This window comes from Tachypleus tridentatus, chromosome 3 (assembly GCF_004210375.1).
Source record: "Tachypleus tridentatus isolate NWPU-2018 chromosome 3, ASM421037v1, whole genome shotgun sequence".
NCBI lineage: Eukaryota > Metazoa > Arthropoda > Merostomata > Xiphosura > Limulidae > Tachypleus > Tachypleus tridentatus.
This window is the reverse complement of record NC_134827.1, coordinates 99,420,651-99,564,829: the sequence shown is the minus strand read 5'-3', so window position 1 is coordinate 99,564,829 and position 144,179 is coordinate 99,420,651. Positions and strand designations below refer to the sequence as shown.

Sequence of the window (144,179 nt, the reverse complement as noted above, 5' to 3'; positions counted from 1 at the left end):
TCTGTGCCAATGTAATGTTCTTTAATGAGGCATTAACTTTATCTGGTGTGTTAAATTAGCTGTCTTTTAAACAAATATTTTATTGTGATTTCAGAATAAACTATGGGTTTTATGGTGTTTAATTTAATCCAAACAAACTATAATTCAGTAAAGTCGAAACTGAGGTAAAAAAGCGCGTGATATTACTGTTTTCTTAACATTGATTTAATGTTTTCCAAACATTTTCAGGTTTTAACTCACTGTGACTGCAATTACTTCTTATTTGTCTTGTGAACTAACATAAAACACTAAACACAGTTATCTTTCCTGTTAGGGCTTGGTAATAGTGATTAGTGTGCTCTTCTCGTAACTGTAAGGTCGCGAGTTTGAATCCTGTCACCGAACATGCTCGCCCTGAAAATCTTATAAGCGTTATAATATGGCAGCCAATCCCACTATTAGATTAAAGTAACCCCGAGGGTCTTATGACTTCTAAATTACGGATATCTTACGTAAATAACACTAGATTAGCTTTGTGCGAAATTCAATAAACCTTTCTATCGGCAAGAAAGAGATCTTAGGTAGGAACTGATTCTTCTAGATCATCACAAAGTTCCACATCCCGATAGAGTTTGTTTGTTTGTTTGTTTGTGGAATTTCGCACAAAGCTACTTGAGGGCTATCTGTGCTAGCCGTCCCTAATTTAGCAGTGTAAGACTAGAGGAAAGGCAGCTAGTCATCACCACCCCCCGCCAACTGTTGGGCTACTTTTTTACCAACGAATAGTGGGATTGACCGTCACATTATAACGCCCCCATGGTTGGGAGGGCGAGCATGTTTGACGCGACGCGGGCGATAGAGACAGACCGACGGTACCCCACGGAAATAACTCTCCCACCTTGGAAATTAAATCAAACAGTTTTATTTTTTCTGACGTCAACACTTAATCGGTCAAAAGCAAATTGACTTGATTTTGAGAAGATTTTAAGAAACATAGTGTGTCCATTATCAAATCTTAGTTTCATAGTGTCTTTAAGCAATCTGTTCACTGCTACATTTGTCAGCACACGTAATTATAATATAAGGATCTTGTCTCAGATATATATTTATTTATAAGGTGGTGTATGAAATGGATTTCTTACGGGTTATGCTCATAAACATCAAAAGAATAATAATTCCAACTGCATTCAAATGACCATACTTGAAATGTTTTATTTTTGTACAACACAGATGAAATTCTCACGAGTGATTCAGCCCAGTTAGTGTTTCTGTTTAGAAGTCGAGTGACTCCATATCAAGGCCGGACTTAAGTCTGATTTGCAGAGAATTGGCACAACTTAACCTTTCAACACAAGTCTTTGTTTTGCCTCAGTAATCCCTGTCGTAGCAGTATATGAAACGAAATATTTAATAGAATCGCAACTTGTTTTCCTTCATCATTGTCTATTTCTGATTGGTCACTAAGCCAGATAAGCTTATGTAACCTGCTGTTAATGTTTCAAAGATATGCGTTTTTAGTAGTTAATAGTCACGTATTCTTTCCAACAATTTATTTATGGTTTCAATTGAGGATTAAAAAAGATTTTGAAATTGCAAGTCACGTGACAACCTGACATGGTCAGGTGGATTAAGGCGTTCGACTCGTAATTTGAGGGTCGCGGGTTCAAATCCCGCTCGCACCAAACATGCTCGCCCTTTCAGCCGTAGTGGCATTATAATATTACGGTCAATCCCACTATTCGTTGGTAAAAGAGTAGCCCAACAGTTGGCGGGGGGTGGTGATGACTAGCTGCCTTTCCTCTGGTCTTACACTGCTAAATTAGGGACGGCTAGCGCAGATAGCCCTCGAGTAGCTTTACGCGAAATTAAAAACAAAACGAAACAGAGAATCACAACCGACATAAAGTCGTGGTGGAACGACATGTTCCGTATCTATATTTTGGTATTGTCATACCACCGAAAATTTGTCATTTTTTGGGAAGAGTCTGTTCGTTTATTTTGTTGTTCGTATCTTCATTTCGTCCACGGAAGTGTTTGTAACAGTCCCTTCTGACACAAAGTACTCGTACATTCAAATCAAATATTCAGGCTTTCCAAAACGAGATATCTCTTGTACTTAATGTAAATTTTAAACAGAGGAATGTGGATCAATATGGAGTTCCAGGACTACCTATAAGTGGGTCTGCCACAAGTCGCAACCTTAGCCATTGCAAGCACAGTGTACTTCCTATAAGTGACAAAAGCAGTCCATGTCTTCCATCCAACAGCAGACAACATGAACAAAAATGGTCTTTGTATGGAAAAGTGTCATAAGTAATGTGTACATACTTCCACTGCATATTCATTCAGCTATCGCAGCTATTCAGGTCGTTGGACATAGATTTTATAGTTTTCTGCGCAATTGGAGTGTTCAGATATGGCTTATGGAAAACAAACAGGAAGAGATAGTGTGCTTTTGACGTGACAGTTTCAAGACAGAGTTTTCTGCAATGGAAAAAATACACTGCAGAGCTAGTGTCAGGGCTCACGGTCGTCAAAGAGAGCATGACTGGATTTCTGACATAGATCGTAACAATGTGACGAGGTTCCCAAATCATTTCAGTGTAGTGTTCAACCTTCTGTTTTTTAAACGGTTTTTAAAGAAAATGTGTCTTTCTGTTTCACATATTTCTGCTGACCTACTCTTCTCAGAACAGACCTATGGCTGGGTCTGGAAACGTTGATCCTACCTGTCTTGACTATCATGCATTGTAGCTTATTTAGTACTAATGACCTAAAAATGACAATTTCAATAAGTGATACGTGTAAGTGTCAAATCCCTGTATTCAGTTTCGTATTCTCCCTAAATATACGACATATAAGAACCTTTTCAGAATCTCACCTGTGGTTCATATTCTATGGGAATGTACTTAAACTATCCAGCTAGTCAGGCCTGAAACGTTCCAGTCTTCAGGGTTAGCTGAGCTAACTCGGAAACCAACTCGCATCATCTTATAAAACGAGTCGAAATTTCATTCTGAGTCAAATAGAATGTAACGGACAATAATGCCTGGTTAATTAGATTGCGCGTGAGCCTTATCAGGTAGGCCAAACTGTTATGTTGCTTCAGATATAACAACTTTCTGAGAACAGTATGTTCTGCCGAGTTATAGTACTATACTTTAGTCGAGCTTACTAAAGCCTCTTAACTTTTTAAATAATAGTTTAAAAATATTTCTCGTTTTTCTAGCTTGGAATAACAAACGGGCCACGCCCTTTAAACACAATATGCAGGTGGTTTTTGGTTTTGTTTTTTTTTTTGTCGCCTAGGGAAAATTTTCAAACCGAATTTAAGATAAGATAACAATACAAACAAGGATAAATTTTTGAACAGCTAAGAAATAAACACTTTCTCTACAATCATAAAGCAATGCGGGGATATCCTCTTAGTTTTTATGCAGGTTCAAATCCCCATGCTAAAGCTAATATTTTTTGTGTCGTCTCCGAACAATACGAGAGTATTATGAACAATAAAGAAAATGTGGAGGTCAAGACTTTCTGAACCAACAAAAGCTTAAATGAAACGAGACTCGAACCTCCATTCTTACCAGCCAGTAGATATAAGCAGCTACATTGCTATCTTTAGCAAACCACGCGCTAATTTACTCTGATCGTTAAGCTCGTGACTTTTGGCATGTAAGTTTTAAACATACCTGTTATGCTACTCTGAGATCCACCACCCCCAAAGGGACTCAGTGGTGAGTCTGAGAGCTTATTACGGGTTTTGATATCCGTGGTGGATACATCACATATAACCCATCGTCTAACTTCGAGCTTAAGAACAAACAAACAAAATATTACTCAGATTTTCTCTAACACGTGACATGAGTAGTTTCTGTTTATTGAATCTATAAACACAAGTATATATATATATAAACATGTATAAAGTCAGTGAGTCGCATGTCTGGTTTTCTATGGTGGAAAATTAATCTGCTTGTAAGACTCAAAGCGTTTAGGAGTTCCAAAACATATTCTCAGAGCTTAGTGTACCACCCCCAAGTTTGGGATTTTGTCGCAACAGTTTACGTAAAACGTTGAGGATCAAACAGTGAACCAGTCACGATACAAAGTTATTGATTTGTACTAATTGTATATTTTTTGTTCGTAGAACCCTACTGTAACCCTCCTCCCCCAATGGGCTAGCAGCAATATCTGGATTAATATCGCTAAAACCGGGGATTCGATTCCTCTCAGTGGGAAAAGAGTAGATAGCCCATTGTGTAGGTTTGCGCTAAAACCCAAAATCAGCAACAATTAGAGAGGGCTGAGTACGTTATTGTAAAACAGTTTTGGAGCACCAATACGTCGTTACAGTTCTTGTCACCTTGTCCAAAAATGATCTACCTGACGACTGTGTATTTTGACAACAACCCTGCAACGTAGTTTCTATTGCAAAAAGCTCCGTCACAGGGATGTCATGTCCAAAGCACATAACTTTTCCTACATAATCCATTTAATGTACGAATGCAGTGGTTTCCGTCACATGTTCCAACAGTGTAATCGCACAGAAATTCACAGGTTTTGGTGTAGAATATCATTATCCAGCTGCCTGAATTATTATAATATTGTTGAATGGGAACCTCAAACCCTGTTGGCCTCGCTTCCACAGAAAGCTAGTGTGGCACTAGTGTGATAATAAGTAGCGTTCATCTAGATATTTTTATCCATTCTCGTGATTTTCAGTTATCACTGGCGCTGTACTTTTTGACAAACGTTCACGATATTCAGTGTGTGCCACTTTTGAAACATTTTTTAATCCATTGACCAAAGAAAGTGGCGCAAGACTTGCTATCAACCTTAGTGCACGTACGCCACAGTTTCCTATGGTTGATCTTTCTTCTCTGGATATCTCGTGGAAGCAACGTGTGTGCACGTGACAAGTGTCGCTTTGCAGATGGAGATTCTTCATTATGTTGGGTAACATGTTTGAGGCACGTAAACAGTTTTTACCACCGACCTTTGTGCTCACTGTCCTTTTCTCGTGTATTCTCACTCCTTAAAGGACGCTGCACCTTTCTTACCAAGCAGGTATATGACTTGTTTAAGGTTTATTTCTAGATGACACTGGTACCCCATGTTGATCCATATTCCTTTGTTTTCTAGTGCCATTAAGTACAAATTATATCCCTGTCGATCTGAATAAATCTTTATGATTTGAGTGTTTGAATATTTTGGATCGGAAAAGACTGTTACATATCTTTCCCCCAAAGTGAGCAGTTTTGGAATGACATCACACGACCAACGTAACCCAGAAAATTTCTCTCGGCTGTAGTTCTCACGTGACTTGCTGCTTAACACATTAAAATCGCATTATACAGGGTGTTCGGAAAGTCACTGTGCAGTTTGAAAGCAGCGATAACAGCATTTATTTAGTCTATTTCAAGCCAGCAACTGATAGCGGTGTTTAGAAACAAAATAAGAAGGATCCAAGCCTGTATTGATGCCAACGGGGGTCACTTTCAACATTGTTTATAATTGTCATTCATATTTACCATATATCAATTTTGTTTACGAACTGATCAATATGATATGTAGACTATATCTTCATAATATATTATTTTTATATACATATATCCATAAATTCAAAGACTTTAGGGAAACACCACGTACAGGAACTGGTTCTGTATGAAGTATTTGTTGCTACATATTTTTTGGCTGGTTTTATTAAACTTTAAGAGACTTGTTATGTTAGTTTTCACGTAGCATTTGAAATTTAAGGCTGCTGAACAGATATTGTTTGTTATTAAAGCTAAAATGAAACTATAAGCTATAAGTGATGCGAAAACAACGGAAGTCGTAACCAGGTTTTCAGCCTTACAAACGCACGAACTTAACCGTCGTGCCACTGGAGAGGGAGGGAGGGGGACCCTGACAGATTAACCGTTATGTCACTGGAGGGGGAGGGAGGGGGACCCTGACAGATTAACCGTTATGTCACTGGAGGGGGAGGGAGGGGTACCCTGACAAATTAACCGTTATGTCACTGGAGGGGGAGGGAGGGGGACCCTGACAGATTAACCGTTATGTCACTGGAGGAGGAGGGAGGGGGACCCCGACAGATTAACCGTTATGTCACTGGAGGGGGGGAGTGTAATCCCTGGGTAAGCGACCACGTCTTGAAGACTCTGATCAGCAATCTTCAACATCAGTAACACACGTACCTCATTTTTTTATATTACATTCTCTTTCAGAAAAACCTTTAGGACAATTGTCCCCTTTTTTATTCAGAAGGGACTAAAGGGACTTGCTGGCTCTCCAAAGTCAGTAAAGAAGCTTCGATCTGGAGACATATTGGTTGAAACATCCACATCCCAACACAGTGAACTCCTCTTGAATTCAAAGGCAATTGGGATATACCTATTGAGGTTACACCTCATGCTACTTTAAATTCATCACGAGAAGTTATTGTTGAGAGAGATTTGAAGAACGTTCCTGAGTCAGAGATTCTCGCTGGTCTCTCCACTCAAGGAGTTTCTGCAGTGAGGCGTATCTCCACTCACAAAGATGGAGTTACACTGCCAACAAATTTGACATTTACATCATCACGTGCACCTGCCACCATCAAGGCAGGCTATCTAATTTGCAGGGTTCGGCCATACATTCCAAACCCTCTCCGATGTTTCCAATGTCAGAGATTCGGCCACTCAAAGACGACATGTCGTGGTTCCCTGACATGTGCTTGTTGAGGGGGCAAGGACCACGATGCCTATGAATGTGACATGGACCCACATTGCGTCAACTGCAATGGTTCTCACCCTTCCTACTTTCGTTCTTGCCCAAAATGGTTGGAGGAAAAAGAGGTGCAGCGTTTGGAAACGATACATAACATTAGTTATCCTGAGACTCGGAAATTGCTGTCCACAACTCCATCTCGGACATATGCTGCTGCACTTCATTCCACAACTACAGTGGGAGTGCAGACAGATCTCTCTGTACCTCCAAGAGAATCGTTTTCAAAACAACTGAAAAGCCTTTTGACCTCCGTGGTTTAAAGGGTTGATGAATCGACTTCCACACTCATCTCTGTTCCTCCCATACAGTCCATCAAACCTCAAGATCCACGTCCTTCCGTTTCAAATACAGTTATTTCTTCTGATACATCTTTTTCTCCCACCCCAAGAGGCAAAACAATCACTCGTTCAAGTCTTCAGTCACTGGAATCCCCTTCCAATGACAAAGACCTGCCCCATCGACCCAGGGCAGGATCCATGGAGGTTGATAGACCTCCTCCGACTAAGGACAGTAAGGAAAAAAGACGTGGTCGTAAACCGAAGGATTCTCCAGCCACTTCACCTACCCGTTCTTAAAAATGGCCACCTTGATACAATGGAACTGTCGAGGTTTACGTTCTAATCTGGATGATATCAAAACACTGATTGCTTCCTACCATCCTGTTTATCATTCCCTACAAGAAACATTTCTCAAACCTGCTGGTACAGTCTCCATTTGGCAGTTTTTTCTGTATAGAAATGACAGGTTGTGTGATGGACGAGTACATGGAGGGGTGGCACTACTAGTTGATCAGCATGTGCCCACCCTATCTTTGTCACTCAACACACCCTTGGAGGCCGTAGCCATTCGTGTTTCCTTGGGTCATACCATCACTGTTTGTTCTTTCTACCTGTCCCCTGGAGAGACATATGAGCAATCAGACCTTGATGCTCTCGTTGAACAGTTGCCGTCTCCATTTCTAATCCTGGGGGATTTTAATGGACATCATCCACTCTGGGGAAGTGCTGTTATTGATGGGAGGGGTCGATCTGCAGAGCGTATGCTCTCTGATAACAATATTTCTCTTTTCAATACTGGTTCTTCCACTTATTTTCATGCACCTAGTCAGTCCTTTACCGCTATTGATCTCTCAGTTTGCTCCCCTTCATTATTCTCCCATTTTTCATGGAGGGTTGATAGTAATCCACTAGGCAGTGATCATTTTCCTATCCTTTTGAGAGAGACTGCCCATGGTCGATGCCACCCTACCCGCGTGCCCCGTTGGAAGCTGGATTAGGCAGACTGGTACATTTTCACTGCTCTCGCAGAACTTGATCCTGCCATCGTAAATCAGCCATCAGTAGACGACTGTGTGGCAGAGGTAACTGGCTGTATTACACATGCAGCTGCTCAGTGTATTCTTAAAACCTCGACACGTTTTCCACGATATCCTCGTCCGTGGTGGAATCCTGCTTGCCACTTAGCACGGAAGGCTCAAAAACGGGCCTGGGATACTTTTTGTAGATATCCCACACTTTCAAACCGTGTCGTTTTCCAATGGGCCCGTGCATATGCTTGGTGGGTAAGATGACAAAGCCAGAAGGAATCTTGGATTAAGTTCACAACTAGCATATCTTCTACCACCAGTTCCAGGATCATGTGGGACAGGATTCGAAAGGTTAATGGGCACTACAATTCTGTCCCCCTCTCGATCTTACTCTCTGATGGTCAGGAGGTGGCTGATGTCCGGAGCATCGCTGATACTCTAGGTGAAAGCTTTTGCCGGGTATCTAGCACTTCTGCTTGTTCCTCCACCTTCTTGGCCATCAAGACTCGGGCAGAGCGTTCACCTCTTTCCTTTCGAACTGACTGTCTCTTTGACTATAATTGTCCCTTTACACTGGTGGAACTGAAAATGGCCCTTCATCGGTCTGCCAGTACATCTGTTGGACCTGATGATGTTCATTATGACATGCTGCACCATCTATCTCCTGCTTCTCTTGATGTCCTTCTGATTGTCTTTAACCGGATCTGAGAGGAGAATGTTTTTCCTGATGCCTGGCGCCAGGCTATTATTTTAATAATAAGCCAGGGAAAGATCCCAAGATTCCTTCAAACTACCGTTCAATTGCTTTGACGAGCTGTCTCTGTAAGACCTTAGAAAGGATGGTTAATGCTCGTCTTGTTTGGTTCCTCGAATCAAACAACCTCCTCTCGCCCACCCAGTGTGGGTTCCAACGATAGCACTCCACCACAGACCACCTAATTCGTCTTGAAACATCTGTCAGAGAAGCCTTTCTCAAACGCCAACATCTTATATCAATATTCTTTGACATTGAGAAGGCTTACGACACAACATGGAGGTATGGCGTTTTGCGAGACCTCCATACATATGGGTTACGTGGCCATTTACCCATGTTTATTAAACATTTTTTAATGGACAGGAGATTCCAAGTTCGTGTGGGTTCGACACTTTCCCGTTCTTTTGTACAGGAACTTGGAGTCCCTCAAGGCTGTGTTTTGAGTGTCACACTTTTCAGTATAGAGATAAATGCCATCACTGAACAACTTCCTCACACTATTGCAAATGGGCTGTATGTCGACGACTTTCACATCTCATGTCAGTCATTGAACATGAGATATATTGAGCGGCAACTACAAACTGCCCTCAATCGTGTACTGAAGTGGACTATGGCGAACGGCTTTAATTTCTCTCTCTCTAAAATCGTATGCATGCACTTTTGTTGTCAACGGGGTATCCACCCTGATCCTGAACTTCATATCGGTGAAGTTTTGCTGCCAGTGGTCCCAGAGACCAAGTTCTTGGGGCTTATCTTTGATCGTAAACTTACCTTTATACCACACTTAAAACAGCTTCGGGTCAAATGCACAAGAGCACTGAACATCCTCCATGTCCTCTCTTCTACCAGTTGGGGAGCAGATCGATGTTCGATGTTAAAGGTATATCGTGCTCTTATTCGATCAAAACTCGACTATGGATCAATGGTCTATGGCTCTGCAAGACCCTCGGCCTTAAAGATGCTGGACCCCATTCATCACCAAGGACTTCGACTCTGCACTGGGGCTTTCCGTACCTCTCCAGTTCAAAGCTTATATATTAAATCTCATGAACCTTCTCTGCACCTTCGCTGTTTGCAACTATCTTTACAATATACTTCGAAACTTCATTCCTTAACAAAGCATCCCACCTGGGGATGTGTTTTTCTTCCTCGGTGGGCCGTACTTTATCAGAACAGACGATCTGTCATTGCTCTGTTTGGCCTTAGCATGCGGGCGCAATTGGATGAATTGGGTCTGTCCTTGGATAACATTGCAGATTCCACAGGTCAGCCCATCCCACCATGGCTTATTACAGCCCCCAAATGTGACCTTTCTTTCAGTCATCTAAAAAAGGCAGATACTCCAGATTGGAAGTATCGTCTTTTATTTAATGAACATCTTTCGAACAATCATTCAGTTCCAATTTATACAGATGGTTCCAAATCAGGTAATTCAGTGGGCTCTGCTATGGTTTGCTGTGGTTCAATAGTTGCGCGCAGAATCCCCTCTACAGCTTTTGTGTTCACTGCTGATTGTACGCCATATCTCTTGCCCTGGATCATATTGCAGCTGAGCAGTACTCCAACTGCACTATTTATACTGATTTGCTTAGTTCTATACTGGCCCTGGAATCACTTCACATTGGCTCACACCCTGTTCTCACTAATATTCAAAACCGACTGGCTCATTAACATCTACTTTTATCCAGTTTTTCTGGATACCAGGCCATGTTGGTATTCGCGGGAACGAGCTTGCAGACACGGCAGCTAAATCTATCTGCTCCGGCACTATCATCCCTGTGCCTATTCCGTACATGGACTATGGTCTTGTCTTCAAGGCTCGGCTCCGTGCCAGCTGGCAGTCCACTTGGAGTGAGCAACGCAACAATAAGCTTTTTCAAATCAAACCCTATATTGGACTTTGGCCATCTAGCTTCTGTAAGGTTCGGAAGGAGGAAGTTGTTCTAACTAGACTACACATTGGTCACAGTTTTTTAACTCATCGTTTTCTTTTATCTGGAACTGATGCACCAATGTGTAGTTTGTGTGACACTCAAATCACTATCAGCCACGTTTTACTTTCTTGCCATCTTTACACTTCTCAACGACGGCACTATTTTAAACATATTTTTTCCCAGGGTCTATCTGTAACATTGGACAGTGTTATTGGTGACAGTGACACTGTCCACCTTGAAAACGTTTTTAATTTTTTAATGGCCATTAATCTTTTTAATCTCATTTAAGTGTTGCATATTTCTTCATTACACCTTTTTAATTGTGGTTCCTTTTTTACAGTTTCATTCTCTCTAGTTCAATTTGACATTGAAAAATGGCCAGAACGTTAAATAACGACACCAGGACTGGAAAGGCCAACTTCAGGTGACTAACGCTGCTGTTTGAACTATCCGTTTGAACTACTCGTTAGTCATCCTGGCGAGTTGTTATTACACTTTTGCTGCGTGTCATTTCACACTTTAACTACCTTACCTTTTAGTACTGACCATAATGACACATAACCCGGAACCAGGACTGGAAAGACCAACTTCAGGTGACTGACAGTGGTTCTTATACTTACCTGTTAGTCTTCCTGGCGGGTTATGATCATTACCATTTTGCTAGAGTGAATACTTTACAACTTCTCTTACTCTGCTTTCTCTCTTAACGTTGTAGACTAGGTGTCAACATTGGTTTTATACTTTTTTGTTTTACCTTCATCTCCTTTTATGTATTTTACTACATTTACTTTATTTTTACCTTTTTACCGGAGGTTTGGCGCAGATAGCCTAGCTGCTTTGTGCCATTAAACACTAAACAATGTTATGTTTATTTGATTTGCAGTGTTTAAAAATGCGTGAAGGTGTTTTTTGAATCTAGCTTCCATTTTTCTGCTTGTTTCTCCAATATTGAAGTCGTGGCAGTTGTTGCATTGTATTTTATAAATAATGTTGGTGTTGTGTGTGTCAGTGTAGTTTTTACATAGTATGGACTTTAGTTTTGTACCTGGTTTTTGTATAAATTGGGTGTTTAGTGGAATGTTGTGTTTTGTTAGAAGATTTTTCAAATGTTGGTTATTTTTTCGCTGATGTCGGGAACATATGGTATGCAACAGTATAAGGTTTTGTATCTTGTTGTATATTGGGATTTATTGTTTGTTTGTTGTTTGTCCAGGTGTGTGCATATAATTTTTTTCCACGGTTTTTTGACGAAATTTGTTGTTGTTGATGAAGTGTTGTTTTATTTTGTTGATTTCATCATTAATTTTATCAAGTGAACATAGTTTTGTGGTTGTGTTTATTTGGTTTCTTACTATGTTTAATTTTTGTTTTGTTTTAAGTGCTGTGTCCCAGGGAATGTATAGTCCACTATGGATGATTTTTCTGTGGATTTCTGTTTTGAATTTTGTATCAGTTCTAGTGATTTTGAGATTAAGAAATGTTGGAGTGTATCGAGTTAACGTGGTTGAAAAATCAAAGTGTGTGACCTGTAGATGTGAATCCAACAATTGTATCATCAACATACCTGTACCAGTATAGTGGTGAGCGTGAGGCTGAATTGATCGCTTGTGATTCAGTCTGTATCGTAAAAAATGTTGGCTAGAACTGGTGTCACGGGAGTATCCATACTTAGGGCATTTATTTGTAGGTAGTTTTGGTTATTGAACATAAAGTTAGTTTTGGTGGTAGTGAATTCTATAAAGGTTACTAATTGGTTGCTAGGGATGTGTATCAATGGGTTGGGGTTTTGGATATAAAGTTCTAAAGCTATCTTGCAGACTTCAGTTGTTGGAACTTCTATAAAGAGGAAGATTACATCAAAACTGGCCATTAAGGCTTTATGATTTAGTTGATTAAGAATAGATTTAAAGTTAAAAGCGTCTTTGAAATAGGAGCCGGCTAATGTTATATACTTAGTAAATGCCCACACTATATATTTACTGATGTTGTAGTTAAATGATTCATAGGTCGATATTATGGGTCGTAGTTGACAATCAGGTTTGTGAGGTTTGGGGGTGCCGTATAGTTGTGGTGTGTGTGTGTGAGCCGGTCTTTCGTAGGTAAGAATAAATGTTTTCTGAGATTGTGTTATTGTTTTTTTTCGTTTGTAGTAGTATTTTATTTAACTAGTTTTGATGTGTTTTTGTTGGGTTTGTGCTTAGTAGTTTAATTTTGTTTGTATCTGATAAGATGTTTTTCATTTTTTGAATATATTCATTTGTGTTTATTACAGCTATAGAATTGCCTTTGTAATCTGAGGGTCGCGGATCGAATTCCCGTCACACCAAACATGCTCGCCCTTTCAGTCGTGGGGGCGTTATAATGTCATGGTCAGTCCCACTATTCGTTGGTAAAGAGTAGCTCAAGAGTTGGCGGTGGGTGGTGATGACTAGCTGCCTTCCCTCTAGTCTTACACTGCTAAATTAGGGACAGCTAGCGAAGATAGCCCTCGTGTAGCTTTGCGCTAAATTAAAAACAATCCAACAAACAAACAACCCAAGCAAAAAAACAACAAAAAGCATTGCCTTTATCTGCTTTTAGAATTTTGATGTTGTCTTGTTTTAAGTTGTTTATAGAATTAACATCTTTTTGAGTGAGATTGTTTTGAAATGAATATTAAATAATAAAAGGCCTAAAATTCTGAGTGACTTTTTATGGTACTTGAACCATGAAGAGGAAGTGGATCCGGTCTGTTCTGAAAACTGTTTCCTTTTCAGACCTTAAAGTTATATCTTGAATCGATGTCAACAGCAAAAACAAATAACTTACGTCACTCACTGTCATGTTTTGTAACCAGATGTGTAATATGAACTCAGGCCCGGCATAGCCAGGTGGGTTAAGGCGTTCGACTCGTAATCTGAGGGTCGCGGGTTCGAATCCACGTCGTATCAAACATGCTCGCCTTTTCAGCCGTGGGGGCGTTATAATGTGACGGTCAATCCCATTATTAGTTGGCAAAAGAGTAGCCCAAGAGTTGGCGGTGGGTGGTGATGACTAGCTGCCTTCCCTCTAGTCTTACACTGCTAAATTAGGGACGGCGATCGCAGATAGCCCTCGAGTAGTATTGCGCGAAATTCAAAAACAAACAATATGAACTCATTTTAAATAAATTTCCTTGTATTTGTCAGGTTAAAACAATTATTCTCTCAATTCGCAATGGTAATTGTTCGATGTTTTAAATAATTATATACATTATGTACAGAGTTTACTAATGTATGAATTTTCTTTCCTTACCAAAACGTGAACTTTAGAGAAGAAATGATAAAAGCATGACGTTCTCTCCCGCTAACCAATTAGAAGTGATTTAATTATTTCTTATGCAAATCATCTACTATTTTTCTCTAATTTCAATAAACTTTAATACCTTCATTATTATTAAGAATAAAATCCGTAGCTTGTATTGCTGAATATTTCACGCTTTTATTATTTTATGTATAACAACAGTAGTTTGTCTCGCATAATACTTAACATCTTTTTTACTTTGAGGTGTAAAATCACAAGTTTCTTTCGCCTAATACGTACTGCTTAATAATTTCTGAGTATAAAAGATCTAGTTTGTCGTGTTTAATATTTTATGCATTTATGATTGTCAGGTTATTTTTTGTTTTGTTTTTACTCATGTGTATGAACCAGATTCATTACAACAGGTGTCCGTAACTTGTTGGCGATAAATTTCAACAGTAAACAGACAGCACACAATCCATTTTTTTACATTTATAAATGTTCATTACATAGTTGAATCCAGAGCTTTAAATAATCGTCTCTCTTTGTTAAAAGTCAATAAAAGCCAGTTCATTTACCTTAGAATTCATTTGACAAGACGAATATCCGTCTCTACTCTGTTATGACAATACAATTAGGTATTCACTTATAGCATACTTTTTACCACACTTGTATCAAGAACTTTAAATAATTCTCTTTTATATCTAAAGTCTACACAGTCTCGTTCAGTTACTTAAAAACCTGACTGACAAGACGAATTATTTTTCTCTACTCTGTTATTGCAATACAATATTCGATTATTACACTTTAAATGTCACCACTGTACTCTCTATATGACTAAATTTACACACACAGTCTAGATCTATTAGACTATATATCCATTAACTTTGTCTTAATATCACTAACTCACTTTCTTGTACTAACTGGGTCGCCTATATATATCGCCCGACTGAGGCCTAGACTTTCTACAAACTACGAAACGTTATGATGCAACAATAATTACTGACAACAAAGAGGAATATTCAAAAGGTTCGACTAAAGCGACGTCAATTCACAACAATTTAAATATGCAACAAATAATTCGTGAACGAGTTACGTGAGCTAACGTGCAATAGATTATCGCTTCTAAAAATACTAAATATAACAATTGCGCTTTATAACTAAATAATACCTTTTGAGTCAAACATAAAATTGAACAATCGTGTATAGCGAACAATTATATACAGGTATAAAACCATTAGTTTGTCTTGTATAATAATTAATGCCGTAATTAATTTCAGGTATGAAACAATTTGTTTTCCTTAATACTTAACGTCTTTATTTTTGTTCGGTTTTTGTTGTTATTTACTTATGTGTGTGTATTCTGAATTTTTTGTAGTACGTTTGTGCCTTTATGGCGATAAATTTAACAATAAACAGACAGCACACAATACACTTTTTACAAATGTTCTTTACACAGTTAGTCATCACAGCTTTACCCAAAACTCTTACATTAAAAGTCCATACAGACTGGTTCAGTTGCTTTAGAACCCAACAAAAACGACGAATTATTCTTCTGTACTCTGTTATTGCAACACAATATTGGATTATTACACTTTAAAAGTTACCAATATGCACTCTCTATGGATAAACTTGCAAACACAGTCTAGATCTATTTGACTGTATCTCTCACTAATTTGATCTTATTTTAACTTTTGCATTTTGTTTGTTGAATAACAAACGCAGGCTGGCTAAATAATGAATGAATATTTGCTGTAAAATCGTTATCAATGCTATAAGTGTATCTACCAGTGTTGCTATTAATTTTGATTTCTTTACTTTAAATCGCGCGCTTAAGCCTTTCTAGGCCGCGCTTTTTTCACAGCTAAAGTATTTTTGATTATCTATTATAAATATTTGTCAATGCACATCAACAAATCACAGCAAGTAAGAAAGTAACACTCGATATGTATCTCAAGACGACTGGCATGGGTATTAAAACTTTTATTTAAATAAAGTAGAGAAGAACGTTTCGACCTTCTTAGGTCACCTTCAGATTAACAAAGGTTTTAGTCGATAGCTTGTTCTGTACTTGATTTTAATAAAAGTTTTAATACCATACAAACCCTCTTGAGATACACTTTTACTTCAAGTGGATTTCTCATCGTCACGAGTGACATTCGGTAGTAACCAAGATTAGCTTTGGGAATGTAACCCTATTATTCAGAATAGACCTTACTTTACAGTACCAATTAGAGTCTTTAAAATATATGGTGGTATTTTATCCTCTCTAAAACAGTGTAAATAACTTCTTTCATAGTAACACCACGGAATCTAGATTTACAGTTTGTTGTCATCGCCCTATGTATTCGGTACAGTTGTATCAGGCATCATTGTTTATACTTATTGCTTAAGTTAATATGACGTGACGCTGAAAGTTCTTTAATTAGAATAATCTCATAAATTTTCGTAAGTTTATACTTAAAAGTTGGCAATGAATAATAACCGTCCATCCATAAGAATCTTTCAAAACTTGAGATAGAAACTGCTAATATAATTTGCTTAGCCTAACCAATATTTATGCACCGGCACGCGCTTTTACCCTATACTTTAAAAGCTCTAAATCAGCCGTCTTCAATTCCAAAGACAAAATCTAAAAATGGCCCAATTTTACTCTTAGGTGAAACTGTAGTAAAAGAGATTGATAGCTCACGTGAATTTAGGTATGCACAGAAATTTTGATCACAAATGAACAGTGTTTTGTTGAACAGCTTTACGCCTGTGGCTTATATTTAGACCAAATTTGACATGTAATTGTATGTTGTAGAGATGTATTTGTGTCACAAATTTGAAAAAAAATCCATAAAAGTTAAGTATGATTTTATATAAGATAAAGTTGGCATATTTTCGATGCGAAAAAGGAAGAAATTGAATGAAAATTGCGGATGTTTCATGTCAATCTTAATTGATTGCCTTGAAATTTGATATGAAAATTAAAGGCCTAGTAGAGCACATTCACGGGTAGTATGTGATAAGTTAGAGTTACCACAGTCCGAGCTACAGAAAGTGTATAATCACTAAACTAGCATTCTTATTAATAACTCACAGTGTGTCCTGCAGGTTGTTTTGGCCGCATCGCACCAGTACCATATGTCTCGATATGCATAGCTCCAACAAGTTATGTTAAAGTTAGATGTGGCTCGACAAACGTGATTGCTGATTGGCTAAATGGCTTCTGAATGAGAAAACTAGATATTTTAGGTGTTTTTTTTTCGAGTGGGAAGGAAATGGTCGAAGGACAAGAACTAGGAAGACGTACAATTGTTGTAAAAGGCTACCAGTAACTAACAAAGGAGTGTTTACGTCTTTATCAACGATAAAAACCAATATCTCGTTATCTTATACAAATGTAAAAAAAAAAAAAATTGTATGTATTTGAATTGTATTTGAATTTCGCACAAAGCTACTCGAGGGCTATCTGTGCTAGCCGTCCATAATTTTGCAGTGTAAGACTAGAGGGAAGGCATCACCACCCACCGCCAAATCTTGGGCTACTCTTTTACCAACGAATAGTGGGATTGACCGTCACATTATAACGACCCCACGGCTGAAAGGGCGAGCATGTTTGGTACGACGGGGATGCGAACCCGCGTAAAAAAAATAATAAAAAAATAAAAAATAAAAAAGAGAAGACACATTATAAGTGCTGGGATCTGAAACACATTCGATAAAAGCACGTGTCTCGAGCCATGGGGTGATAAAGTTTAAATGATCAATCAGGATGATATGGGTTTTATTTGTCACAATATATTTAATTAAAGTCATTTATTTTTAAGGTTGACCATTACGTATACAATAAAGATATAATTGGATGCATTCTAAATAAGGCCACTTTTTTTGAAAATCTTTCAACAACCTGTCTGAAAATTTTGAACGTTGCCAAAATTTGACACTTTATTTGAACCTTTGGTTGGTAAACTTCCTTTGGATAAGAAAGTGGTTTAGTTCTAAATGTGTAGAGTGATAGAAAAAGTCTTTGAACTTGTGACTGTAGTGGATAATGACTTTGTCAAGGAACTTAACGATTTGTTTGTCTCTCACAACAATCACATAAAGCTATGTATTGATCATGTACTAGCCACAAGGACATTCACCATTTTTATGTTTCGTTCGTTTGAATATAAAACGAAAAGAGACAGGTTTGTTTTTTAGTGACACATTCATTGGTAACTCAACCTATTTCAAATTCAATGAAGTTTCAAAATAAATTTCCTACAGTCGTTGCAGTTTTTATGGTTAAACTATCGACAATACTACGCAGTGACATCAACTTTATTGTATATAATTGGAACTGAACCGACTGTGTGCTGTAATTATCAGCAGTCGGTGATTTCCGATTGTAGTGTGATAAGTGAAATAATTATACTATGGACTATCTGTGCTCTGCCCACCACGGGTATCGAAACCCGGTTTCTAGCAATGTGAGTCCGCAGACATACTGCTGTGCCACTGGGAGGAATAGTAGGCCCTCTGCTGTCTGTTTATTGTTTAAATTTATCGTCAAGAAGTTAAACATATGATAAAGAATCCAGACCACACACATAAAACACCAACAACAAACCTGACAGTAATAAAGACATTAGGTATTAAGGAAGATAAACAAATGTTTCCATACCTAAAAGTGACGAAGGTATGAAGTTTAGTTACCAGTTTGGCCACCACAGGCTCACAATCAGTCCTTTTTTACCTTGCCCCCTAGTGGCATAGCTGTCCAATAGGCTAGTTGCTTTATAAATACTTCTGTATACCTGTTTACCATTTTCAGCTTATAGTGATATCTCTGACAGTGGCATGCACAATTCAAACAGTTGAAACCCATATTGGATAGTAATGGGACATTCCGAATTTTTTATTGCATTGTTGTCATGCGTTCTTTCAGCGACCTCTCTGAACACACAGTGCAATAATAACGGGAATCCGCATGGCGTATCATTCCGAAATCTTAAAATGGAACAAAACGCTACTGTTATATAATGCTCTGGAGAGATATTAAACATTATATATTAAATAAAATAATTTAAATGGTGTAAAAAATGAAAGTATTTGATTTGTGTATTTTTTTTTTATGAAATACGAGTCTAGAACAAAATAAATTGAGACATATCGATATCTTTTGTTTCCTTTCAACATACGTAATATCATATCTGCTAATTAATTCAGATGTTTAACTGGCAAATTCCGCTATAGGGTGCATTTTATAATGAACTCTAGAATTTGCTACTAAAAATGCATGTTTTGGGGGTCCTTGAAAGATAGATAAGCGTAAGCGCTAATATATATTGCCCGACTGAAGTCCAGAACGTTCTACAAACTACGAGACTTTATGGTGTAACAATACTAACTTAAAGCAAAGAGAAAAATTCGGAAGATTCGAGTAACGTGACGTCGGTTCACAACAATTGAATTACACAACAAATAATTTATAAATAGATGCGTAAGTAAATCTGCGATAAATTATCACGTCTAAAATACAAAATTTGACACTTGCGTTTTATAACTAAAAAATTGCTCTCGTATCTAACACAAAACGAAAAAATCGTATTTATATCTAATAATTATATTTAGGAATAAAACCAGCAAGTTGTCTTTCTTATCACTTAATGCCATTACTATATTTAGATACAAAACCATTTATTTGTCTTTCTTAATAGTTTAAAGCCTTTATTATATTTAGGTACAAAACTATTAATTAGTTTGTCTGACGTAATACTTATTGCTTACATTGTATTTAGGGATAAAATAGTTGGTTTGTCTTACGTAATGCCTTCTTTATTTTTACGTATAAAACCATCAGTTGTTCTCGCTTATTACATATTTTCATGTTTTAAACTTATAACAACTGTCTGCCCAATACAGAATAAGACCAGTAAATTAAAATCTGACTCACTTCCTGTGTTATCTTTTAATAACCTGATATATTGTCGGTTATCAGAGCAGCTATTTAATGGGTCATGCTTTGGTTTTGTGCTAAACTAGAATAATGGCCAAATTTTTGTTGACCCGACTGTTGCTCAGTGAACTTAGAAACCGGTTTCTGAAATAAGGAAGTGATACAGCCAGTCATGTACAAGTATTAATAAAAAGAATAAAAAAAAAACGTAAATAGTGAAAGACGAAATGAAGTTACAAGTGTAATTATAGTTGCAGAAATGGCGTTATTAGGAAGTTTCTTATATAGAGATTTCACATTTACGTATTTTGTTGTAACAATGATTTCGAAAATTTTCAAACACGACCTATATTATTTCGCCAAACCAACTACAACTGCTGATTCAACAACAGTTTTAACTTTTTATTAAACTCCAAACAAATGGAAGTATAGATTGGTTTGTTTCGAATTTCGCGCGAAAGTACTCGAGGGATGTCTGCGCTAGCCTTCCTCAATTTAGCAGTGAAAGTCTAGAGGAAAGACAACTAGTATCGCCACCCATCACCAACTCTTGGGTTACTCTTTTACCAACGAATAGTGGTATTGACTGTTGTCATTATAACGCCCCCAAGGCTGAAAGGGCGTATATATTTAGTAGGACAGGGAATCAGGTATGTGTTTATCTAATAGCAGAGCCATATCTGCTGTATCCATCGAGGAGAATCGAACCCCTTACGTTAGAGTTGTAAATCCGAATACTTACTACTGTCCTCTCATCGGTGGACCAGGGTTTCGAACCTACAGCCTGTATATTGCTAGTCGAGCGCCCTAACCACTTGGCCATGCTAGGAAAAAGACTTAGTGATGAAGCTAAATGAAAGAGGGTTATGATGATGAATGTTTGTTTGTTCTGAATTTCGCGCACTACACGAGGGAAGGCAGCTAGTCATCACCACCCACTCCCAACGCCAGCTCTTGGGCTACTCTTTTGTGAACGAATAGTGGAATTGACCGTCATATTATAACGCCCCCACCACTGAAAGGGCGAGCATATTTGGTGTAAGGGGGTTCGAACCCGTAACCATCGGATTGTGATTCGAGAGACTTAACCATCTGATCATGCCGAGCCCTTTTAACACCTCATCAAGAAAAATTGAATGTTTGAACAGTATTCGCTAACAGTCTGATTTTTTTTTTTTGTATTTCATTTTACTACTAAATAGATAAATGGAAATAGGTGCGTTGTAAAATAGTTTGAGCCAAAGGGTAAAGAGTGAGCAAACGCGAAAGCTGTTACAATGCAAAATTCGATGAAAATGAAATTCTGTGCGTACATTTTGTAAAACAAAAGAATTAAAACGTGACCATTTTAAAATGAAATTTCGTGGAAACGTTGATGAGTTTTTAAGTTAAGTGACGTTAATTTGTTTAAGTTCTTTCAAACTAAAACTTCATGCACAATTTTCCTCAAAGAGAGATAGGAATAAGAGATATAAAAGCGTAATTTTGTGTGTTGTACACTTTCCAATAAAATATAGCATACATTTTAATTTCCTTATGCTTTTCTTGAGGTTTTTATGTCGTTACGACTGGTGAATTTATTCTTTACCAAATTAGAAAAATTATCAGCAAGTCCAGGTTTTCCCACATCACCACCTACGTTAGGCACGATGTAGCTAAACTTCAGTCTGAGCCAGAATAAATGAAAGACAAAATTATGTGTGAAGTACCATATGAATAGTTGCTTAGAGTAAAAATAAAGCAGACAATAAAGACACGTTTAAAACGTTTCGCCAAAACAAATAAAAAGTACTTACACTTTAAGCCTAATATGTACGGACATGTACAACAAACATTACCTGTCACTACACAACGACTTTTCTTTCAACAGTTAATGTTTACGTTGTCAAGCAATCAGTGTCTGAAGTCGTCAACTATATTTACTGTTTTACATATCTGTTTTTTTCTTAATAGGTTTGGTGGTTTGATGTTGAGGGTAATTTTAATTGATTCGAATCACGTAACACCATCAGACATATTGGTGCCAGTTCTCTTTCATCACCGTCCCCGGTAAGTCTTCAGATTTACAACGCTAAAATCAGAGGTTCGAATCCCCTCTGTGGACTCAGCAGATAGCTCGATATGGCTTTGCTATAAGAAAAGAACACACACAAACTTTCACTTCCGTCCCCCCACTGGGACAGTAAGTCTTCAGGTTTACAACGCTAAAATCAGGGGTTCGATTCCACTTTGTAGACTCACCAGATAGTTTGATATGGCTTTGCTATAAGAAAAAGACACACACAAACTACCACCCCCTTTCTCTCGCCGACTTTCTTTCCAAAAAACACTATTTCTTATACCTACTTCATTTTATATGTGTTGTAACTGTTTAATGGAAAAATAATTTCTTAAATAAACACTGTCAACTTTTAACATATATTTATTGTTGTAAGTCTTGTTTGGGTTATATTTCAAATGCTTGCGTACAGACATCTTTTAACAGCCTAAACGAAGTATCTGTACACTTAAGAAAACAGGTTTAATATCTGTTCTATAATCAAAACACCAGCACAGCTGCTGATACCGTACGGAAATGCTTTTTGGGTTACGTCAACTATAAAAGTTAGCTTAGTGGTTTTACGAATTTGTTTTAATCCAGTACGTGTAACATTAGATCCAATATCTCTATCTAGAATTGAAGCTTTGGTTTCAAAGTTCCAATTAGGTTCAACAAATGAAATCAGGTATGTAACTTTGGTTTCAAAAGTGGGAAAAATTGTTACAAATGGATGCTGCTACAGACGCTAAAATAAGTTATTCTACAAGTAACATTAAAACTAAATGAGTAGCCCAAGAGTTGGCGGTGGGTGGTGATGACTAGCTGCCTTCCCTCTAGTCTTAGACTGCTAAATTAGGGACGGCTAGCACAGATAGCCCTCGAGTAGCTTTGTGAGAAATTCCAAAACAAACAAACAAACAAACTAAACATTTGTTACCCTTGTTGAAATGCAATTTAAACTAACCATTCTGGTGGAAAACAAGGGGGCATATCCCCTCGTCTTTTGTACAAATTACACTAACGAATGAACTTTAGATCTTTCCTTCTAACCGAAAACAAAACATGCTTAATTTTATCTACATGAAACTGACCACTAAGTTGATTATCTCGTGGGATACCGTTTTTCTTGCAAGTTCATTGGATTTAGCAATTTCGTTTATCCAGTTTTGTTTTTACAGTTATTATATCATAAATCAGCAATACTACGTGGTTGTTTCGTACTGTTTCCGTAACATGGAACACGTAGTTTTTTTGACAACTTGCTTTTAATTGGGTTGAAAGTTTTGCAACTTGTAAAATCGGAAAAATAGGTACAGATTTTTCACAGACAAATAAAAATATTAACTACTATTAATAGTCGAGATATCGTAATTAACGTGTTTATGAGAAATAATAATATGCAAGTAGGGTACTCGACCTGATAACTCAATCATCGAAACGTTTGTTAAACCTGTGATAAAATAATAACTGTTAAATGTTGCGTGTTATTAGTAAAGGGTATAAATACATATAATCAAAATTAGGGAACATCTCAGAATATAATTAGTGTTGAAACAATAACTAAAAAGAGGCTATAATTTATTTACCCCCCCTCCTACCTTTTCATACAATGGGAATGATAATTTTGTCCCAATTTACTGCTAATTGCTCTGGAATTAATTCAGTCTACGCCAAATCTATAGAATAGCTAGAAGAAAGATCATCTGATTTAAAGTAAAATCTGTGTCACCATTTTCATACAATAGGCTGTTCAAAAAGAACATTAAATTGTAGAGGTTTCATTTTCTTTTGGATTATTTGGTATATGATTGGAAATTTTTTGAAATATAAACGATATATGGTTTTGACTTAGAAGTATTACTGAGGGAAAAGAGCCTTTAATTTAATAGCTATAACTCCTTTGGGGCTATCGCATTAAAAAAAATACAGTTTTAATAATATCGATGTAATGAACTTAAAATCGATTATAAAGTTTAAAGAGAACGACAGTGCGATCTTATAAAAGAAATGCATTACAGTTACACAAAAATCAGGTATTGTTATAACTTAGGGTTAACGCAGATCCTTCAGATCATAAAAAAATGTATATATATTGAGAAAAGCTGTGCCCTTTCCAATTCTAAATAATCATTGTCGTCCGACACCAGCTAGGTTTGTTTTTTTGAATTTCGCACAAAGCTACTCGAGGGCTATCTGTGCTAGACGTCCCTAATTTAGCAGTGTAAGACTAGAGGGAAGGCAGATAGTCATCATCACCCACCGCCAACGCTTGGGCTACTCTTTTACCAATGAATAGTGGGATTGACCGTAGAATTATAACGCCCCCACGGCTGAAAGAGCGAGCATGTTTGGTGCGACCGGGATTCGAACTCGCGACCCTCAGATTACGAGTCGAACGTCTTAACCCACCTGGCCATGGTCCCACCAGCTAGGCCTAGCGTGTGTTTGTGTAGAAATCTCTCCATCGTCTCTTGTTTTTATAGACTTCTGTTTCAATCAGCTCAACCACCTGTCTTATGGTTTCTATCCACCTTTAACCAAGGTATCCTGGTGGTCTTCTTCCTCTTTGCTCCTACAGGAAACACTTAAAAGACCTTAATCTTTTTCTCCATATGCTTCAGGGGCCAAAACCATTTCAGCTACGTTCCCTCAGTGACCGATTACCAGTAAAATCCTTCACACCCATTAATAGTGTCTCTGAGCGTGACACATTTGATAAGGAAGAAGAATTCTCATCTCGATTGCTTGAACTTGACTTTTCCTTTGAACATTTAAGATCCATCCACCAATCCAACAGAACAGATGAGATTGGAATTTCATGGTGTACATATGGTACCCTTAACCCTAGCTTTATATAGTATGTGTTTAATCCTCTATAACAGACAGAGCGTTATACATTCCTGTTAAACTGGTTTATCTTGTCATTCACTGCATGTTCTTTATCTGTTTCTTAGTTACAGTGAACTTCTAGATATTGAAAGCTGCCTGTTGGCTTTAATGTTGTCCCTCTGACCTCAACAATTACTTGTCTTGGTATGCGTGACAATACCATTATTTGTGATATCAAGACATGTTCCTCAAGCACTTTACACCACGTTCTCAGCAGATGTAACAACACTAATATTATCTACATCCTTAAGTGTCTCAGAATCTAAAGTAGAATGCACATTTCCTCTTCCTTCAATATATAATCCATCAACAAGATGAACAACAGTGTGGAGAGTACGTTATCCTGTTGCACACCAATGGTTCCTTCCTGATTTTTCCCTAGCTGGGGCCTCATTGCACAAAAACTTTGCACATGCCCATTATTACTTGACAGATACATTATTACTTGGCAGATACATTATTACTTGGCAGATATACTAAATTATTGTCTTCTGTAGCGTTTGACAGAACTTTCTTCTAAAAACTCTGTTGTTGTTTTTTTCAGATGTAGAGAAGCCAAATGCTCGTCCTCGTTATACGCCCATGACTTTTCACAAGTCATTTTCATGAAGAAGTTAAGGTTTATGGTATTTTATCCCTGGTTTGAAACCATGCTGGCCTTCTTCTAGTTTCTTCAAATTACTTGATGTGCTTGGACATCATCTTTCTTACATACGTCATTCAAAATTTTCAGCAGCCGCTTATTTGCCACATTTAAAGGTCTCTGCAGGTAAGCCATTATGTCCTGAGTTATCATTTGATTAGCTCCACCCAAGGAGATAAAACTGCCCTTGTACATAGCTTCATATGGGTCTAGGTATGTTTCCGTGTTGATCTTACTTGTGCACAGCTTCATATGGGTCTAGGTATGTTTCTGTGTTGATCTTACTTGTGCACAGCTTCATATGGGTCTAGGTATGTTTCTGTGTTGATCTTACTTGTGCATAGCTTCATATGGGTCTGTATTTGTTTCTGTGTTGATCTCACTTGTGCATAGCTTCATATTGGTCTAGTTTTGTTTCCGTGTTGATCTTACTTGTGCATAGCTTCATATGGGTCTGTATTTGTTTCTGTGTTGATCTTACTTGTGCATAACTTCATATGGGTCTGTATTTGTTTCCGTGTTGATCTTACTTGTGCATAGCTTCATATGGGTCTGTATTTGTTTCTGTGTTGATCTCACTTGTGCATAGCTTCATATTGGTCTAGTTTTGTTTCCGTGTTGATCTTACTTGTGCATAGCTTCATATGGGTCTGTATTTGTTTCTGTGTTGATCTTACTTGTGCATAGCTTCATACGGGTCTGTATTTGTTTCTGTGTTGATCTTATTTGTGCATAGCTTCATACGGGTCTGTATTTGTTTCTGTGTTGATCTCACTTGTGCATAGCTTCATATTGGTCTAGTTTTGTTTCCGTGTTGATCTTACTTGTGCATAGCTTCATATGGGTCTGTATTTGTTTCTGTGTTGATCTTACTTGTGCATAGCTTCATATGGGTCTGTATTTGTTTCTGTGTTGATCTTACTTGTGCATAGCTTCATATTGGTCTAGTTTTGTTTCCGTGTTGATCTTACTTGTGCATAGCTTCATATGGGTCTGTATTTGTTTCTGTGTTGATCTTACTTGTGCATAGCTTCATATGGGTCTGTATTTGTTTCCGTGTTGATCTTACTTGTGCATAGCTTCATATGGGTCTGTATTTGTTTCTGTGTTGATCTCACTTGTGCATAGCTTCATATTGGTCTAGTTTTGTTTCCGTGTTGATCTTACTTGTGCATAGCTTCATATGGGTCTGTATTTGTTTCTGTGTTGATCTTACTTGTGCATAGCTTCATACGGGTCTGTATTTGTTTCTGTGTTGATCTTATTTGTGCATAGCTTCATACGGGTCTGTATTTGTTTCTGTGTTGATCTCACTTGTGCATAGCTTCATATTGGTCTAGTTTTGTTTCCGTGTTGATCTTACTTGTGCATAGCTTCATATGGGTCTGTATTTGTTTCTGTGTTGATCTTACTTGTGCATAGCTTCATACGGGTCTGTATTTGTTTCTGTGTTGATCTTACTTGTGCATAGCTTCATATGGGTCTGTATTTGTTTCTGTGTTGATCTTACTTGTGCATAGCTTCATATGGGTCTGTATTTGTTTCTGTGTTGATCTTACTTGTGCATAGCTTCATATTGGTCTAGTTTTGTTTCCGTGTTGATCTTACTTGTCCATAGCTTCATATGGGTCTGTATTTGTTTCTGTGTAGATCTTCCTTGTACGTAGCTTCATATGGGTCTATGTTTAATCAGTGATGTCGAGAAAACCCATTTGTAGAAAATATATATATATATGTAAAAACGGCTCGTATGGGTTGAGAATTTTTTTTTTTACGTAGAGGAGCGAACAACGTTTCGACCTTCTTCGTTTTTACATATATATATTTTTGGTCTATATTTGTTTCTTTGTTGTCCTTTGGCACGTGTATATTTTCCACTTCAACATTCATGAGACACTCCCATCTATGGTCAGTTTCAGTGGGGTCAGTAGAAAGGTTACCGTTACTATCTTCAATACTTACTGCAGGCTCTCGAGCTGCATCTTTTTTAATATCTTGCTCGCGCGCATAGAAGTTTTTGTTCCATAAAAATCGTCTTGAATTTATTTATTTTTCCAATATTTTGCCAAGGTAACTCTCGTGCTTGTTTTATTTATTTGGTCAGTTCTTAGTTTTCAATATATTGTTTACAGTTCCTAGCATCGTACTTGACCAGTCTTCTAAAAGCTGTACCCGTATAAAGTAACTTATTTATATTATTCAGAGAAAAGCTGTTTTAAGTTCTATTTTAATATCAAAAAACCTCATGAAATTTGTTTTTTCAATCGAAAATTACTCATTATACTGTAGTACATTATTTACCTTCATTCTGTAGAAAACTGGGATCGAATACTGATCGATTTAAAACTGTTGTGTCCGCTTAATTCGTTACAACAGTATGCTGCAAATTTAAACTATCAACGAGTACTCAAACTACATATAAGTTTGAATCCTGTTGTACTTTTTTGTAGAGTTTTTACGTTCCTTTGAAAGTCACTTTTTAGTTACAACAGTGCGTTATGGGAACGCTGAATAATAACACGTAGCTGAATTATAACTTAATTATAAGGATACAAATGATCCTGGTGAAAATGTTTCTCTCTAAAGCAGTAGACTATCGACAGTTCTCAATTAGTAGACTGTAGACAGTTCTCAATCAGTAGACTGTAGACAGTTCTCAATTAGTAGGCTATCGAGAGTTCTCAATAATTCTTCGAGATAAAGACCATCCTGCCCCCCAGCGGCACAGAAATATATCTTCGGGCTTAAACCATGAGAAAACGGGTTTCGATACTCGTGGTCGGCTGAGTACAGATAGCCCTTTGTGTAGCTTTGTGTTTAATCTGAAACAGACAAAATACCCTCGTTATCAGGTAGGAACTGAACACTTAGGGCTTTGTTTGTTTGTAATTAAGCACAAAATTATACAATGGGATATCTGTGCCCTGCCCATCCTGATTATAGCGTTGTACATTCACATATATCCAGCTGTGCCACTGAAAAGGCGTCTTTAGTGTTTGTTTTTTTAATTTCGCGAAAAACTACACGAGGTATATACGCGCTAGCCGTTCGTAATATAGCAGTGTATTGTTAGTTTGTTTTTTGAATTTCGCGCAAAGTTACTCGAGGGCTATCTGCGCTAGCCGTCCCTAAATTAGCAGTGTAAGACCAGAGGAAAGGCAGATAGTCATCACCACCCACCGCCAACTCTTGGGCTACTCTTTTACCATCGAATAGTGGGATTGACCGTCACATTATAACGCTCCCACGGCTGAAAGGGCGGGCATGTTTGGTACAACCAGGATTTGAACCCGCGACCCTCGGATTACGAGTCGAACGCCTTAACACGCTTGGTATAGCAGTGTAAGACCAGAGGGAAGGAAACTTGTCATCACCACCCACCGCCAACTCTTAGGCTACTATTTTACCATCGAATAGTGGGATTGACAGCACATTATAACGCCATCCATCCCTGAAAGGGCGAGCATGTTTGGTGCGACGGAGATTCGAACCCGTTACCCTTAGATTACGAGTCGAGTGCCTTAACCACCTGGCCATGTCGGGCCCACTTAGGGCTACCAATTAGACGTTCTAATGTTACTAATCCTTTATTGTGATACTTATTGACACTGCAGTCTTAAATCATTTGCTTGAATGCGTTTACTGAATATTTCACTTCACCTTCTTGACAACTGAATTGTTCGTGTAATTTAACTTGTCACAAATTGCAGGTTGATGGATTTAATAAATAAAACTAAATACTTTTCTAATGCCTTTCAAATTAGTTGGGCCCGGCATGGCCCAGTGTGTTAAGGCGTTCGACTCGTAATACGAGGGTCACGGGTTCGAATCCCGGTCACACGACTAATACTCGCCCTTTTAGCCGTGAGGGCGTTATAATATTAACCCCACTATTCGTTGGTAAAAGAATAGCCCGAGAGTTGGCGGTAGATGGTGATGACTAGCCGTCTTCCCTCTAGTTTTATACTGCTAAATTAGGGACGGCTAGCGCAGATAGCCCTCGAGTAGCTTTGCGCGAAATTAAAAACAACAACAAATCAAAGCAATGGGATCTTCCATTTATGTATGTTGTAGATTATTACTCCTGTTGGATTTTACTCGGTAAAAGTAAAATATTCTATTTATCTAAATTATTACATTTTTAAATTTTATACGAACGCAATATCCTTGTTCCCTCCCCCTTATTTATTCTATTATGTTATATTTAAACTTTAGAACCTATTGCAAATGTTACAATTATACAATGAACTACTTTTGAAAGTACAAGTTGGGTGAAAGCTTTATTTGGTATGTGTACTATTTTTACCCTTTTGGTTATTATAAAACTGTTATTTTATTGTTAATTTTATTGACTCTGTTACGTATATGACTGTTACCATTGTTCCCTTGCGTTAGTCATGTGTAATATACTTATTGTGCATTATTTACTATCTGGAGGAACCGGGCATATCTTTAATAGCCTGCTCGTCTGGACTTGAAATCGAAGGTTCATGGTTTCAAATCCCGTTGCTGCAAAAGAAGGATCCTCATTTTGGAGCTGTAGTTATAGTAGTGATGGTCATTTCCTACTATTCAGTCAGGTAAGAATATCCCAAATACTGGTGGGGGGTGCTGTTTACCATCTGCCTTCTTTCTAGTTTATTGCCTTAAAGTTACAGAATAAACAACCAAGAAGTACTGGTATTTTGAACTCTAGGTTTTAAATATAGTTGTCCCTAATTTTGAACTACCGTGCTCATGGGCTACATAGCTAAGTCAGAGACCTTCTAGGTTTTAAAGATGGCTGTCTCTAATTTTGAACCACCGTGCTCATGGGCTATACGACTAAGTCAGAGACCGCTAGGTTTTAAATATAGATGTCCCTAATTTTGAACTACCGTGCTCATGGGCTACACAGCTAAGTCAGAGACCTCCTAGGTTTTAAAGATGGCTGTCTCTAATTTTGAACCACCGTGCTCATGGGCTACACGGCTAAGTCAGAGACCTCCTAGGTTTTAAATATAGTTTTCCCTAATTTTGAACTACCAACATGATGAAAGACAGTCAACTCCTGCTAGCACGCGGCGTTCACCCGAATAAAGGGACTGATTGTTACTTTTAAAACGCACCCATAGTAAAACGCGGGAATAAGTTTTAATCACTGTTGTAAAAGAGGTCAAAACACTAAGAACTGGACAGACTTACTATATTAAAATTTCTCTCACTGTTCGCTGCTGCTAACAGCAGCATGACTTCTTTGGTGGTGGTGCATAGTTACATGGTTACAAAATCATGGTTTAACTCCCACCCCTTTGGTGGATCAGCGATTATTTTAAGATCTATGACACAAAGTCAGGTTTCGATACCCGTGGTGGGCAGAGTACACACAATCAATTCTGTAGCCTTATGTTAAGATCAAATAAACAGTTCTTGGAGTTTAAGGGCTCACATTTTTATGGTCTTTTAGTAATATTTTGAGATCCCGTATTTTTCTTATGGTATTTAAGGCGTTTGACTCGCCATATGCAATTCACGGGTTCGAACCCCATTGCTGAATGTGCTCGTCTTTCAGCCTTGGAAGAGTTATAATAGAGATTTAATTCCCGCGGTTGACAGAAAATAACTAATTGCGTAGCTTTGCGTTGAAAACCATTGTTTTTTTACTTTTTAACCACTTGGCTTACAACGGACAGTTTGCATTCTGACCACCACTGAAAAGTGAATGTCGCAATTTAAGATTGAACGTCGTCAAACTTACCGCTAACACATTTAGTGTCCAATCTATACAGTTTTTAATTAATTAGCATTACAATTGTCGTGTTCCAAAACCTGCTCTTACCTTAACCGAGAATGACCTGGTGATTAAAGCACTGGACCCGAAACCTCAGGGTCGCGAGTTTAAATACTGTTCCCGAACATATTCATCCTTTCAGCCGTGGAGACGGTATTATGTGACAGCCAATTCCATTATACTTTGAGAAAGAGAACCCCAAGAGTCGACAGTGGATAGCATTTATTAGCCACCTTCCTTCTCGTCTATTAGTTCAAAATTAGAAACAGCTAGTTCTAATAGCCCTCTAGTAGCTTTTCACGAAATTAAAAAACAATAACAACAAAGTTAACCTATGTAGAAACATTTTACTATTAATTTCATTATCCGTAGTTGTGTAGTGTTACTAGAAAAAAAATCTTTAACACGTGGTATACACTCATCGTAATACAAATTCAAACAAACAATCGAACAAGACAAAAATATTTGGAAACATGTGGATTTAAAAATAACATTAACAAACTAAGCAGTGAGACCTCGGGTATATCGAAATAACAATGCGTATCTTTCTTTTATTTTCATTTTGCATAGCAGTTAAAAGGTTGTCTATTTGGTTGTGAGCTTAAAGATATGAAACAAATTTTGACGCATTTAGTTTATTTGTTGTCGAGCGGAAAAATACACAATGAGCTATTTGTGCTATGCCAATTGCAGGTGTGGAAAACCCGATTATTAGCGTTTAAGCTCTAAGTCTTTCCGCTAAGCAGCCCGGCACGGCCAGATGGTAATAGTAATCTGAGGGTCGCGAGTTTGAATCGCGATCGCACCAAACATGCTCGCCCTTTCAGCCGTGGGGGCGTTATAATGTGACGGTCAATCCCACTATTCGTTGGTAAAAGAGTAGCTCAAGAGTTGGCGGTGGGTGGTGATGACTAGCTGCCTTCCCTCTGGTATTACACTGCTAAATTATGAACGGATAGCACAGATAGCTCTCGAGTATCTTTGTGCGAAATTAAAAACAAACAAACAAACTTTCCGCTAAGCCTGAAAGGGACATGTCGGGACATGAATGGTTATGCTACTTGACAAGAAATCTATCTCGCAGTGATCATATATGTGTGTGTGTGTGTGCTACAAGTCACCCCTTTTTAATTAATGTCAAAAATTATCTACAGAGAAAACGCAATTTTCCTTTTTTTTTAATTAGAGACATAAAATTTCCATTTTTTTTTCTGAAAATGTTTACTAGAGGGCGCTTCACCAACTGTTACAAATGACAGAAATCACAGCAGCATACGCGTCAACTTGGCTTGTTGCCAATCTATTATATAACCCTGAACTCACGCAGTTATCAATACCCATCATGTTACGCCCATTTCATAACCCCACCTCAAATTCTATAAAAACGGGGTTAGTAGAAAAAATGGCGTACGCACAGTTACACGTATTTATAAAATCATTTCATTAAATATTTTATCCTCTCCAAACGGGCACGTTTGGCGACAATGATGATAATGTCGACCTAATTTTACATAGCAATTTTTTAGGGTTAAGAAGAAAGTCAATTGGTATGCAGTTTCAATACAGCTTTTTTAGGGATTATTTATTTCAAAATAACATGAGCCACTGTAAACCTCATGCCCATTTTAATATTGTTTTTCTGTTTACAGGATACTTTAAAATATTGAAAGACAGGCTGTTAAAATAATCACGCAGCAAAATAATCGAAATTATAAACAATGTACTTAATATAACGCAATTAACGAGAGAAAGATGGCGTGTTTTTTTCTAGCTTTGTTTGTTTCAGTTCTTAACGTAGCCATGTTTACCCTAACCTCTATTTATTTCTTTGTTGTAATTCTCGATAAAAAGCTAGTTTGTTTTATGGAACGTAAATATATTTGCTTGGAAAAATATATATATATGTGTAACTAAGGTAGATGGCGCTTCTTCTGCGAATAAACTGATCTTCTTGACCCCGTTTCTTCTCATATTTTATTTATTATGTTTCTGTTTGTGTAACAAGCTATGTAGGGATACAAATTAGATATGAAATGTCCTTATACTACTGTTGTAAGTGCGCGAGAAGTGTAATGGAAAACTTGTAGCTATGCACACACAGACACACGCACACAATTCTGTCGTCCATACCTGTCTTTCTCAAAATAAGGGCTCAGGTTTGCCCTTTGGTAGAAGTCTTGAATTTGGAAGCTGGCGAACCTGGTTCGAATTCGTGCGATGTCACAAAATAATCCCCATGCGTTAAACCGTAGGTGCGTTATAAGAATGGCAGTGGATTCCTTAGAACAAATGGTGGATGGTAAAGCGATGCTGATTGGCTGCTTTCCTTCTTTCAAAATTCAAGACGACAGCATATAGTTTTGGTTTGGTTTGTTTTAAATTTCGCGCAAAGCTACTCGTGGGCTATCTGCGCTAGCCGATCCTAATTTAGCAGTGTAAGACTAGAGGGAAGGCAACTAGTCATTACCACCCATTGCCAACTCTTGGGCTACTCTTTTATCAACGAATAGTGGGATTGACAGTCACAGTAGCATAGCGGTATGTCTGTGAACTTACAATACTAGAAACCGAGTTTTGATAGTCGTGGTGGACAGAGCACAGATAGCCTATTGTGTAGCTGCTTGCTTAACTACAAACAAACAACGTCTTGGGCTTAGGATAATCATGAAAGGTGCTAATGTTTATGAACATATCGTCAAATTCAAAATGATGGGGTTTCTATCTCTTTAGAGATGATATTTATTTGAGCAATAGAGTAAACAAAGAAATGAAATGGTACACGATTTTAATTTATAATTAAACGTTATGAAAGTAATTCTTGTTTATCACTATGCATCCACAAATATTTTAAAATTATCTTCACAAATTCTTGCTACACATTTCTAATTACAAGTATAGAAACTAGTATTTAATGTGTTTTTGTATTCATATTAGCTGCGTGGGTTCATATTTGTCATTAAGTTGTGATTCCTTTCAGACAAACATATTCTATATAAATATATATATATAAATGTTAATAGTCTGAGGGAACAAATGCAACACTTTCAAACTAGCTACTGAGCCTTTGGCATTTTGTATGTGTCTGTTTCGTTTGTTTCTAACCATGTACTAAAATTGTGTCAGGGACACGTAGCAACCCCTCCCGTATTAGATTATTTAAGAAATAAGTGACATTATAAAACTAGCTTACACTACCCGCTAGCCTTAACTATATGAATGACGTATTTACAAATTAAATCTGTGCTAAAACTTGGAAAGTATCATCAAATTTTCCCCCGATTTGTTTCTAATAAACGGATTCAGTTAACGTCAATGACATTTGCGCCTGTTTAGAGAGTATATGGATAATTACTATGACGTATGATATATTTACGAAGCTGTTATAAAAGGTTAAGCTATTGTTGCTATGCCTTTGTATATGATCTGTATTTACGATAACCCTAAAGGTGGTTTTATCTACCATGTTATTCAAGGTTAGGCTACTGTTTCTACTTATGATAATAATAGCTATCGTATATATTTTTGTTTGCTCTGTATTTTGACGCAGGACGACGTAAGTCTAGGTTTCAAACCCATTTTTCGGGAAGTGGTGTGTAATATGAGTTAAAATAAATGTGAAATTATAACACATTTAACTATTATCGAAAGACATGACAGTTGTGCAGCAGTAACGATTGTCACTACGGCAAGCTTTGTTAGCTTGTTTCAGAATTTACGCGCAATGCTACAAAAACAGAAAGTTAACTACGCATAGACGTTAATTTTGAACTGATAGACTAGAAAGTAGTTACCGAACAGGCAGGGAGAAAAACACCCAGATTCACAATCTGGATACACTAACCAATTGACCACACCTTGCTAATACGGTTAGAATGTATGGTCTTATCTGAAATCTATTGAGCATTGACAATAATTTGAAAGGTACTAAACAATTACTTTAAATAAATGTCACCAAATAAGGACAGGAAAAGAAGGCACATTTCTAAGGTAGTACGCGATTCGTCGTGTTAACAAGGTACATTTCTAAGGTAGTACATGATTCGTTGTGTTAACAAGGCACATTTCTAAGGTAGTACGCGATTCGTCGTGTTAACAAGGTACATTGTTATGGTAGTACATGATTCGTCGTGTTAAAATGGTGCATTTTTACGGTGGTATGTGATTCATCTTGTTAAGAATGTACAGTTTTACGGTTGTGTACGATTCGTCATATTAAGAAGGTACATTTTTATGGTGGTATAAAATTCGTCGAGTTAAGGTACATTCTTAGGATAACGTGTTTGATTTCTTGTCATATAACATAGATTTGATTTTATGTAAACCCATCCGTTCATCACTTCTTTCGTTATATCAGGTAACAAAACAAGTTGTGCGACATCCTGTTCAACTCTTTTGTTAACTTCCACTTAACTTGACCAATCACAAAGGTTTAACAACTAGCTGTGCACAGAAAAGTGACCTTTTGGCTTAATTAATCAGTACTCTCGTCTATTTCATTCTGACTCACCCACAAACTCTCCCCTTTCGTTATTACGTCACGCTGACTGGCAGGCTCTGTCCCGAAACATGACTAGGTGTGTTTTGATTGGTTGGATATCGTTTATAAATATCGGTCGTGCACCGCCAGATTTATTATCAAGACGACAGAAAGAGGGTAAAATGGCCGCATTGCGATTGGTTGTGATTGCTTGCGTCCTGGCGGTTGTTACGGCAGCTCCTCAGGGTCCACCCTCCGGACCACCACCAGGCTCACCAGTGAGTTTTGTATCCTTTACTTTCTTGAAGAACATTTTTAAGTTTGCCAAATGTTACCTATGGACGAAAGTTTTTTGGTAACAGGTTAAGTTTGAGTTATATAAAATTAAGGAAAAGGAAATCTGATAAACTTTTAGAATTGTTACAAAATCATAATTTCGAAAGGTATATTTCTTCATCTTCTTCTCGAATCATTTATGAAACATCATGAAGTTGATGAAACTTTGTAGAACGGACGGCAACTTCCTGTTGTGGAGACATAAGTGTAGAGGACGACGTTTCGAAAGTCTTCCGCCTTTCGTCTTCAAGACTGACTTGTGTCTCCACTACAGATACTTGCCGTCCATTCTACAAAGTTTTATCATGAATACTCTGCCTAAAGAATCTATCAAAGAATCATAAAGTTTTAAACAGTTTTGATCATTTCTGAAGTTTATCGATCCCTCTGTTTCCTTAAATCGGAGGTTCTTATACCGACAGAAAGCCATCTAGACGTATCTGTGTACGTAGTATACCTGGAGCAAACAAACATACTTACCATCCAGTGCACTAAAGTTGTCAGACAAACATACCATCTAGTGTACTAAAGTCGTCAGACAAAAATACTTACCATCTAGTGTACTAAATTTGTCAGACAAACATACCAAACAGAGCATGTTTTGGTATCCAGGCACACAAGACGTTACTTAGAACACTAAAATACGCCAAGAGAATTTATTTACTATTTAAAACGTCAAGGTTTTTATGAAGAGGACATTAATCTAAGCATGCAAATATTCAGAAAAGAAAACGTCTCAGTAAAGGAACTGATTAATACGGACATTCAAATTTGCTACTTAGAACACTGTTAGACAATTAACCATAAGCAGGTAAATATAACACACAGGGGCTCACATATTAACTAAAGCACTATGATTTTGAAATGAGAACATTTCACACAGAGGACACTACTGACACTTCAGTAACTCTTATCGGTACTCTAAACATAAATGATGAACATCTGAAGTAAAAAGTAGTGGAACGTTTCGTCATGTTAGATATTTTTCACTCTCTTGTTAACACTTAACTAAAAAGTAGTGGAACGTTTCGTCATGTTAGATATTTTTCACTCTCTTGTTAACACTTAACTAAAAAAAGTAGTGGAACGTTTCGTCATGTTAGATATTTTCACTCTCACTCTCTTGTTAACACTTAACTAAAAAAGTAGTGGAACGTTTCGTCATGTTAGATATTTTTCACTCTCTTGTTAACACTTAACTAAAAAGTAGTGGAACGTTTCGTCATGTCAGATATTTTTCACTCTCTTGTTAACACTTAACTAAAAAGTAGTGGAACGTTTCGTCATGTCAGATATTTTTCACTCTCTTGTTAACACTTAACTAAAAAGTAGTGGAACGTTTCGTCATGTCAGATATTTTTCACTCTCTTGTTAACACTTAACTAAAAAGTAGTGGAACGTTTCGTCATGTTAGATATTTTTCACTCTCTAACGAAACTGTTTCATACTGACCATTTTTCATAGGCTTGCTAAATAACCTGTCTCTAATATGAATTTCAATTGTTTGTAACGTTGTTGCTTATAAACTACACAACCTGATGGTACAAATGCGTTTCGCTGGATACGTCTTGTGAACAGATTGCTGGATATCAAGTCATGTCACTTTTTAAACAACGAGTTTGACGGTGCACCAGAAAACCAGAGTTTCAGAGCCACCGACCTCATTGATTCCAGACCTGTTTCCTCTAGTGTAATTCTAAACTTTGTTACATAACTTAACGAGATATCAAACGAAAAAGCTTCGAGCCCGACTTGTCTTTCTACTTTCACGTTGATTGATTTCACCGGATAAAATAACTGGGGCACTGGATTTTTGGGGGACTCGATCACTGATCCAACTACGTTACTAGTTATTGAGATGTAGACAGGCTGCTGTATCACGTAGTCCCAGAGCCAGAAAGTGGACTAGTGACTGGTCCAGTCTGTGTCTGTTCTACAATAGTTCACGCCTTGCATATTTACATCTTGTTTGTCTGTGTGCATGACTAGTCGCCGTTCAAAAACAAAAACAAATCGGTTATGTTTAACGCCTTTTCTTAATAAATTATTCGCACAAAACTATTCTTATACAATAACGTTTGAATTACCGAAATGAAAAGAAAGTTAGTTAATGGTGAACAACTTTTTAATAAATATATGTGTGTGTATGTGTATAAATGATTTCGTAAGATGAGCGTGGTACGCCTAATAAAATATGTAGAAAAGTGCTTTCTTACTCTGGTTCTCAGACAGTGTCTATTAAAAATAAAACTAACTAAATTGGACGTTAGATGGGTTTTGTCCCCTGGGCCCAGCATAACTGCTCAATATACTTCCGAAGGTAGGTTAAGGCGTTCGACTCGTAATCCGAGGGTCGCGGGTTCGAATCCCGGTCGCACCAACATGCTCGCCCTTTCAGCCGTGGGGGCGTTATAATGTGACGTTCAATCCCACTATTCGTTGGTAAAATAGTAGCCCAACAGTTGGCGGTGGGTGGTGATGACTAGCTGCCTTCCTTCTAGTCTTTTTGTCCCCTGGTGGGACAGCGGTAAGTTTACGAACTTACAACTTTAAGATCCGGGCTTTAGTTCTTTGGGGTGAACACAGCGAATATTCCAATGTGGCTTTGCTCTAAAACAAACACATACATTTAATTTTGAGCATGGCTTAATTCCAGTACAGAAATCACGAGACGATAAATAATTAGAAGTCCCTAATCTGAAAAACTTCGCCTAGAAAAAATAATTTATTAATAATTTCACACTTGTTAAAATTGCAATAATTCAGAATTATTTTCCAAAGTTAATTAATTTAAAGTTATGGGTCTTATTATGTTGAAACGTGGGTTAGATCACTGTCAAAGCTCTATATTTTGGAGTTTATTAATCTGGCTCCAACCGCCACCTAGTGGCACAGCGGTATGTTTGCCGACTTACAATGCTAGAATTGTGTGGGTAGAGGAGAGATAGACCATTGTGTAGCTTTGTGTTTAATTACAAAGTGGGAATGTAAGCACTTAAACAGTGTATAGGACTTTTGAGTGCAAGAGTGAAAAAACCAATAAATTGGTGGCTTTATAAAAAAAAAGTCAAAGCTTTACTGCGCGAAATGTTATTTCCTGATAAGTGAAATTTGGAATTAACATAATTTAATGTTTTATTTCACTTTTGTTATTTCAGCAAATCAACTGGGGAGAGTGCCCGCAGCTGGAACCAACAGCAGACGACAAGGTAGGGATTTCGATTTTTTCCTAAAACATTCGAACTCAAGCTCAGAGATGAAGAGAAAACCTATTTAAGACTTATTAAAACACGCCCCCTGACGAGAGAAACATATGTGCTTAGTTATTTTTATAGTTTGAATCTGCTAGCAGGTAAATAAATAATAAGTAACATTCTTAAAACATAAATATTGTTAAACTAAAAATAATGTCACATACAAAAAAGTAACTTTTATATATCGCTTATATGACAGTCTGTAACGATGTATTATTTCAACCCATATAAAAATACCCATAGAATATTATGTATAAATAGTTCATGTTGGTATACGTATCTAGATTTTAGGCTGGAATATGTAGAAAAACAAACAAACCCGGTTACAATGTTCCAGATACCTATCGAGAATAGCGACACACTTTGTTGTAAGATTATCGCTTTTATTATGCTTTAAATGTGAGAACAATTGGGTCGGGCGTGACCTAGTGGTTAGCATTTTGGACTGTAAATCCGAATGTCTATGATTCGCGCAGTTCCCACAAGTTCGCGCACCGTTCTTTACTGTGGGTATAGGTGCATTATAAGTGTGGCAATCAAAATCCCACTATTCTATCAGAGTAGCTCAAGAGTAAATGGTGGGTGTTGTTAGCTAGCTGCCTTCCCTCTAGCTGATTAGTTCGAAAGTTAGGACGACTAGCACAGATATTCCTTGTGTAGTTTTGTGTGAATATCTGACATAAGTAACGAGAACAGTAGTGGACATGTGTGAATATCTGACACAAGTAACGAGAACAGTAGTGGACATGTGTGAATATCTGACATAAGTAACGAGAACAGTAGCGGACATGTGTGAATATCTCACATAAGTAACGAGAACAGTAGCGGACATGTGTGAATATCTCACATAAGTAACGAGAACAGTTGTGTACATGTGTGAATATCTGACATAAGTAACGAGAACAGTAGTGGACATGTGTGAATATCTGACACAAGTAACGAGAACAGTAGTGGACATGTGTGAATATCTCACACAAGTAACGAGAACAGTAGCGGACATGTGTGAATATCTCACATAAGTAACGAGAACAGTAGTGTGACATGTGTGAATATCTCACATAAGTAACGAGAACAGTTGTGTACATGTGTGAATATCTGACATAAGTAACGAGAACAGTAGTGGACATGTGTGAATATCTGACATAAGTAACGAGAACAGTAGTGGACATGTGTGAATATCTCACATAAGTAACGAGAACAGTAGTGGACATGTGTGAATATCTGACATAAGTAACGAGAACAGTAGTGGACATGTGTGAATATCTGACATAAGTAACGAGAACAGTAGTGGACATGTGTGAATATCTGACACAAGTAACGAGAACAGTAGTGGACATGTGTGAATATCTCACATAAGTAACGAGAACAGTAGTGGACATGTGTGAATATCTGACATAGGTAACGAGAACAGTAGTGGACATGTGTGAATATCTGACATAGGTAACGAGAACAGTAGTGGACATGTGTGAATATCTGACATAGGTAACGAGAACAGTAGTGGACATGTGTGAATATCTCACATAAGTAACGAGGACAGTAGTGGACATGTGTGAATATCTGACATAAGTAACGAGAACAGTAGTGGACATGTGTGAATATCTGACACAAGTAACGAGAACAGTAGTGGACATGTGTGAATATCTGACACAAGTAACGAGAACAGTAGTGTACATATGTGAATACAATAGCTATAAGCATCCCTACCTCAAAAACATTCAAACTTTGGTTCTTTGTGATTAAAACAAATTTATATTTTAAGTAACATGTTGATTGAAAAACTTCGCATCAGTAGTTGAACATATAGTGTTAATGACAAGAAATTCTTTGGGACAACATGTCAACTGTTAGGGTACAGTATCCTTAAATAAACTTATTAATAAAAATTTAAAGTTAATAACATGTCAACTGTTAGGGTACAGTATCCTTAAATAAACTTATTACTAAAAATTTAAAGTTAATAACATGTCAACTGTTAGGGTACAGTATCCTTAAATAAACTTATTACTAAAGATTTAAAGTTAATAACATATCAACTGTTAGGGTACAGTATCCTTAAATAAACTTATTACTAAAGATTTAAAGTTAATAACATATCAACTGTTAGGGTACAGTATCCTTAAATAAACTTATTACTAAAGATTTAAAGTTAATAACATATCAACTGTTAGGGTACAGTATCCTTAAATAAACTTATTACTAAAATTTAAAGTTAATAACATATCAACTGTTAGGGTACAGTATCCTTAAATAAACTTATTACTGGGAATGTAAATTTAAACAAGTTTGTACTTTTACCGTATTACAGTTTGTTTGGCTTTTCTGATGATGACTTTGTGGCGAATTAAAAACGATTGAACGGCCATCAAAACGATATTTCAACTATACTAATATCTGAGACTCTTGATTTAAGTTGTTGCTAAGAGTTTAAATCTAACAATAATTATTTTGTTTCTACTCTTAGTCAAAAAAGCAAACCGTGATTGCTAACTGTCTGAAGGAGAATCCACCTCCGAAACCTGAAGATGAACCCAGTCCAGTAAGGTTCGATTTTGTTGAAATTTAAATAAAAGTTATTCGACTTATTTTACTCTTAGATATTAATTTATTTATCGTTAAAGTATTGGTACAGAGTTTCTTAGATAATTTTACCTTCTCACATTACACCTAAAAGGTTGAAAACAATTCTTCATATTTCATGGTGCAGTTAATAACAAAGAGGCACTCGACTCCTATTCCAAGGATCTCGGGTTCGAATCCCGGTTGCACCAAACATGCTCGCCATTTCAGTCGTGGGGGGCGTTATAATGTGACGGTTAATCCCACTATTCGTTGGTAAAAGAGTAGCCCAAGAGTTGGTGGTGGATAGTGATGACTAGCTGCCTTCCCTCTCGTCTTACTCTGCTAAATTAGGGATGGCTAGTACAGATATCTCTCGTGTGGGTTTGTGCGAAATTCAAAAACAAAAAACAATAATTTAAAAACATTTAAATTAATAACAAACGTTGATTTTTGCACAAAGCAAAACCAATAGTTAAATAATATAAACTGGTAAATATTATAATTTGTGGACTTATTAAACTTTAATTGGACTTGTAATAATAAACCGTGTACCATGTAGTCCTTATAAAAATACTTGAATTATCGTTAGTACCTTTACTTTAATTGCTATTAAATGATGGAATAATGTGTTATATTTAATAACAAAAACAAGTGTATTGAGAGGAATATTATATAAAATATAAATACTACTATTAATAATAAGATTATTTTAACAAAAATGTTTATTTGTCTCACGTGCTTTAGGAAGTGTTGGAAAAACATCATGCCGATATTACCACGTGTGCTCTGAAAACAGAAGGATGGGTAAAGTTGTTCTAAGTTACTATTCTTACTTTTAGTTCTAGCAATAATAACGGAGATTCTTATTTAAAAAATGATTTTTGTTCGTGATATCAATAACTCAAGAAGATGTAGTCGACATAATTTTATTGGACTTTACATTATTTCGATTTAATTCTAGACCCAATGGAGTCAATTTTTAAAGACAATTCGTGCATCTAATTGGTTATGGAATTTTTTATTTGGTTACACTGTTCCAGTAACATTTTTGTTACGCAAAAAATAGAAACAACCCCAACTATTTCTACTAATTATTGCTAAGGTTTTTCTTACGTTGTTTTCTTTAGAAAATGAATGGTTTTATCAATTGTTTTGATCAATTCTTTACGTTTGATGTTGTAAAAAAACAAAAATATAGGATTATTCGATTTTCTGCGATACCTGGGCCCCATTGTTGGAGTTCGGTTCAGGATCACGTCGTTAATTTAAGGTTTATGATAATAGTATCCTTATTTTATTTAGGTTCTTTTTATAATATAATATGAAATAAAAATCATTCAAGGTGATTTATGAAATAAAAGAAATCTACGTATCACGACTCTCGTTTTATCAAGTAATTATATTTGTCCTTAATCCAATTGTTTGTAATGTCCTATAAACCTAACTCATACAAAATTTAATCTCGGTAAGGACTAGTGCAGTTCTTATTGTTGGTGTAAGAAACGTGTTCATTGGTTGATTTTGTTACAGTTTGACGACAACAATAAATACAAGTTTGACAGAGCCGAGAGTGAGATCGAACAAAAGGCACTGAAACCTGAGGTAATATTTGGAATTCACTTATAGTTAGTTGTTTTTACGTACACCAGGACGTGGTTTATATAGCCACGTGCACTTCAGTTTGTATCTCTTTAAACAAAGGTGAAAATAAATATTGGAATATGTAGTCAAAATAGCGGAAAATGTTAGATTCAACAGCCTAGCTTCTAGCTCCTATATTCCACGTCTTCCTGGTTTAAGAGGCTGGATATAGACTAGTTGTTAAAGTTCCTAGTCTATGAATTTCGGGGTTCATGGTTTGTGTTCCTTTTCCGCAGAAACGAGCTCCGCACTTTGGGACCGTTGTCGCACTAAAAGAGTGACGGACCAAATCCTACGCCTGGTATGGCCAGGTGGTTAAGGCACTCGACTCGCAATCTGAGGGCCGCGGGTTCAAATACTCGTTACACCAAACATGCTCGCCCTTTCAGCCGTGAGAGCGTTATAATGTGACGGTCAATCCCACTATTCATTGGTAAAAAAGTAGTCCAAGAGTTGGTGGTGGTCGGTGATGACTAGTTGCCTACCCTCTAGTCTCACACTGCTAAGTTAGCGTCAGCTAGCGCAGATAGCTTTCGTGTAGCTTTGCGCGAAATTAAAAAATAAACAAACAAACAAACCAAATCCTAATTTTTAATCCCATAAGAAAAGCCCAGGAGTTGTAGGAAAGTGCTATTAACTAGTTACCTTCCTCTGCCTCCCGCTAGTACAGTGATAAGTCTACGAATTTACAACGCTAAAATCAGGGGTTCGATTTCCCTCGATGGTCTCAGCAGATAACTTAATGTGGCTTTGCTATAAGAAAACACACACACACACACACACACACGTTCCTCTTCTGCACCTATTCAAAATTAGGGTTAGCTATGCGCATATACCATTTGTTTAGGTCTGCGAGAAATTCCGAAACAAACATACCCTCCCAACTGAATTAAGTTTATAAAGTTTATTTTAATCTTTTTGTACGTGTTATTGGTTAATTGTTTCAAGGAATACATATGAAGACCCGTTTAATGGGTGGTTATGATGCACCGATGTGATAATTAGCTAGCACGTGTTACTTTATAACACTTTTCTGCACATCAATATATTTAAGAAACTCCCTAAAACTCATCAGTCCCTGTTTCTGTTATCTTCCAATCGCTTTCATGTTGTCCTGGTGTGTCCTGTCATGGATATTTCATGATTATATATATGTATATAAAAATATCTTTAATATTTATTGATAAAGAAAGTCTTAGCATGGTCTACGTTTTCAGAGGTTTCTAATTTTCATTTAATCTGTTGACAATGTTTGTATAATATATTAAAAACGTTTTATATTCCGTTAAAAGTTAATTTTTACTAACGATTGTTTTACAGATCACGGAAAAAATCAAAGCGAAACACGAAGAATGTAAAAGTGAAGCTGTAAGTATTGGTATTTCTTTTGTAAATGGCCCAGCATGGCCCGATGGTTAAGGTATTCGATTCGTAATCTGAGGGTCGCGGGTTCGAATCCCCGTTACACCAAACATGCTCGCCCCTTTTAGCTGTGGGGTCGTTATAATGTGACGGTCAATCCCACTATTCATTGGTAAAAGAGTAGCCCAAGAGTTGGCGGTGGGTGGTAATGACTAGCTGCCTTCCCTTTAGTCTTACACTGCTTAAGTGAGGACGGCTAGCGCAGATAACTCTCGTGTAACTTTGCGCGAGATTCAAAACAAACGATATATTTTGTAAATTGGTATTTTAGTTGAGTAATGTATCTGTCCCTCTTGTGGTTACACGTCAGATCTATCTTTAGTGGTCACATGATGTACCTGCTTTCTGACGTTTGTTGCATGTTGAAGGTGAAATGTACAAATATTTTTAGCCGCAGTATGGCTCCGAGTAATTTTCCTCAAGCACAAAGTTTTGGTCGCTAGCTTTATCTCTTGACCTATTTGAGATCTAATTAGAGTCGCGGCTCTATTTTTGTTTTTCCCCCTCCATCTTAATTTTTGTCCATTCGAAGTCAGAAATGATGTACAGAGTAAAATTTCGTATTTGGCTTTTTTGTTTGCTTACAAAGCACAAACCAATATGCAGCATGACGGATTAAATATTAAAAACCGACGAAATGCTAGAAAATTAATAGGCCTAAAAACTGGTATAATGTATTCGCAGTTATCTTAATTTTTTTGATTACACAAACAAAATTAAAAATATTATTTGGATAAGAAGACTATCTCGAGAGGTCAAGCATGGTTTATAACTAACTGTTAAGACTTTTTTCTGTTCAGAAATTAGGATTCTTTTTACTTTATTAAGAAATAAGTACTGCGAAACCATCAACAAAAAGTAATTTTCAAACTGTATTGACTAATCCTTTATTTATTGCTTTGGTAACTGTTATTATTCATTCTTTTGCATTAGGAGGAAAGATTCGCTGACGATTTTATTTCTCAGGTAAGCTTTATAAGTTTTACTAATGTTACTAAATCAGTTGTAGCTTCTGAGAATTTTGATAAATGAGAAAACGTTAAATATATATATAAGAAAGATCCTGGGGTTGGAGCGGAGGGACAACTTCCACTCTCTCGACGACTGTGTTTAACAGAATGATGTATAGAACATTTTGAATCTTCGTGTAGACTGAATTGGACTTGCGAAAGACAACTTACACCTTGTAGTTGCAAGTTGTAATCTGCTTGTGTATGACAATGACAACGTGGAAAGGATTTTGAATGGTATCCACAGATGGTGAGGAATAACATTTTTTCTTTACCTGTTCACTCCATCTTTCTCTCAAAAAACTGTGTGTTGTATAGTCAGAGATTCCTGAACCATGGGTGTTGAATCACTTCTACTTTAACATATTTGACATATAAACAACTGTAAGTTACAATATTATATTAAATTTATGGGGTTGCATGCCCCCCCCCAAATAGATTGAGCTGATTTTAGCAGCTCCTTATGCTTTCAAATTGTCATTGTAAAATATGCATGTCCAGCCAAGCACCTCCATTGTGTAATCCCTTCCTACACAAAAGGTAATGATAATTGGTGATTTGAGCTCTACTGTAATAGACAAGTTCTGCTGAGTTAAACGTCTTGTTAACTAAGATGTAGTGTTCGAGAAATGGTTAAATTTATTAATTAAAGAGTACAGAATTTTTACCAGGAAGCAGGAGCAACAGCTAACTAATAAGGAAACAAAACCTTGGCAGGGTTTAGTTTAGAGAGAGAGAGAAGCCTGACCAAGATGTGATGGCCGTAAAAGGGCCGTTTGAGGAACAACAGCTAAGTAATAAGGAAACAAAACCTTGGCAGGGGTTTAGTTTAGAGAGAGAGAGAAGCCTGACCAAGATGTGATGGCCGTGAAAAGAGCCGTTTGAGGAACAACAACTAAGCTAAGTAATAAGGAAACAAAACCTTGGCAGGGGTTTAGTTTAGAGAGAGAGAGAAGCCTGACCAAGATGTGATGGCCGTGAAAAGGGCCGTTTGAGGAACAACAGCTAAGTAATAAGGAAACAAAACCTTGGCAGGGATTTAGTTTAGAGAGAGAGAAAGCCTGACCAAGATGTGATGGCCGTGAAAAGAGCCGTTTGAGGAACAACAGCTAAGTAATAAGGAAACAAAACCTTGGCAGGGATTTAGTTTAGAGAGAGAGAGAAGCCTGACCAAGATGTGATGGCCGTGAAAAGGGCCGTTTGAGGAACAACAGCTAAGTAATAAGGAAACAAAACCTTGGCAGGGATTTAGTTTAGAGAGAGAGAGAAGCCTGACCAAGATGTGATGGCCGTGAAAAGAGCCGTTTGAGGAGCAACAGCTAAGTAATAAGGAAACAAAACCTTGGCAGGGGTTTAGTTTAGAGAGAAGCCTGACCAAGATGTGATGGCCGTGAAAAGGGCCGTTTGAGGAACAACAGCTAAGTAATAAGGAAACAAAACCTTGGCAGGGGTTTAGTTTAGAGAGAGAGAGAAGCCTGACCAAGATGTGATGGCCGTGAAAAGGGCCGTTTGAGGAACAACAGCTAAGTAATAAGGAAACAAAACCTTGGCAGGGGTTTAGTTTAGAGAGAGAGAGAAGCCTGACCAAGATGTGATGGCCGTGAAAAGGGCCGTTTGAGGAACAACAGCTAAGTAATAAGGAAACAAAACCTTGGCAGGGGGTTTAGTTTAGAGAGAGAGAGAAGCCTGACCAAGATGTGATGGCCGTGAAAAGAGCCGTTTGAGGAGCAACAGCTAAGTAATAAGGAAACAAAACCTTGGCAGGGGTTTAGTTTAGAGAGAGAGAGAAGCCTGACCAAGATGTGATGGCCGTAAAAAGGGCAGTTTGAGGAACAACAGCTAAGTAATAAGGAAACAAAACCTTGGCAGGGATTTAGTTTAGAGAGAGAGAGAAGCCTGACCAAGATGTGATGGCCGTGAAAAGGGCCGTTTGAGGAACAACAGCTAAGTAATAAGGAAACAAAACCTTGGCAGGGATTTAGTTTAGAGAGAGAGAGAAGCCTGACCAAGATGTGATGGCCGTGAAAAGAGCCGTTTGAGGAACAACAGCTAAGTAATAAGGAAACAAAACCTGGCAGGGGTTTAGTTTAGAGAGAGAGAAGCCTGACCAAGATGTGATGGCCGTGAAAAGAGCCGTTTGAGGAACAACAGCTAAGTAATAAGGAAACAAAACCTGGCAGGGGTTTAGTTTAGAGAGAGAGAAGCCTGACCAAGATGTGATGGCCGTAAAAAGGGCCGTTTGAGGAACAACAGCTAAGTAATAAGGAAACAAAACCTTGGCAGGGGTTTAGTTTAGAGAGAGAGAGAAGCCTGACCAAGATGTGATGGCCGTGAAAAGGGCAGTTTGAGGAACAACAGCTAAGTAATAAGGAAACAAAACCTTGGCAGGGGTTTAGTTTAGAGAGAGAGAGAAGCCTGACCAAGATGTGATGGCCGTGAAAAGGGCCGCTTGAATTGAAAACGAGAAGATGAACACATAACTTTGAACTGGTGTACTTGGTCATAGCCTTGGTCCCTTGGGTGACGACATCTGATAAAGAGTTACGTTTGGAAACTTTTTTTATATAAAAGAACTACGTGTTTTTTTTTAAATCCTTTTTTATTTTACTGTACTGTAGGAATGCCACAAATGTTATTTGAAAGTATAAACTGGGAGACTGTATACTGTTCTAGTAATTCGGGTTTGTTGAATATCACTAATATTATTTGGAGATATAAACTGGGAGACTGTACACTGTTCTAGTAATTCGGGTTGTTGACTTTGTTACTTATGACACAAATAATGTTTCGTATTGCAAGTTATTACGCGGACAATATTCTAAAAATACCTTATATAATGAAGACGCAGAAACGGTTCGAACGTTTCGGAATAACGTATTGAATCGTTAGCAAAATCTGAAAATGGTGTCACAAAGATGATTATTACTATAATATAATAACGTAATCATTCATTTGTTTAGTTATTAAGAAAAGCAATAAATGGACGGATAAACCAATGTTTATATATTACACAACAGCTAAGTGTGAAAACTTCGAACAATTTTATATCTAACGAACTTTGTGAAACGCTAAGGGTTAGGCGATCTTTAACTACGAGTAGGTTTTCTTTAAAGAAGAGGTCAAGGTTTGAAGATCCTGTGGCGATGATAGAGAAATCGTTAAATGAAATATTGTGACCTACTTCTGAAAGGAATATAATAGAATGAATCCATTTCTAATTCGTCCATTTATTAGTCCTTGTTGGAATTTAAGGAAATAATAAATTATTCATCAGTTATTTGATTGCCAAGAAAAATTATAGAAGGAAACTGATTTGGATCTAAGCATATATACTTTATTAGATTTAGGATTTAAACTAAAACTACAGAACGTGAGATCACGTTTTATATTATGTTTGGTTACGTTATTTCAACGTTTCAAGTTACTTGTTAAACGTCTATCAAACCTTCATTATTATACAATATTTAAATATACACAAAGTTAACTACCTCAGGGTTTTTCGCTGCACTCGGAAAATGTTGTTATAAAAAAGCCTAATTACTAAATAAAACTGGTGCCTTTTTTTTCCTATAGGTGAAACTCTACCAAGCCTGTATGGACCAGAACATCTCTGAGGTACGTACAAATAAATATAAAAAATCAATTACTCAGATAGCGATTTTTTTTTAATTTTGTGTAAACGGTACATGTTTTGATAAAAGTTCCAAAAACGACCTTTACACTCCAGTTAAATTTAAAGATATATTTTTATTTACACACACACACACACATATATATATATAACTATGTATACGTATATTAACCTGTTCAGTGCCGTAGACGAGATAACTCGTCCAAGCCGATCGGTAACACAGTTCCACGGACGAGTTAATTCGTTCTCAATAATACCTAATTTCAACGCTAGATGTCAGCACCATACATGCATTTGACCTACTTGCAAATTGTTTCACTTACGATCCAAAATGGCGTCACGAATAAGTTACCAAATGAAGAAGCATTAGAGTTGTATTGTAGCAGATGAAATACTTGGCAGTCAACAGGTTAACCTTGAAGAAACTGCAAAGGCAAAACGTTAGTTTAAAATAAAAATATATTCTGTTGTATTCATCTAGAGTTCAATGGTCATTCCTTTTTAACTTTTAGCAAAATGTGTTAATCCTTCAAGTATGTACTACACATTTTGAAAACAATCAGTGATCGATGCACGATTCTAATTACTTTTATTTTAATATAAATTATTTTTTTCAGATTTGTGGTATCCGGGTTGTTCCTCCTCCACAAGTGTAAGGTAGGTAATATTTCTGCACAAACGTTGATATACATATAATTAATATGATGCCTTCGTATACACTGAACGACTTATCGTAATTTTATATTGTCTTCGATACTGAAAAACTTAGTAACTAAATAATTACAAAAAGGTCTTTTGTTAACTCACGGCCTGGCATGGCCAGGTGGTTAAAGCACTTGACTTGTAATTCGAAGGTTGCGGGTTCGAATCCCCGTCACACCAAACATGCTCGTCCTTTCAGGCGTGGGGGCGTTATAATGTGACGGTCAATCCCACTATTCGTTGGTAAAAGAGTAGCCCAAGAGTTGGCGGTGGGTGGTGAAGACTAGCTGCCTTCCCTCTCGTCTTACACTGCTAAATTAGGGACGGCTAGCGCAGATAGCCCTCGCGTAGCTTTGCGCGAAATTCAAAAACAAACAAAAAGTTTCGTTAACTCAGCGGAAAACTCGAGAACTTACAACGTTACAACTGTCACAGCACAGATAGCTAGCTCACTTACAATTTTGCGCTAAGACAGTGACCATTAACCACATTGTGGTATTTTGTTTAAATATTATACTCATCCAGAATATTAAGTTTAAGCCTCATTACTTTATGTACAGGAATAGTTTGTTTGTTTGTAATTAAGAACACAGCTACACAACGAGTATCGAAACCCATATTTTACCGTTCTATATTCGCAGACTACCACTGTGCCATTGGGAGGGGGCATACAGGAATAGAGCTGATGAAAATTCTTTTTTAGCCTAGTATATTGGAAGTATTGCAGCTTTCACACAAAAACATATTTACGTGATATGACTGGATTTCTAGTTTAGCAGGTGAAATGTTTTTAAATGAAAATATAACATAGGTGGAAAGACCTGTTTTACACAGACTAGGTTTTGTGAGTCCAGGTGTTTGCTGTGAAGACCGGTATTATTTGTGTTAGCAGCTTTATATATAGTCACACTACAGTTGTTAGTTATACTTAAAATGTGAAAGTATTCGACAACACCTAGAAAAAAAACCTAATTACTTACAACAGATGAAATTGCAGGTGATACAGAATTACATTAGTTAGAATAACTACATATCATACAGAAGTCGGGCATAGCCTCATATTTAATGCGTGGGCTGCGTAGCAGAAAATCCAAGGTTCGAACTGCAGTAGTCACCGACAAAAAGATACTCTGAACTTTCAGCTACAGGACCATTATAGTCGAGGCAGTCAGTCCCACTATTTGGTTAAGAATAGCTATATAGGCGGTAGGTGTTGATAAGTTATTTCCTTCCCTCTAGTGAGCATTTAAAACATCGGAATGGTTATACCTAGATATTGGGGTCTCCGACCTGGACGTTTAGCTCACATATAAATATATATATATAAAGTATAAGTTCGATTCTGCTGTTTCGTCTTACCTTTGTTTCTATATTTTTAGGTCCGGACAATGCATGACCTTGAAGCTGAGAATTACTTCAGGCTGTGAAGCTAGTAATTGGGAAGAGAAAGACAGAATACTCGCTGTACACGTGAACTTTTGGTACCTGTCTGTGTATTTTGTTAGTTGTTCGAGGAGACTTCAAGGTCTATTTCTGCCCCTTTGTTTAATAAATTTGTATTTCTTTCAGTTAAACCTCATATCGGTGTGTATTATATTCTAAAGAAAAGCCGACCCCGACCTTTTCAAGGCACCATATTTGTCTATATGGATACTTTCGCTAACAATGACTAATCATTACTGAATGTAATTGTTTCTCATCACTAGTTTAAACTAAAACGACTCAATCATTATGTTTTCATAACGGGTTTCACACGTACGTACCTATATAAAGTAACTTTTAACATCTTGTAACAAAACAATTAATGTAACTCAGAAAAACGTCTTTTTAATTATTTACAATATATTTCTCACTTTCGTAGTCTCCAAGCACTTTGAATATTGTTTTCGACCGGAAATAATGAAACTATAAATATTAAAAGGACGCACCAGTGGATCTGCTTTTTAACCTGACGTAACTTTATGTCGTTTCCCTAAGGAATGTATAATAGTATTTCGAATCAAAACTACAATATTTTTTAAACCCACACTGAATAAGTTGTGTTACATAATAAAACATTTGTTAAAGGTAAAACAAAACACAACCGTAACGTTGTGTTTTGAGAACTAGTCACGATAAACCTTCAAGTGCAACGGGTAAGAGTCACTTTAGTAAGACTAAACTTTCATCAGTAAATCAGGCGCAGTGCAGCTCCATCTTGAAACTAAAAGGGAATGCAAGTAAAATTTAACTTTCTAGAAAAATTCAATAAAAAAACACTATCGCTGAGCAATAAAACCACAAGTTTCATATAAAACAGGTTTCGTTTAACTTGAAGTTTCAAATATTTTCTGAAAGGGTAAGCCTGGTGAAAATTGGCGAAATATTCACGTACCAGCAACTAACAGAAAAAAAAAAATCGATTAAAATAAAATCGAAGTGCTGGCTGTATGTATATTGGAAATAACTTTTTTCTCTCAATGTTTCGTTTTGGTAAAACGCATTTGTTTAAGGTACTGTACACTACTACTGTTCACAACTGTAATGTGAAGAATATAGGTAAACGAAACGCTGATGGTGTAGTAGTAGATCTATATCAATGAACGAAACGTTGGTGGTATAGTAATATGAAAGGTCTGTATCGGTGTAGTAGTGTGAAAGATCGAGAACTGTGGCCGAAACGCTGAGTTTCTCCATTGTTTTCTGAGAAACAGAGTGGGTGTGTTAACGTACCCCAAATATTTTATTAGCTTTAATCCATTCCTTTTGACCTATGACCACGTTTCAACTGACAGACTATGGGCTAATAAACTCTACAACACACTGTATTTGCTAGTTGTATTGCAAACCTTTACCGAGTATTCAGCAAATTTCAACTTTTTTTAAATGTTCAATACTGTAATCGATTTTTGATAACCAGATAATTACTGATAATTCGTAAACAGTTCTCAAAAATCAGCTATCTTTAATTAACTAACCCTAGCACTTAGACCAATCACTTTTAAAAACCATCAAATACACATGTAAACATAAATGATTTACGTAAGATATTTTGCAGAACTTCTGTAGCAGCGAACTGAATACAATTTGATCAAATTGCCAATCAATATCTCAGGATAATTGATTAGATATATCTTGGTATTTCATGGATAACGTACGTGATGTCTATATCGTAAGCTGGCCTGACGTGGCCAAGTGGTTGAGGCACTCGGACACGTAATCCAAGGACCGTGGGTTCAAATTCCCGTCACAACAAACATGCTCGCCTTTTCAGTTGTGGGGCGTTATAATGTGATGGTCGTTGGTAAAAGAGCAGCCCAAGAGTTGATGGTGGATGGTGATAACTAGCTGCCTTCCCTCCACTGCTAAACTAGGGACGACTAGCGCAAACAGTTCTCGTGTAGCTTTGGGCGAAATTAAAAAATAGAAAACTTTTTTTTATTGAAAAAAAGGGTTAAAAAATAAAGCTTCCATAAAAGTCATTTATTACAAATTTCGCTATTTTTTAATATTTTTGCGAATCTGATGTAAACAAATCAATATGTTTATTTTTTGTAGTATTTTTTTTTACTTGTCATTTCAGTATTTAGGGTTCATAAAGTACAAGTTGCGATAAAAGAATATGAGAAAATAATTGGTAGTTTTAAACACGGTTATCAAATTTAGTAAACGTGTGGCATCTATAGGCTTACAATGCTAGAAATCAGGTTTTGATACCCGTGGCTGTTGACAGAACACAGGAAGCACTTTTGCGCTTAGTTACAAACAAAGGCAAAATGTATTGCACTTTCATAGTTTAAATAAAATGAATAACTTTAAGGTAAACACTTGTTCGTAAACATTACTATTATACAATTACTCAACAATGAAGGTTAAGGAAACCAAGGTTAGAAGATTTTCATTTGCATATTCCAAACAATAAAACAGATGTGGGTTAAAAAGGTCTCATTGTAGCAGCAGGCAGAATTTGTTTTCAATCAAACAATTTCATAACAACAGACTGTTTATTGTTTAAAGATATAACTTATTTTATCCTAATACACAAAAGGCCTAAATGTATATCATTAGTATATTGGACTGACGGTTAAAATAAGAAATCAATCTTTGGACATTATATTTGTAACAATGGTTTAACCCATGTATGTGGGCTCCTAGTTTACCACACTTATAATGTTATAACACTTAGAGAAAGGGTTAGTAATGTACACAATTTTCAAAAAGATTAACAACAGTTTCATTGGTATAGCTCGTAAACAACAATATTATATGCGACTTATTTTAATATAAATTAAATACAATCAAGCTACGATGGCAGTAAGGATGAAACTGTGATGGAAAACATGAGAGGTTTCTCAGATATGAAATAAATTAAAAGCATGTTCAAACACTACATGTGTTTATGCAGGGTCCTCCAAAGTGTTGTGTTTCAAGAGTAATTACTTATATTTCTTGCTTTTAAATTTCATATGTCATGCTATGTTGTAGCATACAGAGTGCATAAATCTTGTGTGATGCTTTTTGTTTGTCTACTGACTGACAGACAGACACTCTACTAAATAATGGTGACCCCTCCAGATAGTCTGTGCTCTCCCCTTTCAGGGAAATAACAAGGAGGATTGTTCTAACTTCATTAATGGTTCGATGTTCAATACGTATAATCTCAAGACGTCACTAGTGGCTTACTAGTTTAAAGTTATTGTGTGTATAATTGTCATAGTTACATACGATTTTAGACAAAAATAACATCCGTAGCTCAGTCTCTATTAATAACCTATGAAACAGAAAATACAAGTTTTAATTACAAGTAATGATAAATATTGTACCAAATTCAGCAAATGACATGCCTCAGAAAATGGCATGTTGTTTGTTTTCAGGTGAGTCAAACGTTTATCTATTGAAGCATTGTCAAAGTGCACTGCACTAACAGACAACACACTCTATAATACCATCTGACGTATATAGTTTGACATCTCCTAACAAAATCCAAACAAACTCTTTTCACCAATAAGCAACCTGTCAACATCATATCAAATACAAACAATCTCAAATATGACCATCGTATATCAGGGTGCTTAATTGCAAAGACTGAATTTATAACAAAAAAAAACTTGATAAGAGGCTAGAACCAGTATTTTCATACTAGAAAACAAAGAAACAAACCACACAATTTCTATCGATTGGGACTTGAGGAATAAGGTGTTCGGAATTGTTCATCTAGTTGTTTCACAGAATTATTAATCAGTCATTTTTTTCCCATTAATCTATAAAACTGAGGAAATATTCTAATAATTTCATACATAAAATTATTGATGTTTCCCTGTTATTGAAAATCACAACATTGTGAAAGCAGGAAAAACAAATTATAAATATCTCACAAAACATAAACTCTTTATGCTGATGTTTATTTTAATGGTGATAATTAAGTACTTGTACTTTATGTACTATTATTATATAGGAACTCAGAAACAAATGTAATTAATTGACTTGCAATTTCAAGGTACTAACGTTAGCAGACTGACATCATTGGTTCTAAACTAAAATTAAGAGAAAACATATATTTTTTTTTTATAAACAAATAAACCAATATTATAAACTTTCAACTCTGAATTCATTATCTATAAAATCATTCTAAATTTAAAATATGAGCAATAAACATCGCTGTAATAATAATATTTATACTTCATGGAAAACATTTTCAAACTAACTTGTGGTACCTCACCTGCTCCACAGGTTAATGTCCAAATTTAAGTCTTTTGAACAACACAATCAAATGCTCAGTTCGTATCAGAAGTTTGACTTACTCTGTGAGGCCATTTAGTGGTTTTTAAGGTTCCAAAATAACTCTTTTATAACAGTCGTTAGGAAGGGAATCTTTTATTTCTTTAATATTTATCACATCTTTCTTCAGTTCTTTAATCTGTTTTTCATAGTCACGCATCCATCTGTGTTGTTCATCATGGGCTTCTTGGAGTTCATTCATTTCCTTATCCAGGTTTGGATCTTTCAGTTGTTGTTCAGCATCTGCCAATCTTTTCTCCAAGTCTCTCAACAGATTAAGGTCCACACCATCAAGGTTATCTGAATAAACAAAAAAAAAAATCTTTATTTAGATATTAAACCTTTAGTTACGGCAGTGATGTAATCTTTAATATTATGAGTGTTTAAAACAAGAACCTTTGATGAACTTCTCTGGATACAAAATCAGTCATCTTTAACCTGATAAGTTTTTGTGTTTTTTAGTTTCGTGAAACTAAGATAATAAAGTTATTCTGAAAAACGTGAGACCTATTGATCCATCTCAACTGTTCTTTTCCCTACATTAAACTAAAACTACTAATACATACATTTAAAAATATAAATCTTAAAGCCAGCTTTTATCATTCATAAACTTGTCAAGCTTTTTCTTACACTCATTTAAATTTACTGCCTCTACAACATTCAAAGGCCAACCCATTCTAAAGGTAAACCATCCCATTAGAAAAATAAAACTGTTGTTTCCTAGTCCTAACATTCTCATTATTACGTATGTAAAAAGATAACGTATCAATGGTATCAATTCCCTTTACAATCTTAAATGGCTCAATCACATTCTCTTCTTTTTTCAACTGAAAACATTTTTAGAGATTTCAACCTTTTCTCGTATGACAATCCCTCCATCGCAGGCACCATTCTAGTAACTATTTTCAACAATTCAGTGTTGTTCCTAGAGTAAGGAACCAAAGACTGAACACAATATTCCAAATGTGGCCCAACCAGTAACCTATACAATGAAATTATGACCTCCTTATACTTGTGTTCAATACTTCTTATACACAAGCTAAAAATCCACCATCAGCAACAGCACACTGACCTGGATGACCTCAGAGACTGACTGACCATTACACTATGATCCCTTTCCTTTGTGACATTGCCAGAGCTATTTACGTCCATATCACACCCACAACTCAAATCATGACAACCCACTTACATCATCCTGAATTAACTACAGCTAAAACCTATTCTCCATATATCTGTCCAACTCATCAAATGATCCAAATCTTTCTGTAATCAGCAGCATCTTCCTCACAGCCAACAACACCCAAGACTTTACTATCAGCAACTTTAAGTTATTGGCCATTTTGTCATCCATGATACTAATGCAAATCAGAAAGAAAAAAGGTCATAATACTGAGCTCTGAGGTATCCCCCTCATGATATTCACTCCAACCAAACTCCATCTGCAACAACCGTCTCCTCTTCTTATCCAATTTGCTACCCCATCCCCCATACCTACAGAAATGATTTTTTTTTACAAGATTCTGTGTGGCACCTTAAAAAATTCCCTCTGAAAATCTAGACACACCAAATCTATATTCCCACCCTCATCCACATAAGCATCAACCTTTTCAAAGCATTTCAAAATATTCGTAAAGCGAGGTTTGTCCTCACCGAAACCATGTTGACCATTCCACAAAACTCCAAATCCTGTTAAATGATCTCACAATGCAACCTCTATCAGGCTTTTTAAAACTCTTCCTACAACCGATGTAAGACCAAAGAGTCTATAACCACTGAGAGAATCCCCATCACCTCCCTGGAAAATAATAACCATACCAACCAACCTCAATCTTCCAGCATCCACCCACCATTCACCATCAAGAAGTTTATCAATTATCCTCACCTAAATTACAAAAGATTCATAAAAAAACACATTAGTAACAATGGGTTTAGACTGTTTATCAACAGCTAATGTAACATTAGAACATCACTGCATGTTGGAGAAACTTTCCTTTTTTTACTTCAGTGCTAGTTAACTTGCTATATGTAGTTTATGCTATATCAACACACACAAAAAACTTGCGTTCTTAACCTGTATACAGCTTAAAAATACCCAACCCAATTCCATATCTCTTCTTTCCTAACAACTTTATTTAAACACTCTAATCAATAATTCTATATCTATAGGTTAAGAGACCAAATTTGTAAAATCCATTATTCTGCTTCGAAATTACGAACTTTTCCTGACTTTTTTATGTTAATTTCATAACAATAGATGAAGCTTCAAGCTTTTATTTTAACTATGAAAAACAATATAGTTTTGTTACGTGAACCAATATTATATATAGCAATGTTATTATATAAGATTCTGATATATATATTTTTTTAATTCTGAATATTGTTAAGAAAAGTTAAAATTGTTTTTGTAATAAACCGAAAACAAGTCACAAAATTATAATTTTAATGTAATGATTCACCAAACTTCTGGGACCTCACTAGCTAATGTTGGAGGATATTCACTCAGACAAAAGATATTTCTTTCATATGTAAAGAAAAATATTAACCAAAAAACAAAATACATACACAATGTACAAATGTTAATGTCCATATCGACTAAATTTAGAACAAGCCCTGGGTACCAGAAACCAGGAGTTGATAAAATCAAAAGGCAATAAGTGACACCTATGAAAAAATGTTACAATTCAGCTTAGATGACAGGGAATACTATAGTATGTTCACTTTCAGGGTAGTTTCATCTAACTTGTGATAATTACCTAATGTATGCTTTATCCTGTCCACAGAATCCAGAGCATCTTTTATCTTTTCAGAAGCATCTGTAGCACTCGTCTCTGCCTGGTTTGCCCTTTTCAGGGCCTGTAATGATAATAAATAGTGAGGTATTCCTCTGCTAGTTTAACAGTATGTGATAAGTTTAGGTTCTTACACTTAACAAACTATACATATCTACACTGACACTGAAACTGCTCTTAGAGTTTACAAGTTACATTAAAAACTATAATCTACAAACATTTTCACTTTTGTAACCTTAAAATCAATGGAGATCTACACAGTGGGGAATAATTTTTAACTTTTTCACCTGTATCAAAGCAATTTCATCTATCTTATCTTTACTAATTTATGGGCATAAAAGGAGTTGATATAGTTTACTAATGCATGTCAGTTATTAAATGCAATACAAGCTGTTCAGGGAAATGAACTGTCTTTAATCATAGTGTTGGAACACTAATTTGTCCAATAATAAATATATATATGTAGGCATAATGCAGGGTTATTATGCTATGCACTGGTAGGACTTGGCTGGGGCATAAACATGAAAAAAACACAACACACGTCAAACCTTTGAAGGATTTACATAATAAAAACACACCTGTTAAGATTTTATGATAAAAACTAAAGATAGATTGTGATTACATAATAATCAATTGAAATGTAAAAATAACTTTCATTACCCTAAAAAAGGGTAAGATTAGGCACTTTAAAATATAAAATTATTAAACTATAACTAGCAAAGAAGACTTGTAATATAATATTCTTATTTCCAAATTGCCATTTTTAGCAGAGTTTATTCTTCAGACAGAATAATTTTGAAAGTGCTATACACGGGATTATTTTTTTGGAGACTACAAGCAAAATAATTCTGAGGGTATTACTATTCGAAAGATAATTGTGATGGTATACTCAACAACTGCTTGTGTTTAAATATTTTTTATGCATTTAGGTTTAGACAGATATAAATAGTTGATTAATACTAACCTCTTCCACCAAGTCTTCACCTCTGTCAGCTTGGTTTTCATAGTCCTTCATTTGGATAGCAGTGTCAGCCACCTTTTCAGCCACATCAAAAGCTTGATCTTGTAACTGGCCTGCTTTATCCTTTGTTTGATATGCATCTTTTCTGATGCCACCTGCATCCTAAGACAGTAATTAAATCAATCTAACTGGTGTGAAACCTTAGATGTACCACACATTTAATATATACATAAAAAAACAAACAAATGTCAAACTTATAACACAGGCTTGTGAATTTAAACTTTATAAAGTTGTTTTAGTCTTAATAGCAGATTTTACACAATTCTTTTATGCAGTCTTTAAAACTTGTATTCATTTTTTCCCATCATGTTAGGATTTTTTACAAATCATGAATTAAAAAACCTCTTACTTAGACCGAATTATTTTGTTTACCACAATGAATGTCTTTTATTATTATGTTTGTTAGCAACAATACAAACAAGCTGAATAAAAATGGTAGAACACTGATGTCAAACGAATATCCATCCTCATTCATCATGATTTTCTTGTGAAATCTTCGTCTTTTAATCTCAAAACTATGTGTGTCTTTTTTTTTTTTTTCTTGTAGGCAAATTCTACAATTTTTTGCCTTTTTATTTCTTTACAGAAATTTACCACAAGTATGTTTGGGTTATTTAAATAACCTCTTGTTGCCATAGTGATGAATAAGTAATACTGGAAAGAAAAAATAATGTCAAAGTGCATGCAGAAACAAAAACTGACACATCGTACAGCTGGTTACTGTTTGTATACTAGAATGATTGATAACACTCTCATGTCGTGATTGGTCTAGAGAAATCTACAGCAAGCAGTTGTCAACAAAATGTGACCCAATTTCAATGAAAATGATTCACTTATGTAAAAGCACGTCTGACATTTTGTGAAATATCTGAACATAGTGGAGAAAAATGGATATAATTTATTAGGTTCAGTGTACATGAATTACTCTAGAACATGTAAAAACTTTAAGGCAGCGAATCCATTGCAGGCCTGTGAAACTAGTTACTTCACAAGATATAAATTAGTGCAAAGGATTTCCTTATAATTTAAAACACATCTAGAATTTATTCATATTAATTTCTTATTATAGTGAACTGTCGACATTGATGTATGTTTTAAAAAATCAACTATGTAGTGCTTTGTTTCTCTGTAGTTAATCACAAAGTTAACAATGGGCTATCTGTGTTCTGCCCACCATGGGCATTGAAACCCGGTTTATAGTGCTTTAGATCTGTAGACATATTGTTGTGCCATTGGGCATCCAAATAATGAATAATTAAATTTAATATACAAGTGTAATTAATTCACAGCTATAAAAATTACAAACAATAATCTATAGCAACTTTTTTGTTATCTTCTATTAATACTGTACTTCACTGTAGCTGTCATAATATTCATTAATATTGACAAACTAGATATAAACCAAAGTATTATGAATTTATTACCATAACATTCTTAACATTGGTATAACCTTCTATATACTGCAATATCACACTCTTTCATGGTGAATGTTCCCAACTTATATACTCAAATTTTACTTAGAACAACTACTGGAAACAACAAACAATAAATGTTTACACTTAATATTTAATGAGAAAAACTCTATTAACAAATACTTATGTTTATGGAAGATGCTACCATTCATTGAAGTTCACACAAATTATTTCAAAACTCTGCAAACTAGAACAAAATCTGTTAATTAATTAATCAGACTTATCAATAGATTACATTCAACAAATCAGTTATTCTAAAACAAGACTTTTGATAATTGGAATAATCAAAAATAGTAACAAGTGGAAACACTAGTTTCTATTAGTTCATTACTTATGTGCATTGCAATACAAATAGATTTTACTGCATAACATTGAATTGATTGACAGTAATCATGAGAAATTGTAATGGTCACATTTCAATTACTTGGATAGCTGGAACACACTAAAACAATAATAATTTGATGTACTAATCGATTATTTATGTGGCATTTATAAACTTAATCACAATTGTGATTCATTAATTATTTTATGCGAGACCAACCAGTAAAAAAATGTTCAAAGATAATCTATTAATTAATTAATTAGATCACTCAGCTCAACTATAGAACTAAAAATAAACCAACTACGACAAGGACGTTGCTATTTGATTGACAAATTATTTGTATTTAAAAAAGTAAAACAAAAATTCTGTTCTCTTTCAGGAATTCTCTTGAAAAATACTGTACATTACTCTCACTGGCTATTCTCATTTTTATCAAATTATTTTATAATTTCCAATGTACTCCAGTGTGTTTACTGAAGCAACTCAGAAACAAAAACAACACTAAATATATACATCTGAAGTTTGTTGTGCTGTTCTCTTAGCTTCTTTAGCGACATCTCTAGCAAACACGGTTTTTTCTTCTGCTTCACTGAGACCATCTTCAGTGTTTTTTTCAGCTTCTTCGAGCATCCTTTCAATCACTGGAGCCTTCTTTAATACATCATTAGCCTCTTTTTTACGGTCTTTAACCAGTTTGTCAAACTCTAAGCAAAAATCAAACATAACACAGTGGTAATTTCCTTTTAAAACTTTGTTTGTTTAAACACTTCATAGATATTCCCACTTTTAATGTGTTTGATAAACCTCTGTACAAAAAGATTCGTTTTAGAAAATTTTAATTAGACAAAAATCTTTTCAAATAATATTTGTTATTAAATCATAACTAAGGAAAATATATTTGAAATCAAATGAAAATATCTTGCTAGAACTGAGAATCTACAAATATGTTTCTAGGCTTAAAAACTGAGGTTTACTTTTCAGAGTATCCAGATTGTTATTAGCCTCTTCAAGCGTTTTTTTTCCAGAAGCCAGGGCTTCCTTTGTCTTTGCCAGTGCAGCATTAGTTTCAGTAAGCATTTCATCTGTAATCTGTAAAAATCAGTAATAATAAACTCCAAATCTATATACTAGATGTATTTCCATATGGACTCTAAAAGTAACCTGTTTTGAGACTAAATAAAAATCAAAATTGATATTAGCAAGTGTTTTTATTTCTTGCTTTTGAAGTTCTGATATTATGGTGTGTTGTAGCCTACAGTGTTTATTCATCTTCTAGTGATTCATTATTGTTTTATTGATGTCACAACAATACAAACTACATTGTTAAGGATCCCTTATGCGACATCATTTCGGTGTCTACTGACTGACTGACATTGACAGACAACACACTACTGTACAGTGGTGCATGTAGTTAAAGCAGGTTATCTCTCCAGGCAGCCTTTGGCCCCCTTTCAGGAAAACAAGTAATCTAATTTTCTTAAATTTTCTGTAGTTATAAATATAAAAATACTACTTTTAATTACCCTTATGTTTTTCTGTTGTTTCACGAGGTGAACTTGTTTTCTTAGCATGACACTAATGTTTGCAGATAATTAATTCTTGAATGACAAAATAATGTGGAAAGCTTTCTGGTTCAGATGTTTGAGAAAAGGCAAGTTCTACTATTTAGACTTTTAAAGCTTACAGTATTTCATATCAGGAATTTTATTACACTGTTATATTAATATCAAAACTTGCATTAGTTCAATACTTTTTTCTCTGCACTAATCATGATAATGTAGGACTAGGGGACAAAAACGTTTGGTAGGGTAAGATCATTTGAATCTAAAACAGCTTTACTTTTCTAATAGGATGGTTGGTCTTTGAAATGAGTTGTCTTCAGGTGTGATAAATGTAGTTAATTTGAGGAAGCTTAAAAGGAAGGCTTGATAGATATTTGAATGCTAAGGGTGTAGCTCAGAGTGTTTTATTTTAGAGTTTAGTAAAGTGAATGGGGTAGTCTAGATGGACCAAAAGGTCCTTTGTTGTCTTTGATTTATATATTAGGTATATATGGGTTGTGTTTGTGCATGTATATAAATATATATTTAAACAATTAAACTAAACTTGTTTTTTAATTAAGCACAAAGCCCACCACTGATATCGAAATCTGGATTTTAGCGTTGCAAGTCCACAGACATGCCGCTGAGCCACTGGGGGGGGCATTACTAAACTAATTAAAATCTGTTGTCATATTCAACAAGTCTAATTTCATGTACAAAGCCAATGAGGTAACAAGCTGTAGCACAAATGAACTCACAATATTTTGATATAACACACAACTGAGAGAAATTAAAGTATCTTTCATTCAACTAATGTTTGTTTCTGGACCTTTTCTTCAAAAGATGTGGTGATGCTGCACACAGTTTTCTTGTATTTTAAACTGGCAGATGAGAAGGAAATACATTACACCAATAACAAACTTTTGTTACTCTTGTGTAACTGAATAGTGGGATTTGACTGTCACTCTTATAGCACAACAAAAGTCCCAAAGTCTGAAGTGTAGTCTTTGAAGAACAGGATGCAAAAATATAGAATATCTTTGAGAAATGATACTAGCCATTGTAATTCTTATATAAATACCTAAACTTATACAATACCTTTGAGAAATGACACTAGCCTTTGTAATTCTTATATAAATACCTAAACCTATACAATACCTTTTTTTATTTGACATATCCTACAATGGAATATGTTTTGTTAAAGTTCTATGTTAAATACAAGTAATAAGTTATGTGAATTACAGAACTAAAATCCACAGATGTGTTTAAAGTGAGGTAATAACTTTTAAATGCCTTCCTAACTGAAGCCTACTGGTGGATCATATTAAGTTTAAAAACCTACAGCACTAAAATACATGGGTTTGTTTCCCCTTGGTGAATGTAGTACAGACAGCTCGTTATGTAAATTTGTGCTAAAACAAACACAACAACTAAAATCGTAACTAAATTTCAGGTTTATCCACTTTTGCATAACTAATATTGTCCATGACACATAATTAATTACATGTAAAAAATAAGATTTTTACAGTAAACTTCTCCATTTTTCATCCAGTCTTTGTTACCTATTACATTTTTGGATAAACAAAAATACACTATTTCACCTAATGAGGTGTTGCTTTACCTGTTGCTGGTGTATCCCTTCAGCTAACAGTTCCTCAGCTTCATCATTCTTATCCTCAATCTCATTCATTAGTTCTTGGTTATCCTGAAGCAGCTCATCGGTATTTCTTTTAACTTTCCTTACCTACAATGTTAACTAACATGAATACAATCATTTTGACTAAGTTATGTTGGTATAGACCTAACACACGTTTTGTTTTCAGAGATGCTTGCAATCACGTTCCTAGAACATACTGTTCAGGATGAAATCCTTTTTATTTTTTTCTGTATTTACCACTTGGAATTAATATGAAATTTGTACACATCCAGGTGTTTTTTTTTCTGTGTATATGGACTTAAAATCGATATAAAACTTGTATATACACACATTTATTCTGTATTTGAATCATTGAAATTACTATGACATTTGCACACACTAAAATTGAGTTGATATTTATATAAAGTCAGGTCCTTTATTTCATATTTATATTTTAAATAGCAAGATTAACCTGATCTTTTCATGTTCTAATATGCATCCATGCATAGCACTAGATTTAAAAGAAGGTACAAAAGAAAATAATGGTTTGAACTTAGAAAAATAATCAAATTCGATTTAATAAGTTTTTGGTGAACAAATGTTTGTCTACATACAGATACAAAGTATTTTAAAGAATCGCAATAAATATTTCTTCAACAGATGCACTAATACCCTACTTCATGTCAAACTTTTCACACGTAGATAATTTCACATCTGACAGCTGCATTAACTATTTTACACCCTCCACTGTTCCTGCAATTTCACATTCTGACACCATCTACTGATTTATGTGCAACTTAACATAAATTAACTACAATGTTTTTCTTTCCAAATGCTAGTACACGTTATCAGGGGTTCTTTCCATAGAGTAGTGGGGCAGCTCCCCCTAGATATTTTATAAATATGGGTTTATTTCTCTAGGATAACTTTTGGTGTTAAATACCCCTTAAAACTCTACCATTGTAGATATATCTATAAAAAATAATCTTGGGGAGTAAAACCAGCCATCATTTAGAATTATCCTCCTTTCCCCCAGAAAATATTCTGTTTGAACACCTCCTAGACATGCTAACAATATATCTTATATGAATTACACATGTCAATCCAAAATAACCCTCCAGGGTTCTGGTTTAATCCATTAAGATCATGTGACAAGTGTAGACTTACTATAACTTCATAACACCAAACAATATTAAGCCCGGCATGGCCAGGTGGTTAAGGTGCTTAACTCATAATCTGAGGGTTGTGGGTTCAAATCACTGTCATACCAAACATGCTTTCCCTTTCAGTCATGGGGGTGTTATAACGTGACAGACAATCTCACTATTCATTGGTAAAAGTGTAGCCAAAGAGTTGGTGGTGGGTGGTGATGACTAGGTGCCTTCATTCTAGTTTTACACTTCTAAGTTAAGGACAGCTAGTGCAGATAGTCCTCATGTAGCTTTGCACGAAATTCAAAAAACAAACAAACCAATTGATATTATCTTAAACTACTTTAAAATGATTCTTTACAAATAAGCAAACCATAATTCACCTTATCTTAACATCTTAAATGTTTAAGTCTGGGATAATTTTTCTCACTATCAGTGGCTCAGATAGCTCACAATTTTAGGGTTGATTCACTCTACAGTTCAGCTCAATCTGCAGTAAATATTAACTATAATGAAGGTTTATTTCAAGTTCGGACTCTAAGCTCATACTTAAATATTAATTGCACTGAAACACTGAATTTACATACCTCTTCTATTATATCCTGAGTTCTGTCCTTCAGTTTTGGCACTTCAAGGTCTGGTACGGTGACTGAACTGACATCTGTATAGATATCAAGAGAATAATCATATGCTTGTTTGGCCTCCTGTTTTGATTCCCTTGCTAAATCTTTTGTCTTCCAAAGAAGATCATCAGTTTCATTAAACCTATAATTAATGAGAAAATCAGTTTCATTCATATTATTAATATAGTATTAACTAAGTACAGACACACATTTCTAAAATGTACAAATATACAACAAGAAGTCCAAGATTTAGTGTTTTAAATCTTGAGAATGTAATTATTTTATTTTATACCAAGATATCACAAAAAAATTCAATAATTCCTCTTAATAATGAGATAACTCAGCTGCATAAACAATTATGCTGATCTTTATTCATATCGAAATGGAAAATTTCAATCAAAAGTTATAACTGTACTATATTGAAAATCTATTTCTAATAAAATACCTATTTTTGTTTAGTACTGCCCTCTATACACAACATTTTGCATGCCACAAGCTTCGAGCTTCCACATACCCCAGGATTAACAATGTTCGACTGCACCTCATATGTAAATCATCATGCAACAACCTTCCATCAATATGACTGTGACAGCCTCCCAACTCATATGACTCCCCCTATTCAATTCTACAGAACTATAAAAAAAGAGTTTTTCCAAAAAATAGAAGTGTCAGTTTTTGTGGGGAAAAAGGGTAGGAATTTTGAGCAGACGTAAGTATCTATTGGAAATATATTTTCAGTGTGGGAAATTATATATTCTGATGCAGTACATTACCTTCACTTATATGCACAGCTAGAACCCAACATTGAACAGATGGAGGGATCAGTGTGAGGGAAACAAACAAGCATCTTTTGAAAATGCCCAAGGGACACTCTAAAACAGGATATCCTCACAACAGAGGATCATAAGCAGGAGAGTGCACCACTTCTGTACCAAGTGTATTCTTCATCTGGTGTAGAAAAGAGATGTCACAGACATGGACAAAAATTGAAAGAAGCACATCAAAAAGGTAGAGAAAGAATGGTTGGAAAGGGATCTGAACCACGTGATATTGGAATCTCAATCAAACAGAGTACATCAACATGGGTGAGAGTAAAAGGATGTGCCTCAAGGTGTAGTTTGGGTGTGCTGTGATGTACTGTACACCACAAATGAACAGGAAGAGAGCACAAACAAAAACACGTCTTGATAATAGTATTGACGAAAAAGAAGTGGAAAATTTGTAGAATCAAATAGAGGCAATGATAGTCCTATTTGCAGAGGATTTTTGCACAATGCAGTTGAACCACATTGAATTTGAGGTATGTGGCATACAAAAAGAATGTACATATAGAAGGCAGCACTGAAAGATAATAGCTACTTATGTGAGAAGAGGTAATGAACCATATTGGAATTTAAAATTTCATTTTGTTTTTAACTGGTGAAAAGAACAGATTTGGAAAAAACGGCATATTGTGTCAACAATTCACAACAAGCTAATGTTTTGGAAAACTTTGAATGAACACAAGTTATGAAGAAAAAACGTCTGAGGTGAATTTTCTCTCCGAATCATTATCATGTTAATTTACCATTAAATACTGGAGCATATTTTAAAATAAACAAACACATACTTATTTTGTAGTCTTTCAATTTCGTCTCGAGATTTCTCTTGTACACTAGTTGTATTTTTGGCCATCTTATAGGCATTAGAAGATGTGTTCATGGCAACTTCAGAGAGTTCTTCTATAAAAACTGATTCATCTTGATGCCTTTTGGATAAAATATCATATAAATGAGTCTAGCAGCATAAGCAACACATAAATATAGCTACAGTAATATAAACAGTTGGGGTAAGCACACCTTCAAACTTGGGTCACAGAATGAGTGTTGGTATGTTATGAAAAATAACTATACTACAGTTTCCTACTATAATCTGGCTTACCAAAAATATTTTTGATTATTAGATTGTAACCAGTATTTCTGTAATTAAAATATCTGATCACATTTGATTTGTTACTCATGTCTTATATTTTGATTTTGTTAAAAATATAAAAACACAATATTTGCTTCTAAAACAAACTGATTTTCTGTATTCTTAACATCTTCTCTACATCTGTACAACCATACAGCTTGCTGGGAAACCTATCAGTTTAACAACCTTCTCTATGTTGAGTTTCTTGGACTATTTCAGTCACACAAACACTCTTCTGACAAAAATATGTCAACTTACTGATTTGCTCTATGTCGGGCTTCCCGAGCAATTTCAGACATATGAACAGACTGCTGGCTAAACCTATCTGATTGCTCTTTGGCATTTTCTAATGCATCCAATCCTTCTGTTTCCAGGAGCTGATGAGCATTTGTTAAAGCTTCTTGTGCACGTTCAATAGCCTCCTCTGCATAAGAAATATTGAGTATTCCCTGCTCACTAATATTCACAGCAGCAGCAACCTTGTCGGAAGCCATCTCGTATGTTTTTTGTGCATCATCAATTTCCTTCTGCAGCTCTTGCAATTGAGTCACAAGATTCCCATCTCCTCCTGTTTAAATAAAATTTACTGTTGAGTAACAAGTAAAATACAGTCTCAGAATTTTGTAATTATCTTCATTATAACCTTAAGGATCCACTGACATTTATCAGTACCTACATCGTCCCACTACTAGGACAGCAATGCTAAAATCAGAGGTTCGATTCCCCTCAAGGACACAGCAGATAGCCCAATGTGGCATTGCTATACGAAAACACATGCAGTATGCAGATTATATAAAAAAAACAAGGTCCATTTCTCTGATGTAAAGCTCTTCACTCTTCTATATTTAAAGTTAAATAAAGAAACCCAAGATAAAAATATAAGATACCTTACTTTTGAAAAAGACTTTTAGCTGCAGGCAACTCTAAGTTGAGTAGCTATCTTTTTGAAATACTGTTTAAACTAAAGTTAACATGCTTTTATTTCAAATACCTGCTGCTCTTTCTGCATTGTTCAACAAGTCGTCAACATGCTGTTTAACTGCTTCTAGCCAATGCTCAAAATTCAAGTCGTCCACAACCTGAGGGTTTTTTCTGATTTCATCCAATATTCTGGCTAATTCATTTAACTTAGTTCGAAGCTTGTTCACTGCATCTTGAACCAGATTAAAGCATGTAGGACAATCTATAATACCATAAAAAAAAAATTAATCCCAGCAGTTATTGGAACCCATACTCAGAAATTAACTCAATTATTTTTATCATTTACATAACAGAAGTTAAATTTTTTGCTAATAAGAAACTATTATATAAGCTCTATAGAGAAATATCTGACTAACTTCACTTAAACATTTTCTCTGTTGGCAGTTATTAAGATAAAAATAAGTTACATGTAAAAAAAATAAATGCACTGTTCCACTTAAAAACATGCCCAGAAATGAAAGAGTTATGAATTGGTTACAACAACTTCAAATAAAGAAAATGAACTGGAAGTGGTGTTTTTAACTGAAACATCCTATTGAACTTTTGAGCTATACAGCCGGGTCACATACCCCTAAGATTCATGTACAGTCATCCCTAACCTTAAACAACTGACCAGAAGGAAGACAGTAAACTAGCAGTACCCTCTATCACAAGGACTTTATTTAAAGTGAATAACAAGAGTGAATCAACTTTATAATGCACCCACAACTAAAAGTGTAGAGCATGTTCAGACCACTGTATTTCAAATCACTACACTAGGCCATGCATGGCCCAACTGAAGAAAAGGCTATCATTATTACAATTACTGAAATAATTATATATATTTACTTACAAAACATATTGTAATAAACTCATAAAATAAAACAATTCTAGTTTATTTTTTAACTTAAACAAATTAGGTCTAATTACCAATGCATCCAGCATCCTTGTTGTATTTATTCTCTTTGCACTGGTCACAACCACGGCCTTCCAGATTTGGTCTACATTTACACTGTCCTGAGTTGTCACACTGAGGTGATTCAGACCCGATTGGATCACATTCACATGCTATAATAAATACAGTCACATGTTGGCTGTTTATGTGTTTTTCTGACCCTTAAGTTCTATAGGACTATACAACCACACTAAATGACAGTAACCCTAAAGACCAAACTTTTTTTTTTAAATATCAAAGATATTGAAATAATACATTTATTAATAATGTGAAAAATATAGAAAACATTGTATTCTTACAAAAAAACAATTACTTTCTCAAGTGAACATCCAAAATATCACATGACAGGGTCAAATATACTACAAACTGAGTAATTATTCCTTCTGCCTGTTATAGCACACGAAGTCTGCTAAGTAAAGTAAAGTAAAGATCAGTAAAGAACTGATCAAAATGTTAGGTGAAATAAGTTATTTTACTGTGTAAAATATATAGAGGGCTTCACCAGTAATAAACAAACTTTAATATAATATTATTTTAAATTACTTATTTTACTGTGTAAAATATATAGAGGGCTTCACCAGTAATAAACAAACTTTAATATAATATTATTTTAAATTTTTGTGTGTGATTTGTACATTACAAGGTCCTGAAACCAATAACATTTTGATCCACATATACTTTAATAGATATATATTTTAGAAAAATTGTATTTAAAACCCTAGCAGTTCTATGTCTACAACTCTGGAGGAAGTTGCATTTTGCTGGTAGGGCCATCTGGTGAACAGCTATACAGCTGCTAGAGAGATCCAGACAGTCCCTGAAAAAATGTGATTTTTGAATTCACAAGTTCATTAGCCTAAAATGTGGTACAGCTTTAAGCCTATCAGACCAATCACTTCCACCAGTCTTGGGTTTGGGATATTTATAATGGAATAAGTCTAATCTCATCAAACTTACCTTTACAACCTTCTAATGAAAAGCCATAGTAATTAGACAAGCACGTATCACATTTTTTCCCAGTAATTCCAGGACGACAGAAACATTGGCCAGTTTTCACATCACAACTTTGGCTGACTGCTCCTATAAGATCACAGTTACAGAGTTCACATCCAGTTCCACTATCAACATTCCAGAATCCTGCTTCACACTGATCACACTGTTGTCCATTCACATGTGGTTTGCACGGACACTGACCACTATCTACGTCACACACTAATACTCCATCATCAAGAACATCTGGTGATGTTCCAAGTGGATAACAGTTGCAAGCTAAGTATTTTGAGGATAAAAACAACAACATCCAAAATACAGATAAGACACTGATCAGATGTAGCAAAGTTTTAAAGATAAGTTTTATAAAAACTCAAAGTAAACATATTCTTTATAGAAATAAACAGGTATTTGCAAGTAAAAACCTGGCTGGCTCACAAAGCACTTAAGAAATTTAAATTGTCTTGTATGACAGGAGATTTAGAAAACTGCAGAACATCAATAAAGTTTGTGAAACAAGAAATTAGGACATCAGTAAAGGTTGGCTGAAAATGTAAAAATTAACGGTAAGGATTTCTTGTTAAAATAGGAGTAGGACCCTTGAGGGATGATAAAGGTTTGATTTGTTGTGAATTTTGTTCAAACTTCATGAGGGCTATCTGCACTAGCTGTCCCTATTTTAGCAGTGTAAGACTAGAGAGAAGGCAGCTAGTCATCACCACCCACTGCCAACTCTTGGACTACTCTTTCACCAATGAATAGTGGGATTGACTATCACATTATAACACCCCCATGGCTGATAGGGCAAGCATGTTTGGTGTGACAGGGATTCAAATCCATGACCCTAAAATTACAAGTGCCTTAACCAACTGCCCATGTCTGACACAGGATGATAAAGAAACTTCAGTATCTGATGATTATGAGATGGGTGGAATATTAAATTTTGCTTTTTATTTAGGTTTTACTAACAGCTTTAAGCAGTTCTCCACAATTTAAATGGTTGATAAATGAAAAACAAGATGACTGAATTAATTCTGAGTTGGTTAAGAAAAAATCTGGAAGTTTAAAAATCATTAAGACTGCTGGGCTGGATAATATTTCCCAAATGGATTTCAGAAACGTTAAGAGATTAGATGTGTGAACCACTTACTACCATATTTTTTGTTAGCCCTTGAACAGGGGTGAGGTACCACAATACTGGAAGTTAATAATGTAACTCTTCTTTTAAAGAAGGTGATAACAATTGTCCCAATAATTATAGGCCAATAAGTCTTTTATCAGTCGAGGGAAAAGTTTAGAAAGTTTGTCAGAAGATGCTTTGTAAAGTCACTTAATAAAGTTTAGAATTTTGTTGGATAGTCAACATGGTTTCACTAAGGGGAAGTTTTGCCTTTCAAATCTTTAGATATTCTTTGAAAAGGTTACTGCTTATGTAGGTGAGGGTGAGGATTTTATATATATTGGTTTTCAGAAATCACTTGACAAGGTGCTACATAAAAGGCTTGTTAAAAACTTATCTCTATAAGTGTGGAGGATAATAAGTTAGCAAACTGAATAGAGGAGTGAATGGATTGAAGAAAGCAAAGGGTTATTACAAATGCAGTTCAGTCAAACTGAATTAATGTCACAAGTTCAGCATCTCATAGATCAGACTTAAGACATTTGTTCTTTTTGATTTACATCAATGACATAGATGAAGATATAGTGAATAAATTACTTAAATTTCTCTGGAAGATATTGAGGTCTTGAGTGTCACTGGCTCTGAAGAAGATTCTGTTGACTTACAAAAGAATTTAGATCACCTAGTGACTTGGGCAAATAAATGGTAGATGTATTTTAATCATAATAATGTATGTGGGTTATCATAATTTGAATTATAAGTATAACTTGATTAGAAATAACCTTAACAGTTTTATTAAAGAAAGGAATCTTGGTGAAATAGTTTATCAGTCATTCAAGCAGTGTGCTGTTTCTAATGATATGACAAATAAGATTTTAGGTTGTATCTGGAGAAATATTGAATACAAGCCTAAAGAGGTTATAATTTCATTGTGCAGATCATGGTTAGGGCACATTTGAAATGTTGTGTTCACTCTTAGGCACCTAACCTTAGGTAAGACATTGGAGTGTTGGAAAAGGTTCAGAGAAGGGTTACGAGAATGGTGCCTTGGATAGAGGGGTTGTAATAAGTAAAAAAGCTGAAATCTCTCAAATTTTCTGTTGGAAAAAGATGAGTTAGGGGGGATCTGATTGAGGTGTTTAAGACTGTAAAGTGAATTGATAATGTTTATGCATCATCTTTTTTCCATATTTAACAGCGAGAATAGTAGGACTAGGGGTCACAAGTATAAATTTTGGCAGAGCAAGATAGGGATCATCTTCAGCTAAGAAAGTTGCATTTTTCTAACAGGGTGGTTTGGTCGCCCTCAGATGTTGTTGAGGCAGTGAGGTTAAGTGAGGTTAAGAAGAAGTTTGATAAGTGTATGAATGATAAAGAATGGCTTTTAGATTATTTATTTATTTTTAATAATTCTAATTTAGTTTAGATTACCTTGCATATAAAAGCCTAGATTACCATTCAGTAAAAACGAATGCTAATTACACTCTTTGCCTTCCATCTCACTAAGAATTAGTTAGAAATTATATAATCAGTAATTCTGTGTGTATGTACACAAAAATTATAACTTAGATGGTTTTTTACCAAAATTACTCAAACTTGAAATAGTGATATTCATCTAAAAATAAACGACTTTATAATAAAATATCACTTTCTACAATAAGCACTACAAAAATTAAATATTGTCATTAATCTACAATAAAAAATAACATGTAAATAAGTAGAATAACCTTTAATTTAAGACTTTGTTAAGATATCTCTAAAGAAATACATCACGTGAAACTTGTTATAAGGTTCAAATAAAAAGTTAGATCAGAGGTTTGCAAGTATTTCAATACACTAAGATGTCTTTAGAGAGACTGCTTCTGTGTAACATGTCCAAGTAAGGAGGTCAAATTAACTCACTGAGAGAGGAATAATGGATGCCAGATGGATAACCTATGTTTGAACATAACTTCTGTGAAACCTAAGTTTGACTGTAAAAAGTGTACTTTCGTTCTGCATAAACTTTTCATATTGTTTATCTAGCTTAATTTAAAATATAAATAAACACTGGTTTGATTGCTTGAAGCATAATTTATCAATGGTTATGCAAATCATGAGTAGTAGTGTGTAACACTTTGCCAAATTATAAACTAATAACTTCAACTTGAGATACAGCATGAATTACTAGAAGTGTATTTAAGTTAATATTTACTTTGTAGTTTTGCTACTTCTTAAAGTGACTAATGAGTGAGGAACAAAGACCATGTGTTGCTAATAGAGATAAGTTATCTCAATAAATCTAGTAAAAGAAACTACCAACAAAACTGTGCTTATTTCACACAGAAATGATATCTACATTTTATTCATGACCTAGAGATGCATTAAGATGAAACAAAGTAAGTGCAACTGGCCCTTAAATTTTGTGACGAGGCTTCTCCATCCACACAGTTTTCCACACTTTACAAACCCTTCTTCCATTTTAGGTTTCTTGAAGTTGGAAAAATACTCAATTGTAATTTACTTTTCTTTTGAAATTTGACAACTAATCTCGTTATTATTAAATTAATTACTTAAGTTGTTAACTTTCATATTTTATATTCTACCAATGTTTAGTTCACAATTTTCAGCATGGTCAAGTTCTCTTTAATTAAATATTTTATTGCTAAAAACCTAATTTTTGAACAATGTCGAATTATACTTAAATCCACACGGCTAGTTGTAGTCAATTTTTGTAAAAGTTGACCATGGTTTATCAATTATTGATTCTCAACTTCAAGCTTTGTGTGTGGCTTTCTCAAAAAAATACAGAAACATAAGTAGTTTTAATTTTTTGGTGCTAGGAAAACAAAAACCAGATTGTTCTACAACCCTCGAATTACATTAAATCTTTTCTCACCAATTCATTCGACTTATGAAGCAACAAAAAGTTTTGCAGGTGTGGTGAATTTTTCATTTATTGACAAAAATTGTTGTTAGAATTTTAAAATCGATAGTAAACTAAAATATTTTGTAATTAATTGTTCTCCAAACAACAAAATAACACAAGTTGTGAGAGAAATTGAATTCTATTTTATTTTTTCAACCATTAATTATTACTTATTAACTGAAACATGTAAACAAAAGTCAACCTTTGCAGCCTTCCTTAGGCACTGCTTGGGCATCACCATAAAATCCAGGAAGACAAATGGCACACTGGGGACCTCCTGTATTGAAAGCACATTTCAAACAATCTCCAGATGTTCTAATGACAAAAAATAAGTGTGATTATTCCATGCAATTTAAATTTGAAGTGAAACATCTGTACGGTCACTGCTATTAAAAATTAAATTTTTATATTTATATGACACCAAATAAATATAAACTACTACTAATAACACTCATAATGTACTAGATAAAATAACACTCTCCAGCGGCACAACAGTATCTTTGGAGAGTTACAACACTAGAAACCAGATTTCGATATCTGTAGTGGGGAGAGCACAGATAGCTCGTTGTAAAGCTTTCTGCTTAATTTCAAACAAACAAAGATAAAGTAATTTTTAAAATTTAAGTTATATGCGATATATCTTCGTGATGAATTAACGTTTAAATGATAAAAACTATTGTTGACTCTTTACTACTGGTCTTTCTTCATTTGATTAATTGTATTTAAAAGAATCTTATCCTATTAGAAACAAAATAACTATATCAGTCAAATGATACTTTGCCCAAGAATGTTAAAATAAAACACTTAAAGAACAAAGTCACATAAGATGCTAAATACATATATATCAACAAGCACTAAGACAAAAATATAAAACAAGTTTTATGGACATAAAACTTTTAAAAAGTTACAATTCCTACAAAAACAACAACAGCTGTTTCAGTAATTTGTGTAATATGTAGGCTCTAGTTTTCGATTCATAATGCTAAGTTCTCTCACTTGCACTGTTTAGTATCTCCATAACAACAAGCAAAACTTGCAGGTCTTTATTAGTCAGTGTTAAAGTTCTTCTAATCATACTAATTATACTACAACACTTCCATCTATATATTTGTGAAAACCACATTAACAGCATGTGTTTATGTAACAATAAATAAAACAGCAACATTGTATAAAGCTCATCTACCTTCCCCTACCTTTAAACTGTACAGTAAACTTTGATGGCAATCACTGTTAAGTGATGTATTGGCCATCTGCTAATTACTAATTTTATTTTTGCCAAACATTTCTTTAAGAAAGATCAAAGACTAATAATAAAAAAGTCTCTTTGTTTTCTTTTATTGTAGTGTATATATGATGCATTACTATTTGAATTAATGTTTTTTTTATGTCATGTTCCCTGATCACAATTTTATTTTGGCAACATATAGCTTAGTACCATGTAGTAAAACTTAAAAGTACATATAAATTATGAAGTGATCTCACCTGGGTAATTATGTAAATTAAGTCAGTACTGGTTGATCTCTGGCTAACGTGTCATTTATGTAACTTTTTGACACTCTGGCACAATAATTAATCCCTCAGTAAAATGTAATACCAAGTAGTTAGGCACTGTGAAACATTGAAATATATTTTCATGTATTAGTTATGACACCCAACGTTTCTTCGAACGTACTCAACAGATCACTGAAATAAGCTTACGTGTTGCAATTCCCAACAGCATTGGAGTCTATATTTCCATTACATTCACAGATCTTACAAGGTTTAGCAGGACCATATTTCCCATGTGGATCCCCATAGTAGCCATCAATACAGAGTTCACACTTGTGTCCTGAAAATTAAAAAGACTTAGAAAACATATGCAACCATGTTAGCTTTGTTTTTCGTTTATTTGGCCAGGTAATGCAAAATAACCAAACTATAACTAATTTGACAACTTGAATATGATTTTGCTACCTCCCCATTTCGAATAGTATGGGGAATAGCAGCTAACTGGTGTTTGGTAGTAGATAAAATATATTACTGATCTATGCTCTTGAAAATAGATTTCTAGGAAAGACAAAAGTCATACAAGCAAAATAATATAATAACAAATTTCATGAAGAAGGAAAAAAGAACTGTATTCCATCTTGAAGAATAAACAACCGAAACTCACATGAAATTTAAATTTTGATAGATAAAATGGAAGACAAGGTTTATCATTTTAATCTTAGGTTCATTTAAAGTGAATGAAAAGCCTCAAGATAAGTTATTTTCTAATACATTTGAGAAAGAAGAAAACAGCTTACTAACATTCTTTATGAGAAGGTACTAACCAGTATAACCAGTTGGACACTCTACACATATTACTCGATCATCAGGTAGGGCTACACAAGCGCCACCTTGTGGACAAGGACAAGGTTGGCAATCTTTTGTTGTACCCTGCAAAGCATTACCATAGAAACCAACAGCACAGACTTCACAGTTATCACCTGCAGTATTATGTTGACAAATGCAACGTCCTATAAAACAGGGTTAGAAAAAAAATATATATTATTATGAATAGGTTTTATATGAAACTCTAAACTGTAATTCCACAGAAAATTACTCAACTACTTACATACCACAGTTAAATATTATTTCTTTTGAATAACTTATTTTGTTCTTATTTGCCTTATCAGTTATTTCACCTCATAACATAACACAGGTTTGATTTTGCTAAGTCAGCCTGATAAGTCTGATAACATATTGTGAACAGCAACATTTTAACTTCATGAAGAAATATATTGCTTCTATTAGCTTAATCTGATTACATTTTAAAGTAATAAATACATGTTCGAATGTATACAAAACATAATTAACGTAAAGCAGTGTTTCTCAATGTTTCCTTCAATGCACACTTGGAACTACTATAACATAAGCAGTAAGTCACTAGTTACAGGACTTATAACAAACGAGAATAAACACAAACAAATGAAACACGTTGGAATTATTTTGAGACACACTAGGATGCTCTTGTAGGCTTTTGGAAATACTGGCATAAAAGCAAAACAATAACTTTAAATATCATTCATTAACGATCTAGAATATAATTTATCATTTTGAATACTCTATTCTAATTCTCAGAAATTTATAATATTATTATTATCTACAAATATTAGATACCTGCATTTATGTCAAATCTGTGGAAAAAAATTTCCCAAAAATTATCAAACTAAACTTGTTTAATCACCTGTTTCAGTTTCACAATAATCACTGTGCCCATGACAGTTACATGGGATGCAGTGACCAAATTCTCCTCCCTCAGGTGGATCACGTCTGAATCTTGGCCCACAAGACTCACAGAACTGACCAACATAACCATCAGGACAAAAGCATGTCTCTACCCATGTTGCCACAGATCCAACTGGAAAGTGATGAGCTGAATCCAGCCTCACATTATCCAAAAATCCATTTCCTGGAAAAAAGGCATTGACTGATTTAGCCAGAAAGAAAACAGTTTTTATTAATTTTCACAGTTCATTATCCTCATATTATCAAAAATAACTTACCATCCACAAAAACAAAGGAAAACTAATTATTTTCAACAACTAGTTTGGCACATTTTTAAAATGATTTTTTAACTTTATTGGCTAATGGTCAAGTGTATCGTATTTTATGATTTTTCACATAATTTGGCTTGACTGAAGTTTAAATAGCAATATTATTATTATTTCCAAGCTAAATGTTTTTGTTCTGCTCAAGATTTTCCCTCCCAAATGTATCAAGCATATGTTTACAGAGCTCTAGAAAATTTCAATGAAATATACAAAAACAACAATGCACTTCTTGTAATAGGATATCCTATACTCAGACATGCAAATATTGTAAGTGCACTCATTAATAACTCAATAACATTAATACAAGTACCTCCAGTTGAGTAAGTTCCTCTGATCCTCAAAGCTGTTAAGTTTGACAAGACTCTAATGAAGTCCAGGGCACTTAATTGAGGGTCCCAGCCGTAAACAGAATGCTCATGAAGTCGAAATTTATACATTTGCTTCTCGACATTTGGGAGAGGATTTCCTTGGCCAAATATTGGTTGTGATATGGAAAGTCCTGCCCCTTCCATAATAATATCTTCAACTGTTGCTTGAAGTACATTGTTACCAATGCTCAGAGTAAAGCTGAGAAACTGATTATAGGAGCTTTTTTGGTCACCCAAATAATGATCTGGATCAAAATATTATACAATTATATACTAGGTTTATTATTACAAAATAAATTTAGCATTAGCTTAAGGAGAATTCAGTACAATGACTTCAGTACAACTTTAGATGAAGGTAGAAGTAAAAGAGTGAACCCAATTTATAAAATCATTTTACCATGAATATAACAGAAGAATTATTTATCTATGCACGAGAATATAAACCTTATCAACATCTATATTAACTCCCAAATCAATAATTAAGTCTCCTACATGCATTTCACTCTTGAAGCTCAAAAAAAAAACAAAAAATATTTAGGTTTTCTGTTCTAAATCTTTGTTGATACTGCTTAATATGAATATATATATATATATGTATATATATATATAAAGAGAGATAGAAAATCAATACTGAAATAGTTAAGTAAAACAAAATCAAATAAAAGATGCTATAATGTAGGATATAAAATGCACCCTGGGTTTTGGAGGTAACTGTATGAGTAGAGCTCAGTTTATGGATACACTGTCTATCAGTCTTAACCTCCTTTTGCACATCACACATGAAGATATTCAAAACAAGTAGTAACTAGGAGAGAAAGATCTGAGTGCTCAAGCCCTCAATGTCTGTTATCACCCTTCACTGGCTGCAGACAGTTGTGGGGCATTGTTTAGACTTATATTTATATAACTGCACTTCAAAAATGTATTTTAGCATAGAAAGATGTGCTTCATGGGATCCTCTTATGTTTAGTGTTTTTTAGGCTATTAGTTAACTTTCCAATATATATTCTTTTGGAACTAGCAGACTTCTACCTTTTCATTGTAACAATTATATTTAAAAGTCTCTGTATGTATCACATTTCATAAAAGGTACTAAGAATAGTTCGGAAGCTAGTTGTGTCTTACATATCGACCGAGTGACCAGTAAACAGTATGGTTACATTGTTAAAGCGTGCATGCTCAAGACAGCTGGTGATTCCATTAGCACCTTCATGAGTGAATGATATTATTTCTAGTATGATATACTAGCATGCATAAAGTTATAATGTACGAGATCCCAAAAGTAGCTTTCATAGACCTTTACATGCACATCTACAATAACAGTAAAACTTTCCATTATTTTAAACAGGAATTTGAAGAAAATATTATATATTATGTATCAGCTAAACTCAGTTATCAGTTGACACGTAACTGTTAGTTTCACCCTTCCTTGACCAATTTGGAACATATTTTTCTTAAAGTTTTGTGTTTTTTCATGTATTTGCGACATTCATACATCTCAAATGCCTTAATTTGCTTAGGTGAATAAAAGTTACTTTCCTGACAATAGCATTCTTATCTGCAAAGTGGTAACCATGCTTGTTATGAACCCTAAACCTTCCCTTCTCTGTCCTTGAAACATTGGTTTAAAAAATATACCTGTTTTTTTTTAGTTCGTTTATTTCATGTATTTCTTGTTTATGCTGGAAGACTGATTACAGCTGTATGTACTTTAACAGACATTATTTATTTATAGGTGCATTAGGCTAACATCAATGTTGACAAAGAATGTACACCTATATGTTGAGATAAAAATGGAAAAGAAAAATGCACCCAAAGTCATCGATTTAATAGTTCATTACATTCTGTCATGTACACTTTCTTGACATTGTCTGATTTGCCATATTGTATTGTAGAATAAGAATGATTCTTGTATTTTTAATACACAACTTTATTATTAGAGTGCGACCCCTAGGGAATACATATGACAATATTATAAAACTTGTAGCAATTTGGCCTTATACCTGTCTGTACTCTTTAAGAGTGGTGCAAGTCCATCTTAAGGGGTGACAAGATAACTTGTACAAGTTAGTATAAGCTGAAGAGTTTTTTTAACTTCAACATACCATTTGTAATAATTTTTGAAATGGGTAATCTGTGTGATACCAATCTAGCACCCCTTAATCTGAGTTAAAAGTACAGTATAAAATTATTATTCTGTTCATGATCTCAGAGGATGTGTTTAATCGTTATCCAGAACCCGCAGCTTGTTTTAAAGTACAAACTAGCAAGAAGCCAACCAGCTTTATTTTAAAAAATAACATAATTTTTTACTGTGAATAAATATTTTGTTTACTTCTTTGTCTGTGTATTTGTCTTTTCTTTGTAATTCATGCTCAATCCATTTCTTGCTTTATAGTTTCAAATCTGTGTTTTGAACACAGCTTATCTGTTGGACTTAAGTATACCTAAAATCCATAAAGTACCAAAATTAATTCAGCACAAAAAACGTCAATTTGTTTTTTGGACACTATTAAATCGTCTACAACCAATTCAAAGTTACACGATTTTTATGACGTATGTATTACTCTTCATACAACTGAAACAACTTTTGCTAAGACAAATGTAGATTTTAATCATTTTATTAGTGCAAGTTTCATATCTCTAATAGAACTGAAGAAATTAAAATCAGTGATTTGGATATTGTAATTATGTTTTTAAGAAGTTATATAAAAAAAAATTTTTCTTGCTTATCTTAAATAACTATCAGTCTTTACATATAATAACACATTCTTTCTACTACCCAACCAAACTTTTAATAAATCTAGTTTGGTCATCCATTGAAATTATTTCTGTGCAAAAGAAAAACATCTAAAACTTAAGAATTATAAACATCTTAATTCCAGTAACTCCTCAAGCCATCAATTACCCAAAGCTGTAAAATATACAACATCACTACTTGATGTATCCATTCCAATGTTCCTTACCCGAAGCTGTAAAATATACAACATCACTACTTGATGTATCCATTCCAATTTTCCTTACCTAAAGCTGTAAAATATACAACATCACTACTTGATGTATCCTTTCCAATTTTCCTTACCCAAAGCTGTAAAATATACAACATCACTAGTTGATGTATCCATTCCAATGTTCCTTACCCGAAGCTGTAAAATATACAGCATCACTGCTTGATGTATCCATTCCAATGTTCCTTACCCAAAGCTGTAAAATATACAACATCACTACTTGATGTATCCATTCCAATGTTCCTTACCTGAAGCTGTAAAATATACAACATCACTATCAGATGCATCCACTTCAATATTCTGGAGAACATCATTGTAAAGAAGTGGAATTTCTTTGCCTGAATAAAGTTGTGCTTTCCAGTTTTCTTTCCTTAAAAAGAAATTAACCTTTAAGGTTCCAAGTTACAGTGTTATATAAGAACATTTTCCTTGTTTATCAATATCTATTGACCTTATTTGCTTGGGAAATCTCCAAGAAGAAATAAAAATAAATAATTTACACTTTCAATTACCATTTAAACCATTAATGCATGATGTTCTAATGAGAGAGACTTGCCACAACTGAAGATTGGTTAAAGTAGATAAAACCACTGTGAGATAGTCTTACGAATATTTACTAATAAAAACTAAATCTACACGTTTTAAATAAAGCAACCTATACTAGGGTGTTGCAATGTTAAGGACATAATGTTTTACAATTGTTAAACAAATTCTAAGCGACTAAAACAAAACTGTAAAAAAAATAAAAGTAGAACTGTTATCTCATAAGATAATTTTGTCATCATTATAAACTGGTATAATGAATGTAATCTACAATTTAAGTTAACAAATTATTAAAATGTTTTTCATCAGTTTTGTTATCCAAGAAAAAGATACATCCAAAGTGAGTGCTTTTTGTAGTTGTTGCAAGTTACTGAAATATTTTATTAGATGACAACATAATCTATAAAAAATAATAATCTGCTTCACATTCAACTTCTTAGAACTTCTTCAGTCATTGAAAGTTTAGTGGCAGAAAAAGGATACTCTATTGATTTGATTCACGTATGTTGATTTATTCCAGACCAATCTATATATATATATTTCATTTTCAATAATGCCTCATTCACCTCCAGAGAAACTGCTTTCGATATAGGCTCTGGAATAACCAGGAGCACTTCTACACAAAGAGGAATGGCCAAAACAGAAACAAGTAATGCATCCAAACTCACTGTCATCTTGTAAATTAAAGAATCCTGGTTTACACCTGAATCAAAGAAAAGAAATTCTTCGAAAATATAAACTATCTGCCTTAAACTAAAAAGTTCACATACAGAAATGCATTTCACCTCTTAGTTTTCTATATCTTTTATGCATGGAAACTACAAGAGAAATATGTGTAATTTTAAACTCTTTTCAATGTAACTTATTTCTATTACTAAATTATTTCTACACAAATTATTAGCTAAATGAAAGCAATTAAATATACCTAGAGAGCTGTTATCACATGAATTGTAATACAATCTGATATTCCATTGTATTTAAATATCAAAAGATAATTAAAGTATAAATCAAACCATCTTTCAATTTAAAGTTAATGATGCAATAACAGCTAACAGTATCAGTTGAATATTTCATTTTAAAATAAAGTTAAGAATACCAGAAATCCAAAAAACACATTACGTATGTCAATAGTCCTTCTAAAAAATAAATTAACCTGTCACATTTCTGTCCTCCTACATTTTCTTTACACTGGCAAGTTCCTGTAACATCATCACAGCTTGGTTTGTTGTTCAAACTTCCTGCTGGGCTGCAACCACAAGGTCTGTAAACATTTGTTTATTAAGTTAAATGGTACTCTAAACATCACATATTACATTCTCACTAATTCTTTATCAGATTTTAATTATAATAACTTATTTTTTGTAAAGCACAAGTGTCTATTTCCCAGTTGTATTTTTGAAGAAATATATAATTTTTTTGCTTCCAATTTAAGATGCCATATATTAGTTTTTTTTATACTGACAAAAAGAAATAAACAAAAGTCTAATGACTTAAGTAAAAAAAAAAAAACAACAGAAAGCTTTGATACCATGATAAACTGTTTAACTAAACGTAAGCACCATCACCAAAAACAATTATACAACTTACTATGAAAAACCAGTATATACGAGTCTCACTTGTATTAAAATACCTTAGTTTGTTAACTTTTAACAGTTAATTTATAAAACTAAACTTGTCAGTTAGAATATCCATCTATTGATTTTTTGTTTTTCTTTTTCTTTTTTAGCAAAGCCACAACGGGCTATCTGCTAAGCCCACCGAGGGGAATCGAGCCCCTGATTTTAGCGTTGTAAATCCCTAGATTTACCGCTGTACTAGATGGGGCGCCATCTATTGAAAAAGATATTGAATGGTATTAAAACTGAGTTGTAGTTAATTATATTCATGCTAAGTTTAAAATAAAAATTGCAGGAATGACTCATCCACAAATTAAGACACAATTTGATGCAAATAACTAACCACTGTCTACATTATTTAGTAAGCTACTAAAGTAAATCAAGAGATATCAAAAAGAATTTTGTACCTGCATCCCTGCAAACTAAAGTTATAAAAGTCGTCGGAACAATGATCACATGTTTTCCCATCAACTCCTGGTTTACATTGGCACTGGCCCAGCTGATTACACTGCAAGTTACGAGAACCTACAAAAACAAAATTTCTTGTATTCAACTGTATAAACGTAAAACTAGCAAATGATTCACATCAAATTAAGACATATTGATTAGGTACACTATCTGGCATATTTGTTTCTTTTTTTCATAAAAAAAGAGTAATTGTTTAAGATATTTCATTTGTTTACCTAATTTTAGTACAATATCAGCAAGTTTCTACATCGAATGATATCTCAACAAACTTAACTGAACAAGAACTCTTGAAACTTCATGAAGTGTAATATTCAGGTAAAGAGCAAGTTCTTGTAAAGGGCTAAGTTGCACAACTCACTGAGTGCTGATTTGTTGTGTTAAAGAAATGTTGTGTTTTTCGTTGATTATATTTACATTCCAACTTTCCCTCTCTTACTGTTAGTTACATGTTCCACAACTATTCTAAAGTTATATAAATAAATAACAATTTAACATATAATAGTTCCCACAAATTTGAGACAAGCGTACCTATTTGGTTGCAGTTACATGGAATACATCTTCCACCTTGCCCATAAAAGTTAATTTTACATCTTTCACAATGAGGGCCATCTGTATTATCACTGCATTCTACACAGTGACCACCATGTTCAGTACGTTCATAAAGCTCTCTGTCGAAATAGCACTTATCAGATTTTCCGTTACAGTTGCAAGCTGCAAAACAAAAATTAAATTGTGGTTAATAACCACACATTCATTACAGATTTAAATTGTAAAATATTAATAAATTACTGTACACAAAATAAATTACTGCTCTATTAAAGCTTGCTTAATCAAACTGAAACTTAAAAAATAATCAATTTAACACTGTCTTTAAGTACAGTCTAGCAATGAACCTTTTCTTTCGACAAAGATCTGTCTAATTAGAAATAATATTTTTTTTTAAATACAGGACACTACTAGTCTTTACCACTTTTTTGTTTTTATCGTGATGTACGACACTCCTTTCCATTACATAGAATTACTAATATATATTATTTCAACATACCTTAGTTCAAGCTTGGAAAACGTTTACTTATAATTCTTAGATTCAAATTTATAGTGCGTCTATTTAAAGCATATAATTTAATAAACGCCTGAACTTTTCAAGATTGGTATAAACTTTATTTAAAAAAAAAGGTTTAAAATGCTAGTTTGGTTAATTATTACTAAAAATAATTTACTTGAGACAATTATTAAAAAGTCAGTAAAAGTTAACTTTAACTTTCACAAATAAGTTTAACTTTATTATTAATACCACTTTTTATTAATGTTCATTCATCAAGTCCATTCTCAATAGCATGCATGACACGAGGCTTAAGCTGTCGTTCTCTATTTTAAAAGTTTATCTTACAATCCTTGAATAATTGTTACTTAATTCAAAATAATATTACAATAACCATAAATATTATTTTCAAGTAAGGGTTATGTTTTGCCAGCAATTTAACACGAAAAACAATAAGAGATACAGACAAGTTAACGTATGCAAAACTAAACACATGTTCACGATAACCATAGGTTTAAGAGTTTGTAATGCATTCTATCTTTGGATTATTCAGGGATATAATGTCAGGTCCAGTCGTCCATTTGACGATAACGAATTAGTTTCCTTCTGTAATATTTTCTACAGGCTACGTTCACACAAATTACAAGTCTAAGTTCAATACACAACGTTCAACAACAGACTTCTTGCTAATCAGATACGTAACTTATAAATAAACGTACTTATCTATCACTGAAAATTCACACCCTAATTACTCTTATTAAAACAATATATGATCCTTTCTTCAAATTCTAATACTTAACATACATAGGTGGAGTTACACACACAATTACTGTATAAGTGGAAGGATAGCATATGTTAAACTTAAACAGAATCCGTGTCAAAGGAGAGAGATGATTGTGTGGACACAAACCTTGTTTTCGTTTGAAAGATTGCAGGTACGTTTGGTTGTAAGAAAATATTGAACAAATTCAAAAGCAAGTGTTAAACATGCGTGTTAATGATACAGTTTCAATTGTTAAATTCTTGACATTTAACTTCACGATTCAAGCCTAGTCCTCTACCCTTATGATCGTATCTTTTAAAGGATTAGACAATTACCACGATTTTTCGTCGTTCAAAATTCATGAGTTTCGAAGCAAATGGTCAGATTTGTGATTTTGGCCTAAACGTTTAAATGATTACGGCACATCAAAAAATTTCAGCTATTGCTGACTCGTTGTATAATTTCTTTTTTCATACGTGTTTCTCATGATTGCTTATCAAATTATTTGTACATGTTATTACGTATGTTTTTTTTTTTTTAATTTCGAGCAAACCTACTTGAGGGCTATCTGCGCTAGCCGTCCCTAATTTAGCTAGTCATCACCACCCACCGCCAACTCTTGGGATACTACTTTTACCAACGAATAGTGGGATTGACCGTTACATTATAACGTCCACATTTTTATAGTAAACTAACATTTCTTGAGTCAGTATTTCATTGTATTGGTGCTGGTTGCCCGAAATTTCGACATAGGATTTTTAATAAAGCTAAACTAATTTAATATTTTCCTCTCGATGACGAGGAACCCACTTGAAATAAAAACGTACCTCAGAACGGCTAGTGTGGGTATTAACACTTTTAGTGATAAGAAGAGAACAACGTTTCGACCTTCCTAGGCCATCTTCAGATTAAGAGTGTTTGAATGTGGCTGTTGACGGACACATGTCTTAAGGACGAGAGTATAAACGGGTACGGGATTGTAAGGGCTATTGCAGTTAGATATTAGGTTATTAATTAGTATAGGTATAAAGGTGTTCCTTTATATTGGTTTAGAACTACATTTCCACATTGTTTGGTATTATGTAGGTAGTGCGATAACACAGAAAATATTGATCGCTTGTGGGAAGGGTATATAATAGCCTTTTCCCTCACAAAATATTGATACACTGAGATCATAAAGATATGTTCAGGTAGTGTTTATAATTTACAAGATGACATTATTCCTCGTACACTGAAAACAAAGAAACATGGGTTATCTCAGGATACCAGGATCATCAAGAAGGGGACCTGTAACAAGTCATGTCTCAGCCGTAGTAAGCAAAGTTAGGCATCTTGATAATACACGATCATAAAAATCATTGGCAAAAATCATACACCTGCCCCAGGCAAACAGTATTAAAATTAATCAAGAAGATTCTTGCATGGGAAACAGACACACACACAATACTGTGTGGTATACACAAACTGTTTCCACAATATTTTCGTTCCACTGTCGCATATCTCAATCGACTGGAAAACGAAAATTGGTATTCATGTTACTTCATAAAAAGACATTTCGAAACAATCATCAGTCACAGTGCAGAAAACTGTCATCCTTATACACTAGATGGCCTAAAGAAAGTAAGCAGAGACGGATGGTGCGGTTTTGACGTGATACGATTACCACAGAGTCCTTTTCAATGGAAACTACATTGCAAGGCTATTGTTAAGATGCACGGTCGTCTTACAGAATATGACCAGACGGGATAAGGCAGTAAAATCGCTTTAATATAGTGCATTCAATCTCTGTATACACACACACGTATTTCTATACACAACTCTAGGAATATTAATTAAAAGTACATTTCTGATAATATATTATTTACTAAATAAACTTCACTTTAATTCGCATAACTTAGTTGCTGTCTTTTGTTTTCTACTGCACAGTTTAGGAATTAGTGAAGTAAATACAAATATTCCTGAAGTCTAAAAGGATATAACAGGAAATTATGGAACTAAGCCTAAAAGAAAGATGTTTTAAAGCTTATAGAGGAGGCCCGACATGGCCAAGCGTGTTAAGGCGTGCGACTCGTAATCTGAGGCTCGCGGGTTCGCATCCCCGTCGCGCCAAACATGCTCGCCCTTTAAGCCGTGGGGGCGTTATAATGTGACGGTTAATCCCACTATTCGTTGGTAAAAGAGTAGTCCAAGAGTTGGCGGTGGGTGATGATGACTAGCTACCTGATGATGACAAGAGTGGGATTGAGTTTCACATTATAACGCCCCCACGGCTGAAAGGGCGAGCATATTTGGTGCGACAGGGATTCGAACCCGCGACCCTCGGATTACGGGTCGAACGGCTAAACACACTTGGCCATGCCGGGCCGTTAAAAATATGAACTGGATCTAAATAAGCATGTACTCACGTTGACACTCGTTGGCTGTGGTCGCAGTCGCTCTAGCCCAAGGCAGATCGTTGTAGAAAGGAAGACATTCATCACAGTCGCGCCCTCTGGTGTTGTGTTCACAGCGACATACTAGTCTCTGTTTATCAACTGCTTCTTCCGTGACGACACACTCACTAGCATGACCGTTACACTTACACCTAGAAATAACATAAAATATTCCGTCTAAAAACTTATCAAAAGTAGTGTTACGTTAAGGTAATTAAGTACGATATAAAAATCTCGTAGGTTTGCTACTACAGGTTTTGATATAACGTATTAATTAGAGTTTATAAAAACAACAACAAAACAAACAGTCATCAACAATCTGGACATATATGAAAAGGCAGTCAACAATAGTCTGAAGTCTAGTATCTGTATTATGCCCACCACACGTTTCGAGACTCGTTTTTTTTTTTAGCATCATAAGCAGGCTCGGCATGGCCAGGTAGGTTAAGTCGTTCGACTTGTAATCTGAGGGTCGCGGGTTCGAATCCTCGTCGCACCAAACATGCTCGCCCTTTCGGCCGTGGGGGCGTTATAATGTCACGATCAATCCCACTATTCGTTGGTAAAAGAGTAGCCCAAGAGTTGGCGGTGGGTGGTGATGACTAGCTGCCTTCTCTCTAGTCTTACACTGCTAAATTAGGGACGGTCAATCCCACTATTTGCTCGAAATACAAAAAACAATTTTTAAAGACATAAACTTGTTTAGGTTGAGAAGTGTTAAGACACCATAATTTGTTGTCGTTGAATTTAAAGTTTTGTCCTTAGTTTGTATTTAGTTCTTGTTACACTTATAATGCTCTCCCTTGTCTTCATGGGGACGTTATTAAGTGCAGTCAATCCCACTATTCGTTAATAAAAAAAGAACAAACAGAGTTGACGATGTATGGTGATTACTAGCTGGCTTCCCTCTAGACTTTCACTGATAAATTAGGTGCGGCCAGCGCTGATAGCCCTCGTGTAGCCTTAGGCTAAATTAAAAACAAACAAACAAATATTTAGTTCGCTTACAAAGGACGCAAGCTGACTGAGCTTGTTTCACTGATCTACCTACTTCTAAGCTATCATACGGTACGTAATAATAATTATCGAACATTTTTAAAGTGACCTTACGTAAAGAATTAAACACAAATCTTGCAGATAATAAGTTCCTTAATGCTGATAAAAAAGGTCATTTAGTCTAACTATTCGTTAAGTTACAACTATATTGTTCACAACAATAGTTGATCTAACTATTCGTTAAGTTACAACTATATTGTTCACAACAATAGTTGATCTAACTATTCGTTAAGTTACAACTATATCGTTCACAACAATAGTTGATCTAACTATTCGTTAAGTTACAACTATATTGTTCACAACAATAGTTGATCTAACTATTCGTTACGTTCTAACTACATTGTTCACAACAATAGTTGATCTAACTATTCGTTAAGTTCTAACTGCATTGTTCACAACAATAGTTGATCTAACTGTTCGTTACGTTCTAACTACATTGTTCACAACAATAGTTGATCTAACTGTTCGTTACGTTCTAACTACATTGTTCACAACAATAGTTGATCTAACTATTCGTTAAGTTCTAACTATATTGTTCACAACAATGGTTGATCTAACTATTCGTTAAGTTCTAACTGCATTGTTCACAACAATAGTTGATCTAACTGTTCGTTACGTTCTAACTACATTGTTCACAACAATAGTTGATCTAACTATTCGTTAAGTTCTAACTACATTGTTCACAACAACCTACCTGCCTCCTACCGCAAAGTCAGTTATGGCGTAATAATAAGATTTCAGAACATTGGGATCACCAAATATCTCATCACCAAATGTGTTCATCCGATTCAAAGAAATACGAATGTCTGTAGCTGTAACCCATTCCTGAAACCAGATAAGTCAAAAAAGGAAATAATTAACATGACGTTCAAAAATAGTTAAACCATTATTTCAAAGAAAAAAATGCTTGTTTGTGTCATTTTATAGCTGGCAAACCGGTAGAATGATTGTCACCAAACTTGGACATGCACCCTTAGGGTTTCCTTGAACATATGACACCTATATGTCGCCCCTGATAATCCTAATATCTTGCCCGTGTATGTCAGCTACTAATTTAGTTCTATCATAGAGATAAAATAATGAATATTAACACCTTCATAATATCTCTATGTTTCATTTGTACTGGGGCCCGGCATAGCCAGGTGGGTTAAGGCGTTCGACTCGTAATCTAACGGTCGCGGGTTCGCATTCCCGCCGTACCAAACATGCTCGCCTTTTCAGCCGTGGGGGCATCATAATGTGATGGTCAATTCAACTTTTCGTTGGTAAAATAGTAGCCCAAGAGTTGGCGGTGGGTGGTGATGACTAGCTGCCTTCCTTCTAGTCTTACACTACTAAATTAGGGACGGCTAGCGCAGATAGCCCTCGAGTAGCTTTGCGCGAAAATTCAAAAACAAACAAATATGTTATTTTACTAATGTGATCGTTTTAAATGTCTAACAATAGGATATGTTGATAAAACGTCACCAGGAGGTGTTATTTTAAGTTTGATTAGAAAACTCTTTTCACACTAAGTTCGAGTAATCAGCGTCTACAATCTACATCTTCTGATTTATGGTTCGTCTGAACAGAATGTCATGAACGTAAGAAGAAAGCGTTAAACTGATTTCAGAGCTTAAGTTATTTTATATCATAATTGAAACGCAATATTTTTCTAATTGGTTTATGTCAAAAATTTAAAATGAATATGTCAAAAAACATTCAAATTGCTTTCAAGTAGAAAATATAAACAGTTTTACTTGCACAGTAAACATGTTTCACAATTCGTATAACTTTCGAAATCCTTGAAATTTCAAACTTAAATTTTAACCCACCTTCTTCTGCTGCGGAACAACAGCAAATCAACGAAATTGCAACGCTAAAATTCAGAGTTCGATTCTCCAAACTACAATTTATTTTTTTTTACATTTACCGATTGCAATTTTTTTCATTACTAGCAGAATAAAACATAACCTACAAAATAATCCACGTAATTTACAACTAGTTCGTAGGGGTACTTTTTACAGTAAATATTCAGTCACTGGTTAGCTAGACCTCGTATTTTGTTTTACCAACTTTCGTATCCCAAGTTGAACAAAACACACGACCCAGCTAACTGATGAATGGATATTTGGTTTAAAGTTCTTAGTGTTATAAGTGTAGCTACCAGTTTGGTAGCCAATTTTTTTATTTCATTTAGTCATACGGTCAATTCTTTTATAACAGCACTTTTATTTCCTCACGCTTGAGGTGTTTTTGATTAGTTAAATATAACTGTTCTCATCTTATTATGTAGGCCCGGCATGGCCAGGTGGTTAAGGCACTCGACTCGTAATCCGAGGATAGCAAGTTCGAATTCCCGTCACACCAAACATGCTCGCCCTTTCAGCCGTGGGGGCGTTATAATGTGATGGTCAATTCCATCATTCGTTGGTAAAAGAGTAACCCAAGAATTGACAGTGGGTGGTGATGACTAGCTGCCTTCCCTGCTAAATTAGGGACGGCTAGCGCAGATAGCCCTCGAGTAGCTTTGTGCGGAATTCAAACCAAACCAAAGCTAATCTGTATATTGTATTTATGGCAAAGCTGATGAAGTTATCTGATGCCTTCCCTAACCTTGAACTACAGACTAGATAAAAACTGCCATTAAATCCCTAAAATAAAAAAATCTACACTAAGGGACTGACTGTCACACCTATACTGCACCCACAGCATAAAGTGGGGAAAATATTTTGGATTATCGCAAGGATCAAAACCTGCCTTGCCAGCTTTTAAATCTAGAGCTCTAACACAGGGCAATTACGTGCATTCCTACTTAGTAATAAATAATGTGATTTTCCTAGAATTTACACTATAAAAAACCGTTATTATTGAAAATAAAAGGGTAAAAATAATTTGATATCCCTCCTATTTACACAACAAACAACCGTTATTATTGTCAATAAAAAAAGGTAATTAATAAATTTATATCCCTCCTATTTACACAACAAACAACCGTTATTATTGAAAATAATAAGGTAATAAATAAATTTATATCCCTCCTATTTACACAACAAACAACCGTTATTATTGTCAATAAAAAAAGGTAATTAATAAATTTATATCCCTCCTATTTACACAACAAACAACCGTTATTATTGAAAATAAAAAGGTAATAAATAAATTTATATCCCTCCTATTTACACAACAAACAACCGTTATTATCGAAAATAAACAGGGTAATATATAATTTGATATCCATCCTATTTACATAACAAACAACTGTTATTATTGACAATAAAAAGGGTAATATATAATTTGATATCCATCCTATTTACATAACAAACAACTGTTATTATTGAAAAAAGAGTAATAAACAATTTTATATCCCTCCTAGTTACACAACAAACAACTGTTATTATTGAAAAAGGGTAATATATAATTTGATATCCCTCCTATTTACACAACTAACAACTGTTATTATTGACAATATAGGAGAGCTTTTTGTAACAAAAACATGTTTGTTTGTTTTTCATCTAACTTGTTAGAATCATCAACGTAGGTTTATTACAAATAAATCATCGTTTGTTTCAATGCAAAGACACGCTCGATTTTTTTGCTTTGTGTACTGCAGGGAATCAAATCTCGAATTTTAGCGTTGTAAGTTCATAAACTTGTCACTGTCCCACCGACAGACATTTTGTTATGGTATGACTTCGGTATGAAAGAATCAAGATGGACTTAGAAAAAAAATTTAATTTACTCTATATGTTAAGTGCCGCCATACATTACGAGTTATCTTTTTATATTTTACCATTTATATACACATAAACACGTAACCAATTTCCCCTATTATATTACTTGGCCAATATATTCATCGAATATATCAGCTCTAAAATCTGAGATTCATAAATAATAGTTACCATAATTTATATTATGCTCTCCTACCTTAGTTTCCAATTATTTGAAGAGTTATTAAAATATCTTAATTTATTATGTTGCCAAGCTAATTTACATTCCAGAGTTCCTTATTTAAACGAAAAGAAAACTCATCTCAAATGCACTGAATATTAACAATGACGTGTTTTTGGAATGTTTTTAAAGATGAAAATAAGAGAATTAAAAATCCGTTCACTTAAAATAAAAACAAATATAGGGGGAGTTTCAAATGTTACTTAAAGGAAATTACCGAAACCTTAAGTTTCTTTATAGTTTAATTAAATCTTATTAATTATAGTATTTAAAACACTTATTTTAGTTATAATGACGCTAATGACGTTTATTTTATATTGTTCTTTTGGTGTGTGTTTATAGGATTTAGTTTGTTAAACCTCGTGAGATGTTATTAGGATTACGGCCGAAAATGTTCTCAATAGTAATGGTATCTGACTGATAATTCTTTGCGATCTGAGCGCTGTAGTTATAATTCTTTATTATTAATGTTTTTAATATCAATAATAAATTTCACTGAAACACTTGTCTTGAACCAAATGCCTATTTTATTTAAAATGATAATGAATAACCTCGTCTAACATGTAAATCACTAATTTAAAAGTTCACACCGAATACTACGTAGTAACACCTGCATCATTCACCTGTAAAACTGGACTGTTTTCAAAGTTGTATGCGCTAGGCCTTCCTTCCAAAGTGCTGAACGCCACATTTCCACCTGTGAGGGTGATATGTCGCTGAATTCGGATGTGCACAAAGCTCTCATTTCTTCGTCCTGACTAACATGTAAATTGTCGGGTAGTCCGTAAGTGGCCCTACAGGTGGCGCTATAATATTGGTAAGGAATCCAGGATTCGTTTTCACTTGTTCGTTTATAAATGACAAAACTCTCGGGGCGGCTTGTGTGAAATTTTAGACGAACGTACGTAATCTCAAAAGCTTTGCCTAGAAATTCAGAAAATAAAATAACTATTTTTTTTTTTTAATAAAACCAATTACATGTGTGCCACATTGATTACTAGAATTTTCTAGGAAGGGGAAAACAACAAGAAACCTTTAACACTTTATCTATGCATTGACTATCTTAATCAACTACAAATAATATTTATAGTCACCACAAATGGACAACGATGAATCCTTGGTCCTTTGAGGTTGTCCTTGCACGCCCATTTGTGTATACTTTGATAAGTAAGTCAATGAAAGAAAAATATATTACATTATTGAAAAAAAATTACCAAAACGCTTTCCATAATATTTCGTTATAAGCTGCGTTATAAGTTTGATGTTGTGAGTAATATATCAGAAACAAATGTCGCACCAAACATGCTCGACCTTTCAGCTGTGGGGTCGTTATAATGTTACGATCAATCCCACTATTCGTTGGTAAAAGAGTAGCACAAGAATTGGCGGTGGGTGATGACGACAAGCTGCCTTACCTCTGGTCTTACACTGCTAAATTAAGGATGGCTAGCGCAGATAGCCCTCGAGTAGCTTTGCGCGAAATTAAAAACAAATCAAACTAACGAATTCATTTAGACAAGTTAAACTAGACGTTGATAATTCAAGTTTTGGTGTGCCATAAAAATCACACTGATCTAACAGCTGTCACTATTCGTTAAGTGCATCTGAATTCCAATTAGTCAGTGATTATGTAGGGACCAGAAATACCAGAAATATAAACTGGGTAAGTGCGATTAGTTGTGTTGATTTTTTTTTCAGAATTTATTTCAGGCTTCAATAAATAACCAGACGGTGTCGTCCTCTTGATGAAGAATCTTTTTTCCCTTTCCACTTCAAGCATGTCAAGCTTGAAACTGAATCAAATAACTCCGTTCGGGCAGTTTCTGAGTGGTAATTACCATCTGAAGATAAAAACTAGTTAGGGAACAACATTCACCTTCCAAGTCTATAATCAGTCAAGGATAGAGCAGTAGGAAAGCCCATAATACCTCTGAGTAAAAATAAAGAAGGCTACGGTTCGAACGTATGAGCTCCATCGACGTATACATTAATTTATCTTAAACTATTCATTTAAATAACTTTTCATAAATGTTTTACTGTTAGAAGCATGGTGTTAACAAAACAACAGAAAATGAATGAAATATGTATTAACGTTTTAAAGAAAAGCAACGTCATTCATAATTTGATTTTCGCAACTCCAGAATAACTAAAAGCAAATTATACGTTTCTTAATGACAAATATCACATTTCAGCGAAGACGTGAAGGCATAGAATAAATGCAGTCGTAATATGCACTGGCTTTTGGTTTGACGTCAGTTTCTAATTAAAGACTGTAACAAGTGGAAAGAAAAGCCATTGTCGTTCGAGTTTCTGTCTGTGTCTTTCATGTCGGGATATATATAAGGAATACATCATCATTCAAGTATATTTAAAAGAGAAGATGGATATCAAGAGTGGAGATCAGGTCAAAGTTGAAAGTGTGTGATACACTGTTAAACAGTAATAAGCATTTTTTATCACAATCACAGAGGAAGGGAAAAACAGGCTTGTTTGTTTGTTTTTTGAATTTCGCGCAAAGCTACACGAGGGCTATCTGCGCTAGCCGTCCCTAATTTTGCAGTGTAAGACAAGAGAGAAGGCAGCTAGTCATCACCACCCACCGCCAACTCTTTGGCTACTCTTTTACCAACGAATAGTGGGATTGACCGTCACATTATAACGCCACCACGGCTGAAGGGGCGAGCATGTTTGGTGTGAAGGGGATTCGAACCCTCGACTATCAGATTACGAGTCGAGTGCCTTAACCACCTGGCCATACCGGGCTTATGGTAACTGTAATCACCTCGATTCCAGAGATCTAACTCATTTAAGTCGTTTTGTTTTCATTATTTATTTCATTGTTGTTGTTGTTGAATTTTACCAAAAGCTATTCGAGAACTTTCTGAGCAATCCGCCAATAATTTTGAAGTGAAAGACTAGAGGAAATTAAGAAGTCAATGACACCCACCGCCAACTCTTGAGATACCCTTTATTAAGAAATAGTGAAATTGACCACCACGTTATAATACCTCCACGTGTGTTTGTGCATATTTGATGATGGGTTTCGATACCGCGAATTCAACGCCCAAGCACCAGATCCATTTCAATGGACTTTCATAATCATATGTTAGTAGCACAAACGGTTAAGACGTTTGATTGTTATAGCTGTAAATTGTGGACGCTTCTAACAATTCGTAATCCAGAGTTAACTAAAAAACAACAATACATTCTGACGATGTTGGAATTGTTCGTGTTTATAACAGATCAATTTGAATGTTTCGCGAATTTCTTGATTTTTTTCTTCAGTTGGAAAAAAAAACAAACGCCAAAAAATAATTACGTAGTAACGACAAACATTTCACCATGTTCAGTCAAACATCGTAAAATCTAAATTATTTACCATCTTCTTCCATTAACCCACCTTTCATATCTTCCTGTCTGGCGTTGCCAGGTGGTCAAGACACTCGACTCGTAATCTGAGAGTTGCGGGTTCGAATCCACGGCAACCAAACATGCTCGCCCTTTCAGCCGTGCGGCGTTATTAGATTACAGTCAATTCCATTATACGTTGGTATGAGAGTAGCCCAAGAGTTGGCGGTGGGTGGTGGTGACTAGCTGCCTTCCCTCTAGTCTTACATTGCTAAATTAGGGACGGCTAGCGCAGATAGCTCTTATGTAGCTTTGCGAGAAATTCAAAACAGTCTAATCATATCTTCCACTTTTATCTACCTATCTTTGTATTTATTGATATTGTAAGTTTATGAAAAGCAATTATATTACGTGAAGAACAGGAATTCGTTTTAAAACGCACGTGTTTTTTCTTTGATTAGAAAAAAACAACAACAACGAACATCACATAAAGTACGTAAAGCTATGGTTAACCCAAGTCAGGCATGCATTTGTAACGCTTTAAGACACTGCTACATTTACATGGGATTTTCTGATTGTTACTCTAGCACGACTTTACTTTTTAATGTTTGAAACAAAAACTGGTTACGCTACAGTCTTTGTAAGATGTGTCATATAAAAGTACATCAGATGCATTAAACCTGTTGCTGATTTTATAAAATCAAGAAACTTCGTTCATGTGAGAAGCCACATTGAAAACAAAAACAAAGAAACGAAAAATTCGATTCTTTTTTTACTTCCCGAAGAATGAAAGAAAAAAAGAATGAAATATAAGTGTTTTTATATTAAGATCTTGGTAAAAGTGCTACAACCTATTCTTTAAGAAATGTGTTGTACATTCAAAAGTTGAGAAAGAGAGAAGAAAAGAGTCTAGAAGTGTTCTATACTCTCCTTACAGAAACATGCTTTCGTGATTACCTGTACGATTTTGTCTATCAAAACCGGGGCCCGGCATGGCCAAGCGTGTTAAGGCGTTCAACTCGTAATCCGAGGGTCGCGGGTTCGAATCCCCGTCGCACTAAACATGCTCACCCTTTCAGCCGTGGCGGCGTTATAAAGTGACGATCAATCCCACTATTCGTTGGTAAAAGAGTAGCCCAAGAGTTGGCGGTTGGTGGTGATGACTAGTTGCCTTCCCTCTAGTCTTACACTGCTAAATTAGGGACGGCTAGCGCAGATAGCCCTCGAATAGCTTTGTGCGAAAAACAAAAAAACAAAACTATCAAAACCGACTTTGTCTTATTAAGGCTTAGCTCCTTGGTCGTAGCGAAACAGTTTAATTTTCTCACCTGGGCTCTCGAAGTTTAATTATGTTTGTATGTTTTAGAATTTTGTGGGACGTCACACAGTGGTCATCTGCTCGTAGCTGTCCTTAAGTTGGAACTGATAGAACACAGAGACCATAGCTAGTCAACAGCACCAACCACCGACTCTTCAGCTACAACCACCGTCTCTTTTTGATCTAATAAAGCGACTTCATCGTTACTGGTACACTATACTCATTGTATCAAAGCACAGAGAGTTTGCGTATTGTTTCAACGGAACACAAACCATACACTTTGATTTACAGTTCTGACCCATTAACCACTAGGTCAGCACGGCCAGTTCCTCATGATGACGAGAAACCCACTTAAAGAAAAAATGTACCCTCAAGATGGCTGGTATGGGTATTAAAACTTTAATTAAAATAAAGTAGAGAACAACATTTCTCTATAATATAGCCCCTAATTTTGTCTAAAACAATATAATGATAAATAAACGTTCAGTACAATAACTATGACCACACAACACAGGTATTACATGTCATCTCTTACCTTAACGTTTTTATTGTTTGTTTTTAGAATTTTATGGATAGTCAAATATATGCGTAAACGTTTAGAATCTTGATTTTAAAGTATAAATATTTATGCAAATATTATTGTAATCTTACAAAGTTGTACTACATATATAAATAATTGTAAGCACTTTGTATTGAATTGAAAGTGCTGACATCCATTATTAGTTACCCTGTAAGTGTATACTTAATGGTAGGTGCATCCCTGTAAGTGTTTACTTAATGGTAGGTGCAACCCTGTAAATGTATACTTAATGGTAGGTGCAACCCTGTAAGTGTATACTTAATGGTAGGTGCAACCCTGTAAGTGTATACATAATGGTAGGTGCATCCCTGTAAGCGTATACTTAATGGTAGGTGCAACCCTATAAGTGTATACTTAATGGTAGGTGCAACCCTGTAAGTGTATACATAATGGTAGGTGCATCCCTGTAAGCGTATACTTAATGGTAGGTGCATCCCTGTAAGTGTATACTTAATGGTAGGTGCAACCCTGTAAGTGTATACATAATGGTAGGTGCATCCCTGTAAGCGTATACTTAATGGTAGGTGCATCCCTGTAAGTGTATACTTAATGGTAGGTGTAATCCAAAGTGTAACTATGTAAGATGAATTTGTCTATTTTTTTCCGTTTTTTGAGTTTGACAACTTCTTCGGTTTTCTCGCTTGTGATTTACCGGATTAGATTGGTTGAATATTGCACACGCACCCAATCCCGCCATCTCCATGAAACCAAGAAATCAATACTGTTCCTGATGTGGATATCATTACCTAAATCTTCCCTTACACACTAGTGTAGCTACTTCATACCATATCATTACCTAAATCTTCCCTTACACACTAGTGTAGCTACTTCATACCATATCATTACCTAAATCTTCCCTTACACACTAGTGTAGCTACTTCATACCATATCATTACCTAAATCTTCCCTTACACACTAGGTGTAGCTACTTCATACCATATCATTACCTAAATCTTCCCTTACACACTAGTGTAGCTACTTCATACCATATCATTACCTAAATCTTCCCTTACACACTAGTGTAGCTACTTCATACCATATCATCACCTAAATCTTCCCTTACACACAAGTGTAGCTACTTCATACCATATCATTACCTAAATCTTCCCTTACACACTAGTGTAGCTACTTCATACCATATCATTACCTAAATCTTTCCTTACACACTAGTGTAGCTATTTCATACCATATCATTACCTAAATCTTCCCTTACACACTAGTGTAGCTACTTCATACCATATCATTACCTAAATCTTCCCTTACACACTACTGTAGCTACTTCATACCATATCATTACCTAAATCTTCCCTTACACACTAGCGTAGCTACTTAATACCATATCATTACCTAAATCTTTCCTTACACACTAGCATAGCTACTTCATACCATATCATTACCTAAATCTTCCCTTACACACTAGTGTAGCTACTTCATACCATATCATTACCTAAATCTTCCCTTACACACTAGTGTAGCTACTTCATACCATATCATCACCTAAATCTTCCCTTACACACTAGTGTAGCTACTTCATACCATATCATTACCTAAATCTTTCCTTACACACTAGTGTAGCTACTTCATACCATATCATTACCTAAATCTTCCCTTACACACTAGTGTAGCTACTTCATACCATATCATTACCTAAATCTTCCCTTACACAATAGTTATAGCTACTTCATACCATATCATTACCTAAATCTTCCCTTACACACTAGTGTAGCTACTTCATACCATATCATTACCTAAATCTTCCCTTACACACTAGTGTAGCTACTTCATACCATATCATTACCTAAATCTTTCCTTACACATTAGTGTAGCTACTTCATACCATATCATTACCTAAATCTTTCCTTACACATTAGTGTAGCTACTTCATACCATATCATTACCTAAATCTTCCCTTACACACTAGTGTAGCTACTTCATACCATATCATTACCTAAATCTTCCCTTACACAATAGTGTAGCAACTTCATACCATATCATTACCTAAATCTTCCCTTACACACTAGTGTAGCTACTTCATACCATATCATTACCTAAATCTTCCCTTACACACTAGTGTAGCTACTTCATACCATATCATTACCTAAATCTTCCCTTACACAATAGTGTAGCTACTTCATACCATATCATCACCTAAATCTTCCCTTACACACTAGTGTAGCTACTTCATACCATATCATCATCTAAATCTTCCCTTACACACTAGTGTAGCTACTTCATACCATATCATCACCTAAATCTTCCCTTACACACTACTGTAGCTACTTCATACCATATCATTACCTAAATCTTCCCTTACACACTAGTGTAGCTACTTCATACCATATCATTACCTAAATCTTCCCTTACACACTAGTGTAGCTACTTCATACCATATCATTACCTAAATCTTCCCTTACACACTAGTGTAGCTACTTCATACCATATCATTACCTAAATCTTCCCTTACACACTAGTGTAGCTACTTCATACCATATCATTACCTAAATCTTCCCTTACACAATAGTGTAGCTACTTCATACCATATCATTACCTAAATCTTCCCTTACACAATAGTGTAGCTACTTCATACCATATCATTACCTAAATCTTCCCTTACACACTACTGTAGCTACTTCATACCATAGATGAAATAAGTTTGAAATATAATCTTAGTTGCCGGTGTAAACACTTAATACTGAATGCAATAAACTTGAAATGTTCCGTGAATAACCACTTAACGCACTTAATACTGAATGCAATAAACTTGAAATGTTCCGTGAATAACCACTTAACGCACTTAATATTGAGTGCAATAAACTTGAAATGTGCCATGAATAACCACTTAAGGCACTTAATACTGAATGCAATAAACTTGAAATGTGCCATGAATAACCACCTAAGGCACTTAATACTGAATGCAATAAACTTGAAATGTTCCATGAATAACCATTTAACGCACTTAATACTGAATGCAATAAACTTGAAATGTGCCATGAATAACCATTTAAGGCCCCTTATACTGAATGCAATAAACTTGAAATGTTCCGTGAATAACCATTTAAGGCCCCTTATACTGAATGCAATAAACTTGAAATGTTCCGTGAATAACCACTTAAGGCACTTAATACTGAATGCAATAAACTTGAAATGTGCCATGAATAACCACCTAAGGCACTTAATACTGAATGCAATAAACTTGAAATGTTCCGTGAATAACCATTTAACGCACTTAATATTGAGTGCAATACACTTGAAATGTTCCGTGAATAACCACTTAAGGCCCCTTATACTGAATGCAATAAACTTGAAATGTGCCATGAATAACCATTTAACGCACTTAATATCGAGTGCAATAAACTTGAAATGCTCCGTGAATAACCACTTAAGGCCCCTTATACTGAATGCAATAAACTTGAAATGTTCCGTGAATAACCACTTAACGCACTTAATATTGAGTGCAATAAACTTGAAATGTGCCATGAATAACCACTTAAGGCACTTAATACTGAATGCAATAAACTTGAAATGTTCCGTGATTAACCACTTAACGCACTTAATACTGAATGCAATAAACTTGAAATGTGCCATGAATAACCACCTAAGGCACTTAATACTGAATGCAATAAACTTGATATGTTCCATGAATAACCACTTAAGGCACTTAATACTGAATGCAATAAACTTAAAATGTTCCGTGAATAACCACTTAACGCACTTAATATTGAGTGCAATAAACTTGAAATGTGCCATGAATAACCACTTAAGGCACTTAATACTGAATGCAATAAACTTGAAATGTTCCGTGAATAACCACTTAACGCACTTAATATCGAGTGCAATAAACTTGAAATGTGCCATGAATAACCACTTAAGGCACTTAATACTGAATGCAATAAACTTGAAATGTTCCGTGAATAACCACTTAACGCACTTAATATTGAGTGCAATAAACTTGAAATGTGCCATGAATAACCACTTAAGGCACTTAATACTTAATGCAATAAACTTGAAATGTTCCGTGAATAACCATTTAACGCACTTAATATTGAGTGCAATACACTTGAAATGTTCCGTGAATAACCACTTAAGGCCCCTTATACTGAATGCAATAAACTTGAAATGTGCCATGAATAACCATTTAACGCACTTAATATCGAGTGCAATAAACTTGAAATGCTCCGTGAATAACCACTTAAGGCCCCTTATACTGAATGCAATAAACTTGAAATGTTCCGTGAATAACCACTTAACGCACTTAATATTGAGTGCAATAAACTTGAAATGTGCCATGAATAACCACTTAAGGCACTTAATACTGAATGCAATAAACTTGAAATGTTCCGTGAATAACCATTTAACGCACTTAATATTGAGTGCAATAAACTTGAAATGTTCCGTGAATAACCACTTAAGGCACTTAATACTGAATGCAATAAACTTGAAATGTTCCGTGATTAACCACTTAAGGCACTTAATACTGAATGCAATAAACTTGAAATGTGCCATGAATAACCACCTAAGGCACTTAATACTGAATGCAATAAACTTGATATGTTCCATGAATAACCACTTAAGGCACTTAATACTGAATGCAATAAACTTGAAATGTTCCGTGAATAACCACTTAACGCACTTAATATTGAGTGCAATAAACTTGAAATGTGCCATGAATAACCACTTAAGGCACTTAATACTGAATGCAATAAACTTGAAATGTTCCGTGAATAACCACTTAACGCACTTAATATCGAGTGCAATAAACTTGAAATGTGCCATGAATAACCACTTAAGGCACTTAATACTGAATGCAATAAACTTGAAATGTTCCGTGAATAACCACTTAAGGCACTTAATACTGAATGCAATAAACTTGAAATGTGCCATGAATAACCACCTAAGGCACTTAATACTGAATGCAATAAACTTGAAATGTTCCGTGAATAACCACTTAAAACACTTAATATTGAGTGCAATAAACTTGAAATGTACCATGAATAACCACTTAACGCACTTAATATTGAGTGCAATAAACTTGAAATGTACCATGAATAACCACTTAAGGCACTTAATATTGAGTGCAATAAACTTGAAATGTACCATGAATAACCACTTAAGGCACTTAATATTGAGTGCAATAAACTTGAAATGTGCCATGAATAACCACTTAAGGCACTTAATATTGAGTGCAATAAACTTGAATTGTACCAATGATGAGTTTGATCCGTATGATATTTACTCTTAGTAACTACTAATGATGTGGATTCGGCGGGAAATACCAGCATAAAATGTCCTTGTTCGAGTCCAGCTAGTTGATCGACTGGAATGGACTGCAATTGTCTTTCAGGTATCAGCAGAGGTTTAATGTGGCCGATACAACGTTCGAGCTCATTTAAATAACACTCATTTTGATTGAAGTTCGGCCACTGTGCTGGCCAAACAAGATGATTTAGGTCAACGCCGTGCAATATGAGTGGAATAGATTGTTGTATTAAGGCTCTGAGCACAATGATATATTGTGATCGAAAACAATATTATGGAAATGTGTTGCTGTTATATGCCTTTTTTAAAGAATCAAAAGGCCCGACCTCTATCACGAAAACATTTTCAATACAAATAACCCGTCACTAGAAACGTCATGTTTTGTTTTGTTTTTAACTTGTACGTCATTTCAGAAAGGATAAAAAAGTCGCTTTTAAAACCATATCATAGATTCCAGTAGTTGGCTGTTCACAGTTTGTGTTCTAAAAACCACAAGTTATGCCTTCCAGTTGATATTAACATGTTTTTCTGATGGACGTGCTGACACATGGTAGTTATCATTCCAGTTTACGTGAAGATGTCCTTCTGATGGACGTACTGATACATGGTAGTTATCATTCCAGTTTACGTGAAGATGTCCTTCTGATGGACGTACTGACACATGGTAGTTATCATTCCAGTTTACGTGAAGATGTCCTTCTGATGGACGTCCTGACACATGGTAGTTATCATTCCAGTTTACGTGAAGATGTCCTTCTGATGGACGTACTGACACATGGTAGTTATCATTCCAGTTTACGTGAAGATGTCCTTCTGATGGACGTGCTGACACATGGTAGTTATCATTCCAGTTTACGTGAAGATGTCCTTCTGATGGACGTACTGACACATGGTAGTTATCATTCCAGTTTACCGGAAGATGTCCTTCTGATGGACGTACTGATACATGGTGGTTATCATTCCAGTTTTCGTGAAGATGTCCTTCTGATGGACGTACTGACACATGGTAGTTATCATTCCAGTTTTCGTGAAGATGTCCTTCTGATGGACGTGCTGATACATGGTGGTTATCATTCCAGTTTACGTGAAGATGTCCTTCTGATGGACGTACTGACACATGGTAGTTATCATTCCAGTTTACGTGAAGATGTCCTTCTGATGGACGTACTGACACATGGTAGTTATCATTCCAGTTTACGTGAAGATGTCCTTCTGATGGACGTACTGATACATGGTGGTTATCATTCCAGTTTACGTGAAGATGTCCTTCTGATGGACGTACTGACACATGGTAGTTATCATTCCAGTTTTCGTGAAGATGTCCTTCTGATGGACGTGCTGATACATGGTGGTTATCATTCCAGTTTACGTGAAGATGTCCTTCTGATGGACGTACTGACACATGGTAGTTATCATTCCAGTTTACGTGAAGATGTCCTTCTGATGGACGTACTGACACATGGTAGTTATCATTCCAGTTTACGTGAAGATGTCCTTCTGATGGACGTCTGACACATGGTAGTTATCATTCCAGTTTACGTGAAGATGTCCTTCTGATGGACGTGCTGATACATGGTGGTTATTATTCCAGTTTACGTGAAGATGTCCTTCTGATGGACGTACTGATACATGGTGGTTATTATTCCAGTTTACGTGAAGATGTCCTTCTGATGGACGTACTGATACATGGTGGTTATCATTCCAGTTTACGTGAAGATGTCCTTCTGATGGACGTACTGATACATGGTGGTTATCATTCCAGTTTACGTGAAGATGTCCTTCTGATGGACGTACTGATACATGGTGGTTATTATTATGACGCCCTTTCTAAGGTATGATTAAATACCATTACCTTCTCACTTTATAGCCAGTTACTAGCAATGTGTGACTATTGATATTTTTCCATTAACGGTAGAAATATTTCCATTTGATTTCCATTTTTTTTATAACATCTGATAGTTTGTGATCCTTTTCGTTATCACGGAATGTCTCACATCCCGCCATCTTCAGTTATTTCTTTTTGTGATATTCTACATAGCGGCATGTTGATTGTAAAGGAATAGCGCCGATTCCCAGACCAGTGACTGAAAACCACTGCCTCTGCAAAAATCGAACAAATCATTGCTCGTGTCCTATCTTTTGGCATGATAGTAAGGTAGCTACATTTATATATATGACCAAATGTCATTTTCATTGTTGCATGGATGGTGCCACGGATGTCACAACAAAGTATTTTCGCTATAGCTCACGTGAAAACTGAATAACAATTGAAATGACCAGAAAGTTGATATTTATTCTAGTGCCTTTATGTATTTGGAGTAAGGTGTATGAAGGTCATAGGGCACAGCCCTATAGAAGTACACAACTCTTTATTACTGTTCTAATGGAGCGAAATTTGGTTCAAATTAGCAAGTTAAATATTGAAGAAAAAACAACTCACTAACAATTATTTTAAATTATACACTTAAGCAATAAGACAGTGGAGAAAAATAGACCAGCAGTTACTGCTGAATTCAGACTTCATAGACAAACAATTCAGTCCAGCAGGCTTAAACTAATCATGTCTTTGTCTATTTAAAACACAGGAGCAAAGACTTACCGAAAGGATAGATAGAAGGAATAAAATGACCCCTGAATTACTGTTCTTTTCAAATATTTATGGACCCCATATATTATGATATGCAGCGCCATCATGCGGACCTTATTTCCTCAGCTCTCTGCCACCCAAGCTGAAAAAAACGTCTTAATAAGCAAAGTATGTTTATTGTTAGCTCAGTTTGGTACTTTGAGTTCACAGGTCTTATACAGTGCAGGGGTATTTCGTGTTATCAGTTTTTTTTTCTAACAACCCGCATCGCTGTATTAAGAAGTGATGGTTTATACAATAAAGGGTGTTTTTACTACCACGGCTTAAAGAAAAACGTTGTTTATGACTGAACCTTTCTCGTACATTCTTTAGGCACGTCTAGAAATCCCTCGTTTAACATAACAATGTCCGCTTCCAGGCATAATTAGCAGTTTCAGATTTTTAGAAATTGCAAACGAAAGAAAACATACTAATAACACATATAAAATAAACTTTATACGTTACGGAATTTCATATGAGAATAAAGCATTTCAGAATAAGATAAAATAACCCAATTAACGCTTGATGTTTCGAAGGTGTGAGCCTGGCCATTCGCCTTTTATCCATGACAAACGTTTCACTAAAGGCGCATGGTCACGAAAGTACAAATGTTTAACTAACATATAGTCTATTGAGAACGACCTTCCTTTAGAAGTAATAATGACAAATCCAGTTACTTTAAGGAGCCAAGAAGTTTCTTTTAACCAACACCCGGGGAGGCCTGCAGATGTAAGTTAATAAAAGTACATTCACGACATCTTAATAAACAATGGGACTTAATCAACGTACAATGTGTTATTATATATGTGTGTGTGTTTAAAAATCAATCATACTATAGGCATATTAAAATAAACACCTCAAACAATTTCTTCCTTTTGAATTGTGTTCAATTTAATATTAGTTCTCGTCTTTTACCAACATTAACTTTCTTTTTATTGTGTTATGAAATGAAAGTGTTGAAAACACATTCTCTCAGTATCTGCAGTAAAACACACTTTAACTGAAAGTCTGAGAAGCTCAATGATAAACTGATATAAATGACACTGTTTTAAATATATTCCTGGCGTGGCATGGCCTGATGGTTAAGGCACTCGACTTGTAATCTGAGGGTCACGGGTTCGAATCTCCGTCACCCCAAACATGTTCACCCTTTCAACTGTGGGGGTATCATAATGTTGTGGTCAGTTCCTCTATTCGTTGGTGAAATAGTAGCCCAAGAGGTGGTGGTGGGTGGTGATGACAAGTTGCTTTCGCTGTAATCTTACACTGGTATGTAATCTTACACTGGTATGTAATCTTACACTGGTATGTAATGTTACACTGGTATGTAATCTTACACTGGTATGTAATGTTACACTGGTATGTAATCTTACACTGGTATGTAATGTTACACTGGTATGTAATCTTACACTGGTATGTAATGTTACACTGGTATGTAATGTTACACTGGTATGTAATCTTACACTGGTATGTAATGTTACACTGGTATGTAATCTTACACTGGTATGTAATGTTACACTGGTATGTAATCTTACACTGGTATGTAATGTTACACTGGTATGTAATCTTACACTGGTATGTAATGTTACACTGGTATGTAATCTTACACTGGTATGTAATGTTACACTGGTATGTAATGTTACACTGGTATGTAATCTTACACTGGTATGTAATCTTACACTGGTATGTAATGTTACACTGGTATGTAATCTTACACTGGTATGTAATGTTACACTGGTATGTAATCTTACACTGGTATGTAATGTTACACTGGTATGTAATCTTACACTTGTATGTAATGTTACACTGGTATGTAATCTTACACTGGTATGTAATGTTACACTGGTATGTAATGTTACACTGGTATGTAATCTTACACTGGTATGTAATGTTACACTGGTATGTAATCTTACACTGGTATGTAATCTTACACTGGTATGTAATGTTACACTGGTATGTAATGTTACACTGGTATGTAATGTCACACTGGTATGTAATCTTACACTGGTATGTAATGTTACACTGGTATGTAATCTTACACTGGTATGTAATCTTACACTGGTATGTAATGTTACACTGGTATGTAATCTTACACTGGTATGTAATGTTACACTGGTATGTAATCTTACACTGGTATGTAATGTTACACTGGTATGTAATCTTACACTGGTATGTAATGTTACACTGGTATGTAATCTTACACTTGTATGTAATGTTACACTGGTATGTAATGTTACACTGGTATGTAATGTTACACTGGTATGTAATCTTACACTGGTATGTAATGTTACACTGGTATGTAATCTTACACTGGTATGTAATGTTACACTGGTATGTAATGTTACACTGGTATGTAATGTTACACTGGTATGTAATCTTACACTGGTATGTAATGTTACACTGGTATGTAATGTTACACTGGTATGTAATCTTACACTGGTATGTAATGTTACACTGGTATGTAATCTTACACTGGTATGTAATGTTACACTGGTATGTAATCTTACACTTGTATGTAATGTTACACTGGTATGTAATCTTACACTGGTATGTAATGTTACACTGGTATGTAATCTTACACTGGTATGTAATGTTACACTGGTATGTAATCTTACACTGGTATGTAATGTTACACTGGTATGTAATCTTACACTGGTATGTAATCTTACACTGGTATGTAATGTTACACTGGTATGTAATCTTACACTGGTATGTAATCTTACACTGGTATGTAATCTTACACTGGTATGTAATGTTACACTGGTATGTAATCTTACACTGGTATGTAATGTTACACTGGTATGTAATCTTACACTGGTATGTAATGTTACACTGGTATGTAATCTTACACTTGTATGTAATGTTACACTGGTATGTAATGTTACACTGGTATGTAATGTTACACTGGTATGTAATCTTACACTGGTATGTAATGTTACACTGGTATGTAATCTTACACTGGTATGTAATGTTACACTGGTATGTAATCTTACACTGGTATGTAATGTTACACTGGTATGTAATGTTACACTGGTATGTAATCTTACACTGGTATGTAATGTTACACTGGTATGTAATGTTACACTGGTATGTAATCTTACACTGGTATGTAATCTTACACTGGTATGTAATGTTACACTGGTATGTAATCTTACACTTGTATGTAATGTTACACTGGTATGTAATGTTACACTGGTATGTAATGTTACACTGGTATGTAATCTTACACTGGTATGTAATCTTACACTGGTATGTAATGTTACACTGGTATGTAATCTTACACTGGTATGTAATGTTACACTGGTATGTAATCTTACACTGGTATGTAATGTTACACTGGTATGTAATGTTACACTGGTATGTAATGTTACACTGGTATGTAATCTTACACTGGTATGTAATGTTACACTGGTATGTAATCTTACACTGGTATGTAATCTTACACTGGTATGTAATGTTACACTGGTATGTAATCTTACACTGGTATGTAATGTTACACTGGTATGTAATCTTACACTGGTATGTAATGTTACACTGGTATGTAATCTTACACTGGTATGTAATGTTACACTGGTATGTAATCTTACACTGGTATGTAATGTTACACTGGTATGTAATCTTACACTGGTATGTAATCTTACACTGGTATGTAATGTTACACTGGTATGTAATCTTACACTGGTATGTAATCTTACACTGGTATGTAATGTTACACTGGTATGTAATCTTACACTGGTATGTAATCTTACACTGGTATGTAATGTTACACTGGTATGCAATCTTACACTGGTATGTAATCTTACACTGGTATGTAATCTTACACTGGTATGTAATGTTACACTGGTATGTAATCTTACACTGGTATGTAATCTTACACTGGTATGTAATGTTACACTGGTATGTAATGTTACACTGGTATGTAATCTTACACTGGTATGTAATCTTACACTGGTATGTAATGTTACACTGGTATGTAATCTTACACTGGTATGTAATGTTACACTGGTATGTAATCTTACACTGGTATGTAATCTTACACTGGTATGTAATGTTACACTGGTATGTAATGTTACACTGGTATGTAATCTTACACTGGTATGTAATGTTACACTGGTATGTAATCTTACACTGGTATGTAATGTTACACTGGTATGTAATCTTACACTGGTATGTAATCTTACACTGGTAAATTAGGGACGGATAGCGTGTAGTTTTGCACGAAATTCAAAACAAATTAAAATATTTAGCGTATATAACGAAAATCGCCAAATAAAACAACTTGTGTGCAAAGTGTCGCAGAAAAATAACAAAAGGAGGCTATAGCTTGACCTCTCTGCACCTTTTGTTTAGCAGAATAACAAAAGGAGGCTATAGCTTGACCTCTCTGCACCTTTTTGTTTAGCAGAATAACAAAAGGAGGCTATAGCTTGACCTCTCTGCACCTTTTTGTTTAGCAGAATAACAAAAGGAGACTATAGCTTGACCTCTCTGCACCTTTTTGTTTAGCAGAATAACAAAAGGAGGCTATAGCTTGACCTCTCTGCACCTTTTTGTTTAGCAGAATAACAAAAGGAGGCTATAGCTTGACCTCTCTGCATCTTTTTGTTCAGCTGAATAACAAAAGGAGGCTATAGCTTGACCTCTCTGCACCTTTTGTTTAGCAGAATAACAAAAGGAGGCTATAGCTTGACCTCTCTGCACCTTTTGTTTAGCAGAATAACAAAAGGAGGCTATAGCTTGACCTCTCTGCACCTTTTTGTTTAGCAGAATAACAAAAGGAGGCTATAGCTTGACCTCTCTGCACCTTTTTGTTCAGCTGAATAACAAAAGGAGGCTATAGCTTGACCTCTCTGCACCTTTTTGTTCAGCTGAATAACAAAAGGAGGCTATAGCTTGACCACTCTGCACCTTTTTGTTTAGCAGAATAACAAAAAGAGGCTATAGCTTGACCTCTCTGCACCTTTTTGTTTAGCAGAATAACAAAAGGAGGCTATAGCTTGACCTCTCTGTACCTTTTGTTTAGCAGAATAACAAAAGGAGGCTATAGCTTGACCTCTCTGCACCTTTTTTGTTTAGCAGAATAACAAAGGAGGCTATAGCTTGACCTCTCTGCACCTTTTGTTTAGCAGAATAACAAAAGGAGGCTATAGCTTGACCTCTCTGCACCTTTTGTTTAGCAGAATAACAAAAGGAGGCTATAGCTTGAGCTCTCTGCACCTTTTGTTTAGCAGAATAACAAAGGAGGCTATAGCTTGACCTCTCTGCACCTTTTGTTTAGCAGAATAACAAAAGGAGGCTATAGCTTGACCTCTCTGTACTTTTTTGTTTAGCAGAATAACAAAAGGAGGCTATAGCTTGACCTCTCTGCACCTTTTGTTTAGCAGAATAACAAAAGGAGGCTATAGCTTGACCTCTCTGCACCTTTTGTTTAGCAGAATAACAAAGGAGGCTATAGCTTGACCTCTCTGCACCTTTTGTTTAGCAGAATAACAAAAGGAGGCTATAGCTTGACCTCTCTGCACCTTTTGTTTAGCAGAATAACAAAAGGAGGCTATAGCTTGACCTCTCTGCACCTTTTGTTTAGCAGAATAACAAAAGGAGGCTATAGCTTGACCTCTCTGCACCTTTTGTTTAGCAGAATAACAAAAGGAGGCTATAGCTTGACCTCTCTGCACCTTTTGTTTAGCAGAATAACAAAGGAGGCTATAGCTTGACCTCTCTGCACCTTTTGTTTAGCAGAATAACAAAAGGAGGCTATAGCTTGACCTCTCTGCACCTTTTGTTCAGCTGAATAACAAAAGGAGGCTATAGCTTGACCTCTCTGCACCTTTTGTTCAGCTGAATAACAAAAGGAGGCTATAGCTTGACCTCTCTGCACCTTTTGTTTAGCAGAATAACAAAAGGAGGCTATAGCTTGACCTCTCTGCACCTTTTGTTTAGCAGAATAACAAAAGGAGGCTATAGCTTGACCTCTGTACCTTTTGTTTAGCAGAATAACAAAAGGAGGCTATAGCTTGACCTCTCTGCACCTTTTTGTTTAGCAGAATAACAAAAGGAGGCTATAGCTTGACCTCTCTGTACTTTTTTGTTTAGCAGAATAACAAAAGGAGGCTATAGCTTGACCTCTCTGCACCTTTTTGTTTAGCAGAATAACAAAAGGAGGCTATAGCTTGACCTCTCTGCACCTTTTTGTTTAGCAGAATAACAAAAGGAGGCTATAGCTTGACCTCTCTGCACCTTTTTGTTTAGCAGAATATATCTAAACTCATGCACAGCTCTACGTATCTACATAGTCCTAAAAATGGCGGTAGTTTCAAGTGGAAGTGCTGTTCACTGAGAAGATATCTACATAGTCCTAAAAATGGCGGTAGTTTCAAGTGGAAGTGCTGTTCACTGAGAAGATGTTGGCTTCCTCTCCATGAAATAATCTTAAAATAGAAGTTTATCACTTTGACTCCCTCTATATTGTAAAATTAAGAAAATCACTGGAGTTAATCGTATAATAACTGCCGACTAGGCTTAATGGTAGATGTCGACTTGTATACGACTATCCGCCATTTTTACAAACATTAAGTTCATTTTTAATAGCACATTAAACTGTGACAGGAATGTCAGCCTTATTTGTGGAATTGGAGAGTCGAAGAATAGGGTAATGCACATTAAATAAGCATTAGGTGAGTTATAATATTTTTGTGAAACGTAGTTAGACCAAATTTAGGTATTTAGAATCATATACAAAGAAAACTGACTTTGACACAAAATTATCCGAGTAGCGGACACAGTTACATTTGTCTCATTAGTTTTATCACGAATAATATTAGTAATATGCGTGTGTGTGTGTAGCAAAGCCACATTGAGCTATCTGCTGAGCAGAACCCCTGAATTTAGCGTTGTAAACCCGTAGACTTATCGCTGTATTGGAGGGGGACAGTAATATGCTATTTTAGCCGGTATATCACGATGAGTTACAAATATAATATAACGTGTTCTACTAATATAATATTAAATATAACGTATTAATCTAATATAATATTTTGTTTGTTTTGAATTTCGCGCAAAGCTACACAAGGGTTATATGCGTTAACCGTCCTGAATTTAGCACAAAAAGATTGTTTTCATTACCCACCACCAACTCTTGGGTTATGTTTTACTAAGGAATAGTGGGATTGACCGTAAATTATAACGCTGCCATGGCAGAAAGGATGAGCATGTTTGGTCGAACGGGAATTCGAATTCGCGACCCTCTGATTGCAAAACGAGCGCCACCTAACCACCTGACCATGCTCCCTACGGTTGGTTGAGAATAGATTGTGATGGAAAGTCTTGTATTTGTGTGCTGTTTGAAGTCAGCTATTAACAGCAGTTCAGTTGTTTGAAGTAACTTTTTTTAATGGAAACATTAATCCCAGCTTGAGTTCATTCATTATTAATACCAGTTTAAGTCCATTCATCCTTGATTCCAGCTTCAATCCATTCATCATCTCGTGCTCAGTGGTAAGACTGAAGCTTATAATGCTAAAATTCGAATTTCATAATATCCACGGTGAGCAGAACAGAGATGGCCCATTGCATAGCTTTGCATTTAAAATAAACACACACTCGACAAAATAAATTCACCTTGAAATTAAATGCACCCTTTAACTTTACAAGAAAAAGCTTATATAGTAGAAAGTAAACAAACTGTGTCTTGTATCTCATCGCATTATATTTAAAGTCCAAGACGCCATATTTAAACTCCAAATGCTTTACAATGTTACGGAGTTATAAAATGATTTATTTCAGAACACGTGGAAGTGTAGCGTTGTCAATAAACAAGTAATTCTGAAGAGCAGAACCTCTGTTCTCAAACCCAAAAGACAGAATACAGATTCAACAGAATTATATGTATCAAAGTACAAACTAGTAAGATTTTTTATGCCTAACATAGCCAGGCGGTTAAGGCACTCGACCTCGTACTCTGAGAGTCGCTGGTTCGAATCCCCGTCACACCAAACATGTTCGCTCTTCCAGCCGTGGAGACGTTATAATGTGACATTCAATCCCACTATTCGTTGGTAAAAGAGTAGCTCAAGAGTTGGCGGCGGGTGATGATGACTAGCTGCCTTCCCTCTAGTCTTACACTGTTAAATTAGGGACGGATAGCGCAGATAGCCCTCGAGTAGCTTTGCGCAAAATTCAAAAACAAATTAACAAAGTTTTTTAAAGTAAATGCAGCGATATATTATTTGAGCCTACATTTATTCTACTCACTGCATCATCTAAGATACGTGTATTTCTAGCAGATTGCAAAACCTTAAGTCATCTTACTACTTGACTTGGAGAAAGCAGTTTCGACCACTTGCTAAAGTGTCGTATAAAACCTGTAAGAAATAATTTAGTCGATTTCTCGTAATGTGTGTAATCTCAATCCCATAGTTTTAGTAAGATACAGTGATGGATAATGTGAATCTACTTCGTTAATTTAAAACAAACTTTTAGTCTTCTGTGGTCTAACGTTACTTAAGAATTCATAACTCTAGAATTCGTGACTCGATTTCCGCGATGAGCATAGCAAAGATAGACCATTGTGCAGCTTTGCGCTTAAAAACAAACAAGCTCCACTTACAAGGTGGATCTGGTGTATTTGGCGTTTAACAAGCTCAAAATTCTAATTCTAGGCCTCGTATTGCACCATGGTTGTACAAGGTGGGTCTGGTGTATTTGGCGTTTAACAAGTTCAAAATTCTAATTCTAAGCCTCGTATTGTACCATGGTTGTACAAGGTGGGTCTGGTGTATTTGGCGTTTAACGAGTCCTAAATTTCCTATTCTAAATCTCGTTTGTTCACTAAGGCAGGGCTCTTTGACTGTTCTTTATGAATAAATAAAAACTGGTAGAAGGCTAACCACGTGCAGTTTACTATGCACATTTTTAAGTAATGTAATAAATATTATAAATGCACGACAGTGTATTGAAAGGAAAGGAACGGCGACACGCACGTGTTGTTTTACAAAATAGATAATTAAGACACACGTCTTAATCGTAAGTGATTTACAATGTTATCGATTTTTTCGTAGTTATTCTTGTTATTTTTTATTATTTTTTTTACTGACTCTCGGCGTCCTTTTTGGTTCTTCCTTGGGGGCCGGCTGTGTTCTCGCGGACCGCCACTTGAAGATACATACGGGAGTGCTCCAATTATGTGGGGCAACTGAACCCCTTCAGGCGAAACACAATTATATACGAAGATGTTTAAAATGAATGCGAGAATATTGCCTTAATATATTCATTTGGGAAAAACTTTGCTTTTTTAGGATTGTTTCAAACACTGTGTTAATATACACATGCAGGGGAGACTTTCCTTTATACATGGGGTGGTTTTTTCACCCTAAACCAAAAAAATCTTCTCGGTCAAGAGTTCATAATCAAGGTAGAAAGTTCTCATTGTTGGAGAGGTTTTGTGTCACTGTTGAAGTTGGGGAGGTCTCGTGTTAGTTCATCTCACGTAAGCTATTATTAGTCCATCGAGGAGACTGCCCTATCTCTGAAGATAACAGAACAGAACAGTGATTGTGTTTTGTATACGACATTTTGTTCTAGCGCCTCTACTCAAGAAAGTCGATAATAAAAGCCAATGCATTTGATAAGTTATTGAAGAATGACCCTGGCGCCATCACCACCGGAAACTGTCCAGTCAAGATTAAACTCAGAATACGTTATTTTTGCTGTGGACTTTAGAGTAGATTGCGTTGCAAAGCTAACTCTAGACTCACAAATACCAGTAAAACACGAGTGTGAGCATATTTATTAATGGTAGAGTACTTGGCAGCTGATAAGAGATTTCGAATCAAATCACAAACGATCTCTAACAAAAACGAAAATTCGAAATTACAGCAATACCATATAGTTATATGAAAATAAAAATATCATATAATAAGAAACATAACGAATAGATAAGCAAATAGATAATACATCGGAAAGCTGAGACTGCAGAGCTGAAAAAAAGGAGTAAAAACAAACATTCAAGAAACCGAACAGCAATGAATAAAGTACTGACAGTTTATAAGGAAGAAATATTATAAGGATTTGTTTAGGGTTAACCGCAAAGTTATACAAGAGGCTATCTGTGCACTGTTCATCGCTGATACTGAAACTCGATATTTAGTGTTACATTAGAAGGAACGTTGTACTGTATCCAGTCCCGAAATATACACCCGCAAATTGTAAAGTTTATATTCTGTTAAATATAAATATAATCGTAATACAACCCTTTGGAAGTGTCAGTGTGAAAACTGACAAACCACACTCTTAGAAAACCTTTTAGTTAATTTTAATGGTTGTGACGCAACCCATTGGAAGTGACAATGTGAAAACTGACAAACCATACTCCAGTAAACTTTTCAGTAAATATTAATGGTTGTGCTGCAATCCATTGAAAGTGACAATGTGAAAACTGACAAACCATACTCCAGTAAACTTTTCAGTAAATATTAATGGTTGTGCTGCAATCCATTGGAAGTGACAATGTGAAAACTGACAAACCATACTCCAGTAAACTTTTCAGTAAATATTAACGGTTGTGCTGCAATCCATTGGAAGTGACAATGTGAAAACTGACAAACCATACTCCAGTAAACTTTTCAGTAAATATTAATGGTTGTGCTGCAATCCATTGAAAGTGTCAGTCTTGTGTTGGTATTCATTGTCATGATGCAACCTACTAGAAGTATCACTTAAAAAGTTAACAAACCACACTCCAGTAAACCTTTCAGTAACTATTCACCGACGGAACATGTATGCAGACTGTTAGGTAATTAAATAATTGGATGCCCTTATTTAGATTACCTATTCATAAAATTTCACACAGAGAACAGAAGAGTTTTCTCAAACAGAATATCAGCTCTAACATTCCAAACTATATAAATTCGATACCAACAAACCTTCACCAAAAACAATTGTATTATTCTCTTTATCCAAATAAAGTCGACGATAAAAAGTTTATTACATATTCTGGTCTTTACAATGTTCGTTCACACAAACTTCTAGTTCGAACAAAGATTCAAAACTGATTTAATATATGCAGTTTATTACCCATTTTACTCATCATAAATAACGGGGAAAAATGGCTATAGTGATTAGAAACTACAAGTTCTTACCACGAAAAGCTACTTGTTTAGTAACTTTAAATGTCTTGTGTGTCCATACGTCTATTTGTTTATTTTAGCACAAGTTTGTTTTGTTTTTTTTAATTTCGCACAAAGCTACTCGAGGGCTATCTGTGCTAGCCGTCCCTAATTTAGCAGTGTAAGACTAAAGGGAAGGCAGCTAGTCATCACCGCCCACCGCCAACTCTTGGGCTACACTTACCAACGAATAGTGGGATTGACAGTAACATTATAACGCCCCCACAGCTGAAAGGGGCGAGCATGTTTAGCGCATTTTAGCACAAATCTAGTAAATACGTTATTTCCGCTCTGTATATAATAGGGAATCGAACCTTGCATTCTAGCGTCGTTTCTAAGTCAGTAAGGCAGTAAACATGATGCTGACCAATTGGTAGACTATCACAACGTCATCAAGATGGTTCTTGTCTACTTTAAAATACAATAACTGGTAAAAATGAGAACAAACGGATCGGAAACTAGAGGTCACTAAACGACTGGTCTCTGATCCTACTGACGCCTAGAAAGAGTTACAGAACGTAAAAAGTAAAACATCATATTTAGGAAACTAATTAGCAAAGCTTTCGTTATAGGTATGTTTATGTGTGTGCGTGTATACATATATAACCTTTTTCAACAAAAAGAATAAATAAAAAACATAACTCGTGTTAGACAGTAAATATAGGGTAAACCATGTGTCATACGCACGTTTCGTGTGTTTCTTTGTCTTGTATTTCGCGCAAAGCTACACGACGGCTGTCTGTGTTAGCCCTCGCTAATATATCAGTGTACGACTAGAGGGAAGGCAACTAGTCATCACCACCTACCGCCTACTCTTGGGCTTTTTTTACCAACCAATAGTGGGAGTGACCGTTACATTATAATGTCCCCACGGATAAAAGAGCGGGCATGTTTGGTGCGACGGGGATTCGAACCCGTGATCCTCTGATTACTAGTCGGTGCCTTAACCTTAATTCACAGTTTTTTCTGTTCTTTTCTTTGATGAAGTACCTAAAATGGTTAACATCTCTTGAACTACCAACAGGTATCACAATGTATTATTTTATCACTCGTACCAACAGGTATCACAATGTATTATTTTATCACTCGTACCAACAGGTATCACAATGTATTATTTTATCATTCGTACCAACAGGTATCACAATGTATTATTTTATCACTCGTACCAACAGGTATCACAATGTATTATTTTATCACACGTACCAACAGGTATCACAATGTATTATTTTATCACTCGTACCAACAGGTATTACAATGTATTATTTTATCACTCGTTAAACACAAAACTAACGTTAGGATATTCCTTTCTTTTTTTTATATAACTTCCAAACCGTCTTCTCCATTCTTTATCAAGAGATTATAAAGTGAACTAACTTCCTTGGTCTTAACGCTACCACAATGTTTTTTTTTTATTAAGGTCATCAAATAATAAAATAGCCACCTTACTGAGCGATATATATGTTATTTTGTAGTAACTTTCTATCGTACCTTAGGCCCGAAGGTCACATTACTTGTAAATTATTAATTATTATATATGATAAGGTTATATTTCTTTGTTTTAGAAACTGAGGCTTAAAGCTACACAGAGTATAATCTACACTGCTACCTTTGCCTCCACCCAAAAGACCATTTAGTGAGACATTCCCCACCCAAAAAGTCAAGAATGATAACGATAATTAATTTATTAAAATAATAATAAAAAAAACAAACCCACCACTTAATCCTAATAACAATCCACGAAAGGGGACGAAGAGGAACTACAAAGTTCCTGAACACCCCAGTTGGAGAGAGAACTCTTCGGATTTCTCTCTCTCTAAACTGAACCCCTGCCACGTTAGTTTAGTTTGGTTTAGTTTATCTGTGTAGAGCTGTTCCTAATTTTCAATTCAAACACTAAGGAAAAGGCAGCTAGTTACCAGTATCGCCGCCAGTGTTTGGGCAACTCTTATCTGATCAAATAGTAGGATTTCTCCGACGCTCTTATAATGCATTCATGACCCCAAAGAGTGGAGCTCGTTTAGGTTAGGTTAGGTTAGGTTAGGTTAGGTTAGGTTAGGTTAGGTTAGGTTAGGTTCATGACCCCAAAGAGCGGAGCTCGTTGTCATAGCAATGTGCCACAAAGCACGAATTTTCACATTCGCAGTCCAAGAACACATTAAATACCAGCCCGTGATTATTATTGGTAAAGGATTCTACCACCAAGAAGATAATGACCCCAAACACTCATCCAACCTATGTAGAAATTACATATGTGCTGGAGTTGTTCAGATGATACAATGACCCCCAAAGACTCCTGATCTCAACCCAATTGAGCACATGTGGCATTTAATAGATCAAAAACTTAACAAATTAAAATTCACTTCCAAATAAAGTTTAGGGAGCGTATTAGAGACATTTGGAGTAAAACCCCAAGGAACACTTCGGGTATCGAAATCCAGTTTTTAGAGTTATAAGCCTTCAGACTCACTGCTGAGTAACTTGATGACAGAAATACTAAGAGACCAGTCGTGGCTAGTAGTAACTTCGAAACTGAAACATTGGGAAACCAGTCGTGGCCTAATAACAACTTCGTAACAGAAACACTGGTAGACCAATCGTCAACGTTCTCTGACTATGAATCGATGAGTCCCACGTTCGTGATTAGTTGCCGCGAAAAACGTGCTTCAGAGTTTGGGAACGTTTATACGTTATAAGAGTGACAGTTAAATTTCACTATTTGCTTGGACAATAGTATCCCAAGAATTTGCTGTTGGTGCTGTTAGCTGCCTTTTCTTTTAGTCACTTCAGTGTCAGGTATGGCTATGCGCAAATAGTCTTTTTAGTAGATTTGTCGCGAAACTTCTAAAATAGAGAAAGAGAAACATTGACGTCATTCACTTCTTCTTCAAATTCTAGCTTTAACAGTGAATAAGAACCGTTGTATTTATTCAACAAAATATTTCACAGTGATCAACCGACTCATGGTCAGGTGGTTAAGGTGCTTGACTCCTAATGCTGAGGGTCGTGGGTTCGAATCCCCGTCGCACCAAACATGCTCGCCCTTTCAGCCGTGGGGGCGTAATACTGTGACGGTCAATCCCACTATTTGTTGGTAAAAAGAGTAGCTCAAAAGTTGGCGGTGTGTAGTGATGACTAGCTGCCTTTCCACTAGCCTTACACTGCTAACTTAGGGACAGCTAGCGCAGATAGCCCTCGTGTAGCTTTGCGCGAAATGCAAGAACAGACAAACAAATAACAAGTCCTGCGCCATCTTCTTTCCGGTGACGGGAAGTTAGGTAGGCCAGACGAGGAAATGAGAAGCGTGCTAATCTTGTGAGCACACAACCTGTGATGTGAAATAATATTAAACATCCTGAGCTTTCTGTTGGGTGTTGAGGCAAAGGCATATTTAGGGGCAGCTTTAGTCTCAACAAGCCCCTGTTGCAGCTGAACTTGCAATTAAAGTGTTCTTTAATACTTATATAATGGAAAATAGAATACATTTGGAATGTTATGTACAGAAACGTATAAAATTAAAACCATTAAACACATTTTGTCTTCCATCTTGTTGGCCACTTACAAAGCATGGATTCCTAGCTTAAATAGTCCTGGAATAGCTTTGTGGATAGTCTTGGAGCACCTTTGCAGATAGTCCTGGAGTAGCTTTGTGGATAGTCTTGGAGCAGCTTTGCAGATAGTCCTGGAGCAGCTTTGTAGATAGTCCTGGACCAGCTTTGCAGATAGTCTTGGAGTACCTTTGCAGATAGTCCTGGAGCAGCTTTGCAGATAGTCCTGGAGCAGCTTTGTGGATTGTCCTGAAGCAGCTTTACAAATAGTCCTGGAGCAGCTTTGCAGATAGTCCTGGAGTAGCTTTGTGGATTGTCCTGAAGCAGCTTTGCAGATAGTTCTGGAGCAGCTTTGCAGATAGTCCTGGAGCAGCTTTGTGGATAGTCCTGGAGTAGCTTTGGGCCAAACAAAATCTTGTGTCATTCTTTTTACCGAACTTATTTTTAGTAGCCGATTCTTTAAACAACCATCTGTGTCGTTTTCCATTGCAGAATTATTGAGAATTTCAATGACTATCTTTGTTTTTTAAAAAAAAAATGGGATCGAATAATACTTCTATACAATACTTGAAGAGTTCTACTGAGAGCAAATCAAACTTTATTCAAACTGCAGTTGAAATAAGTTGAAGTAATCAGCGAGTACTTTAGCGACCTCTATGAAATGTAAAAAACAAATAAATAAATGACCTTATCGCAAAAGTTGTCAGAGAAACTATCTTATATACGAAACAAAAAAGCAACGCCCTCCTTTAATTTGAACAATAAAGCTAAAACCGACAGCTCGTTGTTACGCTCGGGTGATGAAGTGGATTTCATAATACATTTTTTTTATAGACCGACAACGCGTACTTTCTCCAGGTTATTCTCATATTTCTTGTTTTATATACTGATTGATTAATCTAAACAAGGAATGACAGGCTTGACAGATTTCTAAGGACAGTAGACTGGCTACTGACCCACCCATATTTAAGACACCTGAAAGCTGTTGCCATGAACTTTCCAGGTGTTGGCAGCCATGTCTTCGTTTCTTTGAGCCCCATAACTTTGAAGATTAATCGCTTTAAAATAGCCAACAACCATGATTGCACATGGTTGTTCACAGCACTAAAAACTAATTATTTATTGTACTGATATGGTGTCTGTTGTCGTTAGAACGTTTACCTTAACAGGAAAAAATATCATTTGTATAGTTGATAAATTAATAATGTTACATTTTTTAAAAATCCCGATGAATTCATGGGTGAGATTTTTGTAGGATTTCTTTTAAAAAAATTTGTAAGTTTTGACTTTAGTTTTCTTTTAATAACTTCAATATTTGTTGTCTTCATGTTTTAGAGGAAACAGGATTGTGAGTGAATTCTTTCAAATGATTCGATAAAATTCCTGTTAGTTTAAATATAGATGTACGATACCAGGTGCTCACATAAGTATATATATATATATAAATACCTCGTCTGAGAAAACACATATTCCCGAACCAGAGAAGGTTTTTTTAACACAATTTCTTTATCAAGTAGGTGCTTTGACGCTCAAATTACTAAACCGTTCATTATCGACTGGGTCCATCGTGCTGAGTCATTTCGTATGTTTGTCTGTTACGATACTCAGGGAAAAGAATTAGGGGAGAATAAAAAAGCAAAATCGCTCATTTTCTTTGTAATATCAGCAGCAATATGTGTGGGTAATTGACTACAGAGCTGGTGGTATTTTGGGTGGAATCTATTGCTTTCAATATAAAAGGTATAGAGAGCATACAACAGCAATTAGAAGGGGTAATTGGAATATTTAATGGATTTGTTTTCTTATGTTTAGAGAGACCTTGTAATTAAAACAGTAGACGCTCTTGCAGTTGCATATATAAAAAAGTTAATAAAAATGTTTTGGAAACACAAATTATTCAATTGGTCTCTTCAAATTTTGTTGTCTGCCCAACGTCTTACGCTGTCGACTGAAAGAAAAATTTATGCCAGTCTGCGCTAGCCGTCCCTAATTTAGCAGTGTAAGACTAGAGAAAAGGCAGCTAGTCATCATCACCCACCGCCAACTCTTGGGCTACTCTTTTACCAACGAATAGTGGGATTGACCGTCACATTATAACGCACCCACGGCTGAAAGGGCCAGAATGTTTCATGCTACAGGGATTCAAACCCTCGGATTACGAGTCGAACGCCTTAACCCACCTGGCTTTTTTTTTTTCAGTCAGAAAAAAAAAATACATCTTTCTCTCAGAATGTACTCTGGATATATCGAAGCATGAGTTACCAGGACGTACTTCCTGTTAATTACACTTATGTGTTAGGCTTGAAGTGGCTTCGCGAAGTGTTTAGTATTTACGTTTTCTATTTCGTTTGCACTCAGGCAATAAATACTCTACCGCTCCCTGTGGTTCTTCCAACGAAGCGCACAGCAGGTACTTTACCGCCCCCCTATGGTCTTTTGAGTGAGAAAAGTTAAATAAGGTCACGTTTAAGGATGGTACAATGCTTTTATGCGTGGTTTTCGTGGTGAACCAATTATGAAAATACAAAAAAGAATAATTTAAAATATTACACTTTTTCCCGCTAGGCTATATTAAATAATGTTATTATTTCAGAAGTGCATACTTACAGAGAATAGCGAGGATTTTTTTCCCTCTAAGTACAACGTAAAAGATAGTTGCAATATTATGTGTGTTTTCACCAACAAAAACTACGACACATGATGCTGGAGATAAAGATAAAACATTGGCCTTTCGAATTTCTAATATTTGTAACCAATCGCTTTTCTTTTGAATATTGCGTTTCTTAATTATAATAGTAAAACTTTGTAATTTTTTTTGTTTTGTTTTTTTTAATTTCGCGCAAAGCTATGTGAGGGCTATCTGCGCTAGCCGTCCCGAATTTAGCAGTGTAAGACTAGAGGGAAGGCAGCTAGTCATCACCACCCACCGCCAACTCTTGGGCTATTCTTTACCAACGAATAGTGGGATTGATCGTCACATAATAACGCCCCCACGGCTGAGAGGGGTGATGCGCCTGTTTGGTGCGCCGGGGATTCGAACCCGCGCTTTGTATTTCTCAAAAGCTGAGAGTAAAAGTGAAAAACAATGTATTACAAGTAGGCCAACCATTTCGAGAGTAAAATTGGTTTCCCTGTTGTAACAAGTAGAACTACCTCAGTCATATAACCCTACATCCCAAGAGAATAACTGTTATTATCTGAAATTTGCCGTAGCTTGGCGAATTGCAACATGTTATGCTTCGTTTAAGTCTAAAAAAAATGGCTGCGTTTGGGGAAATATTTTATAACAGAAGATTAAAAATGGCTGAATTTACAGGAAATAAGTCTTAAAAATCTCAAGATTTGATAAAAAAAAGACTAGAACAGAAAAATCTCACAAAACCGATGAGTAAAAAAAAGTCTAAAATCTGACAAAAAAAGAAAATCCAACCTTTAACTCTCAAGACCTGACGAAAAAGAACAAACTAATATCACGAGATCCGACAAAAAGGCTGAGAACTAACACTAAGATTCAGATTTCGATACCCGTGTAGGACAGGAACAGTTAGCTCGTTGTGTAGTTTTGCCCCTAACTTTAAGAAACAAACAAATAAATACAAATTATTAACTAAATAAATATTTTTTTTCTTTAAAAAATAGCCGCTGTTCTGAAGTGAAAAGACATAAAGAATGAAACTATTAGACAGAAAGCAGTCAAATCGTAAAAAGGTTAAAATAGCCGTTGAAACCGCAAAAGCTAATATGTATCAGTTCTTGGAAGATGAGTAAGTTATTTTCTGTTGTTTGTCTGTTTGTTTTTGGGTATCAGCGTTTTTTGTAATGTTTATTGTGAACTCAAGCACTAACCAACACAATGAGTTATCTGTGCTCTGTTCACAATGAGTATCGAAGCCCGGATTTTAGCTTTGTAAATCAGTAGACATTACTCTGTGCCACTCCACTAACGAGCTACTCGTAGGGCCACACACAGAGTTAGTTGCTGCATGTAGTTCTCTTTAATTTTAGAGTGGTAGAACAGGGGACAGAAGTCAGCTGCCCATAAGTGCAGAATGCGTTTTTTTATTTTTTTTACAGCAACGTTCTGTGAACATTGGACCCTAGGCATGATTACACTGACCAATATTTGCAGTGTTCCAAAGTTGGAAGGTTACCATAAGTAACTAAAGAACAAGTGAAATATCCTTTTCTTGTTTGTTTTAGTTACTACCCATGACCCTTCATCAAATTTCACACGTGTGAAATTTTACATTGAAAACATTGCAAAAATATGATTAATAACATTGCACAACAATTTTTTTTTGAAAAGTTTTTACTGATTGTGACAGGTACCTGGTGGGTATGCACAAATATAGTTTTGGTTTTGCTTCATCACGTAGGAATTCTGAGAAACAGGCAGTTAACTGTTTACCGGCAATAACGTATTTATGTCAGCAAGCATTGACGGATTCCAGTTGCCCTGATATCGTTTTTTCATTGTAGCAAAACTGAAGATTTCGATGAAACGGTACGTGATGGGCAAATTTGAATGTGATTTTCATGATCAGCAGCCAAAAATTTATAAGAAACACCCAACAGTGTTCAAGAAGCAAAAACTTTGTTGTGCAGTGTTATTGTTTATGTGTGTTTTGAGACAAAGAAACTGTTGCTATATTATTTCCACGGAACCCTAAAGTGTATTGATGGAAACAGAATGAATTCGAGTCAAAATACATAAATATATATATATAAACAAACAAGCAGATAGAATCAACAGAATCGGAATAAAAGCCAGAAAGAGGAAATGGTAAAGTCTCTCCTGGTGAGGGATGCTTCAGCTGAGTTAGAAACCACACAACAATAAGAAATACACTTACGTTTGTAACGTTCTTTGTCCCATCCAAATTAACATCCAAATACAATGTAATATAATTCAAATTTTAAGTTAGTTATTGTAACAATAGGATGATGCGTGATACGTAACATTATATAAAAAGAACATGACGTACATTAGTAACACAATTTACGTAATTGTTATACAAGGATATAAGTAAATAAAAAACGTGGCTACTCGCATGGCTTACTGTTACTTGAAGAACAAGGCTTATATCTGATCTCAGGAATGTGGTGCCTAACCTGAACTGACTTCACAAGATCTGTCCAGATTACAGTCCTCAGTGGTTCCTCTTGCATTATATACTGAGTTCACTAACACATCACTTAATCTAAGCATTTCTTCAATAAAATCATAGTGTCATGTTTTTTTATTAAACGGTCCATTAACTTGACAAGTGTACTTATACATAATGCACAATCAGTTGTATTTTTCAGACATATACGAGGTCGGTCATCACATGAATTAGCGTAATAATTTAGCTTCTATGAAAATTATAAACGACATTTTTTTTTAACTATGACTCTTTTTTTCTTTCTTTTTTTTTGCTAAATTCGTAGGCCACAAAAATTAATATTTGAAGATAACACTAGCGCCCTCTCAAAAATTGCATACTTAGCTTCTATGAACATTATAAACGACATTTTTTTTAACTATGACTCTTTTTTTTTTTGCTAAATTCGTAGGCCACAAAAATTAATATTTGAAGATAACACTAGCGCCCTCTAAAAAATAGCATATTTTATTTATCATTAAAAAAGTCAAAGACTGATAATTTCCCGGGTTTTATATTCATTGAATGTTGATTTATCTAGTAATTTGAGCTACTTTTGATAGATGTGACGTATTTGATGCTTTGGGAAACTATTATCACTTACCTATTCCTTTTAAAGTTATAGTTTTCTAGACGATATTTTGTGTGTATATATACACATATAAATGTATATAAATATCTCAGACCTGTTTCTAATTTCCCCAAATACCTTTGCTCCATATGTATTTAAATAATGTATGTATAGATACGCGGAGTATGAGGTTTACCAACCTCTATACATGCAAAAACGACTCTTTGGGTTGAGAAAATATTTTACGTCAAGCAATACAACTCATCAATGACATGTCTGCAGACGTAAGACGCTAGAAATCGGGTTTCGATACCCTTGGTGAGTAAAGCAGAGATAATCCATTGTGTATCTTTGTGATTAACCCTCCCTTCTCCCACACACACACACACACTGGCTCAGCGTGTTCAGACTTAAGGCTCAAAACACGTGATACTTATACCCTTGATGGGCAGAGCATAGATAGCCCATTGTTTAGCTTTGTGCTTAACATAAATCAAACAACCTTCTAACTCAAAAGATATCCTTGAATAAGGATTGTAGAATTATTACAGTAAGAAATAACAGTAGTGACCCAACAGTTTTAGTTCAGGCTTAACGAAAACTTTAGAAACTGTTTAATGGAAACAATAGCTCTGTGGTTAAACAAATGTTTTTATGACAGCGCACAGCTACAAAATAAATATTAAACAAAAAAAGTGTATTCAGTGTTCTTTAATAACTTAGAACAATAGTTAGTGACCCCACGTAATGGCCAGGTTTGTGGGGACTTCCAAAAAGGCAGCCTCATCTGAAAAGAAGAACACATAGATTATTTCGTAATATAATGTATTTACTGTGATGTAATGTATTTAATATTAGTCTAAACCCATCAACAACAGTTTTGCAAACTGTTTGTTTGTGTTTGAATTTCGCGCAAAGTTACACGAGGGCTATCTGCGCTAGCCGTCCCTAATTTAGCAGTGTAAGACTAGAGGGAAGGCAACTAATCATCACCACCCACCGCCAACCCTTGGGCTACTCTTTTACCAACGAATAGTGGGATTTACCGTCACATTATAACGCCTCCACGGCTGAAAGAGCGAGCATGTTTGGTGCGACGGGGACGCGAATCCGCGACCCTCGGATTACGAGTCGATCGCCTTAACCCACGTGGCCACGCCGGGCCAGTTTGCAAACTAAATGATAAGAGACTGCTCGACAGTGAAAATGACATCTTTCCTATCCTGGTTGATAAGAAACAGAAATTAGCGAGGGGCCATAACCATAGTTGAGAATGTATTTATATATATGTGTGTTGTTGAAAGTGTCTATCAATTAAAATATTTTGTTATAAATAAACCCTCATTGGTTGGGTTGTTCTTAAGCACAAAGCTACACAATGGGTTTTCTGTGCTATGCCCACTAGGGGTATCATAACCAGAATTTTAGCGTCGAAGAGTATGATCTAGTGTTCATTTGTGCAGTACGTATTTTAAAACTGCTACCTTCAAGCTTCAACGACCTTCATGGCTCAAAGGGTGAGCATTCGAGCCTCAGTCGAATAGTCGCGGGTTCGATTTCAGTCAAGGATGTCACTGGTCAACTTATCCATCTATCCTTATTTGGTTGGTAAATGAGTACTAAGTTTGTTGGAGATTCTAATCCAGACAAGGATGTCTGCTTAGGTACACTTCTTCCCCCAAAAGCCCCCTCACGTTCTGTCTGGAATCGTAAACAGTAAGACACGACATGCCTTGTGGTAACAACATGATTTAAGCGTTAGATAACTTTATAAAACACACTTTTATCACGCCGCAGGCAACAGGATGGTTTTTCGTATACGTTGATTCTGAGCAAAGAAATATATGTAAGGTTCAGTGTCAATAACACAGCCCTAACGACTAGTCAGTTATTAATGGTTTTCTTTTAATTTAATGTCTCGTTAATACCTAAAGCGTCTATAACGCAATACGAAAAGTACAGGTTAAAACGATTCAAACCAACCTGCTCTCGTCGAATAAAATAAACACAAGAACCAATAGACAAGCAATAAAATAGTAATAATAATAACGAAATAAAAGGCCAGTCCCACTTTATTTGGCTATATAAGGACGCCATGTTAGTATTTTAAATGCCCGTAACCTTGCTGGGTTATTTTATAGGTTTTTTTTTTTTTCTCTTTTATTGGCCTAGATATACAGGTTTAATATTCATGTCATATTAATCATGTGAGGAACTCATGAAGCTTACTTGCGTTCGCAACATTACATCAGAGCTATCCAGAAGTCTCCCGCTGGTACAGCGGTAAGCCTACGGATTCACAACGCTAAAAATCAGGGGTCCGATTCCCCTCGATGGACTCAGTAGATAGCCCGATGTGGCTTTGCTATAAGGAAACCACACTCAATCACACACTTCCCAGAACTGGGCATACAAACGATTTATACGTTAGTTTTCAATATGTTTAGACAAGGCCCAGTACTTTGTTGTACTGCCTGTTCATTGTAAGCCAGATAGAGACTTACAAATGAAAACAACAATGAAGAATTATACTCAATAGGATGAAATGTCACAAGTCAGATTTTCCTACTCTCAATTACTTTACGATATAAATTTATAACTGCAACTTTAACTCCATTTTTTTTTATTTAAACAATTTACAACGTAGATAACGCAAATTGTAAACATAGGTATTAATTGACGTCCATTGGCATACTGTATTAATTACAAATACGTTAAGTCAGTACATTATAAGAGCTGTGGTAAAACAAGTATATTGTAACTCAGTGATTGCATATGCACAGTGCTAACCGACACTGGGTGTATTCTTTTAGCATCAGGATTGACATTATTCGTTCTATTTGTTATACAAAAATACAGCCGAAAATGTTTTAGGTGAAGTTCACCAGTTCGAAACCTCAGTTAGCATGAAAGAACAAACATGTAAGACTCCATTTTTGACCATTTAACAGAAGTTGCGCAGGTGACGCCCACAGGAGCACGTGACCATAAGGGTAACCTCAAAGGCCCTCTCTGCACGTGCAAAGCACTCTAATCCATGATGTTACTGTTGACAAGATAATGTTGATTCTTGTCTTACCTGTTTTACTTAAACATCATTTAAATGTTTCTTCCTTTGCATGATAGCTTTTAGTGATTCAGTGCAAATGATGCCCAGTTAGGCTTACCGACAAACATTTTAATATGTTTTCGTACAAGCCCTAAAAACTACTTTAAAAGAAAGGTAGCACCAGTTCTTGGCAGAATTACACAAGTGTTATCATTTTTTATCCATAGCATATACACTCAAACTCAATGGCAATTACGTATCATTCAGTTGAATATTTACAACATCATCACACGCATTTATCAAGATAGACAAAAATCTAGTATTATTACAGTTGAATGGCCACTTTAACAACATGTGTAATATGAAATTAAATAACAGATATTGCCAAAAAAAAAAAGATTATACAGATATTCAAGATATGGAATAATAAGTAACATAAAACGTATTTGTACGGTGTTTCGTAAAATCATGTTCTCTTAGCTATTGGAGAACCAATAGCAGATCCTCAGATGTAGTTATAAATTTGTTGTTGGCCACAGTCATCTACCATAAGATTTCAGTTCAGCATCAGGATGGTGTGCCTTATCCTTCAATGGTAAAAGAAAGTGTATGGATCGACCATCCTGGTACTTGGAAGGTTTGCCTGAAGACTTTAGCTGTGGGTAGGTTTTCTTAGGCTAAAGTATTTTGATGGTTCTAGCAGAGGTGTGAACACATTGGACGTTGATGGTGTTTTTCCACTGGACACTTCAGATGGGACAACTGATAAGATTTCTTAGGCTAAGGTATTTTGGTGGTTCTAGCAGAGGTGTGAACACATTGGACGTTGATGGTATTTTTCCACTGGACAGTTTAGATGGGACAACTGATAATTCTATACCAGCTCTCAGTTGTCTTATTCAGCTCTGAACAGACAGGCCCTGAAGGTCAAACAATATTGGGAGGACAGTCTGGATATAGGCTTTCTGGGTGGCTGTTGAAACTTTAGGAACAGTCTCTTGGTGTATCATGTCAGACGTGTTGGCCAGTGACACATCACCATTATTCTTGAGTTCTAATGAGGTGAAATTGGGGGTGAATATTTCGAGATATCCACAACGTCACCAATCAGAAAACTCTCATCGTATTCTTCTTTCATTTTGTAGTACAGAAATTTATGAAATAACTTGAAGATTTAAAATTCTAATTGAATTCTTCTTAAATGTAAGTTCAATCGAAAGCTAATTGCTCAGAAATTCAGTTGGAAGTGTAAATTTAAACTTAGAACAACCTATACACATGTGGACACTGATTATTACAGTGAAATAGTGATGTTTCTACAGGTTTACTTGTACTCACGTGCATATTGCCTGTAGACGATCTATTCGTTCAGCTCACTGTAATTTATTGGTTTGTTTGTTTCTGAATTTCGCGCAAAGCTACATGAGGACTATCTCGCTAGCCGTCCCTAATTTAGCAGTGTAAGACTAGAGGGAAGGCAACTAGTCGTCACCACCCACCGCCAACTCTTGGGCTACTCCTTTACCAACGAATAGTGGGATTGACCGTCACATTATAGCGCTCCTACGACTGAAAGGGCGAGCATATTTGGTGCGACTGGGGTTCGAACTCGCGAGCCTCGGATTACGACTCGAACGCCTTAGCCCACCTGGCCATGACGGGCTTAAAAATGTGAAACACTTCACGATTTTGCGTGTCATCATTGGTAATTTTTTTCTGCATTAGAACTGGAATGTCATTTGCTGACCGAGTATGACGTTGACTAGTTGTAACAGCTGACCAGTGTTGTGAGCGAACAAATGATACAAGGTGACGCTATCGACTGAGCAACGAAAGCGAGTTTACCCTTGAATAATAGCATATTTTTCTTTGCTAAATTCAGCTTAGTTTTCATCACGGCTTGTTTGTTAGATTCGTCTTGAGGAATGAAGATGATAAACTATTCATTGGCCTCATATAGAGGTGACCATACACTTGACCACGTAAGTGCAAGCACTTTTGTTGTTCTTATGTTTAAATAAAGATTGCTTACACTGTCCTTCAAATATGTCCAAACTACTTATTTCTAACCTATCTCCAACTTCAGTCATGTCATGAACTGAAGAACGTTTCCTAATTTATTGGCTAAATCTGCTCTTATTCGCGGGTTTACGTATTAGATATTTGTCAGATAATCACTTTTACCTGTGTAGGCAAATAAGTGAGCTCATTCGTTATTGTTGTCCCTTCTATTAAAATCTTGGTTGGCTCAGCAGATAGCCCGATGTGGTTTTGCTATAAGAAAACACACACACAAACTCTATGAAAATCCGCTATCTTCTGAATATGTTAACCAATGTTAAAACTCAAACATTCTCTTTCCAGCATTAATAAAAATATCAGGTGTACTGTATCTCGAAATAACATTCTACAAATCATTAATCATTAATGTCTGCTTCATATACATCAAAGTCTTAACACTCAAATCACTGTAATTCATAAAATGCTTGACAGTTGTTTTCTTCTTGTTATTGGTTTATTCATTTTATATAGCACTCACAAGTGAAAGGCTCAGCATGGTCAGGTGGGTTAAGGCGTTCGACTCACAATCTGAGGGTCGCGGGTTCGAATTCTCATCTCATCAAACATACTCGTCCATTCAGCCATAGGGGCTGTAATGGTACGGTCAATACCACTATTTATTGGTAAGAGAGTAGCCCAAGAATTAGCGGTGGGTGGTGATGACTAGCTACCTTCCCTCTAGTCTTACACTGCAAAATTATGGACGGCTAGCGCAGATAGTCCTCGTGTGGCCTTGCGCGAAATTCAAAAACAAACACAACTGAACTTTGTATAACATCCATACACGAGTGCAGCATCACACACACACAACGTATATAATTATCAGTATATACATATATATATCTCAAAATCAAATTGTGCCAAGCATGCACTGCGTCCATGGTAACCTATATGGGTTTCCTCAGTTTAATCGTGTCTTAACTGTTATTATCGAGTATCTTGTTAATTTTTCAATCATTACTGTTTCCCTGTCGTGAACTCTCTTAACCACTGTTTGTAAACTTGTAGCTTTGTATTTTGATTCGTCTCTTGGCCGAAGAGAAGGTGTAACATTCTTATGGTCTGCCAGACACTCCCCCTCTCCCGGGCCGGAATAAAGTGACCATTAAAAAGAATAATAACACTACTACGCATGCCGTTTCTCAGCTGACCTGAAGAACTCTTTTAAAAAACCTTGTGATCATTAGATATAGATTGCTGGTTCTGAATTTTGCGCAAAGCTACACCAAGCCTATCTGCGCTAGCCGTCCCTAATTTAGCAATGTAAGACTGGAGGAAAAGCAGCTAATCACCATCCGCCGCCAACCCTTAGGCTACTATTATACCAACGAATAGCGGGATTGATCGTATCATTATAATGCCTCTACGGCTGAAAGGACGAGTATGCTTGGTGAGATGAGGATTCGAACCCGCGACCCTCAGATTGTGAGTCGAGAGCTCTAACCACCAGGCCATGCCGAGTGCTAGATATGGATGTAGCGGATGTAGTATTATTACGACTTGTTCAGTTTTAGTCATGAGTTCTTCGAACGACTCACGATCACGAGTACAGAAGCGAGATGATATATGACTTTGGAACATAGGTGGCGTTGAAGATGAGTTGAAAACCAAACCCTCACACCAGTTCACTGAGCTAGTGTGAGAGTATGCCCTACTTGAGACAAGATAAAACTAGGTTGTACAAGTAAACAAGGCAATGGTGGATTTAAAGAAAAGTAGATCAATATAACAGGCTTTTCATGTCTTTATGGAAAAAGAACATTTAAATATATATATATAAAGTGACGACTACATTAAGTAATCATACAATGAACTAGCTGTATGTTTAACGTTGAAGGTTTAGCAGTCCATTGTTATACCGAAACAAAGAATACTATAGGATTTTAGTGTTCATTCGTCGACCAAACGAATAAACCTGTTCGGCAATTTTTACCGGGAATTTTCAAGGGCAAACTGAAGCTGTTGGCTCAAGTTCAACCAAATAATTATCAAAGTCACACGTTCGTTCCTGAACGTTTTATGCTGGTTTTCTCTGAATAAATGTGATATGTACTAACATTATAGAGGTGGCTTGATTGGCAAACGGGCTTGATTGGCAAACGGGCTTTATAATAATAATAATAATAATAATAATAATAATAATAATAAAACACTTTATGATGTTTCAGTAATATAAATTACTGTGAATATACAAATTTGATTTACTAATACCGGTTACACAAGACATGTATACAAATGTACGTAGAGAGATATTAGCTGTGACGTAAAGTCCTGTCATTTTAATATGTTCCTGACAAAGCAAACATTAGGATCATCAAAGGTTCGGGCCCGGCATGGCTAGGTGGTTAAGACACTCGACTCCTAATCTGAGGGTCGCGGGTTCGAATCCCTGTCACACTAAACATGCTTGCCCCTTTTAGCCATGGGGGCGTAATAATATGACGGTCAATCCCACTATTCGTTGGTAAAAGAATAGCCCAAGAGTTGTAGGTGGGTGGTGATGACTAGTTACCTTCCCTCTAGTCTTACACTGCTAAATTAGGGACGGCTAGCGCAGATAGCCCTCGTGTAGCTTTGCGCGAAATTCAAAAAAAACATTTGTGTGTGTGTGTGAGTGTGTTTTCTTACAGCAAAGCCATATCAGGCTATCTGCTGAGCCCACCAAGGGGAATCGAGCCCCTGATTTTAGCGTTGTAAATCCGTAGACATACCGCTGTACTAGAGGGAAACAATTCAAAACAAACCAATCAAAGGTTCGAACCCGGGACTTGGCTAATCAGTTACAGAATAGTAACTGAAATGTTTGATATGTTCACCTAATGAGAACATGAGTAATTATTATTTACGTTCCCGTATGTTCGTCTCCCATTGCAAAGAGTATATATATATTTAATTGTCTATGCAAATCATGTTTTGATATTTGGTTTTAGGCTTCACAATATTTCTTAGGACATTATTATAGCACGCGTCACTACGTGAAAACGACAACACTATTTCTATGAAGCCTAAAAATTGATTCGTTGCTATCCTGAACTGATGTTGCACTTCTGATTCTATCATCTTTGACCCCAAGTGGTCAAACAAGTTTCGCGAAGTAACAACTATAATTACACATCAAAACACGTGCATTAAACACATCAGTATTCCTCACCTAGTACGGATCTTTTTAGAGACACATAACTGAATCGGAACTGTTCTTACCAAGGTGCAGAGTTAAATTCACTGCGGTCGGATACTGAAGTCCTTCGAACATCGTTTCGCTTTGCCACCAGGTTTCGTTGTTGTTGCTATTCAAGTCCGTTAGGTATTCCGGAGGATGAGCAAGTCCGACTTGTCTGCTGTCACACCGTTCACAGGATTTTGTTCCTCCTGTCGCACTCGTCTGGAAGCAATATTGTGTTGGCTCGCGGATACCGCAAGTGTTAGTCGCTTCCACGTGCACGTTAAAGGCGGCATTGCTAAACTCCGGCATGCAACGCTGTGGCCGACCGCGTGCGTCGTAGCAGCCGCGCGAGGTGTGACGCCGGGAGGTAAAACTAAACGTTTTGTTACATTGCACTGGATAAAAGTGAAAAGGCACATTAGCAGCATGAAAATGAACGAGTATTTCAAAATAAACTTCCTTAGCACGAGAATATTTCTGCGTTCCACCATTTCCCTCTGATAACGTGACTTCGCGCGAGCTATAAATTCGCGTATAAAACAACGGAACTCCGCAGAACAGGTGGATATAAACTATCGGCGGGCCTACCGCTTGTAGACCGTCTGACGATGATTGGCTGTCAAACCTGGCCTTCTCTCGGTTCTCAATGAACCTACGGATGCTTCCAAATTTAGAGTGATGAGGGGTTGGGGTTCTCGAGTCCTCTAAGAAAAGGGGGCGAAAATATGAGCCACGTTTACTCTGAGATCATTATTTGAGATTACTCTTTAAACAAACAAATAGATTAGCAAGAAATTTTATAAGTGATTGTTTGAAACATATATAATTAGAATAAATAACAAACATCCTTTGAAATAATGAATATTTATGTCTTGTTGTTTTGAGATATGTCAACATTTGGGAAACCACAAGATTAAAAAAAGTGATACCTGGACTGTATGGTTAAAGGCTGAGTGCTGGTTTAGTCTAGGAACTACAGACTGAAACCGAGTGACCACATGTCTTGTGTTTCATGCTTTACCACAGAGTGCTGGTTTCCTAGCTACAGGGTAACCACATTATTCCTTCAAAATGGCCCTGCATGGCCAAGCGTGTTAAGGCGTGCGACTCGTAATCTGAGGGTCGCGGGTTCGCATCCCCGTCGCGCCAAACATGCTCGCCCTTTCAGCCGTGGGGGCGTTATAATGTGACGGTCAATCCCACTATTCGTTGGTAAAAGAGTAGCCCAAGAGTTGACGGTGGGTGGTAATGACTAGCTGCCTTCCCTCTAGTCTTACACTGCTAAATTAGGGACGGCTAGCACAGATAGCCCTCGAGTAGCTTTGTGCGAGATTCCAAAACAAACAAACAAACAAAACCTTCAAAATGTTTTTGTATTTTTTGTTTCGTAAAAAAGCAAACAACAATATCGATAACCAACTGATATATTCGTGAATATTTTTTTAAATTTTAACCACATATACATACTCAGAAAGAAGATAACCCTACACGTCACATCTTACATACTTAACTAAATGTTTTAATTAAATTACGTTAATTACTCGTTCCCATATTAGTTCAATTTAATCACTAAAATAGGCGTAAATAAATCCCAGGTTTCGGAACTTTTACCTGCTGTATCAAAGTCTGTTAAAGAGGGAGTTTCCAGAACAACATCAGGTATGACGTCACGTGTGTGACACCACATCTTTCACATCATTATGACGTCATGTTAGGAAGGATTTGAATAGGAAAATCGGGAAGTATTCTGTGAAAGATAAGTGAAACAAATTAACGCATATTTATGCTTTGGAATTAGTTTTAAAAATCCTTTGTTGAAACAGACTAGCGATTCCAATCGTCTGTTCAGTAAAGGACTACTTCAGAGGAAAAATACATGTTTATGCAAATACGTGTCATCGTAAGTTTTAATCTTTTATCCAAAGGTACTAATATGAATTATGTTTGCTCATTTATGTGTCGTGGAATCAGAAACAATACGTAGCATGTTCTTGGGAAGGAATGCATACATATATATTTTTATTTATTTACTTTGTATGTTTTCAGTTTCATACAGAACTGTTTCAGTTTCCAGTGTTTCCCGTCATATTTGTACATCTCTTCACTCAGCATTATAACTGGTCTCTAGCTATTTAGTGCATCTCTTCATTTAATATTATAACTGGTCTCTAACTATTTAGTGCATCTCTTCATTTAATATTACAACTGGTCTCTAACTATCTAGCATATATCTCTTCACTCAGTATTCTAACTGGTCTCTAGCTATCTAGCATATATCTCTTCACTCAGTATTTTAACTGGTCTCTAGCTATCTAGCACTATATCTCTTCACTCAGTATTCTAACTGGTCTCTAGCTATCTAGCATATATCTCTTCACTCAGTATTTTAACTGGTCTCTAGCTATCTAGCATATATCTCTTCACTCAGTATTTTAACTGGTCTCTAGCTATCTAGCACTATATCTCTTCACTTATTTTAACACTCACTCAGTATTCTAACTGGTCTCTAGCTATCTAGCATATATCTCTTCACTCAGTATTTTAACTGGTCTCTAGCTATCTAGCACTATATCTCTTCACTCAGTATTCTAACTGGTCTCTAGCTATCTAGCATATCTCTTCACTCAGTATTTTAACTGGTCTCTAACTATCTAGCATATATCTCTTCACTCAGTATTTTAACTGGTCTCTAGCTATCTAGTGCATCTCTTCACTCAGTATTTTAACTGGTCTCTAGCTATCTAGCACTATATCTCTTCACTCAGTATTACAACTGGTCTCTAGCTATCTAGCACTATATCTCTTCTTCATTTTAACTGGTCTAGCAATCTGGTCTCTAACTACTCAGTATTCTAACTGCATATCTAGCATATATCTCTTCACTCAGTATTTTAACTGGTCTCTAACTATCTAGCATCTATATCTCTTCACTCAGTATTACAACTGGTCTCTAGCTATCTAGCATATATCTCTTCACTCAGTATTTTAACTGGTCTCTAGCTATCTAGCATATATCTCTTCACTCAGTATTACTAACTGGTCTCTAGCTATCTAGCACTATATCTCTTCACTCAGTATTCTAACTGGTCTCTAGCTATCTAGCATATATCTATCTCTTCATCTCAGTATTCTAACTGGTCTCTAGCTATCTAGCATATATCTCTTCACTCAGTATTTTAACTCTCTCTACTATATCTCTTCACTCAGTATTCTAACTGGTCTCTAGCTATCTAGCATATATCTCTTCACTCAGTATTTTAACTGGTCTCTAGCTATCTAGCATATCTCTTCACTCAGTATTTTAACTGTACTAGCTATCTATATCTTCACTCAGTATTTTAACTGGTCTCTAGCTATCTAGCACTATATCTCTTCACTCAGTATTTTAACTGGTCTCTAGCTATCTAGCATCTCTATCTTTTTCACTCTAGCAGTATTCTCTTCACTCAGTATTCTAACTGGTCTCTAGCTATCTAGCACTATATCTCTTCACTCAGTATTCTAACTGGTCTCTAGCTATCTAGCACTATATCTCTTCACTCAGTATTTTAACTGGTCTCTAGCGCTAGCACTACGTCTCTTCACTCAGTATTCTAACTGGTCTCTAGCTATCTAGCACTATATCTCTTCACTCAGTATTTTAACTGGTCTCTAGCGCTAGCACTACGTCTCTTCACTCAGTATTCTAACTGGTCTCTAGCTATCTAGCACTATATCTCTTCACTCAGTATTCTAACTGGTCTCTAGCTATCTAGCACTATATCTCTTCACTCAGTATTCTAACTGGTCTCTAGCTATCTAGCACTATATCTCTTCACTCAGTATTCTAACTGGTCTCTAGCTATCTAGCACTATATCTCTTCACTCAGTATTCTAACTGGTCTCTAGCTATCTAGCACTATATCTCTTCACTCAGTATTTTAACTGGTCTCTAGCGCTAGCACTACGTCTCTTCACTCAGTATTCTAACTGGTCTCTAGCTATCTAGCACTATATCTCTTCACTCAGTATTCTAACTGGTCTCTAGCTATCTAGCACTATATCTCTTCACTCAGTATTTTATCTGGTCTCTAGCGCTAGCACTACGTCTCTTCACTCAGTATTCTGTTTAGATAGTTTGTTTGGTTTCAAGTATATTTTTTTATTTTACCTGCTCTTGTTTTATCAGTTCCAAGTCTAGTCCGTTATTTTATCTACTCTTGTCTTATCAATTGCAAGTCTGGTTCATTATTTTATTTGCTCTTGTTTTGTGAGTTCTAAGTCTATTTTATTATTTTATCTGCTCTTGTTTTATCAGTTCCAAGTCTGATTTATTATTTTATCTGCTGTTGTTTTATCAGTTCCAAGTTTGGTTTGTTATTTTACCTGCTCATGTTTTATCAGTTCCAAGTCTGGTTCGTTAATTTATTTGCTATTGCTTTAGCAGTTCCAAGTCTGGTTCGTTATTTTATTTGCTCTTGTTTTATCAGTTCCAAGTATGGTTTCTTATTTTATCTTCTCTTGCTTTATTAGTTCCAAGTCTAGTTCATTATTTTGTCTGCTCTGGTTTTATCAGTTCCAAGTCTGGTTCTTTATTTTATCTGCTCTTGTTTTATCAGTTCGAAGTGTGGTTTATTATTTTATCTGCTCTTGTTTTATCAGTTCCAAGTGTGGTTTGTTATTTTATCTGCTATTCTTTTATTAATTTCAAGTCTGGTTTATCATTTTACTGCTCTTGCCTTATCAGTTCCAAGTCTGATTTTTTATTTCATCTGCTCTTGTTTTATCAGTTCCAAGTCAGGTTTGTTATTTTACCTGCTCTTTTTTATCAGTTCCAAATCTGGTTTTTTATTTTATCTGCTCTTTTTTATAAGTTCCATGATTGGTTTGTTATTTTATCTGCTCTTTTTTATAAGTTCCATGATTGGTTTGTTATTTTGTCTGCTCTTGTTTTAATAGTTCCAAGATTGGTTTGTTATTTTGTCTGCTCTTATTTTATCAGTTTCAAGTGTGGTTTGTTATTTTATCTGCTCTTCTTTTATTAATTTCAAGTCTGGTTTATCATTTTACTGCTCTTGCCTTATCAGTTCCAAGTCTGATTTTTTATTTCATCTACTCTTGTTTTATCAGTTCCAAGTCAGGTTTGTTATTTTATCTGCTCTTCTCTTATTAATTTCAAGTCTGGTTTATTATTTTACTGCTCTTGCCTTATCAGTTCCAAGTCTGATTTTTATTTCATCTGCTCTTGTTTTATCAGTTCCAAGTCAGGTTTGTTACTTTATCTGCTCTTTTTTATCAGTTCTAAATCTGGTTTTTTATTTTATCTGCTTTTGTTTTTTTTTATGAATTCACAACTTCTTTCAGAAACTAGTGAGACCAAAAGTTAGAACCACAATGTCAAACTTGGTGTCCCCCGCTGGTACAATGGTATGTCTGTGGATTTACAACGCTAAAATTAGAGATTCGATTCCCCTCTCTAGACTCAGCAGATAGCCCGATCTGGCTTTGCTATGAAAGAAAAACACTCTCAAACTTAGCATACGAACTGAAGTGCCACGGGCGATTATCTTAACGGTTTGTTTCCGGGTCCAGACCCTCCACCTCCTCTTGAGATAGCTAAGAGGTAACTGAGGTTAATGGAAGAGCTCGATCGATACACTGGGACCTCTGAGAATAATGAAGAGGGCCTTCTGTCCGCTGTACTAAACTTTATTACTTTAACTTCTCAAAAACTAATCATACGAATATATTTGTGTCTTCGTATCTACAGAGACAAAACTAATTGTTTTGACCTGTCACAGGCAACGTTAGGACCCCCAATTCCCACCCCTCCAGTGACAAAGCAGGAAGTCTTCGGATTTACAACGCCAAAATCAGTGTATTGGTTCCCATGATGAGCATAGCACAGATAACACATTGTGTAACTTTGTCCTTAACAGTAAAGAAACAAACAAAGCTTGCGTAAGGAAACGTTGAGACAAACCTGTTTTTGTATAGAATATATTGACTCACATAAAACCTACATAAAATTAAACAATTAAGTTTGTTTGATTTTTAATTTTGCGCAAAGCTGCACGAGGACTTTCTGAGCGAGTCGTCTGTAATTTAGTAGTGTAAGACTAGAGGTAAGACAGCTAATTATCACCACCCACCGCCAATTCTTGGGCTGCTCTTTGATCAACAAATGGTAGAATGGACCGTAACGTTATAATGCCCCCACGGCTGAAAGGACGATCATGTTTGGTGCGACGGGGATTCGAACCCGCGATCCTCAGATTACGAGTCGAGCGCCTTAACCCATTACCAGGCCAGCCAACATTTAAATGTCTGGTAGCTGACATAACTCTCATTATATTTATTATCTTTTAAGTGTTCTGAACATTGTTAAATAATCAAATATCATGACAATATTATATATTTATTTACATGTGTACTTTACCTGATAGTGTTCATGATTTAGTTCGTTGAAAACCACGATAGCTGTTTGTAATCTCCCTAGTGTTCGTTACTGGCATTCTTTGCACAATGGGGATGTTTGTTTGTCATTAAACACAAATCTACTCAGTGAGCTGTTTGTACTCTGCCCATCAGGTGTATCGAAACTTGGTTTTTAGCTTTATAGACCTTCAGAACCACACTCGAAAATAAAACATATAACACTTCACAGAAAATAAGAAATAGTGTTAGTATTTCTGTCCTTCGTGTTAAACTAATGATCACGCACCAATCGCATTAAGGGAAAACATGTCGCTCCTATATTTCACCCACAAGTCAAAATATGGGCAAAATCTTGTGATATTTCATGGATTCGAAACAAATTCGCTGTCCTGACAGACAAGATTTACTCAAGGATGCCCAAGATTCAATGCTAAAACGAGCCCAAAATTAAATGCTGAAACTACGCCAAGATTAAATATGTGAAAAGGAAACAGTAAGGCTAAACATTCATAAGGTCATCGTATCCTCTCAGAATATTTACAAGTTTGTTTCGTAAGTAAGCAAAATAAAAAGTAAATAATAATTAATCAGAACGCACATATTACATAATCTAATTCATAATCCAGGGAACGAATTACGTTATTTTAATAAAAATATCCTTTGTGTTCGTTTGAAGTTAAGTACAAAGATACACAATGGGCTTACTGAGCTGTGCCTACCACGGATTTCGAAATGCGTTAATCTTGTGATGTAATGAGAGAAACATACCGCTGGGGGGGGGGTAGTTTATGTGTTGAAACAAGAAAAAATATCGTATAGATTTATATCACGTTGATTTTCATATCCAAAAATTATTTATGCGGAAACTGTATTTAGTAAAATTTACCACGATTATTTATGTTAAAGGTTTTGGAATGTTTATAAGCTTATAATTTCTTGGAATTTTAGATACGTCTTTTCGGTCTGTCTGAAATTTATTTTTATATGAAATTTATGTATATACTGTTGTCTTTTTCTGTGGATAAGTATTCGCGTGCGGAAAGCGCCATCTCTTGATGCTTTGTACAAATATATGTTCACTAAATATTATTGAGCAAAGATTGCTGTTACCTCGGGATATTGTTGGAATACTTTTCGCTGTCAACAAAATTAAAGCTGTGTTCAGTAGTCCATAATTTGACTTCAGCCAACTATAGTATGGTCTAATGGTAACTTTGTGTTGACTTTAGATTTTACACTTTCCGTGACAAGTAATATTTTCACACATTGGTGTCTGAACAAAAAACCTTAACGATTTTAAGACTATTTCACTTAGAGTTGATCTCTTCGTGTTTCTATAATTGTTGAATACAAAAGTTGTCAAAGCAAAGGGCATTTTAAAATTATTTCTCGAATGTCCATAAAATAATCTACTCTCGTTATAAACCTATTTTTGGACGAATGATAATTTCCAACTTTATAGGCTCTTAACAACAAAATCCGAGGGTCGCGGGTTCGCGCCCGCGAGCACTAAACATGCTCGCCCTCCCAGCGGTGGGGGCGTTATAATGTGACGGTCAATCCCACTATTCGTTGGTAAAAGAGTAGCTCAAGAGTTGGCGGTGGGTGGTGATGACTAGTTGCCTTCCCTCTAG

At 35.6% G+C, this 144,179-nt stretch overlaps 2 protein-coding genes across 2 annotated transcripts; one reads left to right on the top strand and one right to left on the bottom strand.

Annotated features, from left to right (window-relative positions):
* Positions 1 to 35,873: 35,873 nt before the first annotated feature.
* Positions 35,874 to 51,883, top strand: LOC143247585 (uncharacterized). Its single transcript, XM_076495896.1, has 10 exons — positions 35,874 to 36,032; positions 39,249 to 39,299; positions 41,806 to 41,880; positions 42,648 to 42,707; positions 43,434 to 43,505; positions 44,865 to 44,912; positions 45,900 to 45,932; positions 49,550 to 49,591; positions 50,225 to 50,264; positions 51,689 to 51,883. Exons 1-9 carry the CDS (start codon positions 35,937 to 35,939, stop codon positions 50,261 to 50,263), a joined length of 516 nt encoding a protein of 171 aa, XP_076352011.1. The 5' UTR covers positions 35,874 to 35,936; the 3' UTR covers position 50,264; positions 51,689 to 51,883.
* Positions 51,884 to 54,282: 2,399 nt separating this feature from the next.
* Positions 54,283 to 137,679, bottom strand: LOC143245926 (laminin subunit gamma-1-like). Its single transcript, XM_076492180.1, is given in 28 exon segments — positions 54,283 to 56,366; positions 58,820 to 58,919; positions 59,820 to 59,978; positions 62,184 to 62,374; positions 62,645 to 62,759; positions 64,833 to 64,955; positions 66,586 to 66,763; positions 68,231 to 68,368; positions 68,830 to 69,139; positions 69,563 to 69,754; positions 70,462 to 70,599; positions 71,444 to 71,755; positions 75,707 to 75,819; positions 77,203 to 77,332; positions 77,817 to 78,002; positions 78,713 to 78,937; positions 79,390 to 79,692; positions 82,704 to 82,820; positions 83,565 to 83,701; positions 84,152 to 84,259; positions 85,022 to 85,139; positions 85,611 to 85,793; positions 89,293 to 89,471; positions 91,070 to 91,200; positions 94,929 to 95,008; positions 95,011 to 95,229; positions 136,167 to 136,832; positions 137,670 to 137,679. Coding segments are annotated over 28 exon segments (5,115 nt in total). The 3' UTR covers positions 54,283 to 56,112.
* Between the last annotated feature and the right edge of the window lie 6,500 nt (positions 137,680 to 144,179).

What these genes read in the sequence shown, in the direction of transcription:
- LOC143247585 (XM_076495896.1), top strand. Translation starts at nt 35,937, where the DNA reads ATGGCCGCATTGCGATTGGTTGTGATTGCTTGCGTCCTGGCGGTTGTT. An exon ending in CTGAAGATGAACCCAGTCCA is followed by an intron (nt 41,881 to 42,647) that starts GTAAGGTTCGAT and finishes CACGTGCTTTAG; the next exon opens with GAAGTGTTGGAAAAACATCA. An exon ending in AAAAGGCACTGAAACCTGAG is followed by an intron (nt 43,506 to 44,864) that starts GTAATATTTGGA and finishes ATTGTTTTACAG; the next exon opens with ATCACGGAAAAAATCAAAGC.